This window comes from Pteropus medius, unplaced genomic scaffold (assembly GCF_902729225.1).
Source record: "Pteropus medius unplaced genomic scaffold, Ma_sr-lr_union100, whole genome shotgun sequence".
In the NCBI taxonomy this organism is placed as follows: Eukaryota; Metazoa; Chordata; class Mammalia; order Chiroptera; family Pteropodidae; genus Pteropus; species Pteropus medius.
In genome coordinates this window covers 57933-176925 of record NW_024344321.1, presented here as the reverse complement: position 1 = coordinate 176925, position 118993 = coordinate 57933, and the positions used below count along the sequence as shown (strand labels likewise).

Genomic DNA, 118993 nt, shown 5'->3' with positions numbered 1-118993 from the left:
AGCATCTCTAGACACATTTAGAAGTGTGCCTCAGTAGTTTGTAAATCAAGTTCACAGGCCACATCCTTTAGATCAGTGAGCTAGATGATGCCATACAAGGTGACCACTGTGCTGTAGTGACAGGCCCCTAAAACCACAAGGGTCATGGTGAAGGTTACAAGGTTTATCTCCAGCTACTCCAGCTTCATACTGCTCCTGAGATAGGAACGTGGGTTCATCTGGACTCCAGCTGTGGCAAGGCATTTAGGGGGCTAGAGGTCTTCTAACTATATACCAGTTTGACTCATCACCATAGGCAATCTGAGCACCAATGAATACTTTTCAAGCAAATTGAAAAAGCCTACTCTCTCATAAGAGTTGGAACTGCTTCTTTTAAATAATAGCTAACATTGTTTGAGTGCTTGCTATGTGCCAGGCAGTATGCTAATTGCTTTATATACATTATTTCATTTAAATGCCAATACAACCTATAAAAAGTAGATGCTATTATTATCCTCATTTTACAGATAAGAAAACTGAAGCTTACAGGAGTGAAATTACTTACCTAAGGTCACACAGTTTATAAATGTTGAGCAATATTTAACTTCGGAGCCTGCTTTCCTTACCATGCCACGTCTCCTGTGTAGATATACTTCCATGAATGGCAGGCTTTATTTGTGAAACTCATACTTAGAAACTCATACAAGTGAGAGCAATTAAAGGGTATAAATGGCATTGGAGACTTAGAGACATGGTCTTGAGGAATCTAATACCCAACTGCAATAACATACCAGTTGCGAATTGCAAAGATACTCAGCCAGAGCAAGAGATTCTTCCTTCCAACAGTTTGTTTCATTTATTAGTATGTGTCGAGCCAGGGAATGTTATGAGTATGATACATGAGGTGAAAATTTTCAGATAAAAGACCTCTACTGGCCGTTTTACCATAACAGCATCAATGGATCTTACTGCAGACTCAGGGACCAGTCTCTTGCTCCATTCAGGGTTTATGAGATTATTTACCTTATTTTCTTCTGCAGTTTAGGTTTACAGCTCTTTAATAATGAGCAGGATTTAAACACACATCTGTTGGACTCCAGAGTGCATGTTTAATTACTATGCTATATTACACCACCTCAGTCTGCATCTTAGATTAACATGGTGGCCAAGTATTCCAGTCCTCCTGGGACTATCCTAATCCCCATATTTTGTTTCATTATTACTACAAGCCATTAAAATGTTTCCCCAAGTCCACTATTTTGACATACAAAATTTTCTTCGAAATGCTCTAATCACTTAGAGGTAGCACTCAAATCCTATATGAGATTAGGTATCCCGATCATGTTTTTAATATGATTAATTTTTGACATGAGTATGTATTCCTCAGGTAGGCCCTATCTTCCAACACTTGTGAACTGCTGACATACTCTTTTAATGTCTTCATGAAAAAGCCCTCCAAGGCAACAGTTCATTTTAACAGGTAGCCTTTTGTAGGCAATAATGTTAAAAATAATGTCTAAGGGAACAAGCATTACTGTGGCTAAGCACTGGACTGGGAATCAAGAGACTTGTGTTCTAGTCCTAGCTCTGTCTCTCACCAGCTGTTCAACCTGAGTGAGTCATTTGAACCCTTTGGACTAACTGTCCAGTGAGAAATGAATGAGCAATTACAAAAGTGATAACAGCTGTTTGTCTCTAACTATGAAAATGTGGCTAGCAAACTACAGGTAAGGTTGTTCAGGCTCTGTTTAGAGCCTCTATGATCACTAGTCCACAGCATTGTATTTTTTATCTGATTGTAATATGTTTTAGTCCTTCCCCTATACACTGGATGGGTCTGCTTTTTCTCTTTATGGATTTGCTAACTGCTAAAGTAACAATGCCAGCCCCTCATCACCTACCTGGCTGCATAGGTCCAGTAGGTCTCACAGCAGCCTCCAGAATATGCCTAAGAAAGGGCGCTCAGAGGCTAGGGCTCTGTCAGTAAGGTTGGCTAGGGTGCCTGGCCATAGTAACTAATATGGGTAACTAATTTGGATAAATTTCTATTGTGGCTGCAAGTGGAGAATGTTGCCACCCAAAATGGCTTCTGATCACTTTGTTCAAACACCTGTTTGCTAATGAGCAAGTGCTAAAGTTGACTGAGTTTTAGATAGCAGAGGTTATTAAGTGCTAACACTCTTAAACAAATGTTCTGAGAGGGAATGGGAGTTGATATTAAATTTCTATGCAAAAGGATAGAAGTACATATAGGAACAATATATTAAATCTATTAATTGTCTTGCATCAAGACCTCTGTGGGCTGAGAAACAGGGCCATTTTTCTGATTACAAAGACCAGATACTAGAGGACAAGGGTGAGAGGAAGTACTAAACCTTATAGGTCACCACAGTGTTTCTTTGTATTTCTTGACCCTAACCTGGGGCTATACAGCTATTAGGAAAATGTGACTTCACTGCATACACCCCAGAGGTTGGCTTGGATGTTGATTAATTTGATGATACCAATTAATAAATATTTGTTGAATGAATGATGAGGGACTGTAATCAATCCCATGGATTTGAGTCTCCTTGTCTCGGAAGATATATTTGCCACAGAGGTCAGCATCTATCTCAGCTAACCCATCTCCCAAGATGGGCAATTCTACTATGTGGAACTATTGCACTGTTTCAACGTGTTAAGAATTAGGTATTTTAAAATATTTAAGGAAAGTAGGATGACAGCAATGTAATCTAGCCTTACACATTGCAGGTCTAATGTTCCAGTTATCTAATGCTGCATAACAAACTGCCCTAAAACTTAGTGACATAAAACAGCAACCATTTTACTATATTTCTCACAATATTATGTGTCGTCGCTTTCACTTAAATTTAGGCAGGGTTCAGCTAGATGATTCTTCTGTTCCATGTTCATTGATAGGATAGTCTAGAGGACCCAAGACAGCTATGTTCACATGTCTGGTACCCTCGTGGGGATGGCTGGAAAGCTGAGCTCAGCTGAGACTGTTAACTGAAGCACCTGTATGTGGCCTCTTCAGCACGGCAGTCTTAGGGTAGTTCGACTTACCTGACAGCTCAGGACTCCCAGAGGGAGTATTTTAGAACCCCGAGTGAAAGGTTCAAGAAGGTTCCTTTGACCTAGCCTCAGATGCCCTAAACTGTCACTTCTGCCACATATATTAGTCAAGCAAGTCACTAGGTCAGTCCAGATTAAAGAAATTAGAAATCAGACTCCACTTCTCAATGGGAGGAAGAGCAAAGAATTTGTGGCCTAGTTTAATCTATCATGCCTGGCAACAATGACTAGTCAGGGGAGGATGGCTCATAGTGAGAAATAGCACTTGAAGGAAGGTGAAGATGTTAGTAAATGTCAATAGGCCAGAGACCAAATGCACAGTTGTTTTGAGTCAGAGGAGTCAGAAGGGAGAAGGCTCTGAAGTTCATGTAACTTGCAGATTGGCTTCTGTGTCTTTCAGATGGCCCAGAAAGGCTCCTCTGGGATGTCAAGGACTACCGAGTAAGTGCTTGTACATATATTACAACTTGTGCGATGCTTAAAGTTGGCAGTGGTTTGACTGAACAGAAACACAAGCTGTGAATCTAAAGGTAGTTAATCACAAAGGGGAAAAATATCTGATTAGAACCAATGATGTTTATATTCTCCAGGCTCTCACTCACTTTTCCACTTCTTATCAGAAGCTTGGCTTTCCCAGTTCAAAGTCTATCCCCTCCAGGAAGTTGGTCAAGGTCCCTCTCTCATACAACCATGTATTTTGTGTTTTAGTATATTTGTGACTTCTGAATATTTCTTTCTCCTTTGTGAGACTGTGAAGCCTTCAGGAGGCATGTTTATACATTTTACGCACTATCCTTCACACTTCATAGGTGCTTAACAAATGTCAAATTAAAGTGGGGGATGGAATGAGAAGTGTGCAATAAAACTGACTAGAAGAGGTGAGCAATTTTAATAGGTGGTAGGGCCTTTAATAAAGGGGCTGCTAAGGGCTGAGGGGATGGCATTCTTTCACCCCAGAAAGAAATCAGCCTGGACACTAAACTCATCAGTTGAACAATGCAGCTCAATACCACTGATCAACAATTAGAGGTGTAGACTGTATATGGAGAAGAAAGTGTGTCATCCTTTACATAATTGGAAATAGGAAAAATAAGACAGCTCCATGAGGGTTAACCCAATGGGGAACGGGATGCCTACTCGGCTCTGGTATAGTTATCTAATTGGCAAGACACCCTGATTTGATCAATGACAGTAATCTGAAGGAAAATTTCTTCAACTCAAGAGTGGCTAGTTTAGAAAAGCAGGACTCAAAGGAACAAATATTTGCAATATGCATTTAGCACTGTCCATGGGAGAGAAAGCTGAATTTGGATTTTGTAAACATCTTGCCATTGAGAGATTTTTTCTGTTGCAAGGCAGAGGTAGGTTACATGGCTTCTTCAAAATCCAACTGAAATATTCTTTAGAGATATCCATGTAAGAAGCCCAAACCTGTAAAGAATTTTTATAAGATTTTATTTGAGCCAAACTGATGACAATGCCAGGGAGCAAGATCTCAACTCAAATGCTCCTGAGAATGACAGTTTTGCAGTTTCTTTTTTACATTTGGAATTAAGGAGGAAATATAAGGAAAATAACATAAAAGTGGGAGAAAGTGAAGTACAGGATAGTTAAGATTATGGCTCTTTTGCGGGTGGTTATGCTCTGAAGGGTCTAAATAAGAGGATTACTTCCGGCATTTCAATGGTGTGTTAACCTAGATACTCAAGAACAATGGACAGAGCTTCCTTAAGGCAACAATACACCTTTCACTAAAGAAGTTATATGCTTGGGGAGTGATTACCCACTATGATCTGCCCAGTTAGACATTTATCATCAGATCACTCTGTGAGGTTACATATATATAACATAAAATACATATACGTATATATACACATATGTATGTATGTGTGTGTATATATACATATACATATATATGCATAAACAAAATTCACATGTGGCAGGGACATTTCTTATTAAGCTGCAGTGGGGGTAGGTAGTTATTGTCTGGGGACTCAATCTAGACCAGTGGTTTTCAAAATGTCCCCGGATCAGAGATCAGGATCACCATTACCTGAGAATGTGCTAGAAATGCGATTTATTGGGTTCTATCTCAGGTCTCCTGAATCAGACATTTTCGAGGGAGGTGGGGTAAGCAACAATCCTAATATCAGTTAGGGTTCTTAAACTTTAGCATTATCAAAATTGCCTGGAGAGCTTGTTAAATTAGCACAGACTACTGGGCCTCACCCTTTTTGTAAACATCTTGCCATTGAGAGAGTTTGGCAAATGTTAGTGTTTGGAAATGTAGACTCTCAGGCTTCACCCCACATATCTAGACCAGTGCTTCTCAAATTTAATGTGAGAATAACCTGGGAATCTTGGTAAATTACTGATTCTGATTCAGTAGATGGAGTGGGGTCTGAGAGTCTGCATTTCTAACAAGGTGATGCTGACAATACTGGTCCATAGTCCATTTTGATTAGCGAGATCCTAGGACAGAGGTTCCCAAACTTATCTGTACAATAGTATCATCTGGAGAACTTCAAAAACTACTGATGTCTGAGCCCTACCCTGAAGATTGAAATTTAATTGGTCTGGGGTATGCCCTGGGTTTTGGAATATTTTAAAGATCTTCAGTGATTCCAATGCACAAGTCTTGCTGGACTTGAATTTCTTTGCTGCTGTGGCTAACCAGAAAGTAAACTCTAGATCTTCTGTGTCAATCAGGAAGTCATGGTCTCCAGCTGTTATTCTTCTTGCATCACCAGTGTCCTCAGATCAGATGCTTTAATGCTTATTGGACTAGGATGGAAGTGTCTGCACATGCTGTTCTTTCATTGGTGGGGCAGGTAGTTCCCACAGAGAGCAACAGAGTAGGAGGCCCTGAGGTTGGGACAATTATCTAACATATATTCCAAAGGGAGGAGGCCTTATAGATTTAGGACTTTGGAAGGAAAGTCCTAAGTGCACTCTCCTCTCTTCTTACTTCCTTTTCTTCAATATGCCCCTACTTTAGTCTCCTTGCACAGCCTCTTCTTTCAGGTTTCCTAGGTCTTGTGTTCACTCTCAAACTTCTCCCCTTCCCCTACAGATAGACCACCAAAGGCAGTACCCTTTGTGGTTCTCAGAAATTTGTGGAGGCTTCTTTTTTTTGGCTCTCACAATGATAAGAGTAGACATGTAATGGGCAGGGTCTCAGATTGCTAGGTATTCAGCAATCATGTCCCACATGATGTCCAACATGATGAGGGACATTCCTGGATCTCTGACAACTTTAAACTGTCTTGCCAATCACTCATGTAGTTGTAAAGCCACTGTAATTAGGATCTAACTTAAATTTAAATGTAAACACAAGGCATTTTATGCAGAGTTTAATATACACTAAGCTTTCCAGAAATGCAACTACAATGAATATCATGGGATGATCATACCTTGCTTTGTTTGAAAACCTGCCAGAAATCATTTAACATTTTGGAAAATCATGCCATATGAGCAACTCTATTCATGGTATTTCAATCACCATCCCAATACCCCTGTATCATACTGCATTTGTATCGGTTACATTCAAGGTGATTCTCTGTAGAGAGGCATGCATCTGAGTACCACATTGTGTCTTTCTGAATGTGGCGCCCAAATATTTACATTCCTTAACTCATAGTATTTTATAATAAATCACCTTTCTTCTATTATTCCTTCCTATCTCCTTAGGATATTTTATTAAATTTTAAAGTTGTGTGTAGGTAAATTATATTTATAAATTGTAGTTCAGTAGGATAAAGGGGACATAAAATATTGGTTATCAAGAGAGTGTTGGGACTGATGGGTGGGTGGTAAGGGTGGCAATCTAAGGAAGAAGGTGTGATCCGGCTCAATAAATTGAGAAGACAGGATGCTCCAATTCTGAGATGAAGCTCAGTTGTTACTCGAGAATGAAGGGTACCTATCTAAGGAAAACGATATTTTTCAGAAGACAGATAACCTGTTTTACTCAAGATGAGCACATTTCTCCAGCTGCTACCTGTTTGGCCCTGCTCTTCATGAAAGAGCACTAGCATTACCGTGCTAAAGGTCACTTGTTTCTTCCCTGAGCCTGGTTCTACCTTCTAGGAAAGGGTTCTGCCTTAGCCATTCAGAATGGCTCCAAACTGATTCTTTGAACCCACGGATTTCCCCCAGAAGCGTATTGGCTGCTCTCAGTTCACCCTGCCTTAATTATGCCATATCTGCACCTGGTTACAGGCCATAACTTTAGACGTTCTGTCTTCTTTTAAGTCTTTTCACAAATTAACTTTTGGATGCATTAAGAGTCCAACTATCTTTGACACCAGGAAAAAAAAAGTGTCCAGGTAGGCAATGAACCTACCAAAATCTTTTTCAAGAACCGGCGTTCGAAGATACGAGAGAAAGGAGTGGAAATTTAGCAAAACAGGGGACTCTGGTAGAGAGGAAGCCTGAGGGCCAAGAGAAAGGAGGACCGGGAAGAGAAAAATAGGCGGGTACCAAACTCACGCCGCATGTCCTCTACATTGGCACTGCGAACCGGGAATCTGCGATCTGGGCAGCTACCGCGCGGCCCCGCCCGCTGCGCTACTCTGCGCGCGCGCAGTCCCCTCCCCGCACCCTGGCCGGCTTCTCCTTTAGCTCCCACTCTTCCCATCAGCGCAAGCGGGAGTCCGCTTCCTGCTTCCTATTGCCGGGTGGCTCCCGGGAGGCTCCGAGTGCAGGTAGAAGCCGCCCTGGCCTGGCCCGGGGTTCTGGGACGCCGGGCTGCGCTGCCGGGAGTCGGTGGGAAGGCCCGAGCGCGGCCCAGGCTCTGGGCAGCTTCGGGAAGGATGGGATAAGAGGGGAGGAGGGCAGATGAGAAAACCAGCGGAGAAGAGGGAGGGACAAGGAGGATAGGGTATAGAAAAACAACGGACGAGGAAGAAGAGATCAGGCGAGTCTCTCTTAACTTCCCTGGTCTGTGTGTTCCTCGTAAGGAGAGCGTAGCTGCCACAAACGGGTGGTTTGAGCACTATTCGGAGTAATCGAAACCCGGGCTGTGCGTAGTAAACAGGATAGAATATCATATAGCCAACTTAAAAGTGAGGTGGGTATTAATGTGTCAATATGGCAAGGTCTCCAAAACATACCAAATGTAGGATAATGTCTGAAGTATGATCTTTGTGTAACGCAAAAAGGGTGGTGGCGATGGTGGAGGAGGCATATGTTTGTATATGCATAGAAAGTGTCAAACTGTTCATATAAAACTGTTAGCAGTGGTTATCCCTGAAGAATGAACCGGAGATGGGGAGTGGGGACTTTTCCTTTGTAGCCCACAGCTGAATCTCCTTTCACAAACGCCAGAATGCAAAAACTATTTAACTGTATTTTTCTGTTAACTTTTGAGACTTTTTTTTTTTTTTAAATCTTGAGTTAATTTTGAGATTCTCACTCCTTCTCCTGGGGGCTTATATAGTGCAAAGACATGAGGGAAGTATACAGGGTGCAGAGGCCATCATTCTCGTAATTTGCCCACGCTGATGTACAGTGAGATATCCATTGTCCCTTCTGGTCCTGGATTGTCAGTCCATTCAGATTTTCTTGGAAATATTCTATGTTCCTGTTTATAAGCTCTTGCATTTAAGATTTAAGTGATTGACTTAACAACATACTTATTCCTAAAACACTTAAATGTAAATAGGAGATAAGCATTTGTCCAAATAAGTAAATATATTCCTAATGATATAAGTTAAAGCATTCTGTCAGAGATTCTTAATTTGCAGTTAATGGAGATTCTAAGAGGTCCATGGATGGACTCCCTGAAAATTGAATGTGAAATACTAATGTTTTTCTGAGAAAAAGCTCCATAGCTTTCACTAGATTTGCAAAAGCCTCTGAAACCTACTGACTAGGGCATTGGAGAAACAGTGGTGAACGAGGCTAAAAGGGTCTCTGTCCTCAGGAATTTATAGTCTGGTGAGGTGAAAGACAAACAGGCAATTATAATACAGAGGATGTGTTCTACGATAGAAGAGGTATGGTGTTATGAGAACATAGGGCCCCCTAAACTAGACTGGTACTGGGTGTCAATAAAGGCTCCTTGAAGGAACTGACATTTAATTTGAAGCCTGCAGAGTGAGAGGAAAGTAGAATTTGGCCTGGTAAAGGAAGGTTTGGGTAAGGGGGTGGTTTTGGTAGAAGGAAGAGTGTTCCAGGCATTTACCTGTGCAAAGATCCAGAATCAGGAGATAACCTTGGCAGTTCATAAACTCAAAAGAATTTGTATGGTTAAAGATTTGAGTTAGATGGGAGATGATCAGAAGCCAGGTTATGTGTGTGATGCTGAGCATACAGAGGGAAACAAGACCAAGGAGTCCTGACCCTCAGGGAGTTGTATTTTAGTAAAGAGAAACAGTGAACAAGTAGGCAAACAAGTAAACAAGATAATTTTTTATCATGATAAAATAAACAAGGTAATGTAGTAAAAGGTGGATGGGGTATGTATTGGGTAGCGCCTTTAGACAGATCTACATACTGTGTGCCACATGGATTGAAAGGTTTCAAGAAAGGTGATGGCAGGCAAAATGGAGAGAATTAGATAGATGTGAGAGACACTGAGGGAGTAGAATCAATAGGATTTGGTAGTTTATTGGGTGATAATAACAAATAACCATAGATTCCATTTATTGAATACTTACTAAGCACCAGGCACTGCTTTAAGGGCTTACTATATTTTTTCTCATGTATTCCTATAGCAACTCTGCGGGGAGGCATTTATCTCAATTTTGTAAATGAAGAAACTGAGGCACACAGAGTTTAAGTAACTAGCTCAAGGGCCCAAGTAGATTTAAGGTCCTATAAGGATTTAAACTCAAATCTATTTTACTCCATATCCCTGTAAGCAGAAGGGGCAAAGGAGAGGGGATAGATTTGGGGAAGATGGAGGAGTGGGATCTATGGAATTTGTACCTTTATGTCATCTAAATGGACATGTCCAATGGGCAAATGGGTAAATGAGTTTGAAGCTCAGATGAGATTTAGATCAAGGAATAAATTTGTGAGTCGTCAGCCATAGAAATGTTATTTGGAGTCACAGAATAGGTGAGACCATACTGGGAAGGTATATAGGATGATTAGAATAGAACTCTAAGGAGCATTAACATTCAAGGAATAGCAGAGAAGGAAACCTCAACAAGGTGTGGTCAGAATTAAGAGGAAAACCAGGACAGTAGCTGGTTAAGCTTCTGGTTAAGCTCTTAAGCTTCTGCCTTACCTTTCTCTACTCCTCTCTCTTAGAGTACCCCCTGTATTCTCACTGAAGAACAGCAGTCCTCAACCTTTTTGGCACCAAGGCACCTTTTTGGTGCTCCTATGAGAATCTAATTCTTATGATCTGAGGTGGAGCTGAGGCGGTGATGCTAGCACTGGGGAATAGCTGCAGATAGACAAAGCTTTGCTCACTAGCCCACCGCTCACCTCCTGCTGTGTGGCCCAGTTCCGGAGGTTGGGGACCCCTGCTGTATAACACTCCCTGAATATATCCTTAAAATGAACCCAGTTCTGGCAAAAGAAATACTGGTTATTCTCTGCCTGCAGGTCACTGGCATTACCAAGAGGGCTATGAGAAAGATATATTTCCAGTGCAAATGCACTCCCAGTATAGCTAGGTGCTCATCACCTTTTCTCCTTTTAGGATATATTGGTTGGGCTCCAGCCATGGAGAAACTCCATGGGCATGTGTCTGCTCACTCGAACATTCTGTCTTTGGAGAACCAGTGCCTGGCCACACTTCCTGACCTGAAGGCCATGGAGAAACCACACGGGCATGTGTCTGCCCACTCGGACATCCTCTCCTTAGAGAACCAGTGCCTCGCCACACTTCCTGACCTGAAGACCTTGGAGAAACCACATGGGCATGTGTCTACCTACCCGGACATTCTCTCTTTGGAGAACCGGTGCCTGGCCACTCCCTGACCTGAAGGCCATGGAGAAACCACACGGGCTTGTGTCTGCCCACCCGAACATTCTCTCCTTGGAGAACCGGTGCCTGGCCACGCTCCACATTCTAAAGAGCACTGTGTCTGCCAGCCCTGTGCCCCAGGGTCCCCAGATATCTCCCCTGGTGCAAGCTGATCTGTGTAGCCTGAATACCAGCAACCATGTGTTCTCTGAGCCTCCAGTTTGGAGGGCTGAGTGCCTCTCTGATGGACTAGGCCTTCTGACCCACCCCAGGGCCCTGAAATCCATATCTGTCACAGAGAGAACTCAGGAAACAGCTTTGGTAATAGCTCCAGATGCTTGTTGACTCTGATCACGTCTGTTGGATGCTCTAGTCCCTAGCTTTCAGTGTCACAGTGTCTCTCTGTATTGCTCTGTGTCTGTGTACCTTTTCTCTTCAGAGCCTCTTCCTGAGGTGTCTTTTACCCCAGGGCTATCTTCATCAGCATCATTACCCTTATTGCATATCTAGCTCAGAGATTCTGGACATTAGAGCAAAAACAGGCCTTGTCCTTAGAAAGCCTCTACTCAGGAGGCGAGCCAGCATTATATTGCAGTAGCAGAGTTAAATCAAGTGCTTTCGAGATCTTATCTCAGGCATGAGACACATCTGCTATATCCTTCCCACCTTCTTGTATGTGCACATGCAACACATGTCCACTTGTACACATATACATGAGCATTTAGTATAAATATCAGAATCAGTAGACAAACACACATTTTCCTCCAAAGCCTTGAGATTAGGACAGAAGGAAAGGTTAATCTGAGCCCTATACTGTCTCTGCTAATTACAAGCCATACAACCTTAGGCAAAATTCTTAACCTTTTGAAGCTTTGATTTCCTCACCTTTAAAATGAGGTCAGTGAAAATCTGCTTCACAGGGTCATTGTCAGGATGACAACTACTGCCATCTTAACATTTATTTAGGGCTTTGCAACCTGCTGGAAGTCATACACACAATATCCCATTTAATCTTCTAGTGGCCCAACAGGTAGGTGGTAGAGAATGAGGAAGCTGAGGTTCAGAGTTTAAGCAGCTCAAGGTTGTTAGGGGATTGACCGTGGATGTGGCCCTTTTTATTCTGACTCCAGAATACTTTAATAGCATCATAGGAGGTATATGTTTGTGTGGCGGGTGGTGGTGGTGAGGTCAGGCTCTAGGCTGTGACATCAATAAGATGAAAGCAAGGGGAAAGATCATGAGGCATCTGAGCAAAGGCTCAGAAGATTTAGTTGGGGAAGGTGGTATGTGTGACAGTAAGATCCCTACACCAGACAGGACAGGTCAATACTGGGTGTGAAGGGAAAGGAGTTGGTACTAGAGGATAGATGCAGACTCTTCCTATCCCTGGGAGCTGCCTTCAGATCTCTCCATGTTCAAGGGGTTGTGGGTGCATGCTGTAATTAACTGCCACCATCCCCAGGGTCACTGGTCCTCTTCCGGAGAGAAGAAGTCAGAAGAGAAGGAATGGGCAGAGGCTCAAATGCCTTTTTATAGTCTAAGCTTGGGAGAAGAGGAAGAAGTGGAGGAGCTGGCCCTGAAGCTCACCCCTGGGAACTCTGAATCTCATCCTGAGCTCACAGACCAGGCCCTTCAGGAAAAGAAGGTAAAAGTTTCATAATGGGAGAGGTTGATGGTAGTGGAGGGAAAGGTGGGGGGTGGGTGGGAGGAGTGGTGCCCTAAAGCTGAACCAGATCTTCACAGGTGGAAAGGGAAGGAAGGGTGGCACCCAGCTCTTATTTCTCACTTCCTAATCCCCTTTTCTAACCTCTGGGTTGGACAAATATATTCTTGAATCTGGGGTCCATTCTCTCTGTCCTTGATTTTCTAAGTTGGCCTGAGAGGATGCTGAAGTTGGTCCTCATTTCCTCTTTCTACCCCTCTCTTTCCCAATTCCTAGATGGCTCTAATGAGCTTGCTGTGCTCCACTGTGGCATCAAATGTAAAGATGAAAGATGCAGCGGACCCTACCAAGGCTTCCCTCCTGGAAGTCTGTAGTAAACTTGCTCCTTTGGAGCCTGAGTTTATCCTCAAGGTACAAAGGAGGGGATGGGTGTGGAAAGCTGGGAGCTAGGGACATGCTTATGGTGTGTGAGGGGGATGGTTACCAGCTTCATGCTGCAGGTGGAAGGTGCTTTACTTAGGAAGGGAATAAAGTCTCTGGATGAGTAGGAGGTCTGGTCCCTGGGGTTCTCTGAGGAGTGGGGCAAGTGGGATTGGGAAGGAGCATATGAGGGTTCATTTGTTCAGCAAGTACACAGGCTAAGTACAAAGTACTGAGCCTTGAGAGTCATACCAATAGATAGAATGAAACATGATTTGGCTCTTAAGGAGCTTATGGTATTGTTATAGCGGCAAAACACTCCCAAATATTATGTAAATGCAAGTGGCATAGTAGATAGTGAATGTTTCAGAAGCAGAGAAGAGGGGAAAAATGTTTTATTTGAGGCTTTGGAAGATGGCAGGTTTAATCAGCACTTGAACACTTAATAAGTCTTTGATAGATGCTGGTGGTGGGAGGTCTTGCAAAGAGGGAAGGGGCCTGGTTAACCCGGGAGGAGATCAGTAGACTCAGGAGAAGATATGTTGCAAAGGTGGATACAAGCTAGATTATGGAGGGCTTAGATGCAAAGCCAAGAGGCTTGGACCTTATATTTTATAGACAATATGGAGGGCTCAGTAAAGGTTTTATGCAGGTTAATTAGATAAGCAAGTTAGTTTAAGGCATGAAGCTCTGGGAGAAGTGGCTGAAATGCTCACCCTCACCATTCTGTGCCCTAGGCATCTCTGTACGCCAGGCAGCAGCTGAATGTCCGGGATGTAGCCAACATAGTCTTAGCCATTGCTGCCTTCTTGCCAGTCTGCCGCCCCCACCTGCGACGATATTTCTGTGCCATTGTCCAACTGCCTTCTGATTGGATCCAGGTAGCTGAGTTCTATCAGGTATGATATTCACCTCCCTAAGCCTTGGCCCTCACTTGATTCCCTCTTCTTTGCTCCCTGCATCCCTAGAGAAAATCTCAGACAGTTTGGCTTCCCCTGAGCTCTCTTCAACCTTGATGTCCAGACAGGACAACGTTTCCTGGTATCAGGCTGAGATGCCCCAGAGGGAGAATACGATTGAGAAGGGCTGGACCACAGTTAGAAAAATTGGTCTATTCTGGACCTTGTATTTACAGTGAAGAAAATGAGAATTATTGAAGTCTGCTGACTAGCCCAGTACCACAGAAACTGTAATTTTAGAGCTGGAGTTGGGAACTCACTCCTTATTTTGTGCTCTCATTTAACCCCATGAAGGGTCTTGTTTTGTTTTGGAGGATTTGTTTGGGGCTCACTCCTGATGGTCTCTTCTCTCTCTCTGACAGAGCCTGGCAGAAGGAGAGGAGAACAAGCTGGTGCCTCTGCCTGCCTGCCTGCGTGCTGCCATGACGGACAAATTTGCCCAGTTTGATGAGTACCAGCTGGCCAAGTACAACCCCCGGAAGCATCGGGCCAAGAGACGTCCCCGCAGACCCCCACACCCTCCAGTCAGTCTCTGCCTCAACCCTGGTCATTCATAGCCCAGGTCCCTTTTCTCTCGAAAGGGAGGGATAAAGGAACATGCTGACCCTGGGGGATCCCACATTAAGCATCTGACGTGTTCCTACCACCAGGAGCAAATGGAGTCAGAGAAATGCAGAAGGGCCCGGTAGAGCTTGAGGCAGAGGGCAGAGCCTGCATCTGTCCTAGCTGGCTTCCTTTTTGATAGAGATGGGCCTTCGGGGCTATTGGAATAGGTCTCTCCAGGGCCAACTTCCTTTCTCTTTTGGAAACTTCTCCTCTTGTCCCTACAGAAGACGGAGCATCCATTTTCTGAGACACAGCAGTATTTGCTAAAGCACCTTCAGCAGCAGCTTAAGAATAAACAGAAGAAGGTGCGTGCCTTGTTCTGTGGTTCTGTATGTGCGTGTACAATCTTTTCTCAACTAATATTTAGAAATGGAATCCCATTTGGTTTAGAGATATAATAATGGGTGTGGTAGGCACATGCTAGTCTCCTACCTGGGGAATCTCAACCTGACTACGGGGTTAGGTTTTGAGAGCACTGGAAAAAGCTTTGTTTATTTCCTCATTTCACTCTTCTAAGTATTATACTTTACTGATGAATCGCATGTCCGGCTGGATAAATGAGTTAAAGACATGAAACATCTACCTTCCATAGGAAGTTTAAAACACAAGTCAAACAAACTGGTTTTGCATGAATGACAATGCATTGCACTTAGTGGTTAAGAGCATAGAATATGGCTGGGTTTGAATCCCAACACTACCAGCACTTGAGGGCCATGTGACTTTGGCCAAATGACTTACCCTCTCTTGCCTCACTTTCCTCAGGTATAAAATGAGGATAATAGCAGTACCTACTTCATTGGGTTTTTGTGAGGATTAAATCAGGTATTGTATTTCAAGTATTTCTAACAATACCTGGCACTGAATAAGTGTTATCTATCACCATCATCATCATTAAAATAGATTATTAGGCAAATACATATTAGCATTACAAGAAAACACATTCTCAGGTGGTCAACTGATCTTTTCTCTTCATCCTATTAACATATCCCAAACTTAGCTCTTCTACCATAGAAGATTCTGAAAGCCAGCTTCTTTCAGTTTTTTAACTCCTTACAGCCTGCATTGTTCTGTTGCCTCCATTTCCCTGTTCCAAGTCTCAGTGATTTAAATAAGAACTGCTTTTCCCTATCCTCTAAGAACTAGGTATTCTCTGTTCATTCTATCCCTATCTTGTTTTTCACAAGTCAGTCATCCCACTTTACCATTGATAGTTCAGTCTTGTGTAAATGAAACACAGTGACCCCAAAACACTGCAATCTTATGCTTGCCATAAGAGCTCTTGTTGCTAGAGTTTTTTACTCCCTATTCCCACTCTTTGTCCAAATCTACTTTGGGGAAAGAAATGACCTCATATGTATCGATGGTCTTAGGTTCTACATTCTGAAGAAAATAACCATGGTTATAGATTAAATGACCCCTGTGGGATTTGGGGATATTTCCACAGTTTGAGGAGACCTACAATGCAGTGCCAGAGAAAAAAAATCAATCAAGGTTCACCCTGAAGAAGTTAGTACAGCGACTGCATATCCAGGAGCCTGCCCAGCACGTCTACGCCCTGCTGGGCTACAGGTGAGAATATACACCCTGAATGTACATTCCATTTGGGTAACTCCATGACTTTTCAACATCCGTGACTCTAACCACTGTAGTTCGGAGGCCAGCCACATTGGTTTGGGCAAACATGGCCTATAAATTAGATTGACTGGCTTTGACTGGCTCACCTTTCCTGAGTTATTTTCACCTGACTTTGAAATAATAAGCTTTTCCTCCTCTGTTCCAGATACCCCTCCAACCTACAGGCCTTTTCTCGAAGTCACCTCCCTGGACCGTGGGATTTTAGCAGAGCTGGGAAGCGGATGAAGCTGGCTAGGCCAGAGACCTGGGAGCGGGAGCTGAGCTTGCGGGGAAACAAAGCTTCTGTCTGGGAGGAACTCATCGGTAGGGGAACCCTGACCATCACACTCCCTTCTTCTCTTCTCCATTTATGCCTCTCTGTTTTGGACCTTGGCTAGAAGATTTCCATGGCAGGATACAGTTATCTTCTTGCTTGGTAGTTGCGTCACCGAAAACGATTGGACTTATAAGGTCTGCCATTGACCACACCCAAGTGGACAGTGGTGCCTGCTTTGAATAGCACTGGCATCATAGATAGGTAATTATTTCAGATGTGTTTAGATGATATATAAGCCTTTATCAACACATGACAAAAGTGGCACCTTCCCTCTGACCTCACTTGTATCAATATCTGTCTAACTCATCCAGACAAGGTAGAACTGACTGGCACAAGGCACAGTGGAATCTCCACAGAAATTCATATTCAGGACATGACATTTAAGGTAATTTGCCCACATTGATTAAACTAAATTCAGATAGGGGAGGACCAACTTACTTTCAATCTTCTCTTTCTCTCTGTTTTTTTTTTTTTTTAATTGTTGTTAGTTTATTTTTAATTATAGAAGGCTCTATTTTGTTTTATTTCCTCTTATATCTTTGAAAATTTTAAGTCAACTTCTTTCTTTTGAGAAATATCTAACTGTACTGTACGCCTTTTGACTGTTTGAGTTTTATAGACTTTTTATTTTGGAGCTTCAGAAGCCCAAGATAGCTTTTGCCTTATTTCTCTGTGAACTGCCATTTTTATATTGTACTTGAGTCAGCCTGAGTTGCTCAGTTGCTTAGCACTCCTCTCACTCTGTGGTTGTCACTGGTGGTGTACACATCAGAATCACATGGGCATTAAAATACAAACACATGCACTCAGATGTCCGACAACCTCTTCCTCAATATTGATTCAACTTTGGGTGGAGTAGAATAAAAAGGCTTGGATGGCAGCCAGTATATGTAGGTGACTCTAGTATGCATCACCTCCACGTCTTCCCTCAGCCTTTGAATACTAAAAATATATTTCCTGGCTGAGATAAATGCCCATAGTCTAACCCAGTGGTTTCCAAGGTTTTTTGGTCAAAAATTTTTGTAATACACCAGAATATATGTACATGTATTTTTAAAAATTTTTTACATGCACTAATAAATTATGCACTTTAAGAAATACATAACATATAATTATATAAACAGATAAGAGAGTAAACAGAAATACATAAAGGAAAATATAATATATAAACATAAGTATAAAATATAAGGTAAAATGTAATTAGATACACAGATCCTTCTTTGGAGACCACAGGCTCATTAACAATTTTTTGGAATGAAATCAGTGAATTTCTCAGTCTATTGGATAAATACTCATGTTATTTTCTAGTATCATAAATGTGATATTGGACTTAAATTCTTACCAAAATGATCTAGAAACACTTTCATACATGGCGACAGTTGAGAGAAACTTGTGACTTCACGAAAGATACAATAGTTCATTAGTTGTCACACATCACTCATATTGTGTACACAACCTAATTTTTCTACTCTCCTGTTGAAAGCTGCTGATAGTGCAGGGTGTTGCCTGGGATGTGGGTATAGGGGCTGACAGGTCTGGTCTCTAAAGTGGTCTGAATGCACCTCTAGGGTACCCAGGAAAAATATCACACCTCCTACTTATGTTTACCTTTATCTACAACAGCAGTCCCCAACCTTTTTAGCACCAGGGACCAGTGTTCCTGTGAGAATCTAATGCCTGATGATCTCAGGTGGAGTTGAGGCGATGATGCTAGCGCTGTGGAGCAGCTGCAAATACAGATGAAGCTTTGCTCACTGCCCGCCACTCACCTCCTGCTCCTTGGCCTGGTTCCTAACAGGCCACAGACCAGTACCGTTCTGCAGCCCAGGGGTTGGGGACCCCTGACCTAAAAGATAGAAGGCATTTTTCTAATATTTACTCTATAGATTAAATCCCTATAGTCACTTAGTCCACGTAGTATATGATTATGTGATTATGTGTCACTTATGACCGTTGAGGTTTATTGAGGAAGAGTTCCATAATATGAGGGCACTGATGGTGCTCCCTCACCTTTTTTGGTTTCTACATAATGTGAAATCACAACTTACCTTTGAGCCATAAATGGATTTATAATTAGTATTCAGTATTAACCAAACTAACCTCTAAAACTGACATAAACCTTAAAAAGATTTTGATTGGGAAACTAAGACTTGAAGATAATACTAATATCTCAGGGATGAGTGAATAGTAAGAAAGTGACAGGTGAAATTCTGGTTCATTACAAGTCTTTTTCACCTGTACTTAAATGACAATGACTATTTAATCAGATCTTACAACAAGTTTGCTAGAAAAATTAAAAGGTATCAAGAGTACTATTTGAAATAGGGATTTATGGACACTATTATTAATGGTGAACCTTACCATAGATGTAGATCGTGCCTTGAAACGTTGACTAATGATTGTACTACGTGTATACAATGTATAAATAAACAAACTTAAACTCGGAAATTTCACTTTTATTTATCTGAAAAGTATGGAGAATATATTTTGCCAGCTGAGCCCAATCTCAGGGCTGGACCCAACAGACAAAGGGATAAACATAAGTTATTTATCGAAACAGCCATCCCATAAATAGTGTTGTATAAATTTTGCTCCAAACTTCAGGCCAACCCTATTTTTTTCTTTCCAGACCTTTAAACATTTTGAGTAGGATAGGTTATATGTTAGGACCTCATTCCCTACATCCTGAAATTTCTACATGGCCTCTGAACTCCTTTCTCTGGTCTCTGACCTCTCTCTCATCTTTTGTTCACTTTTCTTACCCTATTCCCGATCTTCTGCAGACAGTGGGAAGCTTCCTTTCATGGCCATGCTTCGGAATCTGTGCAACCTGCTGCGGGTTGGAATCAGTGCCCGCCACCACGAGCTGGTACTCCAGAGACTCCAAGATGCGGTATGTGTGTGAGGCAGGGAGCTGTGTGCCCCTGCTTCTATAGATTGACTTAATCTATACAGTAAATATTAGAGGTGGGTGTGGAGATGCTGCTGCAGGCTTTTCTTTGTGGCTAGGGAAGGTCATGGCCACTAGGCTATTTCCATGTGGGCTGTAAATAAGTCTGGAGATACAGATAGGTTGGGGGAGATAAATCTGGGGGTTCATCACCCCTTTGAGAAATTAGAGCGTAAGAACTTTCCTTTTTATTTTCTGAGATTAGTGATTTACCAGGAAGAGGCCCTTCTGTGATTTAACTTATTTCAGAGGGAGTCTGACAGATGAGAAACAGGCCCCTTCCGTTACTTCCTCACCTCTCTTCTTTACCTCTTCTCATATTCTCACATGACGACTTTCTCTTTTCTCCCTTTCTCTATATCTCTTCTCTGATATCCATCTTGTCTTTCCTCACCTTTCCACATATCTGGAGTGATTATCTCTTATTCCTGGTCACTGAGGCCCCTAATGCCCCGCATACTCATGACCCCTCCATTGCTTTCCAGAAATCTGTGATCCACAGTCGACAGTTTCCATTCAGATTCCTTAATGCCCATGATTCCATCAGTGGCCTTGAGGGTCAATTAAAAAATAAAGGTATTATCCCTTTTCTTCCAACTCTTATTTGTCTTTCATGTCTGAGAATAGACAAGGCAACGTGACTGGTAATTTTCAGCCTCTTGCCTTCTAGTCTCAGGGTGTAGGGTGGGCAAAGGTCAGATGCTTGCCAGCCCCAAGGGTTGTGGCACAGGACAGGTTGATGGGAAAACAAGATGAGGGAATAGAAGCTGCCTGACTGAAAATATTCACCTGTTGCCACACAGAATTACCATTTCCTTCCAACACACAATTGATGAAGCAGATAATGATTAGAAACTTAAGAAATGGCAAGAGGCATTCCAAAGAGAGCCAGCCTTCCCTCTTAAGTCGTCGGAAACTTCGGGCAGCAATGGCGATACCTGTGATATATGAGCAACTCAAGCGGGAGAAGCTGAAAATACACAGGACCAGGTGTGTGTGTGTGTGCGCGCGTGCGCGTGTGTGTGTGCGCGCGCGTGCCTGCGTGCACACATGTGCTATCTGGGAGCAAAGAATGGGCAGCAAGAGGTACCCTGACAGGATTTGGGAGTCACCTGGGAACCGAACTTTTATTCTGTAAACATATGCTTGTCAATCATCCCAATGGCTCAGACTTGTTTGGTTCCAATCATTTCTTGCACAGAAAACCTTGTCTTCAACGTTGTCTTATAGAGAGATCATGAAACGAAATCTGTGTTTAGGTCTCTGCTGTATTCTCTGTGATTATTTGATTGGTTTCTGTGGATTCCATGAGTCTGTGTAGCATCTCCCTTTCTCTTTGTGCATGCTAGTGTCTTCTCTGCTTCTGCTCTGCTTCATGTTTTTTTTTCTTTTTCTTCTTTGTGATATCCTTTTTTCTTTTTGTTTCTCTTGCTCTCTTTTCTGACCCATTTACTTTTTTTTTTTGACGCATATGTAGTTATCAGTCAGGTTCAAACACAGACGTAAAATCTATTCTGTAAGCTCGATGAAGTCCCAGCACCCTGTCCTTTCAGATGTTTCGACAGTATCTTCATACATTTTCATTCAAGGCTAAGGTAGAGCTCATCTAACCTTCTGGTAGAACTCAGTCATCAAGAATGTCTTGAACCAGTGATCAGTGGCTGAGCACAGGGCTGTTAAGAATCAAACCTAGAATATAGTCCAAACAGTATGCCTTTGCTGGTCAGTGAGGTAGCACCTAGCCACATGTGGCTATTAAGCACATAACTGAGATATGCTGGATTTTAAGGACAGTATGAAAAAGGATGTAAAATATTAATAATTTTTGTATTAATTGCATGTTAAAATGAAAATATCTTTATGTCTTAGGTTAAATGTCATATTAATTTCGCCTGTTTATTTTTAATGTGGCTACTAGAAAATTTTAAATTACATGTATAATTTTAATTTCATTAATTGTATTTTAATTCTATTGGCTAGCACTGATAGAAATTACTGAATTATATAGATTATGAAAAATTATGAAAAATTTTAAACATGCATACAAGTAACGAGAATAGTATAATGGACTCCCATAAAACTGTTACCCATATTCCATGGTTATCTACATTTTACCACACTTCCTTTCCTGACCCTTTTCTTTTTTTTTGAAAGATGTTTTTTAAAAACAAATGTCAAATAATTTGACACGTTTTATTTCACCCCTCCATACTTCTCATATCTTTAAAACAGACATTTTCTTATATAATCAGAATGTCAATATATTTAACAAAACTAAAAAAAAAATCCTTGGGATTATGGATTATCACTTATTATATAGTCCATATTAAAAATGTTCCTTAGTCTCAAAAATATTATTTCATAGTTTTGTTCAAATCAGAATCCAAACAAGACATACACATTACATTTAGTTATTAAGTCTCTTAAATCTCTTTTAATCTTTTAATTGTTCTCATGCCATTGACTTGCTGTGGAAACCAGGTTCAGGGACCCCACAGAATGTCCTACATTCTGGGTTTGTCTGCTTCCCTGTGTTGTCATCTAACTTGTATCTCTGTTGCATGAACCATAGGCATTAGCTCAAAAGGCTTGAATAATTTAGATTTAACTTTTTTTCTTACAAGAATGTTTCATATGTGATCCTTTGTACACAATGAGTGAGACCATCAGATTTTTTTGCTTCTTGATACAGGATCAAGAGGCACAAAGTCTAGTGGTCTCAGTCATAGTGATGCTAAGATTGATCAGTGCTCTTTGGTGATGATAACTCGATCTCTCGACTGTAAAGTTAATGGTTCATCCATTGATGATCTTTGCCTGAACCAGTTGTTTCATTAGCAGTTACAGAATGGGGGTTTTCTATCATTCCTCTTATTTATTAACTAGAATTCTCAAAAGAACCTCCCTTATCAACTAAAGCTATTAAATTATCCTGTAATAGAGATCGTATTAGAAAGGTGAGATGAATGCTCTTTAATTCATCTCACCTTTAATTTCTAGTTTTCAAAGTAAAGAAGTAGTCTTTGTTCTTTAAAATACTATTTAAATATATGTAACAGTTAAATCTTGCCTCATGAAGCAAGTATTGACTGATGTGTTAAGCATGGCAAGTGATTTCAGAGAGTGGGTCCACAGAGGACTTCTCTCCTGCCATGAGAATGGATTAAGAAGAGTCCTGTGGAACGCGGACAAAGGGAAGAGCTTTCCCATCTTCTCTATGGCCATTGGAGGCAGGCTCTGGGAGGGGGGGTGAAGACTACTTGATTGGCAAGTTCTCATCTTCTCATCTACCTCACAGTGACAAACAGAGAAGCTCTTGAGCCTCTCTGTCTGTGTCTTTACTGCCTGCAGACAGCAGAAATATGACCGTGAGATACTGGCTCAATATCGACAGGCCCTGGAGACAGCCATGGACCTCTCTGTGAAGCATAGCCTGCCCCCGCTGCCAGGCCGCACCCTCTTGGCCTATGTGACAGACACTGATGCAGACAACTGCTATCCCAAGAGCAACCCACAAGGGGTAAAAAAATTAAAAGTGGGGATTGGTAGGATGCTGGAGATCCTGAAAGGTATCTTATTTATAGACCTGGTTCTCATAAGCACGCATGCACAAGCAAGCAAGCAAGTGAAATAAATGACATACCTTTGCTTCCTGGTATGAGATCTTGTTTGGTCCCTAAGGACAATTCCTAGCATGTGTTCTCAAGCCTTTTCAAAGATTATAATACTAATATTTCACGTTTGGCTGGTACTTAATCTTCTCTAAATTTCTGTCACCAAAATAGTCACTTTTACCTCCCTTTATCTTAGTGCTGAATTTGGCCCGGATTCTCGGCCCCTCTCCACCTCCTTCCCTGGCAGTTCTTCCCAAGGGCTGCTGAAGCTGTCCTCTCCTAACTGGGGATTTTGTCCCTTTTTCAACCATCAGTGGTAGTATTTAGCCTTCAAGGCTGGATGGGCAAGAGTGAATTCGAAAGTAAGGGAGCCTTATTTCACCCTAATGCTTGTCCAATCAGCCCCCACTGAACTATGTACTGCTGTTGATTGGAATGATGATTGCACGGGCGGAGCACGCAGATCTCTTGCTGTGTAGGAGAGGTACTCTGAAGACTGCTTTGATTAAAGCAGAAGAAGGTATCCTGAAGACAGCCATAGAACTCCAGGCTCAAGTCCAGGTCAGTCACCCACCCCTACCATGAAAACTGTGTGAATAGACACGGGCCTGGGAACAGCCTGCATAGTTAGGAAAGGCTTGGATATACACCGAAGCAGGCTGTGGTATTTGTTGCTTACTATCTCCCAGGTAACCACATAACATGATCCTCTTTCCTTTCAGGAGTTGAATGAAAATCATGAATGGTCCCCGCATGATTTTGGGAAGTACCTGCTGACTCTGGCTGCCCAAAGAGTTCCTGTGAGTACTGCCCAGTCCCCAAGAAATCCTCCCCTCCCCCACATTTTCCTCCACAACTGATGTATCTCATTTCTCATAGCTAACCTTTCAAACTAGGTACAGAACCTAGATCCGTTCCCTGCTGGCTGCAACCCCTTACCCCATACTATGCTGGTGAATGTTTTAACAACCAACAATCTGGGAAAATAGGTCTTGGTTGATAGCATTTGCTAATTTCCATGGTGTAAATACTCCTTCCATGTCTGCTTTCAAGCTGATTTCATGATGTTAGTGAACACAGAGTTGGGAAGAGATGCTCCATTTCACACCATTGTACAGTCTTTTCATGATATAGATAAGGTAGATGTAGGTAAGATTAAGACTAGATAATGGTAAAATATTGTAAAATAATTAGGAAGTAATGCGTTTTGAGTATTAATTACCTTTGTTTTTAATATAATTTATTTAATTGTAAGTTTATACAATTTAATATTTAATAGGGGCCATGTTTAACAACTGGCTCACAAAATTCCTAAAAATTTGACAGTCATCTAACTCTGGGGAGCCTGAATGTGCTACAGCACACCACTGCCTCTACTTCACTTTGAAGCCCCTCCATTCAAATCAGGTGCAATGGTTGCCTTGTCCCAAGTGCTCTCAGGAGAGGTAGTTTCCATCCCGCTCTATTCTTCTGATCCCCCAGTCCTCAGAGATCTCTTCTCTTGATGTTCTGAGCTCTTTAAGGTCTCTTCTTTCTCTCTATTCGTCTGTCTCAGCCCCTCCCCTTTTATTTTACAGGTAGACAGGGTCATCATTTTTGGCCAAACTATGAATGGGAAACTGGTAAATAAGGCTAAACAGCTTTTCTGGCAGCATGTGAATTCCAAATGCCTCTTCGTTGGTGTTCTCCTCAGAAGCACATATTACATGTAAGGATGCTCGCAATGCTTGCCTGGTGCCAGAATTTAGTGGTCCATATTTCCTCTCTACACCGGTAGAGCTTGAGACCCTCTCGCTCGCCAGGCACCTCCTCATCTTGGCCTCTTACCTCTATTGCACTTCAGGTGCTAGACACTTCTGTGAAGTCTGCAGCCTAGCTCATACCCCTTTGTGAAGGTTCACCCTAAGCCCAGCCTAGCACCTGACTGTATTAAAAGTGCAGAGGTTGGGGGTGTCTATCTTAGGGTGTTCAGGGCAGTGACTCTGTGTTTCTGGTACTGTTCCTGATGGATATCGGCTTCTTTCTTTGCCAGGTTACAGGATTTGAATCCCAATGACGTGACACTCTCAGGCTGTACTGACGGGTTACTGAAGTAAGTACAGGATGGGCACTGAAGGGATTAGGGGCTTTATTAGAGCATCTTTCAGAGATTATCTGTGGTCTCTACTCAATTTACTTCTTTTTTTAAAGCAAGATAGAAATTTATTCCTCTTTTACAGCTGTCTAGGCTTAGCAGCAACACAGTATTACAGAGACCCAGGCACCTTCTATCTTATCACTCCACAATTATCAAATACTCAGCTTCCACCACTTGGTTCAAAATGGCTACTCTAGCTCCAGCCATCACTTTTGTATTACATCTAGTAGGAAAGAGGAAAAGAGGACTTGGAGATTGTAGTGTTTGCTTTTAAGTGAACAACTCAAGAGTTGGTCATATCACTTCTACTAGTTCTGTTCTTGATCCCATGCTAAATATATTTATTTATGCCAAATTTATAGAAATCCTTTTACTTTGTCTTTTTCTCCATGTTTAACCTTCTCATTTACATATTTTCTCCCCTTTCCTTTCCTTTCCTTTCCTTTGGATGCCACCCATTGCCCCAACTCCTATTAGGAAGCCTCATGCACATTTGTCCTTCTCTAGGGAGCCTTCATGGCTGATACTGAGCTGATCAAGCCCAAACTGGGTTGGCCTTTAATCATTATACCTTCACCCAGCTGCTTTTCTCCTGGCCCAACAGAAAGTATATGATAACCATGTACGTCAAGAGGAGCTAGAACTGGATTCTTCTCTTTTCCTTTGTTCCTGTGGTTCTGCACCCTTATTTGTTTTAAGTCTACATTCACTGCTTATGATCATCTTCTTAAGGAGCTCCAGTTAACTGGGCAACCAAACCTAGCCATATATTTTTCCCCTGTCCCCTTAGAAGACCTTCCTGATTCTCACCCCCTTCCCGATTCTCATTTATTTTGTCACTATTTGTCAGATTCATTGCAGAACGTGGGGCCTCCCGTCTTCTAGAACATGTGGGCCAAATGGACAAAATATTCAAGATTCCACCACCCCCAGGAAAGACAGGAGCCCTGTCTCTCCGGCCACTGGAAGAGAATATTCCAAGCCCCTTGGCTCCTATTTCCCAGCCTGGGTCAGTCTATGTTTCTATGCTTTTGTGAATTGGGAGGGGCTGCCATCGAAACCTGGAGAAACTCAAGGTGACCGAAATTCCGGCTGTCGAAAGGCTGCTTGCTCTATTCACTGAGGTGTACTTCTGCTTTTCCAGGCAGGAAATTGTCAGATTGTGAGCATGCATGCCCCTTTCTCTACAGGGGAAAAGAGGGTCAGAATGTGAAGTGGACAGCATACAGCCAGGGCTCAGGCAGAGGGCTTGGGAGCATGGCCTCTGGCTTTCTCATCCTGGCTTTGCCTTGGGCTCATTGCTTAATTCCTTCACCTGTAGGTTCTTGATCAGTAAAATGGAGATAGTGATTGTGCTTACCTCACAATGTTGTTCTGAGCCTTCCATTGGCAAATAGTAAGTGTATAATAATTATTAGCTGACAAAGGAGGGGTGCATGACAATTGGCATTTGGGGTTTAATTTCCAGGGCTCTGCAGTTGGGGCTACAAACAAGTTATTCTCTGGAGACCTTCTGGACACCCCCCTGTTGTCTATTGTACCAGACTTATGCTCAGTGCTAAAGGGTGATCACAGCCATGCCTGTGCAGTTGGGTTGTGGGACTGATCTCTAGTCTGACCCCAGCCCTCTGCTTACCCCTAGATGGCGCAGCATCAGGCTTTTCATTTCCTCCACTTTCCGGGACATGCATGGGGAACGGGACCTGTTGCTGAGGTCTGTGCTGCCAGCATTGCAGGCCCTAGCGGGCCCCCATCGCATCAGCCTTCGTGCCATTGACCTGCGCTGGGGCATCACTGAGGAGGATACTGGAAGAAACAGGTGTGGGGGCCACAGAGAAGAGGGGCTGGGTATGGAGCTTGAGTGGTGGAACTGAGGTGGGCAGGCTTGGGGCTGCGAAGACGGCTGAGGGCTGAGGACTGAGAGCAGTGGAGTGTGCCTTGGATGCTAACAAGAGCAACCTGCCTTCACACTGCTCAGTTATGAGCCAGTCCCTGGCTCCTCATTTGTTCTCATGTTCCCTGATACCATACCCATAACCATTCCTGTAGACAACTGGAAGTGTGCCTTGGGGAGGTGGAGAACTCACATCTGTTTGTGGGGATTCTGGGCTCCCGCTATGGCTACGTTCCCCCCACCTACAACCTTCCTGACCATCCTCACTTCCGCTGGGTAAGGCAGACAAGGTTGGAGCAGGATCTGGGGTGGAAACGAAAGTTGGGGTAGGAGTGGGGAAAAGCCATGGTTTGTCAAGAACCCGGGACTACTCACAGGCAGGCCCTTGCGACTCGAAGTGAAATATAGACAGAAGATTCTGTGAGCGGCCAAGTCCAGATAAGGGAATTCCTTTGAGAAGTACCTCCGGGTTGACCAAGGGATATGAGAGTCTAGAGGGCAGGTCTGTTTAGGTTTTACCGTCAGATGGATCTGGTTCTGACCTCCCTTCTGTCATGGTGTGGCTTAGTGGGAAATAGCTTATTCTAATCTAGCTTCAGTTTCCCCGTATACTAAAGAGAAACAGTGACATTTCCATTGCAAGGTTAGTATGAAGATTAGAAATCTATAAAAAATGCTCAACACATGACAGGCATTCAATAAACATTAGCTGTAAGCTATATTTTATTGGCTTGTGTCACAAGGAGGGAGGAATGTTATTGAGATGAAGGAGCTCTGGGGTCTTGGCAGGTCTCAAGTGAGGGGCTAGTGTGACATAGAACTAAACCCACCTATTCTCTGCCCTCTCCCTCAGGCTCAGAAGTACCCTTCAGGTCGTTCTGTGACAGAGATGGAGGTGATGCAGTTCCTGAATCGGGGCCTCCGTCTGCAGCCCTCTGCCCAAGCACTCATCTACTTCCGAGATTCCAGCTTCCTCAGGTACTTTCCGTGGCCTCTGGGCCTCAGTCTCCACAGAAGACTAGATAGGCCTAGTGGCCATGTCTTCTTTCCTTATAGTCAGAGTATGGGAGAGGGAGCTAGAAGAGAGAAATAGGGCTTTGAGGGCTTTTGCCTTTGTAGCACCAGATTAGCCTTGGAGCTGAGGTCAGGAGATCTCCACTACAGATGTTTCAGGGAACCACAGCCAGGTCTGACAGTTTGGGGTGGAGAGAGGCTGGGGGTCTGAGTCCAGCATCATTCTCGGTATCTTTGGTGGTCAGCTCTGTGCCAGATGCCTGGAAACCTGACTTTATGCCTGAGTCTGAAGAGGCTGTACATCGGATCTCAGAACTGAAGAGCTACCTGAACAAACAGAAAGAGATTACCTGTCGCAGGTGAACTGGGAGAGGTAGAGAGCCCCTGCATGGAGAGATGTGTTGAGGGAAGCCAGGTCTGCTGACTCTGCTTGTGCTTGCTCTGCCCACAGATACTCCTGTGAGTGGGGGGGTGTCGCAGCTGGCCGGCCCTATGTTGGGGGGCTGGAGGAGTTTGGGCAGTTGGTTCTGCAGGATGTATGGAATATGATTCAGAAGCTTTACTTACAGGTCAGCAGGGGCATTGGTGGCCAGGGAAATGGAAAGGGGGTAGGGTGGTCTGGGTACTCCTGGGTGGGAAGTAACTGGGTGGGAACTTCATGAGTTTTAGGCCTAGGGTCCTGAGGACCCTGGAAATGTAGATAGTCACTGCCCCATGTGCCCTCAGCCTGGAGCCCAGCTGGAGCAGTCAGTGTCTATCCCAGATGATGACGTGGTCCAGGCCACCTTTCAGCAGCTGCAGAACCCAGCGAGTCCTGCCCGACCTCGCCTTCTTCAGGACACAGTGCAGCAGCTGCTGCTGCACCGAGGGAAGCTGAGCCTGGTGACTGGACAGTCAGGACAGGGCAAGACTGCCTTCATGGTACAGAGTTTCAGAGACCTGGGCAGGAGGATGGGAGGAAGGGCTATGTGGGTTAAGGAAGGATGAGGAGATGGGGCACGAGAGCTTGTGCATGTAAAATGTGACCATGTTTCCTGTTCCCTTCTCATACAGGCATCCCTCATTTCAGCCCTGCAGGCTCCTGATGGGGCCAAGGTGGCCCCCTTAGTCTTCTTCCACTTTTCAGGGGCCCGCCCTGACCAAGCTCTTGCTCTTACCCTGCTCAGACGCCTTTGTGCCTATCTACATAGCCAGCTGCAAGAGCCTTATCCCCTCCCCAGCTCTTACCGGTGTGTATTCCCACCATTAGCCCTGCTTCGTTGATGCCTCATGACACCACCCCTGTGTCTCCCTCTCTGCTGACCCTGGTCCTTCCCCTCCATGTACAGAAGCCTGGTATGGGAGCTGCAGCAGAGGCTGTTGCCCAAGTCTGCTCAGTCCTTGCAATCTGGCCAGACCCTGGTGCTGATCGTTGATGGAGCTGACCGGTTGGTGGACCAGCATGGGCAGCTGATCTCAGACTGGATACCAAAGACCCTTCCCCGGGTAAGTGGGAGAAAGAGGTGGGGGTGGGATGCAGTAGGGTGGAGAGGGACCTCTCCAACATGGTCCTCCTCCTTTTCCTTCCTTTTGCCCAAATATCACAGTGGGTGCACCTGGTGCTGAGCATGTCTAGTGATGTGAGCCTGGGGGAGACCCTTGAGCAGAGCCAAGGTGCCCATGTGGTAGCCCTGGGGCCTCTGGCGCCGTCTGCCCGGGCCCAGCTGGTGAGAGAGGAGCTGGCTTTGTACGGGAAGCGGCTGGAAGAATCGCCTTTTAACAACCAGGTTGGATTGAGTCCAGGGCTGGTGGTTGTGTGGGGTGAATCTGGGAGGTGAGGCTACCAGCTGCCCCACACAGACCAGCTGCTGCTTTGTTTTCTAAGGAACTCTGTGCCAGGGGAAGTTGTTAATAAGATAACTATGATTCCTTATAGTATTACCCAGCCTTTTCCCTTGGTGAATGGCCTCTCCGGGGCCCACCCAGATGAGGAGAGGAATAAAGCTGTGGTTATCAGATGGGATAGGCTGAGCCATAGGAGAATCCCTGAAAAGTGGCTAACTGGGCAGAGCAGCACAGGGAAGGGATGGCTGTGCCCCGAGGTGCTGCCGTTTCCACTGCTGGGGACTCTCAGAGGAGGAGGTACCTTGCAGTGGGAGTCATGCTAGATCGGAGGGCAGGGGGTGGAGGGCCGGCTGTGGACAGGCACTCTGGCCCCCATGCTGAGCCCTCTGAGTCTCCCCAGATGCAGCTGCTGCTGGTGAAGCGGGGGTCAGCCTTGCCGCTCTATCTTCGCTTGGTCACCGATCACCTGCGGCTTTTCACACTCTATGAACAGGTCGGTTGAGATTATAAATCCCCACTCATCTTCTAAGTCCTAATCTCACCTTCCAGTCTCCATTCAGCTTCTTGCATCCCCATCCCTCACCTTTTCCCACCCTCATCTTTTGCCATCTTTGATCACCCATTCCCCATCCTCACTTCATCCCCAGCCCCACTTCTCTCCCACCCATTTCTCTTTCCTTTTCGTTCCTGCCCATGGTTTCTCTTCCTGCCCCCTCTTTTCCCCACAACTGAATCTGCCTCTTCCCCTCCTCCCACTGACTGAAGCCCATCTCTCTTCTCCCAGGTGTCTGAGAGACTGAGGACCCTACCCGCCACTGTCCCCCTGTTGCTGCAGCATATCCTGGGCACCCTCGAGCAAGAGCATGGCCCCGATGTCCTTCCCCAAGCTTTGGCCACCCTTGAAGTCACACGTAGTGGTCAGTGCTTGGGGTGGGTTGAGAAGCCGAGGGCTCAGGGGTTGACTTATCTTGGTTCAGCTGGGGTCTCAGCGAGCAGGGCAAGGAAAAACTATGTCCTGGGGATGGGTACACTGTGTGGTTTGGTGAGGGCCTCAGAGAGCTTGTGTTTTCAGGTCTGACTGTGGACCAGCTGCATGGAGTGCTGAGTGTATGGCGGATACTTCCCAGGGGGCCCAAGACCTGGGAAGAAGCTGTGGCTGCTGGAAGCAGTGGGGACCCCTACCCCATGGGCCCGTTTGCCTACCTTGTCCAGAGTCTGCGCAGGTACAAGTGCCTCCAGCTGAGCTCCTGCTGACCTCCTGTGTCTTCCCATATTTGAGCCAGGGCTCCATATGATCCTTTCTTCAACCTATCCTTCCCTTGGCATAGCCCCTGACTCCTGTCTCTCAGACCCTGTATGGTTGCCACTCGTTACCATTATTTGAGGTGGGAATGGGAGCCCATAACTGTACCAGGATGCTCACTGATGGACCTCCTCCCCCTCTTCTCCTTCCTTCTCTCCCTCACACGAGGACAGTTTGCTGGGGGAGGGCCCCCTGGAGCGGCCTGGTGCTCGGCTCTGCCTCACTGATGGGCCCCTGAGAACAGCAGCTAAATGTCGCTATGGGAAGAGGATGGGGCTGGAGAGCACGGCACACTTCCTCATCGCAGGTAATTGCAGCCCAAGTGAACATGGGGCAGTGAATATGGGGCCTGAGCCTGGAGGCCAGGACCATTCCCTGGTGCTCCCCATTGGCTGGCGCCCTCACCTGCCTCCCAAATGGGTGGATGGCTTGATATATATAGTTTGAGCAATGTGATCTTTGAAGATGCTTCTGGGCTGAGCCCATCTCAATGTCTGTTCTGTGATCCACATCTGCAGCTCAGCTATGGAAGACCTGTGACCCTGATGCCTCAGGCACCTTCCGAAGTTGCCCTCCTGAGGCTCTGGGAGACCTGCCTTACCACTTGGTTAGTCCTCACGTCCCATAGGCACCTTCTCCCAAGCAATTGCTTTGGCTGTTCTAAGACCTCTCTCCACCTTGACCACCACTCCCATCACCACTGCCATTACCCATCCCAAACTCCCTCTTATCTTTCTCCTTTTGGTTTTCCTGCTCGTCTCCTTCAGGTCCTTTGTCCCAGCTCCTAGGACTAGGTTCCAGCTGCACAGGCAGGTCAAAGACTGGACTGTCCCTCTTCACCAGCCTCTTCATATCCCTAATGAATTCACTCTGGCCCTTCCAGCTCCAGAGTGGGAACCGTGGCCTTCTTGCAGACTTCCTCACCAGTCTCCATGTGGTGGCTGCACACCTGGAACTGGGTCTGCTCTCTCGGCTCCTGGAGGCCCATGCGCTCTATGGTGAGATGAGTCACTGGTTGACTTCTCTGAAATATGAGGTTCCTGGGTGTGTTCATGGGAGAGCCTGCTCGGGGAGAGGTGTCATGGAAAGAACGATCCAATTTCCATTCAAAATTGAAAATGTAAGGATAAGCAAGTGAGTCTCAGGAGACCTTTTGCCTAGATCTCTTAAACCAGAGGTTTTCCAACTTTATTTAGTGGGTGTAAAGTAACCTGGGAAACTCGTTTGGATTGTAGATCTCTAGGTCCACAGATTCTGGTTGCCTAGGTCTAGCATGGGGCCCAAAGACTTGTACTTTCAATAGATGTTCCCGATGTGGAGCCCGGAGGCCACACTTTGAGACTTAACATTTTTGACGCACCTATGATCGATTATATTTTGTGCTGGGGTTCATGGGGGTCCAGGCTGGCTTCCAGTGACCCTCTGCATCTCTTCCACAGCTTCCTCAGTCCCTGAAGAGGAACAAAAGCTTCCTGAGGCTGACATTGCTGTATTTCACACCTTTCTGAAGCAGCAAGCTCCAGTCCTCAGTCAGTACCCCCTGCTCCTGTCCCAGCAGGCGGCCAACCAGCCTCTGGACTCGCCTCTTTGCCACCAGGCCCCCCAGCTCTCCCAGCGATGGCACCGCCGGCGCATACTACGATGGCTTAATAAACCCAACACCTTCGGGGGCCAGCAAAGGTAAGAACCTTGACCCCAGACTCCGGTGACCCCACCAAAGAGCAAGCTGCTTCCCTTTCTGAAACTGGAGAATAAAGGACAGACCAGAGTCACTGTGGAGAGGGGGATTCAGGCACAGAAATGCAGAGATGAATTCCCGTTTGCTTCCTTCCTCTCATTCCTCATTTCTTCCCTTTCTTCCCTTTCTCTTTCTCTAGCTCCAGTCTGTCCCTCGCAGTTTCTTCATCTCCCACAGCCGTGGCCATCTCCCCCAGTGGGCAAAGAGCTGCTGTGGGCACTGCCAATGGGACGGTTTATCTGTTGGACCTGAGAACCTGGCAGGTATGACACTCAAGGTGGAACAGTTTATCTTCAGAAAATCCTCACAGACTGCCCTGGGGCCCTAGACAAGACAAGCCCACCTGCTATCACCCTGTTTGATTCAGCCACTTTACTTCCCTCATATCAGATCAAAAGAGCTTGGTCAAAAAATCAATCACACAGCAAATATTTGCTGCACACCTTTCATTCAAGGCATTGTACTAAGCATTGCAAGGAACAGAAGGTTTAAGACATTGTCTTTGTGTACCAAGTAGTCAGTTTTGTTGAAAGATAACACATAGAAGGAAAAAAGAAACCAAACGTAACCATGTCACATAGATCAGAGCTGAGTGAGTGGTACAGTGACTGGAGGATATAGGACAGTGAAGGACAGGCCTTCGGGTTGAGTGAGGAGCCTATGCAAAGACATGGGGGGAGAATGGTTCCTGTAAATTGCTGGGAATGATTACAGCAGAGGATGCTTATTAAAGGAGGGCAATGATAGGTTAGGCTGGAGAGGTAGGTCTCTTTTCTTTCTATCTGTATCATTCCCATCATATGCATGTGTGTAATGTTCTTCCTTCCTCAAACCCATTCTAAGTCTTCTGTGATTTGGGGATATGTATAGGATTTGATATATGTATAGGAGAAGATGTGACTCCACTTGAATTATGAGGGCCTCACTTGGACATGAGTTTGGCCTAGGTCTGGAATGGGACCAAATCTTTGTACTTTGGCCCCACATCAGGAACACCTGTTAAAAGGGCCACACTTTGAGACTTATGTAAAGAATGCAGAGAGCCAAGGGCTCCAACCCTTCTTGATGTAGCCTCCTTTTTGGTTGGAGCTTAGAGTGGCTTGACGTGGGGGGTCCATGACATGACCCCCTTGCTGTCTGTCACAGGAGGAAAAATCTGTGGTGAGTGGCTGCGATGGGGTCTCCTCTTGTTCATTTCTCTCGGACAATGCCCTCTTTGTTACTGCCTTTGACGGGCTTCTGGAGCTTTGGGACCTGCAGCATGGTTGTCGGTAAGGGTCCCCCATGTCTCAGAGTGAGGGACTTCCCTGTTTGTGGGAAACCTAGGGGGAGGGAAATGAAGAGGGATCCCATGGCCAGAGGTCCTTAGGACTGACTCTGTCTTCTTGGGATAGGGTGCTCCAGACCAAGGCTCACCAGTATCAAATCACCGGCTGCTGCCTGAGCCCAGACTACCGGTTGCTGGCTACTGTGTGCCTGGGGGGATGCTTAAAGGTAAAGACCAGGAGCTGTGGTAGTCAAAGTGGCCCTGAACGCTGAGTCAGCCCATAAGGTTGTTCTTTCAGCGTGACAGAGGCTGCCGACTGCTTGGCCTGAGGAGGTTTCCCTGCTGAGGGTGGGGGACTGGACAAGGTTCCTGAGGTTCTAGGATTAAGGAGCTTGGGCATCTGTATTCAGCACCTGATTCTTGCCCCTCTCTCTCCTCCAGCTGTGGGACACAGTCCATGGGCAGCTGGCCTTCCAGCACACCTGTCCCAAGCCCCTGAACTCCATTGCCTTCCACCCAGAGGGGCAGGTAATAGCCATAGGCAGCTGGGCTGGTAGCTTCAGCTTCTTCCAAGTGGATGGGCTTAAAGTCATTAAGGTGAGACGATCCTGTGTAGCCTTGGGGGAGGAACATAGAAGATTGGGAATGGAAGGTGGGGAATGATGGATGCCCACATTTTGTGTCTCTTTGGGCCTGTGTTGAGAGCAGGCCCTGACATTTCAATTTCTACCTCCCCATATAGGAGCTGGGGGCCCCAGGAGCCTCTGTCCGTACCCTGGCTTTCAGTGCACCTGGGCGAGTTGTGGCTGTGGGCCGGCTAGATAGTATGGTGGAGCTGTGGGCTTGGCAGGAGGGGACACGGCTGGCTGCCTTCCCTGCCCACCACGGCTTTGTAGTTGCTGCCCTTTTCCTGCGTGCTGGGTGCCAGTTATTGACGGCCGGAGAAGATGGCAAGGTCAGGTTACAGATGATGGGTTATGGGGAGTGTGTAGCAAAGGCAAGGAATATTTGGATGAGGGTGGGCTTTTGTTGAGGAGACTGGAGAAGCTTGGCTGGTGTGAGCTTCAGGGAGATGGGTGTGGGTGTGCCTATGGGCATCTCTCAGGAGCAGAGTCTCTGGAAGGAGGGCTTTAACAGGGTGGCTGTAACTTGGGTGGGAGTGGGGTATCTTTAAGTTTTTTTTATTGGCCCTCAGGTTCAGGTATGGTCTGGATATCTGGGTCAGCCCTGTGGGTGCCTAGGTTCCCTTTCTCTCTCTCCTGCCCTCTCTGTGGCTCTCAGCCCAGATGGTGATTGGGTGGCTGTTGGGCACCGAGCAGATGGCATCAGGATCTACAAAATTTCTTCAGGTACCAAAGGGAGAAGGGATGGGGTGTTCGAGCCTTTGGAAAGAGTGCCCACTCACACCCTGACTCCCTTTCCAAGTGTCTTCCTCTCTTTTCTCTCATTTTCTAGGTTCCCAGGGGGTTCATTGTCAAGCACTAGATGTGGCAGTCTCTGCACTGGCCTGGCTAAGCCCTAGGGTATTGGTGAGTGGTGCAGAAGATGGGTCCCTGCAGGGCTGGGCACTCACGGAAAGCTCCCTTCAGTCCCTGTGGCTCCTGTCCAGACACCAGAAGCCTGTACTGGGACTGGCCACCTCCCAGGAACTCTTGGCTTCTGCCTCAGGTACTACTGGACTGTGGGCAGAGTTGTGAATCCTTGTTCCTTTTAAATATGCTAATACAGTTTTTCTTGTGTGTGTGTGTGTGTGTGTGTGTGTGTGTGTGTGTGTGTGTGTGTGTGTGTGAAAATACAGACAGAAACTCTTGGCTTTTGCCTCAGGTACTACTGGACTGTGAATCCTTGTTCCTTTTAAATATGCTAATACAGTTTTTCAACTTATATATGTATGTATGAAAATACTCACACATACAAATATTTTTAACAACTTTCAAAGTGCTTTTAAATGCATTTATCTTGCATGATTAGTCTAGACTCTTTGTTCTTGTTCCTTAACCTTGATTCTGGGACCTCTTTCCAATCCTTGTGATCTTTTGAGTTTCTGCCCAGTGGAGGACTTTGCTGTGTAAACGGATGGGTTTCCCTAAGGAGGAATGTGGAGGTGAAAATGCAGAGTGGCCTTAGTCCTCTCTAGGTAGGAGGCTTGGTCCAAGTGATACTGGACACTTGAGATAAGGAGGGTCTGGAGGTGTGGTAGGGAGTTAGAGAGGGAGACAGCCACAGAGCCGGAGCTGGGAAAGCCTGGCCTTCTGTCCCGGCTACTCACACAACGACTGACCCTTGTCCAGGGCCTCGCCATAGCCTGTGACTCACTGAGTCCCTGCCTTGGAACTGCGCCCTCAGATATCACCCTCAGCCCCCACGATTGCTTTTGTCTTTGGCCTCCGGGCCTGTGTTGCTTCCTCTTTCAGGGAATCTTCCTCTCTCCCTATTTCCAATACAGAGGATTTCATAGTACGGCTATGGCCAAGGCAGTTGCTGACACTACCACAAAAGGCAGAAGACTTTCCCTGTGGTACTGAACTCTGGGGACACAAGGGCCCTGTAAACTGCTGTAGCTTCAGCACTGATGGAGGCAGACTGGCCACTGGGGGCAGAGACCGGGTGAGTCATAGAAGGACGCAGTCCCTGGGCCCGCTTCCTCCTGAGCCCCCAAGCCCCCTAGGCCCCACAGCCCCTCTGGTTCCTGGATTCCTGAATAGCCCAATTCCTGTTGCTTCCTCTAGCTTTTGCTTTGCCAAACCTACGCTGGATCTGCCCACCCTCCGGAGCTTCTCTCTTTCCTTGAAACTTCTTGCCTGAAATGGCCCTAGTGTTCCTACCTCCCTCCTATGGTCTTAACCGCTCCATCTTTTGGGACCTATCCAGAGTCTCCTCTGCTGGGATGTGAGGACAGCCACAGCCCCTGTTCTGATTTGCTCTTTCTCTGCCTGTCACCGTGACTGGGTCACTGGCTGTGCCTGGACCAAAGACAACCTACTGGTGAGTGAAGGGTAGGAGTGGTACAAAGCTCAGGAGGGCTCCTGTGGGAGGACAACACTCCTTCACCCCATCCTTTTCTGACACTCATTTATAGTAGTAATAGCTAACATCTATTGAGCACTTAGTATGTGCCAGGTCACTGGACTAAGCTCTTTGCATATATTGTTTCATTTAATCTTTACAGTGCCTTGTAAAGTAAATACTACTATTGTCTCTATTTCACAGACAAGGATATTGAACTTAGGTAGATTAAAGACATTTCTGAGGCCATGTAAGTGATGAAGATCAGCCAGTAAACTTTCTGATTAGAAAACTTGTGCTCTTAACAAGAACACAAAACTGTCTCCCCAAGGGTTTGGGATGCCCTGTCCTTGCAGGTAAAGGGTACTACTGTGATTTGTCCTAAGGCAAAAATGAATCTCAGATTATGCACTCAGGGTTCGTGAAGCCTGGTTTTCCAATGCAGAGTTGTGTTTTTAAAAAGAAATCAGAAAGGAGTGTCAGTTGAATAGACTTGTCATAGTCTGTCATACCCCTGCCAGATCTTTCCATGGCAATATAGACTTTTAGCCTTTGTCTGGGTTTGTTGACTGACATTATGTCAATAACAAGGATAATAGCTACTATTTATTCAGTGCTCACTATGTACCAGGCAGTGTGCTAAGTCCTTTATATAAATGCATTGGCCCCATGGCAACCATATCAGATAGGTGCACTGTCATTATGCTGGTTGAATAGATGAGAAACCTAAGGCTCGGAGAGGTGAACTTGCCCTGGTCACAAAGCAATGAATGGTGGAACTAGGATTTGAACCCAGGACAGTCCATGCTCTTATTCACAAGACTTACTCCCTCCACCTGACATTATAAGCATACAAAAGTGTGGGCGGCCTGCTGATAACCTCACTCCTCTGACCTCTGACTCTGCAGATCTCCTGCTCCAGTGATGGCTCTTTGGGGCTGTGGGACCCAGAGTCAGGACGGCAGCTTGGTCATTTCCTGGGTCATCAGAGTGCCGTGAGCGCGGTGGTGGCTGTGGTGAGAAGGCAATGGAGAGTTCACCGGGGATCTCTGGGAAGGCTACGGGGGCTATGGGAGACGGGATGCATTGCGTATCTAATCCCAAAGGCAAAGAAGTATTGGGCCTGGATTAGACCAGGATTAGGATATTGAAGCTGAGGGTTGCTGTGAGGGGAGGAAGAACGTAAAACACAGCGTCTTAGATTCATGGCCTTGTGAGAGCGTTGCGGCCCTGAGCGCCCCAGCCTCATGTCCTGAGTTCTCCTCACTCTTTGACATTTTTTTAAGCCCCTAATGCTCAGTCCCCACCTCTTTGGTGGGAGGAGTCATACTTCTCATGTCCTGCTCAGTGTGACTTTTCTCTGATCCTGTGCTCTGGGACAGGAGGAACACGTGGTATCTGTGGGCCGGGATGGCACCTTGAAAGTGTGGGATCATCAGAGTGTGGAACTGACCAGCATCCCTGCTCACTCAGGACCCATCAGCCACTGTGCAGCTGCCCTGGAGCCCTGTGCAGGTAATGACATGTTAGCCACTTTGCCTTCTCCACTGCCTCTTCCCTTCTCCTCTGCTTCTTCCCTTCTTCTCACCCCGTCTCTATGTCTTATCAGCTGGCCAGCCTGGGTCAGAGCTTCTGGTGGTGACTGTTGGACTGGATGGGGTCACACGGTTGTGGCATCCACTCTCGGTGAGTTTCCTGAAAGGACAGAGGTAGGGCGAGGTGGAAAAGATAGAATGGGATAACCTTCTGTGTCAACCCCCTATTGTCCCCTCTTTATCCTTCCTAGGTGTTTCAAACACATACCCTCCTGGGACACAGTGGCCCAGTCAGTGCGGCTGCTGTTTCAGAGGCCTCAGGCCTCGTGCTAACCACCTCAGAGGATGGTTCCATACGACTCTGGCAGGTACCTAAGGAAGCAGGTGAGTGAGGAACGGAGAGAGAGAAGCAAGGTATGAAAGAGGTGTGTGTAATTGGGACCAAGAAGGCCAAGGATAGCCCGATATCTCCTCTCGTATCCCAGTAGTGGTCCAGCTCCTAATGAATCACCTCTCTCTTCTCCAGATAACACAAATATACCCAGGAGTCCTGCAGCCATCACTGCTGTGGCCTGGGCCCCAGATGGTTCTGTGGTAGTATCTGGGAATCAAGCTGGGGAACTAACCTTATGGCAGGAAGCTAAGGCTGTGGCCACAGCACAGGTGAGTTGGGGCAACCTCAGTTCTTTGTGTAAATTCTGCCCTATATATTTAATGGTATGTGCAGAGGTTGGAAGTTGCATAGATGCGTGGGAGAGGAAAGAGGGTTAATCCTGGTTTCTCAGAAATACTGAAATGAACTTGTTGTATACCCTAGGCTCCAGGCCACATCAGTGCTCTAATCTGGAACTCATCAAACACCTTGATTGTTGTCAGTGCAGATGAAAAAGTTAGCGAGTGGCAAGTGGAACTACAGAAGGAGTCAACACCCAGAAATTTCAGGTGAAATGTGATAGGAACAGTAGTTTCCTTACACTGAGAGTTTTACTCAAATCACTCCACCTCTACTTCTGACTAGGTCAATAGGATGCTAGTTATTAGGCAGAAAGAAGTCCCTAGGAAACTGTTTTCTACTTCCGGTCGTGTCAATTTAAATGATAATCATCAAGTGCCTACTTTATGCTAAGCTCTGGGCCAGGCAGTGTGAACCAGATTGAAATTTATTTTTTAATTAAGAAAGCTCACAGTAGAGGAACGTACATATAAGTAAACTATCAACAATATTCAGAGTGATTAGCACCAGATATATAATATCTGGGGCTGCAGAATTTGAGAAATTTACAGATTACAAAAGAGCTGCTATTTGTGTTTGAGATTAAAGGATGAATAGGAGTTTTCTGGACCAGTAAAGGAAGGCAATGGTATAGTAAGAGAAAGTAGCATTAATAAAAGTCATGAGGTGTGAGAGTACATTCTAGTGTATTCTGATTACATATAGCCAAGTTTCTGGGATTCTTGTTGGGAATTGGTGGTGGAGGGGGCAGGGGGAGGAGGTTGCTGCTAGATTGAGTAGGTAAATTGGCCAGGCTGTAGGGGGCACAGTGCTAAGAATTTTGAGCATAATAATTATCTGAATTGTTGAAAGAGAACTCGGGTAGCAGTATAGAAGATGGATAGCAATAGATAGATGTTAAAGGTAGGGACCACTTATAAAGCTGTTGCTGTAGTCCAGGGAAGACATAACGTGGGCCCTGACCTGGGCAGTGGGGATAAGAAGGAGAGATACAGTTTAAGCATGTGTTGCAAGTAGAATCTACAATGCTAATTGATCAGTTGGAGGTCAGAAGGATAGGAAAAGATGAGAATGTTAGAGATTCCTAGTTTGAGCAAGTAAGGGAGTGGCGATGATGAATACTGATGTAAGAAAAACAGGAGAAACAGAATTTGTAGGGAAGATAATATATTTTGTTTTCTACTTCACTTCTGAGGATTCATGGGGAACCGATTAGCCTGAGAGAGGTGGACTAAAGTAGGATCTTTCTCTGTCTATGTGCCTTTTTTGAGCTACAGTCTTCACTTGAACCGAGTTCTACAGGAGGACTTAGGATTCCTGACAGGTGTGGGCCTGGCTCCTGATGGTCACTCCCTCATCTTGGCCAATGCAGATCTGCAGGTACTGCACATGAAGCCAGGGGATGCTCCCTCTATAATCTGGTAAGAACCAAATGCTGTTTCCTCATGGGCTAGAGAAAGAGGCAGAGTGGGTTAGCGGTTACTCTGAGGTTGGGTCTAACTTAGAACAAACACTGGGGTCTTACGGAGAGGTGTTCGTAGGCTCAGCCTCTTTATTTTTTATAAACTAGGGACAGCTATATCCTGGAGAATCCTATTTTAGTGTCTACCCACCAGGAGTATGGTGTGTTTGTCCTGCAGCCAGTGGACCCTGACATTCTTTCTGTCTTGGTAAGTCATGTTTGGGTGTGTGTTAAAACAAACATTTGTTCAGAACCATCACTTTAAAATTTTGGAGGCCTGGTGGAGGATAAGAGGAAAGGAAAGGCAGCTGGTTCCAAATCCCTTTCTCTTCCTTCGACTGGAGCTGCTCTGCTTAAGAGCATTATAGTTTGGGTTTCCCGCTAAGATTTCATTCATACAAAGGATTCTAGAGTTAAAAAAAATCACGAGGAACCATAAATCTAGGAGTCTTCTTAATTGCAATTTTTTTTCATGTCTCTTTTCCTGCCACTGTGAGTATGAGCAGTATCTGGAACAATACAGACACACCTCATAGACATTATGTTGGGTGAAAGGAGCCAGACACAAAAGAGTATATATTACACGAATTCACTTAAATGAAGTTCAAGAACGAGCCAAATGAATTTATAGTGACAGAAGTCAGAATATTGCTAGCTCTGGGGTTGTGGTGCCTTGGGATTGACTTGAGAGGGGCATGAAGGCAACGTTCCATGGTGATGGAAATGCTCTACATCTTGATCTGGGTGGTGATAACATGGATGTAATTATATGTGAAAAAATTCATCGAGGTGTATGTTTAAGATCTGTGCACTTTACTGCAGTGGTCCCCAGTCTTTTGGGCATGAGGAACCGGTGCTCCTGTGAGAATCTAATGCCTGATCTGAGGTGGAGCTGAGGCGGTAATGCTGGCACTGGGGAGCGGCTGCAAATACAGATGAAGCTTTGCTCGCCCACCTGCCGCTGCTCACCTCCTGCTGTGTGGCCCAGTTCCTAACAGGCCATGGCCCGGTTCCAGTCTGTGCCCCGGGGGTTTACTGTATCTAAATTACATAAAAAAAAAAAAAAATCCAGAGCAGAAGATAGTTGATTTGTCTGGGCAGAGTTAAGTGATACGAGTAGGCTAAACAAAATGATCTATCCTTTCACAGAGACAAAAGGAATCTGGAGAGTTTGAAGTGTACCTGAACTTTGAACTGAACTTAGAGAATCCTAGTGGGACCCTAATATCAGTAACTCAGGCCAAACCTGAATCTGGTGAGTGGTGATGGGAGTGCCCAAGGGGTCCAGAGGTGGCCTAGGGGAAGACGGTGGATCTTTCGCAGCCTGAGACCTAACTCTGACTCTGCCCTTGAAATGGCAGAGTCCTCGCTTTTGTGTGCCAGCTCTGATGGAGTGCTTTGGAAACTAGCCAAATGTACCCCTGAAGGAGAATGGACCACAGATAACATCTGGCAGAAAACAGTAAAAATGCCTGAAACCCAAACTCCAGGGACAGACCTATTTATAGATAGTGACGTGGATAGCTGGCCAACAAACCTACCTCTAAAGACGCGGCAGCGTAGAAAGGTGAGTTTGAGGGAAGGGTCACAAATATAGGGGAAGAAGCTCTGGGTCTGACCCATCAAATTGATGCTTTCTTGACTGAAGAGGGCCCACAGAGAACTCACCACACGCTTCCCCTTTCTCTCTGAGATTCACTCGGGCTCTGTCACAGCCCTCCATGTGCTTCCTGAGTTGCTGGTGACAGCTTCAAAGGACAAGGATGTTAAGCTGTGGGAGAGACCCAGTATGCAACTGGTAAGTGTGTGTGTGCATGTGTGCGCATGTGTGTGTTTTTGCATACAAGGAGGGCAGAAAGGTTGTCACAAGAGAGCAAATTTGGGATAAGAAAGTACAAAACATCAAAATTCTGTTTTCTTCCATCCTTGCAATAATGTGCTACTCACTTGTTCTAAATAAATGAGAGAAAACGTTAATAGATATTGCATTAATGTGAGAGAAAAATGAGTTAGTAAGGAGGCCCTAGGCTCGTGGCCCTCATCTCCCTTGTTTTTGTCCCCATTGCAGCTGGGCTTGTTCCGGTGCGAAGGGGCAGTGAGCTGCCTGGAACCTTGGCTGGGGCCGAATTCTACCCTGCAGCTCGCAGTGGGAGACACACAGGGCAATGTATACTTTCTGTCCTGGGAATGAAGATGTACTGCTCAGGGCAAAGATATCATTTGTCCTAGAGATGCAAAGCCTGAAGACATCGGTGGCAACTTTCTTAATAAAATTGTAAAAATAAAGTGTCATAAAATCTCAAGTGCAGTCCTGCCTGTTTCTTATGTGCATTTGGACCAACAGTGAAGAAAATGGACGTTTTAATTTTTTTTTTTTCTGATTTAACATTAATTTTTACTAGAATTGCAAGAAAATAATCAGATCTTTAGTTGATTTGTTGAAACTAGGCTTTAGGAATCTTGTATCATTTGCTGGGCCCAGGATCCTAAGATAACCATTTGTGCTAGGAGGAAGATTGAAAGTGATATTGGCCAGAACTTAGTTTGAATAGAGCTGGAGACCTCTCACTTGGTCAAGAAAGAATAAGGGAAGGAAGAGTCCGTTAATAGTGTCCTGAATAAGGACATTTAGAAAGAACTGAGATAGAACTAGGACACTAGGTTCCTCTTACAGAAACAGCCCCATCTACTCAGGACTAACTGCCCAAATGGGAGGTGAGAAGCCAGGGCAGTGAAAGCAGACTGCGTCTCCTGGCTTTCACAACCTCTGACAGAGTAGCAGCAGCCACTTGACTTGAAGTTAATATAGTAATTTTCATTCTTGGAGGAGATCACAAAACTCTCTCTTTCAAACTGAAGTCCACAAAGATTAAAATGGATTGAAAGGTGGTGCAGTCTCACCTACAGACTTACTAAGGTCTGCGATCTTAAGTAAAAGTTCTCGAGCCTTCTTATTTTCCTGTAATTCTACCTTATAGGAGAGAAAGTTACCTGAGGGCCCTTTCTTTCTAAGGGAAAAGGGTCTTCTGTGTCCAAGAATTCAAGGATGTGTATGTGATAAGTCAGGGCTATTATAGGATGTTGGTAGGGTTGGTAGAGTTCTCTCAGAAATACCACTGCAGTCTGGTCTAGAATTGAGTTTTGAGGATTTGGGGAGTTGATGGGTACTGAGTTTTGTTCTTACTTTGCCCTAATTCCAGATTTTACATGGAGAAAGCACCTGCAGGACTTTACCTTATTTCTACCAATGCCTCCTAGTCTCCCTGCGCCAGAGGATAAAGACAAGGAATGAAATCAGCTGATAAAAGTCTTAATCATAGGTCATGCTTCTATCTTTTTTCATGTGCCTCATGCAAGGACTCTAAATATACCTTCCACACTACCTCTTCCACATGTACCTTGTGACTGGAAGTCCCATTTAAGGTAATTTGAAATTTATGATTTACAATTCTACCCAGAAATGCTACAGTGAATCATGGCATGGCATCATCCTAAAAGTTGCTGGTTTTAGTCTTTTGCCTTTTGCTCCCCTGAAAGTATGGGACAGAGACAGGAGGAAGCCCTAGATGTTTGTTTTTCATGCTCTAAAATTTTATAAAAACACCCCAGCTAAGGCTGGAAGAATGGGGATGGAGAAAATGAAGCAAGACTAATTTGCTCAATAGACTCAGCCTTCTCGGCCAGGTCCATTTGAAGGGTTTTCTCTTTCTTATCTTGGAGATAATACAGCCAGGTCATAGTATAATTGCTGTGAATGAAGATAAGAAAAGACTCTAGGTAAAAAACAGTATGTACCCAAGAGAGTTGAAGAGAAAATCAGTTTAGGTTTTACATTAAACATCTTCTGAGTTCTTATCATTAAATAGAATTTCAGTGTCTCCCAGTACCTGGATGAGTTCCATAATAGACACTGGATTGTTGGATGTCAAGACATTGGAACGATCTTGTCTTCTCCTACCCATCCACAAAGGCACCTTTTTCATCTGCTAAAATTTTATACATGTTTTTATACATCTGTTTTTGAAATCAAGAGCAGAGCTCCTGAAGTTTGGTTTGTGGACGAGTGCCAGTCCAGTAGTTATGAATGGATCACAATGAGATAAATGTAGAAGTTGAGAGTAAGGACTTAGAAAGTTATAGGAATTTGAAAAGTGATCTCATATCTGACAAATTTAATAATAAAAATTGAGGCCTGTATTTTGTATGGTTTTTATTTCATTTTCCTAGTAACTCATTTTTATAATATTTTACAAAAATATTGGTCAATGGCAGATCAGAAATTAAAGAAACAAACAACTAGTCCTTCATCACAGAAGGCTTGGGAAGAACTAAAGAGACTGGGCAAAAAAGTGACTAAAAGCATGGACTTGGAACAAGACTGTCAAAGTTCATGCTTTTCTTTTTCATCGGCAAAACAGGCACAATAATGGTGCCTACTTTGTGGGGATATTGTGAGGATTAAATGAGTTAAGATGTGTAAAACACTTAGAACAGTAGCTGACACTGGTCTGCAGTTGATAAACGGGAAAAAGGCAGGTGAGATGGATTGGAAAAAAAGGACCAATTCAGCTTTTGTTGCCTCTACTTTTCCTGTAATAACCAACACATTCCAGTTTGTGGAAAAACTGAATTAAATGGGAAAAAGCATTAGCTTCAATTAGTATTCCTCAATGCATAGAGGCTATTCTGCTGTGAAAGAACAGGACTCCACAGGGATGTAACGTACAACATAGGGAACACAGTCAACAGTATCATGATAACTGTATGGTGACAGATGGTTACTAGATTTATTATGGTGATTACTTCATAAGATATATAAACATTTGGAATAACTATGTTGTACATCTGAAACTCATAACGTTGTATGTATGTCAAGTATACTTTAATATAAAACCAACCAACCAACCAACCCCAGGATCCTGAGTAACCTGCAGCTAGCTGTGGAATACACAGAAAAATTATACCTGCTGTCCCAGAAATGAAGATACACTAATATTAAAAGAAATTGTGCTTGCAGAAGAAAAGCCCGAAGAAGCCAATGGTAGATCTGTACTATTTTTATTACATAAAATGAGAAAATTCAAAAGTACAACACTATTTTCTTGCTTGAAGATCATATCTCTTTTGGTTTATTTAATATCAACATTACCACAGTTGCAGAAAATTAAATCGAACCTTTAGAAGGTATCGCATACGGACCTGGTTGGGATTATAGACGATAAATTCATTGTAGTTGAGGGTATAGCCCTCTGGATTCAGAGTCCCTGTGTCATGTGCTGGTCCTAAGGGCACTGTACTCCCATTCCTGCCAAATGGAGAACAGTTTATCAACATCTGCCTCTGGTTTAGAAGGTGGAATAGAGAAAGCAGAGAGTTTTATCTGGCCAAAAAGAGTTTTCTGGCCTTCCAGGCTCTGGATACTTACAAGGTGATGGAGCTTGCAGGATTGGGAGCCATCTTGCCCAGCCCCTTGGTGCTGTGTTTGCCCTGAAGTAATCCTTCTGCCTCTGGATTGGCCTCTAGTAACTCATTACACTGACCAAGAGCTACCTGCAAAGCAAACAACCTTTGAATGCCCACATCCTACTGAGAATTGGATGGCTCTAAAACCAACAGAAAATCCCACCGGTACTTCCTTCCCATACTCCAGCAGAAGAATCCAATGCAATGGAAATAGTACTTGGCTCCCCTCTCAAGTTCTCCCAGGTGAACCTCTTGGTTCTGTGGTCAAACTTTTCTTTGGAAAAATAGGAACTAATAATAGAGATCATGTGTTCCTGCCTTACCTCTGATAAGAGCAGTAGTCCAGTATCCTTTAGGCGAGAGGCAAAGCAATAATTGGCACTCTTGGAAGACATGTCAGCAAAGTAGATTCCTTTTCCAAACTGGAATATATAAACACCAAGGTCAGCTGTTTAACCTATTATGTTAGAAGGGAGGCTCATACCAGTGACCCTGTGTTCCTATCATCTTAAACACAATAGAGACTCTTTTTCTATTTTTCCTGACGATTATGTTCCAGCGAAGCTAGAAGCAGTGGTGAATCTCTGCTTTTGGAGAGAAAGGATGGGTATATTTAGGAATTTAAATAAATAAGGACATAAAAAAGTGAGCTGGTTTAATGCTTGTCAGGGGACCACCTAATCCGATTCTGGGGAAAAATAAAAAAGGGAAAAAAAAAAAGAACTGAGAAAATTACTGTATCCTTTTCCTTTGTGCCTCCTTCCAGGGTTCAATTTCTACTCACCATGTAACCTGTGATGGGAGCCTCAGGTGGTGCAATTCGAAGCCCATGGCTCAGGATTCCCACCCAGTTACTCAGCCTGGAACCGTGCCATAGCAGCATCCTAAGGAAAAGCCATTATTATTGTATTCTCTGTTGCTCCCCTGAAAACACAGGCCATAAGCATAAAAAGGCCAACAGCTATATCTGCCATCCTCTTAAATTCCATAACTGCACTTTAGGCAAGTGAATGTCTTCCCAAAATCAAAGCTAAACTGAGACCTGTTAGGCAAGTCCTCTCTGAAGGCTTCTTTCTCACCCTCCTTCTCTACTTCAAAAACATCCAGCAAAGTCATGGTATAGTCACTGTGTGTGGGAGCATGGGTAGACTGCAGGTATTGGGAAATCACCTGTGAAAAAGAATGAAAGAAATGGGGGATGTGGACTCTTATAAGAGACCAGGCTGAGCTGAAGAACTTCAGAGCCTCGGGTATAAACTGACAGATGTTTCAGCTCCCAAATGGTCTCGCAAGGTAGTAAGAAAGAGCTCTATCTTCCCAAATTCTAGTAAATAGAAATTCTGATCTATATGAAAGTTTGCTCTTAACCAAAAGTAGCCAGAGAACAGTGGGGTGGGGGAGGTGGGTCTTAAAAGTATGAAAATACATGATCATTTCTCTTACTTTGAACTCATAACTTTCATGGTCTAAAGGGCGCAAGGCACAATGCAGTTTTCTATAGTGTTGGTCCAATGGGTGTTCTGGGCTTTGCAGCTCGGTCTTCACCAGCTTCATGGCAATTTCAATGTCTCCCAAAGCCTGACGAGATGAGATATAGAGTCAATGTGGGAGAAAGCCAGGACAAGATATTTAATACTTCCCAGTCAACACATCTTTTACCTCTAGCAGTTGTATTTTGTCTGACAGTTCTTTCTCTGTCTGGATTAATGGAGGGGTACGGAGTCTAAGGAAAGAGATATAATCCATAATAAGTCTCTGATGAGTGGCACATGACTAAACCTAACAGAGTAAAGATAAGTCCTTTAGAAAAAAGGTATAAGAAACTGGAGTTTTCCATTTGAGAGAGAGGGAGAGGGAGAAAAGGAGGGAGAGAGAAAAAATATACTCTGTAAAGAGATTTTAACTTCCAAATACATAGAGATATGATGTACATACTCTGAGAATAAAATAAACTATATAGATTTTGACATTTGAGACTAGAATTGAAATTCTTTTTTATGAGATCCTTCTTTTTTAAAATAAGATATTTCACCATCAATAAGGAATAGTTTGAATGAATATAATCCTGTCTAGAAACAGTAGTATACCACTCAGGGTTATTTCTAGGTCACAGAGCTCTATAAGGCAATAGAAGGAACAAAATAAGCACCAGAATATACAATTAACAAAGATAAATGTATTTTATATAACTAATATCATTTGAGTTCACATAGTGTTACTGTGGTTACAGTTACCTTAAAGAATAGGAAATAGGGGGTGATATGCCTGAAGATGTTTTACTTGTTGGTTGGATAGCTAAACTTATTCTTTCTTGAGTTGGTAACTTCCACTTGGCCTGAGAATATGGTTGTAATCAGGCCAAGAGACTGCATCCCATACTTGGAAGCTGATTAATCAGGCTATCTATAAATCATTTTGGCTCTGTATCGATTCAAGATGATCACTTCCTTAGAAATGAAAGATTAAAAAGATTATAGTTGCTGGAGTGATGTAGGGGATGTGGTTGGGTAGAAGACTAACGTGAATTAGCAGCACAGGCCTTACCCGAAGTCATGTGGGATCCTAGTGTAGAATTCATTGCACGCTTCCAACAGAGCTCGTCCACGCTGGCCAGCCTTAATACAATCCTCAATCTTCTGAAGAGACTGGTAACCTGCCTTGATTTGTGCCACTGTCAGCTTCCCTGCAGGTCCAGCCAGAGATCAGATTCCACAACTATAAACTGTATTTATGTCCCTGCCCAACAAAGACTCTCATCTTTCAACTTGCAAAATAGTCCCACCTCCCTTCACACAACTCCTCACCCCAAATCTCTTCTTCTTCATTAATATCAGCAAGTTTTCAACCATGATGGTGATGAAATATCTCATTAAAGAAACAATGAAATATAAAGACAGAATGTAGGACAGAATCTGAAGTCCTACCAAGTGGAGCTTTCTTTGTATCATACTTCATTTCTATCATCATCTCTTCCATGGCCTGGACATTACAGATCAACTTTATCAGATCCTGTACACAAAGATCTAGCTGTGATTCTGGTTTCAAGGAGGATTTAAGAGATTCCTCTTTTTTTGTTTCCTCTTCATTCTATAGCAAAAAAAAAAAAAAAAAAAAAAAAAATCATAAAAATCTGTAAGAATCTATTTTAAGCTCCCTCCAAGGACTGGCGGGCTCTACAATATCCTTGGCAGGTGACCATCAGCCTCTGTTTGAACACAGACCCATGCTATCATTAACCTCATTAGAGTACTCAATGTGATTTCTACCTTCTAGTGCTACTCTGCCTTCCATAGTTAAACACTCAGAATAAGCCTAATGGGCTCTCCTAATATGATATCATTAAACATGTAAAGGTAGCTATTCTGTCTCAAATCTTCTCATCTTAAACAGACTAAGAGACTAAAGTTTCTGCAGGACAGTTTTCAGCATCCTGGTTGCACTTCGGTTTGTCAAAATTATTATTTTTTTTCCCGTGGTATATAACCAGAAGTGAAGACAACTTTAAATGTAGTTTTATCTGTTTTGACTATTATTCCTCTTTTGATCCATAACATTAAGCTTTCGGAAACAGGACCTAAGATTTTATAAGAATCTTAGTAAATAACAGACTAGAAAAGCACATTCTATCCTCATACTACAGTCCCTTTAAGATTACAAAGATGAGTGAAAATTACCCCTGAGGGAACTGTGATCTTTTCTTAGGTGGGAAACAGCAAGATTCAAGATACCCCTGACCTGTTCTGGCCTAGGATCTAAGTCACTCTGCTAGACTTCACCTTAGTTAAGAGGAAATAGTTTATCCCCTAAATGTACAGTCAGTGTTTACCTGAGTATTGGTGGTGTAGTCCATTTGCAGCATATCGTATTTCCCAGGAACCTTCTCAAACTTCTCACGATCCTCCCAATTGTTTTTGGTTTTGTCAAGGAATCTGTAGAGTCCAAAGTGGTGAGAAAATCTTACAAATAAAGGTCTACTGCTATGGATGGGCTTACAGTTGTTTCCTTAGACAGAACATCTCCAAACTTTATTTCCCACAACAGAGCTCTTTTACACATCAATTGGATTCTAAATTAGGACCCTGAATAAACAGTAAAGCTCTGAAGACAAAGGGAACAAAACATGAGAAGAACCATTAGGCTTCCCAAAGGCCCTCCAACGCCAAAAATGTCATTGAGATTTTAGACAAAAATCCATACCCAATCCCTCTCTCTGAGAGAACTGGTCCCAGAGAGTCCAGAAGTTCTTCATCCATATCATAGTAAAATAATTTTTTAACTCTAGCTGGATATTCTCATTCCATTTCCCCTAAATTTCCTAAATTGCTGGTCATGTGCTAAATATGTTAAATCTTCTGTTTTCAGTCAATTTCAAGGTTCCAGGTGACTCAATAGCTAACTAAAGATGCAGTTTGGTGTTCTAGTCACAGAATGTCATAGTGGAGAGACATTAACATTTAGGTCAAATCACATTTATTATAGGATACTTAAAGAAGATACATCCAAGAAGAAGGAGGGTATTTTTTAATGCTCATTTCTTAGTACTTACTTTTTCTGAAAGAATTCCTTGGCTTTGTTGAGGTCCCCTGAACAAGGCAGCAACTTGTGCTGCCCCATTTTTCCAACTGCAGAGTAAATAACACACATAAGATAGTCAGTCCCCTGTCCCTAATCCAAGAAGAGTTTTCTAATAGTAACAAGCTAGCTCTCTAAGGTCTCGGTTAGCATCTGACAAATGGGCAGGAAGAGAAGAAAAAGGTGAAAGGGCTTAGGGAACTGATCCTGTTGCTATTAGTTACCTGCTAACCACTACAGTCTATGAGTGACACTATCAGACCAATCACAGAGCTTTGTCACTCTCGTCAGGCTGCTCATGGTTTTTACAATGGAAACTTCCTAATGAGGATGCCTACCATACCCAATTTCAAAAAGCACAAGTTGACTCCTAAGCCCCTCTCAGGTTACAGAGCTTCCAGTCCACCAATTTAAACGCAGAGAATCCTCTGGCCACTAAATGACTTCTAGCTTTCTGAATGACAACTCAGAAAACCCATAATAAATGTCATTACCTCGGCCCCATCTCATCCAGACACTGAAGTTTCTCTGGGCATCATCTTCCAATAGCTGAATCAGATAGTACTTGTTGTTGTTGAACTGGAGATTGGTCTATGATGAGTGAGACAAATAGGAACATAAAAGGACAGAGGTTTGCAAAAAGAATCCGCATAAACCAATAACTCTTCCTTGGTCAGAGGTGCCAGTAATTTTGGTAAGGAGAAGGATAGCATGGGGCAAGAAAATCAGATACCTCTAAGAGTAAGGATTTAAGGAAGGATTAGGGCTTCTATAACAAACTTTGGATTCCTAGGAATTAAAGCTGGAGCCTGGAAGTTTCCTAAAACTTCCTACCCAACTTCCAATATCCTACATTGATTGGTTCCTTCCTGTTTTTTTTCCTATCTTAGCTCCCTCCATAAGTACTTCCTAGGCCCTATGTGTTTTCCAGCTCCCAATCCACTCCTAACAATTATTTTTCAAATGAAAACAATTTTGATGCCCCAAAGTATGTAACTATTATGCTTATTTTAGACAATTTACTCTTTAATGGTTCTAATTACAGCTTTATCAGCTGCAGCAATTTGACAATGTGGTGAGAGCAAGACAATGTTAGGAGGGGATGGAGGACAGGCAGAACGACTGCCACATCTGTCCCATACCTTTCCTGACCTGATTAAGAGGCAGTCACAGAGAATGTGACTAGTATCTTAAAAGAGGTAAGTAATTTAGAGTGAAGAGCGGGAGTAGTCCTTGATAAGGAGCAGCAGCTATTGCTATAAGGTCGAGTCCTGGTTATCCAGGTACTCTTCTTTTGTTAGGTGTGCTGCCATTTCCTACCTCCTGCCTGCTTACATTATAAAGTCATAGGCTGTTAGAACAAAAAGGGGCCTTAAAATCTTTTTTATCTGCTCATGAAATTTTAAGTGATAAAAGCAGTAACAAAAGAATACTAGGTAGCTGTTAAAATTATACATGATGGATCAATAAGTTCAAATATGAAGAGATATTCAGGAAATATATTAACCAGGCAAATGTATTACATATTTGAAACAATAAAAATAAGCAAATAAAGACAAAAAGGTTAAACAGAAAAATAAATAAATTTAACATAAAAATTTTTAATTCCAATAAGGGCAAAAACTATACCCTAAAAAATACCAAAAGGCTAATGACCAATTTGGAAAACATATAAGCAATTTATATTATAGATGAAAGACTATTCCCCATTAATTATATAAAATTCCTTGAATCCGGTAAGAAAAATACCAACAACTGTGCTGGCTGGAAAATTACTGTTTGGCTATCGCCCATGGGAACATAACGCTCTAACAATAAGCTTTCTGCTTCTGTACCCCCCGTGTGCACAACCAACCTGTGGGTTGACAGTTAGTAAAAAGAAGAAAAATAGACTGTGTGTTCAAATAGGATGAAGAATGGGGTTTACGGCTTAAAAACCCTGTACCTCTACATTTCGGGGCTGCTTTAATTTGGGGTCTGCATACCCCTGGCAGACCCAGCTGGCTGAATAAAGAGTGCGTTTCCTATAACTCACTGATTTCTGGTGGTCTGTGTGTCTATCGGGGGCTGGTGGCTACGACACAATCTCTTAGAAAATGAGCAAAATGATATGAACAGAGTTCATAGGTTCAATAAAAGACGAGAAATCTGCAAAAAGATCTGCTTCTTACTTAGGATTCCACTATCAGATTGACTATACTAGGGCTGAGTACTGGAGAATATGACAGTGGCTAATATAGGGACTCCAGAATTAAAGATCTAGGCATTGGGACACTGTCATCAATAATTATCAAGAAGAAATTCCCATAAATAGAATGGTTCCTCCACTTACCTGATTTAGCATGACATCATACACATCATTCCCTTCATAATAAACATGGGCCTACAAAGAAAAGAAAAACATCGACATTTGTATAGTCTCAGCCTTGATGAGGCTCTAAATTTTTTTATCCCTCAAGGTGTCATATTCTGGCACTACCAACATCCATCTTCCAGAGAAAGAAATGGAAAAGTATGTTCTTTCACTCATAATCTGTCATTCCTGACAAGAAAACATGTTGCATTTTTGTAGTGACAGAAACAAATGATTCTAACTCAGTTAAAGGAAACCTGCACCACAGGAAGCCTTTCTTTTGGATTCTTCAAATCCTGTTCCCATTCATCAGTAACTCATGCCATACCGGGGCACAGTTTCTCATTTCTTCTTTGATAACATAATTTTCTAACTGAGAAAGAGAATGAGGTGTGGAAAGCTGATGACAACCCTAGAAGTTAACCATGTTAAAATCACCCCAATTATTAACCCCAAACCTCACCATTCCCATCTCAGCCTTGGAGAAAATTAATCACTAGTAATATGTTGCAGAGTATTCGTAAAATATTTAGCAATGTTCCAGATGGGAATCCCAATAACAACAGAACACCGCTCTCTGAGAAGTCAATGGGCCAAGGAGTCTCTCACCTTCCCCACCTTGGAGGTGCACTCTGGGTCCACGGGAGCTTTGCCCTTTAACAGCAAGGTCTTCACAGACTCTGAGGAAAGACAGAATTATACTACTTGTATGGGAATCAAACAGCTGTCGTGGTTAGACAGAAACCTGTCATAATTAACTGCTTTTCCCAAGCAATCCTGATCTGCCCAGGCCTCAATCCGTCTCAAATACATGAAACTGAAGCTCCCAAGAAAGTAGATTAGTCCTGTGGTATGTCCCAAAAGATAGAAAATTTATTATATCTTCAGGAATAAGAGGTGAAAGAACAAGATATCTTCCACCCTCACCTCTCCCATAGACCTTGCTGGCCCATGTCCTCCCTGGCCTACCACACCAAGCTGACCTTGCTTATCTTCCGTTTTGCTCTTATCAGCTTTTCCTCCAGCCACAGGCTCCTTTTTCACCTCCTGCCTTTGGCATCTTCTAGTTTTCTTGGCAGGAGGGTCTTCTGTAGCTGTGTTGCCATTATTAACTCTTTGAGTTTCATTTGATGCTATAGAAGCTAAGGGCAAGAAGAATTGGCAAAGACACAAAAGAAAGAACAAGTACACAGTGAATATGATCCTTCTTTAAAATCATCTTTTTAAAGAAATGGTTTAGGATGGCTTTGTAAGTTTACAAAGAAATAATAACAATTCTTGATAACAGTCTGAGTAATTGTTTCTTACATTGCTATTTTAGTCAAATAAAATAAAACAAAATGAAATTAAATAAAAGGGGGCCACAGGGCTCTCCTGAGTTCATAGCCTGAAGCATAAGTCTCATAATCTGCTTATCTCTTCTGCTGTGTCCAATATTCCCCAAACACCTATCCTTAAACTGCCTATGGTAGTATGAGATAATGATTAATAGAGTACTCTGGAGTCTGTGCCCAAGCTTAGAGCCCAGCTCTGACTCTTTTAGCTGTGGAACCTAGCATAAGTTACTTCATCTCTGTACATACAGCCCTCATCAATTCTAAGACTTGCGTTTTACTACCTTAGAAACTGGGATGTCTCTTGAAATGGATGACATATAAGCAGTGAATCATGTTTTAACTGGAAGCAGTTTTCCTTTGTTAGTGGTACATAAAGTAACGATGCATCTTACAATTAATTTCTTTTAATTCGATGACATTAGATATTTACAATAGTGATGGCACTATGTTAGCTGTTACATTTTTGTAATCCAAAAATCTCTGAAAACCGAAATCCCAAAACTAGTTGGGTAGCCAAACGCGGGTCAGAGGGTGACGGAAGGGGGAGGGGGCTACAGTAGAGGGCGCCGTTCCTTTCCGACTTCCCACCTCCCCCGCATTCTGTCCCCAATAATGAACTCCGAACCTGGCGCCCCGCTGCTGCTAGTGCCCCGACGCCGAGCCGCCATGGAGCGGGTGAGCTGACGATGATGACATCATCAATCTCCTCCCTGACTCGCCAACTTAGTCACAAGGCGGGAACACGCACCGCGCGTGCGTTCTGGCGAGAAGCTGCCCACAAGGGACAGGGGAGGCATGCCCCACTACATTTACATGTCGCTATGTGTTGTGGGAAATCACCGTCATCGTAAAATGTCTTCAGATATGGGAATCCTTATATATTCTGCGTGAAGAATTTTTCTCGCGTAGGGCGGAGGGAAGCTCATCGGTGGGGCCACGAGCTGAGTGCGTCGCGTCACTCTACCCCATGTCCCTTGGGAAGGTCTGAGACTAGGGCCAAAAGCGGCCCCAACAGGGCTCTCCCTGAACTGCGGGGAGGTGAGTTCCCAGAGAACGGGGCTTCGCGCGAGGGCAGACTGGGCAGGAGATGCCAAGGACCCCTACCCCCGGGAAAGGGCCTGGCGGATGCCTCCTTCGCTGAAGCTTGGAACAGACTCACGGCCAGCTAAGTGAGTTCAATGGCTGAGGTGAGGTACCTCGTCCGGGGACCTCATAACCCAATTCAGACTACTCTCCCCCGTCCTCTTTTGCTGCACTGGGTAGCTTTGAAAAAGTGAAGCTCCTAACTGCTATGCTATTACAGAAGTTCTTAAGTAAGCACATGGTGGAAGTTTGGGAAAAGTTAAGCTTGCCTAGGAAAGAAGCAGGCAGGAAACTGCAGAGCCCTTTCCGTAAAAGAGAGTCAAAGGAAAGGGAAGCTAAGAGGATGCGTAACTCAGGAGCTCTTGAAGGCAGAGAAACCTGGTCATTTGAACTTTAGAAAGGTACTTGGTGACATTAGGTCAAGGGCTCTCAAATGTTTGAGTGTTACCACCCCATGGAGGGCTGGGGCAGCGCATTTAACAAGATCTCTGATAAAAAGTAACATAAGAATAAATTGCATATTTATAAGAGCTTTAAACAAGTAGAAATAAAGTTTTTAGAAAAGATATTTATAATAACATCAAAGTATAACAAGTATTTGGGAATAAATCTGATAAAATGTAGGTGCTCAACGAATGTTTGTTGGATTGTATTGGATTGGTTGATCTGTTTCAGTGGTAAATCAAAGCCTGCTGCATTTGACAATTATGGCACAAATAAATTTGACTGATCCAAAAAGCATTAATTGGAGATAAGAAAATATAATAAAATAAATTTATTAAGAATATTGAGTAGAGCTTTCTTTGTGTACTAGACACTGAGCTAAGTGCTTTACATGCATAACTTCATTTATCATAATAATAATAGCTAGAATTTATTTAATACTTACTATATTAATTCTCATGACACTCCAAAGAGGGTAAATATTATTATTATCCCCATTTTACATCTGTGGAAATGGAGCTTTAGAAAACTTTAAGTAACTTATTCAAGGTCGCACAGTGTATTATTAGTTTGCTGCCATAACTATCACCAAGTGGGTGGCTCAAACAATAGAAATGGTCTTCTCACTTACCTTTACCTAAAGGCTAGAAATCTAAGATAAAGGTGTCAGCAGGGTTGGTATTGGTATTTTCCTAAGACTTGTCTGCTTGAATTGTAGATGGCTGTCTTCTTCCTGTATGTTCCCATGCATGGTCTTCCCTCTGTGTGTGTCTGTGTCCCAATCTCCTCTTCTTATATATAAGGACATTACTGATATTGGATTAGGGTCCACTTATATGACCTATTGTACTTTAATTACTTCTTTAAAGGCATAACTTCTAAATACAGTCACCTTCTGAGGTACTAGGGGTCACAACTTCAACATATGCATTTTGAGGGGCACAGTTCAGCCCATAACACAATTTGTAAGAGAAAGGGTCAGATCTTGGGTAGCTCCAAACTTTATTTTTCTCCACTAGGCTAATGTATTCTTCAGTTTCACGACAGTACTTATCATCCCACACACATTTAAAAAACTTTATCTTTTTAGTTTTCGTTGAGTTTTTTTTCTTCTCTTTAGTTATTTTTTTAAGGTGGTCAGTGAGAATTAATGAAAATGTACTTTGAAGATATGATTTTTTAATAGTCAGATACGAAATAAGTATAACTAAAATAGTATTAAAACATATCAATTTCTAGAAAGAACTGTTTAACAAATGTACAGTGAATGATAATTTTCTAAACAAAGCAAGAAAACAGAGGAAAATATGTTTGATTATTCTTAAAAAAGAAAGTGAAAGAATTTGAGAAAAAGCCTAAAGGAAAGCTGTGGAGTATTCAAAAGTTGAATTAAATGTGCTTAACAGATAAAGTGCTGTCTCAAAGTTATAAAAAAAAAATCAAAACCTCTGTAGCTAGGTGGACAAAAGATATGAATAAATAGTTTGCATTATGATAAGAAAGTACATGGGAAAATGTGCAGGCTTACATGGCATAAAAATACAAGTTTATATTTCACAGGATAACTGGCCTACTCCCTTTAATAAGTTGTTATAAGAAAAAAATAATATGGATTGCACTGTTTTAGATTAAAAGAGACTTTTACATAACAACCAAAGAGTAGCTGTCACAGGAGTTGAGTAAAAAGGGAGATGACAAGGGAAGTTTTCTGAAAGGGTGTTTTTTGGGGGAAGTTTTGTTTGCTTTCTTTTGTTTATGTTTTTGTTTATAATGGTACCATCAACCATTGGGGATAATGAGCTAAATCTGTTGTGATACCGTATAATGTTTATGTCATTTGGTAACTATAGATAAATAAACAAAATGAATTCTTCCACAAATTCAGGGTGTGTGTGGTGGGTGGGGAGATTGTTGTTTCCCAACACCTTGCTAAGAACATACCCTTTTATTCCTCTGAATTGTCTAAGAGTATTTAGGCCCGTGGTTGAGGGAGAGGCAGCCCAACTCTTGAATGCATCCTAAAACACAAGAACCTGTTTTACTCACTGTCACTTGATATGGTCACACTATTTTATGGTCCTGGAATGACCATCTTGTTCTAATAGATCATTGCATAGATCAGCAAGGTTCTTTGAGGGCCGATGATCGCTCTTATTTAGTGCCAATCAAGGTGAAAAATGTTTCACTTAGAGCCACTCAAGGGTCCACAGTTTTAATAACCCCTATAGGACTGTAGAGTCAGCTAATTTTAGCATTTGCAATCCAATGGATGCAGGACCTGGATACTTTATTTCCCTCTTCAGGAATCCACTTTAAAGACTGGGCATCTTCATCTCAATCCTTAAAACATGTAGGGTCTGTGAATCTCTGTGAATCTTGGTATTCCAAAACTCTTTACTAAAGTAGTTCTCCCATAATGATTTCAGAGAGCCTTCCATTCATCCTTCTGGGATTCCAAAATGATCCACTGGCATCTCTCATTGGAGAAGAAGAAAATCTGCAAAGTAACCTTGCCAGTGTTAAAGTAGGAAATTACGGGTGAGTGTAGGTCTGTGACCACAAGAATTTAGGAGTGAAACCTGATTTCCATTGCTTTACTCGTATACAGAAAAAATTGTATGATGTGTAGACAAATAGACTAGCATAAGCAAACTCCTACAAAAGTTACTTTTTCACCTCCTCCAATTATAAGAATTGGGGAATGAGCAAGGAAGGAAGGAGGATATGAATAGAGTATATACTATGGGCTAGTCGTTATGCTAGACTCTTTTATATATTTCCATATATGATAGAGAAATAGGTATTACTATCCGCATGATACAGAGAAGAAAAATTGAGTCTCAGAATATATTCCAGATTATGCAGCTAGAAAGTATCCTGTAAATGACTTAAATGTGAAACACATCCCAGAATATCCTTGTACAGCACCTTGAAATAGAGATTTTCATTTGCCATCATAAAGGAGAAAAAAGTTTTCTTCAATCCTTTTAAAGTCCCTGGCTGGGCCGTGAAATAAAAATTAAACTGATAAAGACAAATCAACAGGAGAAAAGCATACAAATTTTATTGAATTTTTACATGATCATGGGAGACTTCACAAGAGAACAAAGACCCAAAGAAGTGTCTAGAGCAGGAGCTTTTATGCCTTTTAGTCAAAGAAACAATAAATTTGTAAAAAATTGACAAATCAAAAGGGTATGAGCTAAAGGTATTAAATGGTGATAAAAGTAGCTAGAAAGAAAAGGTTTAGTTTAACAAGGTTTGTTTATACATCTAAGTTGTACTTCAAAGCCTAAGCCTTTAACCACCCATCTTTTATCCACTAAGCCTGTTAAGTTGAATATTACCCTGAAGGTAAGTTCTAATTTGAACAGATCTAGACTGTTTCGAATGAAACCTTGCATAAATTAACTATGTTGAGATCACAAAAGATAGGATATTATCCTAAAGGAATGAAAATTGTTTGCAGTAGGCGCATCTAAACAAGGATGTGTTTAAACAGCCTGAATTAGCCTGTGTTTGCTTGTACTAAGTACATTAACTCAAAAGGAAACTTGGTTTAAAAAAAATTAACCTAAAACAGGTAGCCTTATTGGTTCACAAAGTGATAAGTAGATAAAGGAGGGGGTTGTGTCATTTCAGTACCTTTTAAGGTAAAGGAGGAGGGAATTTGCCTTTAACTCATTAACCAATCAGACTCAGAGGCCACTTCTTAAAACCACTTCCTGTCTCTCCACTTTCTTTCTCTCCGGTTTGTGGTGGGCTGGTGAGTGTGTACTTAATTTTGTTTCCTAATTGTTTTGAATTTCTCTTCCACTCAAGCCATGTATCCTGGTGGCAGGCATCTATTTCAAGCCAGCATTGAAGTGTATGTGTGTGCCTTGTTAGGCAATTAAATTCGGCTGGTGAATATTGGAGGAAGGTGGTGAAATGCTCTGCCTGGCTTGTATCCACGTGGGCTCCTGCAGTACTGGGTCTGCCTTCCTTCCCCTAGACCAGGTGATCTTGTAACAATAGACTCTGTTTCATATACAGAGTACATGTGTTCCTGGAAAATGCCTGTACTCATTTTGCTGGAGGGTATAATTATCCCAGTGCTGTTTTGACTTACATTTCTCTACGCGAGAGGTTAGGTCTTGGGAGGAGTTCATACTAGTAGATATTAATTCTTCTGTGTCTGCAGGTCCCAGGTCCTTGCTCGGTTTGTGTGAGCTGCAGTGGACGTTGTCTTTGCCCTGGTCTTTGCCCTGCCTTGGTCTTTGCCTTGGTCTTTGCTCTGGTCTTTGCTCAGAGACTTTGTTTTCTTAGACTAAGTAGCAAATTGAAGTCAGTGAGCCCTAAGAGAAGCTCCCAATTTTAATGTCACCCTTGTGATGAGGGTCCCCTAAAAAGCTTAAGATATCCTAAATACAATCTGGAGCCTTAGCTTAGTGCAAGCTAAATCAAGTTCCACTGCCACAATTTACTCTTCCAGTGACCTCTGGTGAGTGAGTGACCATTCTGAGGCTCAGGTTTTGAGGATCAAAATATATGAAGGCCAGGCATTAGCTGGTGTATAATGTTAGGTAACTTCTAGAAGTGAGCATTACATTTATTATCCTTTTTTTTTTTTCATAAAAAGTTTTGCCTAGTAACCTTGAGTGTAATTTCACCAGATTCCCAAATTCTCACTTGATATACATTAGTGTGAATAAAATGTATGTATTGGTTATCTTTTACAGGCAGAAGGTATAAGAAAGACAAACTATTATATGGAATGTAGTAATAGCCAGTTGTAGCCCTCCTATAGTCCTTATAATTCTCAAGCTTTATTGTTAATGTTTTTTTAATAGGTAATAACATTCACATGATTCAAAATCCAAAAGTGATGAAAGTATACGTAAGTATACAAAGTAAAACGAAGTCCCCCAAACTAGCTGATTTCCCTGCCCAATAAGTGTTAACCGTTTCTGGTGTCTCTTTTCCTGAGATATTTCATGCAGATATTAGCAAATATATGTACTTACGTTGTCCCTTTTCTATATAAATACTCTACTGTGTATCTTACTTTTCCCCACCTAAGATTTCCAAATGAGAAAATAAAGATCACCCACATTTTTTATAATGGTTACAAAGTAATCTAATGCATGAATATACCATAATTTATTCAGCCTTTATTGTCAGACATTTAGGTAGTCTACAGTCTTATTTCCTTTACATGTGACACTTCAGCTGGGTTTTAATAAATTCTTGTTTATTAGGACTCAATATGCAGCGCTTCCTGTTGTATTTATTTTGTGCACATAGTGATGACTAGAAACCAACCATCACCATAAATACCTTGATTGAGTGATTAAAGATTTTCTATTAAAAGCAACACCATGCTGGCTTTTATGTGAGTACATCTTTGCCCACTTCAGTTTAAAGGATGTAATGTTGAGAAGGAATGACAACATCAACCAGAGAAACCACATGGTCTTTATATTCACAAGGGCAGAAGGGGCATGCTTGCATTGTTTACTTAGCATAATGTGTGCTGGATATTTTCCTGAAATTATGGTGTTGACATATGAGTAAACTCATACTTTAGCATTAAGTTAGGAAAAACTGAAAATTTGGGGGGGATGTAAACATGCAAATTAAAAAAGGAAGCCTTTGGGAATTCCTCCAAAGCTATTTAAAAAGTCTTAAAAGGCTAAGATCATGTTTTGTGAAACATCTAGTTTTACGGTTAGAAGGCTTCGCCAACTGGGGAAAAATTAGTTTCTTTCCAATGGAAGTATGCTTTTGTTGTTGAGTAACTATATAGAATGTGTTGGAGTCTTTGCTGTTAAGTATAGAAATGAGAAGAAGGGGAAAGTAAACTCTTGGAATTGGAAGGGCTCTTATATGAGTGATTTTCTTGGCTTCAAGATTGTTATGAAAAGTGAAATATTTAGGTTGAATATTTGCATTTCTACTTAGTAGGTGATTGAGCTTAGATACTTAATAGAAACATCATATTATATATTAAAGTATTTTATGTTTATTTTACCTCATTTAATCTTCACAGTAGTTCTAAGAGGTAGGTGGTATTTGTCCTCATTGGGAATCTGAGGCTTAGAGAGGCTGCATAACTTGCCCAAGGTCACAGCAAATATGTAAGGGTGTCATGATTCAAATGTAGTTCTGTGCAAATTCAAAATCCATTACCTTAAACACTAAGCTAAATTGCCTGCCATTTATAATCTCTAAATCATGCTTGCAAATCTATAAAATGGAGATGACATAGTACTTGCAAAATGAGGTAATACGTGAAAAGTGGTTTATATATTGTACTATAGGCTAATTATTATGAAATAGATAAAATATCAAGGTAGAAGGTTTTACTTCCTCTTGCACTGATTATAAGTCATTCCTTCCTGCTCTTTTGATCTGAAGCCCTCAAGTTCTATATTTACATTCCATTTTTATTCACTCTACCAGCAATGGGACTGGGACTGGGTGAAAGGGTGGTCTCTTGGGACAAACTGCATGGTTAGTCATGTTTTTTATCTCACCACTTTTATTTCACATGTACTCTGAGTGGTTTCCTCCTGTACTAAGAGGTTAAAACAATCAGTATTTTGGGCTAAAACAGCTGACAGTGAATAGGGAACAAAACTTGGGAGTCTGTTCCGATAGCAGCGCCCTACAGAGCTATCTCTAAAAGAGAACTATGCCAAGCAACCGATTTAGCATATACTTCATTTACAAAGTTTTGTATTTTCCTTTGCTTCAAGTTGAAGATGGAATCTACTGAGGAAGGCAGACCTGGGTCTCAGCACCCTGTGTACCGGCTCAAGTGGCACTGTGAAAACCTCTATAACATCTGCGGACCCCCTAAAAAACAAGTGAGCTTGGATTTGGACATTCTCATTAGGAATGGTTATAGGTTGATGAGACCATAAAGGCAAGTACTTGAACTTTGACCAAGATATGATGCCTTAAAGTGTTCTCTGTGTCACAAGTACATGTCTTTTTTTTATCGCAAAAAGGTAGGAGGTTCTTTGAGTTACTGTTGTATCCCAAATTGCTAGACACACAGTAGGGTCTGAGAAAAACTCAATAAAACAGAAGCATCAGTTGATTTAGTATTACCAAGTTTTAGTTTGTCTCAGGCTTTCATGAAGCATCTGTTTACATATATAAAATGAACTTTTTGGCTGTGAGCACCAGTATAATTATTCTTCTGTAAGAAGAATACTTGGATCATGGAGTTTTGAGGTAGACATTATTAAAACTATAGGAACCTCTGACTTCGTGTCTTGTTTCTTGTTGATGGTCCCTTATTTAATCTCAAATGCTGCTGATCTGAAAACATTTTTCATAATTAAAACTTTCAAGTATAGGACAGAAAAGAGTAAAACAACACTTTGATTATATCTCTGAGGTACTTAAAACACCTGTTTCTTTCCAACCTACTGAGCCAGTATGTTCTCATTACATTCTGAAGCAAACCATCTTCTGTAGCTTTGCTTCTTATGTAGATAGTGGTATATTGAAATGAAAATAGGCAGTTTTGACAGAACTGGATTTAAAATCCTAGCTCTTAACAGCTAGTTGACCTTAGGAAATTTATTTAACTTCTCTGAGCCTCAGATTTCTTTGTAAATATTGGTTTGTTGTAAAGTTTGGTAAAACAATTTTCTATAGTTCTGTCAGTTTATTTTAGTCATACCTATCCTCCAAGGCACTGCTGTCCAACAGAACTTTCAGTGATGGAAATGTTCTATATTTGTAATGTCCAGTGTGGTACCCATTAGCCAAATGTGGATATGAAGCAACAAAAAGCGACTGGTGTGCCTGAGGAATTTTAAATATAACTTTTTATTTACAGGACAATTTTTATTGTCCAATAAATTTTTATTGGACAACGCAATTTTTAAAAATTCAGACATATGACAATCTTAGTTTTGGGTGTAAAACATAATGATTCGATATTTGTATATATCAGAAGATGATCACCACAATAAGTCCGGGTAAGATCCATCACTACACCTAGTTACGATTTTCATTTTTTTTCTTTTTATGTGATGAGACCTTTCAAGATCTACTCTTAGGAACTTTCAAATATACAATACTGTATTTTAAGTGCAACTTTAAAGCCCATTCAAGACCTGCTTTTATCTTCATCAAGCCTTCCTTAACCAATGATTCTGTTCTTAACATTACTTGCCCTCTCTACCACTTATTTGGTACTTAGCATGGACATTAATTTTCATGAGTCTTGTTTTTCCAGCTAGATTGTATTTGAGGTTATGAATTTTTAAATCTCCACATTGCGGCATGAAAAGCAACATGATAGAAATATAATTGAAATATTTTTCATTAATAAGTTTTAAATGATCATTAAATGTAAGAGAAAAAATTTTCTAGTTAGTAATTAGGGGAAGAATAGAGAATAGTGTGAAGGTTCCCTGCAGTGATTAATTCTGTGTCCAGTCTGTTTCACCTGAAAATACAGTCAAGCTCTGAAAGAGGAAATGAGTTTCTTACATTGCCATCTTGTGGCTGACTTGGACTCCAAGCAATGTGAATGCAATTTTGCTGTCAAGGGAAGGTTTTCTTTATTGTGCAAAAAGTTTACTAAGAGGATTAGTTAAATAGAATCAGTATTAGCTCAAATGAAATTGAAACATGCATTGAAAAAAAATACTTTGGATTATCTTCTCATTTATCTGAACCTTAGCTTTTTCCTTTTTTTTTTTTTTTTAGGATTTTCTGAATTTAATGACTGTTTACATGTGTTCTGCAGTCACACAAACCCACAGAGTTGAAACTGGCAGTAACCCATGCTATTTATTCCTCATCTCCCTGCATTTGTTCCCATGGCTGCCAAGCTCTGGTTGATGCCAGCACATGGTTTGGCTACTTCCTTTTATATACCTGTTCTCTTATTGTGAGGCTGTTGGCTTATAATTGTTCAGAGATTGATTAGTTACTGCATAGTTTTACCCAAACTTTTAAATTTATACAGAGAGCTGAGGTTGTGTAGAAGTCCTGCCCTAATCTGATACTGAATTTAGGTATTTGATGACATTCTACAAATAGATGGGTCAATTTATATTACTGAATGGAGATTCAAATAGAAAATGAGGAGTTTTCCTTGAGGTTAATTTTCCTCGAGGCTATATGGGTGTGATATGGTGTGGAGTAGGCTGGTATGCATTCAAGTCTTGTAATCATAACCTTTCTATATATTTTTTTTATTTTCCAGAGATCACACTAGGTAGATTCTATAATTCAACTTCATTCCTAGATAGAAGCTGAATTCATATGATACCAGAGGTAGGTGTGAAAGAAAAATCTTCATTTTTACTTCATTTGGATTTTTAATCACCTAGCAAGTTTTGGGGCTCAGTGTTCATAGTGGCTGAGATTTAGTAGTTGAAAAGCTTTGGTTCTAACCTTAAGAGAGTTTTCCTGGTTTAGGGATGAAGAGCTGGTGGTGGTTTGCCCTTCACCAGTCATTTACAGTTTGCCATGATGAAATGCATGTTAAGTCCGTGTTTCAGCTGATCATCCTGATTAAATACATGCTCTGAGCAGACTAAAGCTAGGGCAAACACCTGGAATTAAATTCTGCTTCTTGAAATATTTACTGGGTTCTAGCCTGTGATCCCAAGAAATTCTTAAATCTTTATGCATTTGATACTAAAACATTTTGTTGTGCTTTCATCTTTTGATCAAAAGGTCTCTTTGAGATAGCCAGAACTAGGGTGGAGAATCTTTAATCTAAAAATTGAAACAGTTCAGAAAAAGCACTGATATTTGATATAATTCTATCAACCATTTAACTTGGTAGTTTTTAACTAATCACTCTTTTATTAGTCTCTATATAAGATTAAGAGAATCTCAGAGTTGGTTAAATCAATTTTGTCAAGATCATATAATGCAACACCATACAGTGTTGTTTAAAAATTATGTTTACCTTTCTTGAAATGACAAGGTATTCATGATACATTAAGTTAAAAACAAGTTACAGAGCAATACACATAATCTTTTTTCTGCTTAAACATTTTTATGTACTTATTTACTTAAATCATCTGAAGGGATATACTCCAATATTTGAGATTATTGTCTCTAGAATTGGGTTCTATGGATTAACTTGTATATTCTGACTTTATTATATTTATGGGTTATATAATTTAAAATTATTTTTAAGTAACCTAGATGGGACAGGCTTGTATTCTTTATCTGTGCCTGCATGTTATAGCAGAGGATCGGGTACATGTGAGGATGAGATATAGGAAATACAAATAATTCAAAGTAACATCAACACTTGAAGTACCTTTTTAGCTTTTGGCTATTTTTTGGCAGAAATGAAATTTCAGGAGACTGAAATCTGAGTTTGTTTCTAGAAACTTCTTTCCCAGCCTTGGAACTCTTGGGTGCTGTAAGTCCTGGATATACCATAGATGATGATAACATTTTTCTTTTACGGTAAGTCTTATGATGAAATTGAGAAGCTTTGACATACATGTAAATCTTTGAAAATTCAGCTTTGTGACATGGCTAGCAGCTATGGCGCTACAAATTTTATTTCTTTAAAAGGCAATTAAAGATGTTATTTATTATCTAGTTTCTCATTTTGTCTCTAGCTGGACCAGTTGATATTTAATGGTTCTTTTAGTTCTTGACTGACTCTAAAAATTTAGATGTAGTGATTCCTATAAGAGTCACTTGATGTATTAATTTTTAATAAATATTTTTTAGAACATTTATTAAAATGTTTATTAAAATGATTGGAGATAAAATTTGATGGCTGTTCCTCTCACTACTTGGAGCCTTAGGTAGTGGGCTTTTAGACCATCATATATCTAAGCTGACTTGTCTCACAGTACCATGGGGATGGGTTGGCTGTCCATTACTGCCTTCTTATTTTTGCCGAGTCAAACAATTACAAAGCAGGTTGTAATTCTAGATTTAAAAAATGTACCTGTGGTTTAAAAAAATTAAATACTGAAACTAAACTAAATTTAAAATAGGATATAGTTTATAGAATATAGGATATAGAACCCTTCGCAATAGTATTTGGATAGCATTGATATAGGGCTTTGAAAGAAAGAATTCTAGTGAATTGATTCTGGGAGTTACTGAAACATTATACTACTCTGATGTCATTTACATTTAAATTTTAAATGGTTTACTCAATTTGCTACTGAGTAATTGCTCACATATTCAGGGCAATATTAAAAATATCTTTTTCTTTGCAGTATGAAGTTAGATGGTTCTTCAGATTAAAGATGGACGCTGACTTTTTTCACCAGAAATGGTTTATAGCATCAACTTGCAAAAATGTAAGAGGCAGCAGAAGAAAGAATAAAATGCTTTACCATTCTTAGATTCTTTGCTAGATTGTAAACTCCATGAAGCAGGGCAACTTCCTTATCCTTAATGCTTGGCCCAGATTAGATACTCAGAAAATATTTGAAGTGATTTAAAATCTCTACTGATTTTATTTTATAAGTTCCTGGAAAATGGCAACCATTTTAATGAGATTTCAACAAAACATTTGCATGGAATAACTGGGACTTAAATTGTGACTATGATGTAAAATGTATCTATAGGTACATTAAACTATCTGGGTACCAATGAGTCTACTTAAAATTCTTTATCTGTTTATGATATTTGATCCTTTAAGAGGCAATAAAGAATGGCTATAAAAACAACTTATGTATGTGAGGAACAGATGAATAAAAGCTTACTGATATTTATTAGGAAATCTTTTATTATGAACATTTTATGGCCTTATTGGACATTTATCATTGGTTTAAATTGCACATGCCACTCGACTATGGTTAAAAAGACATTTTTGCTTTATATTTAATGTTGAAATATTCTCAGTTGTTTTGGCTAAATTATACTACAGGGAATTTTTTGCCCTATAGATTGTACTTATATCCGTGAGGGTACATTTAACATGCAAAGGGTGTAAAATAAATATCTAAATATTGGACGTTTGGTATACTTAACTGTGTTTGGAATGAAATTTAATACTCATGCTTATATCAGAATCACACAAATGGTATGCAATTATAATAACTTCTGTTAGAATATGAAACCTATTCTTTAAGATTATTCTACTAAAGTATAAACTTAGTTTTAGAGTATATGATGCTAACAGTCTAAGATTTAAAGATAATGGGAGGGAAAATTCTCTGAAACTCTTAGAGAAATGTGGTGCATAAATACTCATAATATAGCTGATAAGATACTTAGGATATCTATATAAGATCAAAATCAAACTTCCTGGTAAAAATATTTTTGAAAGGTGAAAGTAACCTCTAATGAAAGGGTATAAGTGATGTGTAAGCACAAATTGTGCTGTCAGTTTATCCAGACTCCACATATTAGGAAGAATGGATTAAAGATCATAAATGAAAAGGAGAGATTTAAACATATAGAAAAGCAGAGAATATGCCATTGGAGTAGACATAAGCACAAAAAGGAAAGACTGATAAATTTATGTACAGTAAAATTCAAACATGTTTGTATGTCATGTAACTAACTAGCAAAGGATTCCATATAAATCAAGGAAATGATCAAAGGATATGAATGGTCAGTTCACAGATGAACCTTGAATAGTCATTCACGAGAAAAGATGCTTAATCTCACTAGGAATCAAAGAATTCCACATTAAAAACAACATTGAGATACCATTTCACTATCATCAGATGGGCAAAAATAAAACAACAAAAAACCCTGACATTTTCACATGTTGCTGGGTCTGGAACAATGGGCTCATCTTTCCTGGTGGCATTAAAATTTAAGTTATACTTTGGACAGAAGTTTGGTAAGAAGTAGTTTACGTGAAGATGCTTATACACTAATGCAATCTCTGGGTATTATATCCTACAGGAATTCTTGGCATGTGTACTCAAGGAGACATGTACAGAAAGTTCATTACAGTATTGTTTTTAATTGTAAAACCTGGGAACCAATGTGATTAGAAAATGGATAAATTGTGGTATATTTGTAGTATTTGGTTATTAAAATGAAAGAATACAAAGTATGTTTATTAACTACATCTTAAAAGCAATGAGTTAAAATGACCAAGGTATATGTGCTATAAGATTTAGTAGTTTTAGAACATGTAAAACAAAGACTTGTATAAAAGTTTAAAAGCATGTATGAAAATGATAAATACCAAAATTTGGCTTGTTTACCTCAGGAGAGGTAGGAGGAAAATGGGATTGAGGTGTGCACAGGGGAGGCATTAATTGTATCTGTAATGTGTTACTTCATTAAAAAATATCACATGAGAAAGGGTTGGGTTTATTAAAACTGAATGATGGTCATTCACATTTTTGATACGCTTGATATTTAATAACCAATATTTTAAAAAGATTTTTTTGGTGGATGAGTCTCTGTTTCTCAGTATTGATTGATTTCAGTAGTCTCATCTCCAGGACCACCCTAGGAACAACCCAGTGAAGGGTTTGTCTATGCCACGAGAACAAGATAATGACACGAAGAAGCAGGTTAATTCCTGGTGGTCCAGGCTACTGGGACACTAAGACTTTGTAGCTCCCCTCATATATAGCCAAATGGGTTGGAAACTGATTTAGAGAGAAAATGGTGTGGGAAATACTAGGTTTGGGGAATCAAAAGGATGATCTTAATGAAGAAGCAGGAAGGGATCATATTGCAGAACAAAGGTAACTTGGCTAGGATCACAATCTTAGGTTCTTGTGCTGGTGGAAATTGAATGCTTTGTGTTTTATGACTTTAAATGACATTGTACCCTTTTATTGTACTTTATACATTTGGCATAGTCAAAACCAGAAAATGCACAAAAGACTCAGATGGCCAAAATACGTTAGGGATTACATGTTTAGACACGAACTTCCAATTTTTCTGAATCCAATTCGTACCACTAGAATTAAGTTACAGCTCTAAATTCTCAGAAGATAGATATTTTAAAAAATGTATACAAAAGGCCAGGAAGACCCTTTCTAATTACTGTGAACGAGTTGTAAATAGACAAACTAGCAGAAAGTTGTTTCATTAGGATAGGTTTTTGTTTGAAGGAGAAAGGCTTAGTGTTACAGATTCACAATCCATAAACGGTTTGCAGGGCTTGGTGTGCATTGTGTTGCTGACTCATTGGATTCTGTCAAAAATTCAACTGTGTCCCATCATCTGGAAACCTGGTTACAAAAGGCAGCATTAAGGCTTACATCCCAAGGACCCCTCAAGCTCTCAACTTAATTTCTAATATGAATTCTAATAGGCTCATAGATACCGAGCAAAAAACCATATAATTGTTATAGAACAGAAAAGAAAGTGACAGGTAACAGCATTAGAGTCAAATGGGTACAAACATTTAATCTATCACAAGAAAGTCCGAGAGAACACAGGCAGATCACCTCAAAAAAGCTGTGGCCTGATCCTATTGCTTCATTTCAAGCACTGTTCACATGCATTGTTGTAAGGCAGGCTGTTAAGGAAGGTTCTATTTTCTTTAAACCTATAGAGAATGTATAAAAGCTGGAAAGATGCCATTTCGAGGTGGAGAAAAAAAATGGCGGAATCTGCCTCAACATGGAAGTGATAGCTGTCCAACTATAGGCATCACACAATTCCAGAGAATTTTTCCTGAAACTAGAGAGCCTCTGCTGGCCCAGCGGGTACTCCGCACACTTTCCCTGGACAAAGACTTGCATGTATTCATGTTACCTTCTCAACTGCCCCCCTCTACTATTCCTTTCAGAAGACCTCAAATGTTATCCCCATTTAAACTAAGCTGGTACTCTTACGCTAGTCGAAGGCAGTAAAGGACAAATATGGTAGTATCTGCGGGGCTCTCAAGTGGGAAACCTACACCAGGTTCAGCGGCATTCGCTCACTCACTGCGACTGAGACGCGCCTGCCCGACGCGGGGGCAGCCGGCGGCTCCCAGCATCCTGAGCGGCCGGCACCCGACAGGCTCCGGGGTGGCTCTTCGCGTGCGCTCTCTGACGTATTGGCGACGTGCACAGCGAATCCATACTCGTGGTGGAGTGGCCGAGGCAACGGTTCTTTCCCGCGCTTTTTCTTGGTGCCTCAGGTTAGGTATTTCATTAGTATTACTGCTGTTTTTTCTGTCAAGCGCAGAAGGCAGGCTGAGGATTTCAGAGCGAAGTTTCTGTGAGTCTCACTCTCAAAAACTCGGCCCTCAATAACTCGGACAGCTCGCTAAATTGACTCTTTCTCTCACCTCGTGGAAAATTTGGAATTAGGTGCACCTATCGCTCTAAGTGTCTTAGCTTCAAAACTCTCCCCGGGTCAGCTTCCTCTATGCCCATTAATTACTCTGCTGGAGGTAAAATAGACCTCATAATTCCTGCTGCAGGTGCTATATACCCGTGGAGACATTTGGGATAAAGGTGTCAGAGTGTGCTTGTCGACCCCTATGACCAAGGCCACATTCTGACGCAATTTGTCAGTGATAAATGTGAACATTTTTTTCTTGGTATTTAATTGGTGTGTCACGTTTTTTTAAAAACAATATATGACTTGTTGGTATTTTGATATATCCAGACCAAACTCGGTATGGGTTAATGAAATTCCAGTGACAATGGACACTATATTGAAAAGTAACCAAAGGGTGTTTAGTTTTACAAATGTTTTAAATAGAAGCAGAGCATTGAATAATATTTATATTAACTGGTGAATTGTTGATCTGATGATTAAGAAATCTACTTTTATACAGATTTTCAGGCTCCATAACGGTCAATTACTTGGATGAATTAGGTTAGTTTCCATTTAATACTATTAGGTTAGTACTCTTTTAGTCAACACAAGTAAAGAATTTGAGAAATCAGCATACATGAAAAACTTTAAAATACTTTGCTCTAAATAATGGCTAAAGTCAGTGCCTGGACTTTTATATTTGCCAAGTGTGAGAAGTAATACTAAAATATAGCAAACTATGAATGGGTAATAAATATAGGGTTTTTTTTAGGTATTTTAAGGAATGGTAAAAAGCACTAGTTTAATTTTTATTTGTACTTTGTAAATGTTACTAAACATTTTTTCCTCATGTACATATTTTTGATTTTAGTAACATTTGGAACCACCTATGTTTTTAACTTTTTTCTTAAAAATTTTTTTCAAGGCCTTTGTAGTGGTTTGCACAAAGGAGCACAATTAATATTGTTGAGTAACTGAAATCAATATAATAATAAAATAAAAATAAATTATAATAAATTAATAAATTATAGTAAATTAAAATAAATTATATAAACAATGAATGTCTATTATTTTATCATAAAATGAAAACATGCTTTGTTTATTTGTTATTTATTTCATTTTCACTGCAATTTCACTTATTCGACCTTTTCACTTATCCCTTATTAGAATTCTTTTCAGCATCTAGAGACCTCACTATCATGTCTTTGTGTGAAGACATGCTGCTTTGCAATTATCGAAAATGTCGCATCAGACTCTCTGGTTATGCGTGGGTCACTGCCTGCTCTCACATTTTCTGTGATCAGCATGGCAGCGGTGAGTTTAGTCGTTCACCAGCTATCTGCCCTGCCTGCAACAGTACTCTTTCTGGAAAGCTAGATATTGTTCGAACAGAACTCAGTCCATCAGAGGAATATAAAGCCATGGTACTGGCAGGACTTCGACCAGAGATTGTGTTGGACATTAGCTCCCGAGCACTGGCCTTCTGGACATACCAGGTTAGTGCTTAGGCTAGCTTAGGAGAGTCTGATTTGAGGCATATGTGAAAGTTTCTGATGTTTTTCATTTATTGTGTTTATGTTTATTTTTTATGAATATATGGAACTTTTTAATAATTTTCTTCAAAAGTAATGTTAATTGTTGAAAATCTAAAAGGAAGGAAATTAAAAAACTCATAATTCTGTCATTCAGGGATAACCATTGTTGATATTTTGTGTACTACTAGACTATTTCTGTGCATAAATATGTATTTTCTATATATAAGTATATATTTTTGTCTTTACGAAAATAGGATAATAGCACACATACTGTTTTTGTGGCCAGTTAAAGTTGACAATATGTTATGCCTATTATGAATATTTAATTAAATATTTTTACATTAAGTGTTCTATAATCATAATTTTAATGGTGGCATTATATAACATTTCCAAGTTATAAAAAATGCCATATGAGCATGCTTATCATCAAATTCACGTCCTTAATTAGTTGCTAAGATTAAATTCCTGATAAATACATTTCAGTGTTTTTAAAATTGCAGTATTTTAAAATTGCCCTCCAGTTAGGCCATATCAATGTGTGTTCCCTTAAGAAGTATATGAGAGTGCTTGGTTCTCCACATTTCCTAATCACCAATTAGATGTGAGTAAAATAAAAATCTCATAACTCTTTAAATATGCATTTCTTGGATGACTTAGATGGACATATGCAGTGTATTTTTTTCCATGTATTTTTCTTTCATAAGTTGCTTTTCACTTGGCTTATTTCAATTGCTGTAGTTTTTTTCCTACTGATTTATAAGAATTCTCTATATATACTTAACTCAGACGTTGTAAGAAATTTTGCTTTTTCACTTATCTTTTATTAGTTTTCATTGCTTTTTTCGACATAAAGAATTTGAACATTTTTGTATGTTTTATGTATTCATAATTTCATTGATTATACTGTATCATAAATTTTCCTCGGTTATTAAAAAATGCTGTTACAGTGCTATTAAAAATGCTATTAAAAATTTTATCAAATTCATATCCATAACTACTTCTCTTTTTGATTTCTGCCTTTGGTGCCTCCTTAGAAAAAACTTCCTGTGGAGAACTTTAGTCATATTCTTGAGTATATTCTTATATCTTGCACTTACATTTATAATAATGCTTCTTAAAGGTTTTATTTGTCATGTGTCAAATAAATGTTTGCATTATTTTTTCTGGGTAAGGTTTTACATACTCCTGTATTATCTTGTACTTACTTTTATTTTATTATCGATGTCATATAATTACGTACATACTTGTACATCTCCTCTATTTGAGAAAGTTTTTTTAGGTCCAGTTTGGATTCCTTCATATCTCTGGGTCCTCAGTGACCATCATAGTTTCTGGTCTTAAGTCTCAGTAAATTATTGAATGAATGGACAAACACTGTATATTAAATAGATTTCTATTTGGATGAAACCAATGAATTAATTAGTAAGGTAGCCAGAAATGAAATTTTCTTTACTTCATTTATTAATTTTTTTCCTATTTAGTCATGTGACATATATTTTTTGAGTATCAGGAAACATTTATATTTCATGTACCTTCTTAGGTGCTAGGTACACAATAATGAACAAAACACATGAACTTCAAGGAGGCTACAGTTTAGTGGTGCTAAAGGTTAAAAAAAACCTCAGACATTTACAATATATTTTTAATACCTGTAATGATAAGGGAAATACAGAGTGCTGTGAGACCATGTAGTAGGGACAGGTAACCCAGACTAGGTGAAGTTACATCAAACTGTATAGAATAGGCAAATTAAAAATGTTTAAAAGAGAAAAGGAGAGTCCTCATACTTCACTTTCAGTCAATATTTAAAAGACAGTGAATCCGAAGATAAGCCATGATTGGTTTCTGTGTTTAGTAAGTTGTCTTTGGCTGTGTTTAGTGGCTTAACCAACAAATTTAATGGCTTAAAACAACACGCATTTATTATTTCAGTTTCTGTGGCTCAAGAGTCCAGGAATGGACTCTGCTTAACGTCTCACAAGGCTGCAATCAAGGTGTGGACAGTGGCTGCAGTCTCTGAACCTTGACTGAGGAAGGATCTGCGTCCAAGTTCATGTGGTTGTTGGCAACATTCACCTCCTAGTGGACTATTAGACTGAGGGCCTCAGTTGTTTTTGTGTGTGTGTGTTTTTAATGGACTTTATTTTTTAAGCAGTTTTAGGTTCATAGCAAAATTGAGAAGAAGGTACAGAAATTTCCCATATATCCCCTGCCCCCCACATGTGCATAGTCTTCCCTGTTATCAACATACCCCACCAGTGGTACGATTGTTACAAATATTGGCCTACATTGACATATCACTATCACCCAAAGTCCATAGTTTACATTAGGGTTTTGTCTTTGTGTTGTACATTCTGAGTTTGGGCAAATTATAATGACATGTGTCTACCATGATAATATAATACGGAGTAGTTTCTCTGCCCTAAAAATCCTCTGTGCACTACCTATTCATCCTTCCTTCCCCTCAACCCCTGGTGACCTCTGATCTTTTTACCGACTCCATAGTTTTGCCTCCAGACTGTTGTATAATTGGAATCATATAGTTTGTAGCCTTTTCAGTTGACTTCTTTCACTTAGCATTTGTTTCCTCCATGTTTTTCCATGGCAGGATAATTCATTTATTTTTAGTGTTGAACAATATTTCATTGTACCACAGTTTATCCATTCACCTTAAGGACATCTTGGTTGCTTCCAAATGTTGGTAATTATGAATAAACCTACTGTAAACATCTGTGTGCAGGATGTACGTTTCCAACTCCTTTGGGTAAACATTATTGCTGGGTTGTATGGTAAGAGTACGTTTAGTTTTGTAAGAAACTGTCAAACCGTCTTCAAAAGTGGCTGTAACATTTTGCATTCCTGTCAGTGATGAATGAGAGTTCCTTTGGCTTCACATCCTTGTCAGCATTTGGTGGTGTCAGTGTTCTGGATTTTGGTCATTCTAATAGGTGTGTAGTGGTAGCTCATTGCTACATTTTCCTGATGACTTATGATGTGTAGCATTGTTTTCATTTCCTTATTTGTTATCCGTGCATCTTAATTGGGTGGTTTGTTTTCTTATTGTTGAGTTTTCAGAGTTTTTGTGTATTTTGGATAACAGTCTTTTATGAGATATGTCTTTTGCAGTTATTTTCTATTCATCTGGCTTGTCTTCATTCTCTTGACATTGTCTTTCACAGAGCAGAAAAATTTAATTTTAACGAAGTCCAGTTTATCAGTTTTTTTTTCATAGGTTGTACCTTTGGTGTTTTATCTAAAAAATCACCAAACCCAAGGTCATTTTGATTTTATCCAATGTTATCTTGTAGACATTTTATAGTTTTGTGTTTTACATTTAGGTCTGGGATCCATTTTGAGTTAATTTTTTGTGAAGGATGTAGGATGTAAAGTCTATGAGTAGATTCATTTTGACCTCAGTATTTTGCTGGCCGTTGCTCAGAGGGTGCTCTCTGTTACTTGCCATGTGGCCTCCCAGCATGGCTGCTTGTTTCTACAAAGCCAGCAAGAGAGAATGTGCACTAGTAAGACAGATCTTATATTCTTATGTAATGTACTCATGAAGTGACAGCTTATCATTTTTCCTGTATTTGAGTCACAGGTCTTACCCGTACTCAAGGAGAGAATATAAATACCAGGAGGTAGGGATAATTGAGGGCTATAGTATAATCTGTTCTCCACACTATGGGTTACTTGAAACATGGGATTATATTTCTTAAAAACTCTTGGACTACATGTCATTTATTAAGGTTAGACAAATACTCACTTCTTCTGTTGGTTTAATGGTAGTGTTCTGAGAGTGATTTGAGAGTATTCCTCCAGATTTCTTTCTATGCATTTAACGATATAATATGTTATTTTCTGAAATAATCATCCTATTGTACAACCTGATTGCTTCTTAACCTGGTTCTAAATGTTAATAACACCTCAGTATAAGCATATTTCCTTTCTGTGTTTTAATAAAGTTTTACACTATATAACTTTTATATTTATTACTTTAAAATTATTTTTTTTCTCTCTTGGGACAGGTCCATCAGGAGCGACTCTATCAAGAATACAAATTCAGCAAAGCTGAGGGCCATCTGAAGCAGATGGAGAAGATATATACTCAGCAAATACAAAGCAAGGATGTAGAATTGACCTCTATGAAAGGGGAGGTCACTTCCATGAAGAAAGTGCTAGAAGAATACAAGAAAAAATTCAGTGACATCTCTGAGAAACTTATGGAGAGAAATCGTCAGTATCAAAAGCTCCAAGGTCTCTATGATAGCCTTAGGCTACGAAACATCACTATTGCTAGTCAAGAAGGTACCCTTGAGCCATCTATGATTTCACAGTCTGGTATTTTTGGCTTCCCATTAGGTAAGGAATGATATGTAATATCCAATATCTATTCTTTAAACTAGTGGTTTTTCACACTATGTTCTGTACAGTTCCAGGTAGTCAGTGTAGATGTCAAAGGCCTTGAGTGGTAGTAGGCTCTATGTTCTTCATCCATGCCTCAAACTATATACATCACTGCTTTTATCTGTTTTATTTGCTTATGTTTAAATTACATCTTCAATTTGAACAGTAAATCTGGAGTAAATCTCTCCAAAATAAAATTTTGCAAATTGCAACATTAAATGAAAAGCTATTTATTTGCAATAATAATAATAATAATAATAATAATGGCTGCCATTTATCGATTCCTTACCAGGTGCTAGGCACTATTATAAATTTACATATATTCATGTTATTTTTAAAACTTTATAAGGTAAGTGTTATTATCTCTATTTTACAGACGAGAAGACTGAGGTACAGAAAGTTTAAGTAAATTGGTCAGGGTCACAGAGCTATCTTCAGAGCCCACACTTTTAAGCATTTGCTATCCTCCAGGAAGGTCATGTTTCACTTTTTTTTCACATGGCAATACTGAGTGCACAGTTCTTAAGCTATTGTGGGTTGTTTGGTTGGTTGGTTCTTTATTTAGTTGTTTATCCATTCGTAAAGTATTTATCAAGCATGTTTCATGTACCAGGTTACTAGGCATAATCCTAGGCAATGAGGATATAAAGACTATGCAGATAGAATTCCTGCCTTTTAGAAATACATGATTTGAATGATACTAGTCCTTTTCTGCTTGTTCGGTGCCTTGGCAGATGCAGTGAATCAAGTGTTATTGTGTATGGGCGTTTGTAGATGTTCTTATTTTTTCCTTGTCTCGATCCACACTTACTTTGATTTCTTTCATATTCACCAGTCTTTCCTGTTCTTTTTGTGTACACTTACCTTTCTACTTTTACTTCTTGCTACCATTTCTGGCTCGAAGCAGATATAGTCAGCATTCTCCTTTAGTTATGTTCCCTTTAAAACTTGTAGAAGCCCAGGAATGGTTCAGTGGAAGTTGTTAACCCATTTCCCATTTGTCCGAGAATACTCACTGGTGGTGCTTGTGGCTGTAGCCTTTACTCTGAGATAACTCACAGATTACAGTCCTAATCTTACCCCCAAAGTTTGCCGCAAAATATCTTGCTTTTATTATTATTTTCACGTTGCTCTAGTATATCAGTAGTCTTTGGAAACAAATAACATCGTTCTATTTATAGCATTCTGTTTTTAGTATTGGTATATCCATGTACAAAATATAGTAATTCTTGATTGCTGAAAATGTCAAACCTTAGAAAATGTAGCATTCTTATCTGTGATGTTAAATTTACGCTGGCAGTGAGCTGCACTTTCTTTTTCTAAACAGGAAAAAAGTTAAATGCTTATTTAATCAGATCTATTGTCTGATTTTTCTTAAGGCTGTTCTAATTGATCTAATCGACTATGAATATGTGCTAGTTTTTCATAGTTGTCATATTTTTTTGGAGTGTTTATGGCAATCTTTAAAAAATTTATTCTAAAAGAACTTGGGACAAAAGACTTTATGCCATCCAAATATATATGATATTCCTTTGAAGTAGGTTAGATAACATGAATAAAATTACGGTATTGTAAATTCTAGCTCTACCAAAAACATACGTTTAAATTACTTTTGGTAATGAGGTCATGGCTATCATTGGAAACTGCTTCACAGGAGAAGGTACAGTATATACTGTGGTCAGGTGGAAGGGGTGGGGCCACTGTAGTCCTTTTCTTGATCCAACATTAGGTTTATATTTTATCTGTCTTGTATGAGTTGAGTTCTGTTAAAATATTTATTGAATTACTTTTGTCTTTTTGGCCCTAAAGATCAATAAGTAAATAGATGTTTAAGTTTTTCCCTTGTTTTTTTCCTAGGGAACAACTCCAAGTTTCCTTTGGACAGTACACCAGTTCACAATCGGGGTGGTGGAGATGGAGATTTTCAATTCAGACCGTTTTTTGTGGGTTCTCCCACTGCACCTGAACCCAGCAATAACTTTTTTAGTTTTGCCTCCCCAAGTCATGAATTAGAGCAGCAACAAGTCTCTAGCAGGGCCTTTAAAGTAAAAAGAATTTAGCTCACTTCACAGAATGTTTCTGTTTATTTCTAGTGATTTAATTTAATGAATAATTTTTATTCTAGATGGAGGTTACCAACCTCCCTTTTCTATTAAGTTTTTGAAGTGTCTTCACATTTTCAGTTTTTAAGAAACTCAGTGGAAGCGAGGGATGGCTTTAGAGTCTGGTTTCTTTTGCTATTTCCATTATTTAAAGCATGAGCATTTTATTAAACTCAATTTCATTGTGAACTGTTGAGTTTTTACCACTAGTGAAAGGTTACAATGTTATTGGGTGTTTTGTAGATCACTGTTTGTTTCTGTCTGGGCTATTTCTGACTGAATTATGTTTTTATGCATATGTATTAAAGCACCTATGTCATATATCTAAATGTTACTTTAGGTTTTGGTATTTATGCATATATGTATATGTGCGTTCCTTTATATGGCTATTTTGCTGTATTTGACATTATATTTATGTGAAGATTTTGGTCTCAGGAAATGATGGGTATATCTGTAGTTTTTTATTTGGGTGTGTACATTTATTTCTATATGTATTTGCCCTTGTATTAATAACTTGTTTCGAGTGTTTGTGCTCATGTCAGTGAGTGAGAGTACAATTTGATGCACATCTGATCAGTCCTTTTTTCTATTTAAAAATAATTCACATTGAGAGTTATTTTGTGAAGTTGATTTTTACTATTTATTTTAAAATAAAATTACTCTTTCTTAACTGTTTTGCCAGCTGTTGCCTTGAGTTTACTTTAGGAATGTACTTCTACTGCAGAAAACTTAAAATATGTTATTGATCTTGAGAAATTAGATTAATTAAAATACCTTTGAAGATTTATTCCTTGTTTTCCTTTATTAAATAGCGAGCATTTCTGACTGCTATCAAAGATAACTTATTTAAAGCATAGAGTAAAGAAAGAAATTTGAAGGACACTTTCAGTAACTTTATGTCCTATTAGAAGCAAGACTAGAAATCATACTGGTTGGGGAGATAGAACATCTGGGTTCAAAATATGGCTTTTTTGGTTGTCCAAGTTTGAGTTTAAAATTTCTGAGCATTTGTTTGACAAGATACAGCAATTATTTAGGATCAAAACGCTTAACAAAATTGGTATAGAAGGAAAATACTTCAATATAATAAAGGCCATAAATGACAAGCCCTCAGCCAACATTATACTTAATGGTGAAAAACTAAAAACCTTCGCTCTAAGATCAGGAACAAGCCAAATCTGTTCACTGTCATCGTTGTTATTCAATATAACATCGGAGGTCCTAGCGAGTGCAGTCAGGCAAGAGAAAGATATAAAAGGCATCCAAATAGGAAACAAGTCAAATTGTCACCATTTGCGAATGACATAATCCTCTACATAGAAAACCCTAAAGACTCCAGAAAAACACTACTAGAAACAATAAGCAAATACAGTAAACTCTCTGGATACAAAATCAACGTTCAAAAATCCATAGCATTCCTATACTCTAATAATGAAGTGTCAGAAAAAGAAGTGGAAAAAATAATTCCTTTTGCAATTAAACAGAATAAAATACCTAAGAATAAATCTGATGAAACATGCGAAGGATCTATATAATGAAAACTACAAGACTCTATTAAAAGAAATAGAAGAAGATACAAAGAAATGGAAAGATATTCTGTGTTCTTGGATTGGAAGAATCAACATAGTTAAAATGACCTTACTACCTAAAGCATTTTACAGATTAAATGCAATTCTCATCAAAATCCCATTGGCATTTTTTAAAGAAATAGAACAAAAATCATCAGATTTGTATGGAAGCACAAAAGACCCCAAATTGCCAAAGCCATTCTGAGAAAAAAGAACGAGGCTGGAGGCATCACTCTGCCCAACTTCAAATCATACTACAAAGCCACAGTAATCAAAATGGCATAGTATTGGCAGAAAAACAGACACACAGACCAGTGGAACAGAATCAATAGTCCAGAAGTAAACCCACATTAACATGGGCAAATAATTTTCGACAAAAAAGCCAAGAACATTCAGTGAAGAAAGAAAAGCCTCTTGAATAAATGGTGCTGGAAAAACTGGAAGGCCATGTGCAAAAGAATGAAACTAGACTGTTATCTATCACCACACACCAAAATTAACTCAAAATGGATTAAGGACCTGTATATAAGAAGTGAAACAATAAAATGCATAGAAGAAAACATAGGAATGAAACTCAAGTACCTTGGACTTAAAGAGGATTTTATGAATTTGACCTCAAAAGCAAAGTAAAAGCAAAAATAAATGAATGGGACTACATGAAATTAGAAAGCTGCTGCTCAGCAAAAGAAACTGTCAACAAGATAGACAACCATCTGAATGGGAAAATATATTTGCAAGCAACGCCTCCGATAAGGGCCTGATATCCAAAATATACAAAGAACTCATACAACTCAATAACAAAAAATAAATGATCCAATCAAAAAATGGGCAGGGGACCTGAATAGAAACATCTCCCTAGAGGACATACAAATGGCCAACAAATATATGAAAAGATGCTCAATATTGCTAGCTACTAGGGAAATGTAAATCAAAAGCACAATGAGATACCATCTCATACCTGTTAGAATGGCTATAATCAACAGAACAAGTAATAACAAATGTTGGAGAGGATGTGGAGAAATAGGAACCCTCATACACTGCTGGTGGGTCTGCAAATTGGTACAGCCACTATGGAAAACAGTATGGAGGTTATTCAAAACACTGAGAACTGATCTACCATATGATCCAGCAATCCCTCTACTGGGTATTTACCCCAAACATTTGAAAACTCATACCTGAAAAGAGATTTGCACACCAATGTTCATAGCAGCATTATTCACAGTGGCCAGGACATAGAAGCAACTGAAATGTCCTACGATAGGTGATTGGCTAAAGAAGCTTTGGTACATATATGAAATGGAATATTACTCAGCCATAAGAAGAGATGAAATACTGCCATTTGCAATAACATGGATAGACCTTGAAATAATCATACTAAGCGATAAGCTAGACAGAAACGGTTGAAAATCACATGATATCACTTATATGTGAGTTAAAACCTAAAAGCAGCAAATGAGCAGGACAAACAAACGTAGACTCATGGACATGGACAATGGACTAGTGGTTAACAGAGGGGAGGGGTGGAGGAGGGGGGAAAATAAAAAAATAAAATGTTAAAGTTTATAAACTAAAAAAATAAAAGGAAAAATTTCTGGGCTTTTGTTTCTATATTTGCAAAATGAGAGATTGAATAAATTGCCTTGTATATCTTTTGTTATTCTTAAATTTTATGATTTACTGGTTTGAGAAGCATTACAATGGACTTATCCTAAATGCCAACTCCCACTGTTTTTTAGGTAATAAGGTCATACTGAAATAATTTGAGGATATTTCATATTTAGTCATTGTAGAAAGGCAGTGAATACCCTATAGGAGTATAGAATATACAGTCTCTTCAAAAATATTTATTTATATTTTTTAATTTTATTAAAGTGTAGTTGGCACAGAGTATTTTATATTAGTTTCAGGTGCATAACAGCGATTCGACATATATCTTACGATGTGCTCACCGCACTGTCTAGTAACCATCTGTCACCGTGAAAAGTTATCACGCTATTATTGACTATATTCCCCTTCACCTTTTAACCTATCCCTTCATCTCCCTACCCCAAAGTTAAAATTGTGTTGGAGAAAGAAAAATCTTGAAGTAAAAGTTTTAAAACATCCTTCCCTATTTCATAGCTAATCACACAGATTTTATAGATTACAGTATAAAGTACTTTTCTTCCCTATACAGTTTTAAATTTTGTTGGATAATGCTTTGAGGAAATAATTTTATGTACAGTCATGATTTCTACCTTAAACTGCTTTTTCAAGTTCAAAAAATCAGTTTGAAGTACAAGTAAGCTATAATTAAAACTAAAAAGTAAAGAGAAACTTTGTTAGGATTGTTAAAAAACTTATTATTGAAAAGTTTAATACAGTCACATGGTACAAATTCAAAAGGTACAGCAAAGGCATCCAGTGAAGTCTCCCTTTCAACCCTGTCCCTTGGCCACTCACTTCTGCTTTCTGAAAGAAATTACTGTTGCCAGTGTCTTGTGTCTCTTTCAGAGATAGTCTATGTGGAAATATTTTTTACTTAAAAATTATACTTATTTTTGAATAGCTAATACATGTACATGAAAAAATTTAAACGTGTACACTGAAAAGAATTTGGAGATGGAGATTTTTCAATTTATACCATTTTTTGTGGGTTCTCCTGAACCCAGCGATAATTTTTTTAGGGCAATACATAAATATATAGAAATGTGTACAGAGTAAAAATAATTTTTACTTAAAAATTACACTTGTATTTGAATAACTAATACATGTCCATGATAAAACGTGTACGCAGTTAAAAGAATTTTCTTTGACCACCGACAATTCTCAGTTCCTTTGTTTCCCTCTCCAGAGACAGTCATTGTTTCTTACATATCCTGGATATAGTCTAAAAATAAGCATAATTAGTGTACGAATATACTATTAGTGTATTAGCGATAGCTTTCATAATACCATCTCAAGTGTAGTAGATTTATTAGGATAATGTGTTCAAAATAAAATTCCTCATTTACAGAAAATCACTAAAGTTTGGAAAATATTCAGACAAGTTACCTGACCATGTGCTGTACATTTCCTTCAAATTTTAAACTTGTAACACAGGTATCCACTGACTTAACCTGTCTTCTTTTTTGAGGGTAAAAATGAGTAGAAAGATATGAAACAAAAATATAGGTGCAATTAAGCTGAGAACATTTTGTTTCCAGGATTTGGGAAAGAAACAAGTTTATGAACTCAAAAGTGATTATAGAATATCTCCTTTGAGTTTTAAGCATTGGGTTAAGTTGATTTGGAGTGCTGCCCTTTGAAAACCAGCTCCTTTACCCAAATGCCGCTAAGCCTCCAGAGGCCTAGATGTCGCTGTGGCTCCAGGATGAGGGTGGTATGGTTCTCTGTGGTTATGCAGTTGGGGGCGGAGGAGCCGAGAGTGGCCGGGAAATGATGGCTGATGAAGAGGAAGAAGGCAAACAGATCTTGCAGAAATTGCAGGTGGGGCAGAGGGTTAAAACCTATATGTACTTTCGTACTGGGAAGAAGCAAGGAACCTAGTTTATGCAGTACCTGCGAGTTCCTTGCAAATACACGACGCTGCATGTGTTGGTGTTACTATAACAACTTCCGAAGGTGCAGCGGCAGGCAGCCAAGGAAGGGGAGCATCCCACACGTGTGTTGGGACCCCTTGCTCTGACCTGACTGCTCTTAATTTCAGTCCTGCATGGAAAAGGATTTGTTGCTCCTAACTTTATTCCTGCGCATTCTTGTGAAGTTATTTTTCTGGATTCACGCATAACAAATAGCATTCACACATGTACGGCCGATCTACGGGAGCTATTACTACGTGATTTGATCCCTACCAAGGCCGTTTCTTCGGTACTTTTCTGCCTTGAAATTGGTAACAGTCACAGTAATGCCTTGCACTGCATGTATTCTGGTTACTTCCGTTAGCACTTAACAGTTGTTGTTGTTACTTCCTTTAGCACTTAACAGTTGTCGTTTTGCACTCTGCTGCGCTCCCAGTTTGGGGTCAGATGCAGAGAGGTCCAGACTCCACCCAGTCCACAGTTGACTGCGGTTTTGACCAGGACTAGTCTTTTGTACTTGGTACGTGAGAGCTTACTAGTTGCTTGGCTCTTTATCTTTCTTTTAATGACTCAAGATTTTTCTTTTCTTTTTTCTTAAAAAAAATTTATTATTGCTTTCAAGTATACAGTACATACAAGATTTTTCTTAAACCTTAGAAACTCAGTTCTTTGTGTTCTAAGACAGCCTGGAATTTAAGCGTTAGACCTGTGACAGGCTTGTAACTTGCTTAAAAGTTTCTAATGAAAAAGTTTAAATATTGGTGAGATTTTGATTTTTGAACAGATTAAAATAATAACACTTTTTAGAGTGTGAGCTTTGTCTCCCGGTTGACTTGAATTAGCTTAATTTTATTCCCAAGCGTGATTTGCTGAAATCAGATTCTGAACCCTGGCTCCATATTAGAAATATTATTATCGTATATATGTTTTTATATGTATAGAAAAAATATGAAAAAGTATGCTAAACAGTGATTATCCCTGAGGTGATTGGGAATGATGAGGAATTTTTACTTTGTAGTTTTTACATGTACCTATTTGAATTTTAACAACTTATATATATTGATTTTGCCATGAGAAAAAAGTTATTAAAATGTTCAATCCAAGAAAACAAATCACAACAAAACCAAACAATGCCTTGCATGTTTGTTTAATAACTAAAAACAAACAAACAAACAATAAGACTAAAATTCCTAATTTACAGCCATGCTGATTGCAGGGTGAAAAGAAATGGGTTGTAATTTTTTATGAGAAATGGGTTGTAATTTTTTCTGAGAGCTACCTTTTCCTGTGCTCATTTTTGGTAAATGCACTAGGTATCTGGGGTATCTTGGGATGAGCGGGGAAGGTGCAGGAATAGAATAGAGGAATGGAGTAGAGGGGAGGAAAAAGATAGTGATGTTGCTATTCATGAGAATAGTAGTAAGCTTTAATTTCATCTTAAAGACATCTTAGGATAGAAGGAATGTATAAAAGGATATTTCTCAAAGTGTATTTTACAGACCATTTTTATTATAGTCATCTAGAGTACTTGTTAAGATGCAGGATTTTTAGTTTTGCTAAAACTAGTGAAATCAGAATCTCTGCAGGCTGGGTCTGGGAAATAATACACATGAATAAAATTTGAAAAGCATTGCTGCATAGGATGCTAGTCCATTCCCTTTGTCCTAGGTTGGGTTTTAAGTTAAGTATAGCAGGGGTCCCCAACCTCTGGACCATGGACCAGTACCAGTTCATGGCCTGTTAGGAACCAGGCCACACAGCAGGAGGTGAACGATGGGCAAGCAAGTGACTCTTTATCTGTATTTGCAGCAGCTCCTCAGCGCTAGCATCACCGCCTCAGCTCCACCTCAGATTGTCAGGCATTAGATTCTCATAGGAACACCGGTCCTTGGTGCCAAAAAGTTTGGGGACTGCTGAAGTATAGGGCATAAGTATTTGTTATAGACAGGGATGATTCATGAACTCATTCAATCAATATACTTAATGAGAGCCTATGATGTTCCAAGCCCTGTAGTAGTGCTCTGGTATATCTTTAAACAAAACAGATAAGTCCCTCCCATCATGGAGCTTACATTCCAATCGTAGTGACAGATAACAGGTTACATAATTTCAAATGATAAGTACTATGAAGAAAAGTAAGTGTGGTTTAACAGTGGCCAGAGGAGGAAGAGGTTACTTTAGTTTGCATAGTCAGGGAAAGCCTGTCTGAGAAGTTGATATTTGAACTGAGATCTAAATGATGGTGAGAAATGAGCCATGCAGAGATCGAGGGAAAGAGTGTCCAGGCAGAGGGAACAGCATGTATAAAGACCCCAAGGCAGAATTGAACTTGGTGGATTTGAGGAACTGAATAAAAGCCAGTATGGCTTGAGTATTGTAGGAGGGAGAGTGGTAGGTAGTAAAGTTTGTGGCAGGATGAGTAGTGGGAGGTCAGATCATATAATCTTCTAGGCTATAGTAAAATTTTATTCTGCCTATAGTGGGCAACTATCTGAGGGTTGTGATATGATGTATGTTTTTGTAAGGTCACTTTCACTATAGTGAAGAGAATGGGAGAGAGTAGAAGTAAGATGACCCAGTAAGAAGTTCTTGTAATAATCCAGGCAAGTAATGATGCTGATTTAGTTAGTGCAGGATAGTCATAGTGGGATGGAGACAGGCAGATGGATTTAGGATGTGCTGTGGAGGTAGTTAAGACGATAGAATAGTATTATATATTTCTGCTGTTAATTTGGTTTTCAGGAAAGAATAGATAATGGAAAACCTGGTGGTGTCACAGGAAGACTCAAAGATAGAGGAAAGAGCATATTTACTTGGAAGGAATGCAAAGGAGCCAGAAATTGACTTGACAAAAAACAAAACAAAACAAAACAAAACAAAACACCTCTAAATACAAATATTTCACAAAACAAAATCCTGCAAAAATACCAAGGTTATCAAACTTAAATTGGTCTGTCATTGGAATGTGATGACTCTCACATGTTATCATATTCACAAAGGTCATGTATTTTCAGATACCAGCATAGGAAAAATCAGGGATAAGATTGTTTTTGTTAGGAAGTCTAGTTTTGAGGATAAATTTCAAAGTTTTATACTTTGGGGACCAGTATCAGATAGGATTATCTTCTTAACTTTCATTTTATCTCAAGTTGCAAAGTGGTAAGTGAAGTGCTTAGTTCTGTTAGAAGCCCTATTGGAGCTGGAAAACAGAGAACTATCATCATAGTACAGAGACTGGCATGGGACACTGGCTACTTTCCCTCATGATCTGTGGCATTTTGATAGCCATGTCTGCTTGCCTCTTGTGTTATTCCTAGGTGAGTTATAGAATCAGTATTTCTCGCCAGTTGCAAATTTTCTGTTCTGGTGTTCTCTCCAATTAATGGTACCATCCTTATATTTCCTAGGAACTGGTGGATCAACTGTATTCATTTCGAGATTGCTATTTCGAGACACATAGTGTTGAGGATGCTGGTAGGAAGCAACAGGATGTGCGGGAGGAGATGGAGAAGACCCTGCAGCAGATGGAGGAAGTAGTGGGTATGAGTCCCAAAAAAGCATGCAACCCTCTGTCCTTCACTGAAATGTGATAGGGTTTTGCTCCCTTTCTGTAGGCTCTTTGGTATCCTATTTGTGGCTGCTATAGCAGAATATTTTTTCTAAGGGCCCCTGTGCAGGATGGCAGCCTTTTAGTCCTCTAAACGAATTTTCTTAAAGTTTGATTATAGCAAATGCCATGAAATAAAAAAGATCATACTTGTTGCTTGAACTGTTGCAGTGATCTTATTAACCGACTTTTCTGCCTCTAATTTTTTACTTCCAAATCAACTTATATAATGACCACGGCCATTATCTTTCTAAATTATTACTTTATGCATTTAATCTTATCCTTTTGTCTGCCTCTTTGCTCAGGTATCTTCAGATTCCTACTGTTGAGTGGTTGAGGTCTACATCCCTTAACCTGGTGTTCACGTTTCCATTTTCTGACTTTTTTTCCTGCCCTTATCTCTGACTACTTACAAGAGAAATTTTTGTTTCATTCAGATTGGAACATGCATTCTCCCATGAACATATCACATGTATTTCTGCCTCTGTCTTTGTCTACATCATTTTCCTACTTGGAGGGTCTTGTCCTTTTTCCTTTTCACTTTTTAAAGCTCATTCATTCACTCTATGCGTATGCTCCTTTTCATTGTGGTTTTAATTTTCCCTGTATATACTTTGTCCTCTCCAATAGATTGTAAGTCACTCAAAGGTAAGGGTAATGCTTTCTTTGTTATTCCATTACATAACATGTTACTTTACATATGGTAGATTTTCAATAAGTGGTTTGTTCATAAAGATTTTCTTCAAGTATTTAATTTCTAGAGCTGGCATAGAGTTATTCCTTGAGAGAAAGTGTCCTGGTCTTATCTGTAAGACTGCCTGGGTTTTTCTTTTCTGCCGTAGCTTTATCTTTTCTCCTTCCTTCCAGGTTCTGTCCAGGGCAAGGCACAGGTTCTGATGCTGACTGGGAAGGCACTGAATGTAACTCCTGACTATAGCCCTAAGGCTGAGGAGCTTCTGTCAAAAGCTGTCAAGCTGGAGCCCACGCTAGTGGAAGCCTGGAACCAGCTGGGTGAGGTGTATTGGAAGAAAGGGGATGTTGCAGCTGCCCACACCTGCTTCTCAGGAGCCCTCACCCATGTGAGCCACCCACTATCATCTAGAAGACACAGTTGAGAAGGATGGGATTCCTTTGGTTCTTTGAATTTCCCTAGGGTCTGAATACCAGAGTAGAACTACATTGGAACAAAGAGAATAGAATGAGAAGGGAGAAAGGATGCGGGAACAGACCTGGATGAGGGAAACAGGGACAGGGGACTGAGAAAAGAAGATGATGGGATAAGGTTCAGGGGTAGATGAGAAGTGAAGAAAAGTTAGCAACCAAGTTGATTCTTGTAAATGTGGGCCTAAAATACAGATGGCAGTAAGAATTAAGATGACAAATTAAATTTAGAAGAAGATGGAGATAGAAACGATCTGGAAAGGGGAACGAGAATCAGGAAGCTTAAATATATGTCTTCTCCATTTGCAGTGTAAGAACAAAGTCTCCCTTCAAAACCTGTCGATGGTGCTTCGCCAGCTGCGGACTGACTCTGGAGATGAACATTCTCGCCACATCATGGACAGTGTCCGGCAGGCTAAATTGGCTGTGCAGATGGATATCCATGATGGCCGTTCTTGGTGTGAGTACTCCCAAAAGATCTCCAATCAGTTTCTAGAGCAGTGGTTCTCAAACATGGTTGCATACCAGAACCATCTGGAACTCATCTGTTGAGTCTGACTCTAAGTGTGAAGCCAAGGTACTTTTGCTTTGAAGAAACCCAAAAGGTATTTTGATGGACCACTATTCTAGGAACTCTTGAATCTTTTCATTCAGGGAGAGGATGCTTATGTTTCCATATAAGCAAGGCAAGGCTTATTTTAGTGTGTTTAATTTTCTCCTTCAGGTCCATGTTTGCCTCTTTATCCCCATGGAGTGTGGAGTATATTAAATGTAGTGTCATCACTGGTTTGTGTTAGATGTGAGGCCTTTCAAATAGACTTTTGAGGGTGACCAAAATAGGTCAGCTCTTGAACTTGGACTCTAATATCATCTACTACTGTTTCAGTATTTTTCTCCTTCCTTAGAAAGGACAAGATGGCTAGAGTGGGTGTTTCCCTTCTTTAGGTCAGTTAGGCTCAGGTTAACTAGTTTCCCTTGAAGGCAGGCCTTATTAACTCTTGTTAAGAACAGAAGGCTCTAGCATATTTCAAAATGGCTCCTTTTACCCCTACTCTTGCTGGAAGTAGGAGGGGATTTTTTCCTCTGATATTTGATGTGGGAATCTGGTTGAGCTACTAGTGGTAAATCTCACAGTATTGTGGGGCCCCCCTTTTGACTGGGACCCCTGCAGTTTTTAACTCTCAAACTTGTCCATGCTGAGCCTCTAGTTATTCATCAATTACAGTTCAGTTTTTTGTATCCCAGCGCTGCTTCTTGTGGCAGCTTGTGAGTTTCTGCTCCGCTAAGCCATTAATCCCTATATTTGCCTGTCTGTCTCTCCAGTTTGGGGGGTAGTAATTTGCCCTGTGTTGTACTCTCTCCATCCAAGAAGAGTTGTAGCTTTTTCAGTCTGTTCAGCTTTTACTTGTTAGGATGGAGTGGTGACTTCTAACTTCCTTACATGGGAAACTATATATCTCTTTCAGATATTCTGGGGAATGCATACCTTTCTCTCTACTTCAATACTGGCCAGAACCCTAAGATCTCCCAGCAAGCCCTTAGTGCCTATGCCCAAGCAGTAAGTATTTATGGTCACCCAGGCCACATGAACAGATGCAGCAACAGAAACAAGAGTGTCATTAAGTCTTCCTGTGGCTCTTTAGCAAGCAGGATGGTCAGTGCTTGCTGGCATCCAATGTGAGTGATTTTGCAAAGGTGTGTCTGCAGAAGTGACATTTCTTCTTACATCTTGAGTATTACTAACCACTTGCAATATGGTGCCTCAGTGCTAGATAGCTTCCTTGAGCTGTCTAGATTTCTTTTAAGGCATGTATAACCAAATCACAGAGCCCATCTCAACATATTCATTTTTTTTTTAAATGGGAAAAAAGTCTTTATTAAAATAATGCTGATTAATATTTGTGTTCATATTTTAAGAAATCTCTAATACTTAAGTATGAGTCAAGTGCTATCCTCAGAATAACCATTAGTACGGCTCTGGAATTCCCACAAGTGAAAATAGAAAACAGCATGTAACCCATTCTACATCACTTCTTAGGCATTGTTTCACCAGAGCTCATGCTTTGCTTAGGCTTTCAGGCCATTTTTATACCGATAGCCACTTGCATGGAAGTTTCCTTCAGGCTTTGAGGGCCTGGTTACTCATGATTGGAAGGTTCCCATTGGCCTTCTGAGCTCTTTTTATTTAGGCCTTATTCACATTTCTTCATTTGCTTTCTGCTCTTGACACAGAGAATTGCTTTTTAACTTGCCATCACTTCCTTTGCTTGGTGTGGCAGAATAAAGACTACAGTTACCTTAGAGTCAAATTTGCAGTTAAGGGACTGTCCTTTTTTCAATCAGGAACTTTTAGGCAGAGGATTTATATTTTACTCTAATTTCTTAATTTTGTTAATGTTTATACTGTAAAGAATAATGTGATATACTCCTTTAAAAGTTTATATTTGGCCTCTACTAAATAGTTGCTTTTAACTCTTCTTCAACCACACTCATATTTTTAAACATATGTGAACAAACCATTTAAACAATTTTAATTCGTGTTGTCTGTGCTTTTGCAATGTGCCAGGCAATGAATCGAGTTTAAAAAATAAAATGAACATATCCATGAACGTTGCCAGCAGTTTCTTCTAGCACATTTGTCAGCACTGTCATGTGTTTCCGGCCATCTACACAAACTAGAGAATCAGAAATTGACTTTCAATGTGTGATTTAAGGGGACTTGGTTATGGAAACATGATTCTACCTGTGCCTGGAGCTATTCTCATAGGCAGAGGAAATGTATTACATTGATGTCATTTCTTTCCTCAGTTTCCCTCATTTATACCATCATCTCACTATTACATTTTTTTTTGTCAGAATGCTTTCACATATTTCTTCATCTTTATACCAGTGCATGGATAAATTATAATCATATTTTTAAAGGTTCGCACACATAACGGAAACCCTTCTATCCTTGGGGTTTCAGGGACTGCATAATATAGCACACAAACAATGGCTGTATAGCAGTGTGGGTATAGGTAACATTTTGACAAGGAAGAGACTTGAATTTTTTCAGGGAGAGGTGGCCTAGGACATGTTGGGCATGGCCATCCTTAAGATTAAGGCGAGATCCACTGATGATCTTTTTATCCCACTGCAGGAGAAGGTAGACAGGACAGCTTCCAGCAATCCTGACCTTCATCTGAACAGGGCAACGGTGAGACTTGTGGGGTGGTGGTCATCTGCAAGTCAAATAAATAACATATCCAGGTCTCAGCCTGTGAGGATAATTGAATGTTCGTAGAGGCAAGGTTGGGTACAAGCTGCAAGAGAAAAGTCAAATTATTTCTAGGAAGAACTAGCTCAGTTTGACTTCAGTATCTGGTGGAGTCACTGGAGAGCAAGGATAAGAGGTTGTGGAGGTGGGAGGGTATATGAGGATGGAGGAGACAGAAGACTTTTTTGATATGTTCATTATGAATATAAAAATAGAATGACCCGATATATGCAACTTAATTGTTTTAGAGTTTGGAAGTTAGCTTTTTTGAAATGACTCCATCTTTGGGGTTGCGATCACCCTGACCGGGAAGAAGGATGTTAAGGTGTTACCATCTCTTCAGGATGTGTGTTGTAGGAAAACAACTGGGTAGGAAAACATTTATTTCTCTAGAGTCCTAGTCCATGGTGCTATTACTTCCCGCCTGGCATAGTTTGTGTTAAATATACATATAATTGGGAGGTATTTGGCTACTTTTTGTGCAGTTACATAAATATGAAGAAAATTATGGAGAGGCCCTGGAGGGCTTCTCTCGATCCGCAGCACTGGACCCTGCCTGGCTAGAGCCCCAGCAGCGAGAGCAACAACTCCTGGAATTCTTGAACAAGTTGACCAGTCTCCTTGAGAGCAAGGTAAAGATGTCTAAATGCTGAATCATACTTTTTTATTCTGCTGCAGGTGAATAAATCAGAACAGAATAAGCCTAGATAGTAGTGATCGTATTAGAAGTGGGTAGGCGGGAGGGAAGGATGAGACTCTCAAGGAGAGTGACTAGTTCTCAGTTTGGTGTCTGTTTCCCCTTCCTGTGCAGGGAAAGATGAAGACCAAAAAGTTGCAAAGCATGCTGGGAAGCTTGCGCCCAGCCCATCTCGGCCCTTGTGGTGATGGGCACTATCAGTCAGCCTGTGGACAGAAGGTGACCCTCGAGCTCAAGCCACTGAGTGTGCTGCAGCCTGGTGTGAACAGTGGTGCTGTGGTCCTGGGAAAGGTGGTGTTCAGCCTTACCACAGAGGAGAAGGTCCCCTTGTGAGTTTCCCTTTGTCTTTCTTCTTTTTCACCCTTTGGAACTAGTGCTCTCACATCTGGCCTTTCTCTGGCAGTAGAGGCATTGTTAGTGGTCACAGATGACTGAGTTTTGCTTCCCTTCTGTGACTATACCATGTGCCGGTAGTGTGTAGCCTATGTCTAATGATATAGATTACATTACCACCTATTTCCCCCTCTATTTCAACAAATATTTATTGAGCGTCTGCTATATGTGTTATAGGGAGTAAAGAAAAAAAGAAACATAAAGGACTCAAGTGAAGCTTGCTTATAGTCTAGCAGAGGAAACGAGTTAAGAATTTTCATTTAGAAAATTTTAACTCTTAAAAAATTAGAGTTTAATCAGTGCCATCACCCCTGGGTCCTCCACTCACTTCCAGGAAGTTTTCTTGCATTCCTCTCAGTCAGTCCCTACTCTTGTTCCTTAGTTGAGGATTAGCTTTTATTTTTTAACCCAGCTAATTTTCCATTCTTTAAGATTCAGTTTCAGGGTCTCTTCAAGGAAACCTTCCCTACTTTTTGACTTAAACATTTCTCCTCTGGGTTCCCACACCCAGCCTTTGGCTTTACTGAATTTAGCACAAGGGAAAAGTTATTCTGGCACCTATAACGGTTGTACTGTAAGTGATAGTTTAACTGTCTGACTCCTGCTAGACTGTAAGCTCACTCATTGCTGATTTGGTATCTTACTGCTCAGCACAATGCTTGACACATAATGGGTATTTGGCGAAAGTTTGTAGAATTACATTAAATTCACAGAGAGTTTGATGAAGGTTGTGATAGTTAAATTGGTAGACCAGGAATAATGTTTCAGCTGTAACATTTTGAGCTAGTTCATTATTAATGTTTGTTGAATGGTCTCAGTGTGCATGTGTCCTAAATTCTTGGCGAAGTGACAGATTAATGAGTCTTATGCATGTTCTCTAAAGATGCTATATATTTAAGACAAATGAGGTCTCAATAGGTTTTCTAATAAGCACCTAAGAAAGCCCTTGCTTATTTTACTGGTATTTTAAAACCACTGTTTCTGTTCTTCTTTCTTGCCTACTTCCCCTTAACCCATCATAACCTGGCAGCACCTTTGGCCTGGTAGATTCAGACGGACCTTGCTATGCGGTGATGGTGTACAACATGGTGCAGAGTTGGGGAGTGCTCATTGGGGACTCTGTAGCCATCCCTGAGCCCAACCTTCGGCTTCACCGAATTCAGCACAAGGGAAAGGTGAGTCATAGCTAGGATTCTTTCTCAACTTATGGGCTCTGAAAGGGGGACCAAGTTTATCTCTTAAAAAATATATACAGCAATGCATGTATATATGTGTGTATGATATCAAATATACACACATATGTAATTTTTACTAAAAAGGGAAACTACTGGTAAACCAAAAAAATGAAAAAAATGGACTGAACAGACAAAGACAAATACTATATGATATCACTTATATATGGAATCTAAAAAGCCTAACTTGTAGAAAACAGAGAGAACAATGGTGATCACTGCATGGCGGGGGATTTGGGAGATGTCATTTAAGGGTATAAACTTGCAACCAGTAGATAAATAAGTCCTGGAGATCTAATGCACAGCACAAAGGTTATAGACAAAAATATGGTGTATACTTCAAAGTTGCTAAGAGACTAGATCTTAATTGTTCCTACTACAAAATAGAAATAATAATTATGTGATGTGATAGAGGTGTTAGCTAACACCAGGGTAATAATCATGTTGTAATATAGAAATGTGTTAAATCAACACGTTGTACACGTTAAACTTACACAATGTTACATGTCAATTATTTCAAAAAAAGTAAATTATAAAAATAGACTGAAGTATTGTCACTCAGACGTTACTGTTTACAGTTTGATATGTATACTTCCAGTCTTTTTCCTTTTCATAAATATATATATACACATTCATATGTATTTTTAATCATAAGCAAATGTTTATGAGCATTTCCTGTGCTTTTACATATTCTGCAATATCGCTCTGAATTTACGCATAGATATGGTGATAATTAAAATTTACTGAACATTAACTGACTTCTAGCTGTGCTAAGAGCTCTACTGCCTGCACTGGCTCATTTAATCTTCATAAAAACTCTCTCTGAGAGTAGGTATTTAACTTTCTTTTTTATGTTTAGTTCAGGGGTCAGCAAACTATAGCCTATTGACCACATCTGGGTCACTGTCTGTTTTTGTATGGCCTGTTAGTTAAATTTCAAAAAAATTGAAAGAAGGGTAATAGTTTGCGATAATATGAAAATGATAGGAAATTCAAATTTTAGCGTTTAGAATCAAAGTTTTGAGAAAATGTCACACTCATTTGTTTACTATTGTCTGTGGCTGCTTTTGCACTACAGTGTCAGTTGAAATCTTCTGTGACAGAGATGATATGATCTGACCCTCAAAGCCTAAAATATTTGTTATTTGGCCCTTTACACAAAAAATTTGCTGACTCCAGATCTAGATCATTTCCAGTTTTTTCCTGTTAAAAAAAGCACTGTAGTAAATATTTTTATATCTGCCTATATCCATGATTACTTCTTTAAATGAATTTCTAATGTAGAGTAATGGCTCCAGAGGGTATACAGAATTCTAACATTTTTGCTACATATTGCCAAATTCGTTTTTGGAAGGTTGTACCAGTTATTACCAAGGTAGATAACCAAGAGTAGATATGAGTAAAGTGAACTGATATCTTTTCTGTTATTAGGAGAATGTCTAAACCACACATTCTGTTTCTTTCTCTTGGAATAAAAGGAGAAGTAACTTTATATCTGGCAGGTTAACTTAAAGCCCTACAAACACCTGGACTAAGCATTTCCCAGAATTTCCACTGGCTCTGTCTGGCTGCTATGTGTATGTAGTTATAATTGTCAGCAAACACTGTGGGAAGGGAAGATTCTGTGAAAGCACCTTTTTGCTAGGCAGTGCCAGGAACCTGTCTTTTTTGAATCAGAGAATTGTCTCATTCTTGTAGTGACACTGCTGGCACCCTACCTGCCCCAGATTTTTCTTCTGAAGATTGACAACTTTGAGGAAATCACATCCTCTTTGTTAGCTCAGCTCTGTTGAATGTGAGATGGAGGTAAGGGGTGTGTATACTGAGAAGGGAGAGAGGAGGAGAAAGTCACAGGTGGTATATTCCCCCTGCTGGAGTTTGTTCCATCTTAGGATCTATAACGAACCTCTGTTTGTCTTTTCTAGGACTATTCCTTTTCCAGTGTTCGCGTGGAGACACCCCTCCTGCTGGTGGTGAATGGAAAGCCTCAGGGCTCCAGCAGTCAGGCTGCTGCTACAGTGGCATCTCGGCCACAGTGTGAATGACCTTACTTAACCTGCATGCTAAAGAGGGAGTGGAGGCGAGGAGATAAGCTCAAGGGGCATCCATCAGCTGGACCAGCCACGTCCAGTGACTCAGTCGAAATGGGGGAATGTTTTAGGTGACTACTTTCCCTTCCTTTGCCCTGTGAGATGCTTTGTATCCTTTCTTTCCTGTTATCAGGTTCTAGGTACCACTAGGGCCACACAGTCCCTTGGTTTATGTCTCCTGCCTCTTTCATTGCTCTTCTGTGTCTTAGGCAAAGAGCATGGAATCAGTAGCAGTGTTGGGATGCTGCCATGGGACGGAGTTCCCAAGGTTCCTGTTCTTGCCTCCTTCCTGAGCCTCATGTGTATATATCATTTCAGTATTTATTGCTAAGGGAGGGGGCTTAATCTTTTAATGGCTTGGTTTTTGAGCAATTTTTATTTTATTTTTATTTTTAAAATTGAGGTTTAACCCCTTCTTTGGGGCTGGAACAGAATTAAATTTGTTTGGAAAAAAAGGACTACTGTGTAGTTTGGCATGCTTCATTCTCTCCTGGCTTAGATTCTTGGTTTTTAGAGTCATTTCATTAGAGTAATACCCTCCCCACTCTTTCCCCCACTTTATACACAATAGTTTATTTCTCACCCAGTTAAAAGAGTTCTGGCGATGGGCAACCCAGGTCAGGAATGGCAACGTACAAAGTTGCTGGGAACCGGCTACCTTCCATTTCTTCATTCTGTCATCCCTAGGGGTGGTCATGATCACGGTCCAAGATGACAGCAATACTATTCTAATGGCGTTACTAGGCTGAAAGACCTGAGAGAGCTAGATATTTGGTTTCTTTAGATTCTAGTGTTACGTGTTATAACAGTTTCGCTTAATACTGTTGTTGAAAAATGGCAAAATGTAGGAGCGGATTAATAAGCAACTGAATGGTTATAACCAGAGAGTACATTATTGTATACAGATAGATATACTTAGAAGACTTCTAGTGATATGGCTCAGGTCTTTGTCCTTGGTCCAGTCCTGTTTCACTCTTGATTAGTGACTTGAATGTCAGTGACTACTCATTCAATTTATAAAGAATTTCGAATAGAGCGGACTCCTCAGAGAATGGATGATAGAATAAACGTGTGTCTAAAGAGGCTATAAAGGCTGAATCTAAGATAAAATTTGAAGTCCATTCTTTTTGGTCTAAAAAGGCCAACTTTATGAGGTGTATCTTCAACGTTACCTATGAAAAAGTACTAGGAGTTTTAGTAAATAAGATAAAGTCAGTTTGATAGGAAAAAATATATCTATGAATGAAGAAATGGAAGGTAGCCAGTTCCCAGTATGATACAGTTGGAAAAACACTCTAGATTATAACAATGAATTTATAGGCAGGGATTTTTTAATACAGTGTCCGTCAGATTGCAGGTGGAGCCTTGTATTCAGTTCCAGTTGTTGATTTTGAGTCCTGCAGTCTCGGGAGATTGGTCAGGAACTTGAAGGGGGTGTAACATATCTTGAGAAGTGGTTGAAAGCAACTGATGTGTGTGTGGGGGGTGTGATGTATGTCATTAGAGTCAGTAGAGAGATGAGATCCAATAATTGTTCCCCTTTTACTCAAGTCCTGAGATGATTTGACATTCTTTGTTGGGCCAGGCAATAGAACAATGGCCAGTAGCGGGTAGAGAGAAGCAGAACTTAAAAAGATTTTGTGATGAAATATATGTACAAATGAGTATGCAAAATATGTATGTACAGTTTAAAGAGTAATTAGAATACCTGTGAAAATGTCCCCCTGGCTTAAAACTGGAACATCACTAGTATCTTAAAAGATATTGTGTACCTCTGCATGATCTTATCTCATTTGGTTTCACAGGTGTATAATATCATTGTCTGGTTATGCCACAGTTTATTCATCCTACCATGAAAGGATAGATATATTTTTTCCTATCAAGGCAATGCATTATTAATGTTCTGTACATGTCCTGGAGTGTAAGTACAAGAATTCCTTTTACAGCAGTGGTTCTCAAAGAGTGGCAGGAGCACCACCTGGAACTTCTTAGAAATGCAAATTTCCATGCCCCAGTGCCTGAATGAGACTCTGGTGAAGAGTCCAGCAATCTGTATTTTACAGATCTTCCCAGTGATTATAATGTACACTAGTGTGTGAGAACTGTTGTTTCAGTGTATGGGCACGAGTATGGAATTTCTGGGTTCTAGAGTATACCCATGTATAGCATTTTTTGAGAAATACCAAACATTTCCGAATTGGTCGTACCGATTTATGTCTCTACTATCAGTGGGTGAGTCTTTCCAATGCTCCTCATCCTCTTCTATGTTCGGTGTTGTGTTACTTTTTTAGGGGTCGCAAATCTAGGAGGTTAGAACGATATCTCCCTGTGTCCTTAATTTACATTTCTCTCACTAATTATTGGGCTTGAGCACCTTTTTGTGTATTTACAAGCCACTAATATTTTCTCATGGTAATAGACTATTTGTGTCTTTCCCACTTCTGTATTGAATTTCAAATTGATTTCTGGACTTATTTATGTCTCCCTGTACTAGTCTTTTGTCATTTTATGTGCTGCAAACATCTAATAGTTTTTAGTTTGTCTTATTACTCTGTTAGATCTTTTGTTGATCAGAGTTCTTAATTTCAGTGTTATCAAATTTATCAATCTTTTATGGTTAGTGCTACTTATGCCTTAAGAAGCCCTTCTATATCCTGAAGTCATAAAGACTTTTCCCCTCCATTGTTTTATGAAGTTTTATCATTTTGTTCTTTTCTTTTGTTATGACTTTTATTTATGTTATGATATAGATATATATTTTCATAATGAATAATTCATTGGCCCAGCACCTTTTATGAAAGAATCCATTCTTTAACCATAGGTCTTTATAGCCCAGTCTATCTTAAACCAACTTTCTGTACATAGGTAGGGTTGTTTCTGAGTCCGCTATTCCAATTTATTCTAGTCTGTTTGTTCATTTCTCTGCCATCATCACATTGTTTCATAGTTTTATAAAAAGTCAGTGTCTGCTCAGACAAGTTCTTTTGTGTTGTTCTTAACAGGTGGCCCATTTACATTTTAGAATTTGTAAATTTTCCTGAAAGACTCTTCTGTGATTTTGATTGGGGTTGATTCAATTTATAGATCAGTCTAGGCAAAGTAGACATTTTTCTAACTTTGAGTCTTCTTATCCATTATTGTCTTCATTTATTTAGGGATTCTTCAATGTGTTTTAATATAATTACTTTCCCCAATAAGTTTTATGTGTCTTTTATTAGATTTATTTCTAGATATTGTATTGTTTATGATGCTATTGTAAGTCATATAAATTTAAAAATTAATTTGCTATCAGTACTTGGGAATATAGTACAATTGCCTATTTTATATATATTTGGTAGCTGTGACCTTTTTAGTATTCTCGTTCTAATACTTTGTTGATTCTTTTGGGTTTTCTGTGTGGAAAGTGAATTTTTTGTGTCCTTTTTGATCCTTTTGCCTTTTCTTTGTACTTCTACTTGCTGAATACAAGTGTTGAGAGCAAGTATCTGAGTCTTATTCCTGTATTAATGGAAATATTTTCAATATCAAATAAGATTATCATATGCTCTTTCAAGCATGATTTGAGTTTTCATCATGAAATGGATTTAAATTTTATCTAATGCTTTTCTGCATTATTAGTGGTGGTAAATGATTTTTCTTCTTTCAGTAGTGTGGTGAATTACTCAACCTTTGATTAACAAAATGAACTAGCATTATTGGTACAAACTTTCCTTGGCCAGGATATTTTTTTTACATATATTTTTGGTTTCACTTGTATACTGTTTAGAATTGTGTATCTGTGGGTCACAACTGACATTCATTTATGAGTCTATACTTTTTATTTCTCAATATATTCCAGTTTGGTTTTGGTATTGAAAATATGCTAGCCTTATACAATGAGTAAAGAGTGTTTCTTTTATGTGTTTATATAAAACCAGTTCATCTTTTTCTTGGTAGAATTTGCCTACAGAGACATCAGTACCTGGCATTTTCTTTATGGAAAGATTAACTACTGATTTAAATTCTTTAATGTTTATTGGATTGAATTATTCCAGCTTTCTCTTGATTCAGTTTTTATGTTTTGTATTTTTAAATAATTTATTCATTTCATTTAAGTTTTCAATTATTTGTAATATGTTCCTAATTTATTCTCTGTATTTTGTTCTTTTTTGTGTAATTTTGTTCTCTTTTTCTCTACTGATAATTGTTTATTAGTATCTTATCTCTTTTCTTTCATCAGTTTGTCTCATGCATTTTCAAAGAACTTGACTTTGTTTAAAACTCTTATCTTTTGTATGTTTTTTCTTTCTCACAATTTTTTATTTTTATATCTTTTTTCCCCCTTCCCTACCACTATAAGGAGTGCCCATTCATGAGCTGGCATATAGTTTTTATATCTGATAGGCAACATGATACTTCATTGTTTTAAATTTGCATTCCTTTATTTGTGATGTTGAGCATCTTTTAATAAAATACTTGTTAGTTACTTATAAATTTGATGTGAAATGTAAAAGAGGGCATTTCAGTCTGAGGAAACTGTATTAAAGGAAAAATTAGGGAGATATGTTTAGGGAAAAATATAGCACTTTGTACATTGTATATTATGTAGCACATGTTTTATTCTGATTATTTGATTATTCTGATTGATTACTTGGTTGGAACTCTTTAAGGACAGACACTAATTCATACTTATTCGAGGTCTAGACATCACATACATCTGTGAGTGTTAGACATTGCTTGACTTAATAACAAATGACTGACTACATAGATTATGGGTTAGGAAAATAGGATATATTAGACTAATATAGAGGGCGTTGATACCTTGTATGCAGAATAATAATGATTTGAAACTTTATTCTATTGACTTGAAGAGCATATGGAACAGGGCTCTTGTTCTGGTAATTGCTCCTGTTGTAGGTCAATGAGGTCTCCCTCTTTTCAGAGAAACAGTGGAAATTGTGCTATTCTTCATCAGAATAGGAAACATGGAGGTTAGAATTAGGAAACAGAATGGAATATATCAATCATTGTTCAATCAGGGGAACAGAATCTTTATGACTTACGGGATAAGGGATTTATCATACAAATTGAACATGTACTTGCCAGAGGAGCTGGAGAAGTGAAGGTCTGTGAGGGAGTTAGGAATCACCAGCCAGTCAATCTGAGATGGCAAGCATATGCAAACACTGCAGTGGGTCTGCTGAGGTAAGGCTTATGTGGAGGCTGTGGGAGGCTATACCCCTGTGTAAACACAGCTTCCATGGGTTTGCTGCCACATGTCTGTGGTCAGCCTGGAACCAGCGTTGGCCAGCCAGGTCAGCGATAAAGAAGAGCGGGACAGAGTGGCGGAGAGTGAAGACAAGCTGGAACTCTTGGCACCTCTTTGTCACTACCTCAACGACTTTCAGGTTAATGGCTACTGATTCATTTCCACTTTTCAGGTCTTGTGACAATTCCTTTTTTCAGCCACCTCTAAACCAGAACTGCAGAGGGAAGAGGATCCTTGGAAATGGATTTCCAGCTTAGCAGGCTGACATAGCACATACCTGACACATAGACCTCCTAGGATGCTCCAAGAGTAGAGCGGAAGTTGAGGGTCATAAACTAGGTTCTTACAGTGACTAGTGGAAGAAGGGAAAGGAGGAATGTTCACAGTGTGGAACCAGAGAGGGTAACCATGAATGTGGTAAACCCAGGTAAGTGCGAAAGCACAGACCATTTCTTATCAGGACCTGCATATAGCCCTAGTGAGGAAGACAGAATTCTATTGAGTCCTCCTTTCTGTATGGACACTTCTTCATCCCTCCTTTCAATGATGGTCATTTTAGGAGTTCTGCACATGGCCTGCTGCTTTTCTTCCTCAAAATATTTTCCTTGGACCATTTGACTCATACCATGTGTTCAATTACCAAAGTAAATACCAGTTTCCTATATCTATTTTTCCAGATCTGTTTCTTTAGCACGAGTGATAAATTTATATCAGCCTATTAGGCTGTATGTACCATAGAAACTTTAAATTCAACATGTCTAAAACAGAACTCTATCTCTAGCAACCACCTCTGTTATCTCCATATTAGCTGCTGAGATCACTATGTATTCAGTTGTCTAAACCAGATACTTGGGAAGTCATCTCTTCATTTTCAGTATCTAGTCTGTCATTTGATATGTTGATCATATCTCCTAAATATCTCTACATTTATTTTTTTTTTCCATTCATACAGTCTTTAGTAGTTTAACATCATGCCTGACTCTTGCTATGGTATTCTTTTTGTTTTCTCTATAACTGAAATCTTCCTTTCTCTATTTTTTTCACTTGTTACAATGATTATAATATTTATATCATCCAAGTTTATAAGCTAGTATGTAGCAGAGCCAGAATTTGAAATCATACTTGTTTTTCAACTTCACAGCATGTGGGTAAGTTTTTTACCTTTCTGAGATTCTGTGTCTCCATCTGGAGGTATTACTACCTACCTTGTAGGGTTGTTGCGAGGATTAAATGAGCTAACACATAACCTACGTGTGGCATAGGACAAGCAGAGAAAAGCAGATCAACTTTCAGTTATTGCTGAAATTCCAGCTGTGTTAAAATAGAATTTGAACCCTGTCATCCTGACTCTAAGCCTGTACTCTTACCCTTTATGCTAATATGCTCTGCTGTTTCAGAGGTGAGAAATGTTGCCAACAGTTTCATCTTTTCCAAACGCAAATCTGATGTTATTTAGTTGTTTAAAACCCTTAGCAATTTGATAATTCTTTCATCCCTCACATGGGCCACAACCTTCATCTGTTGGTCTGCTTATCTATATTTTCTTATTTCTGCCCTCTTCTTATAATACTAGTGCACGGAAACCTCAACATTCTTAACATGGAAATTTCTACGCTCTTTCATACCTCAATACTTGTGCACAGGCTCTTTCTTCTGCTTGAAATGTGTTGTCATCCCCTCCTGGAGAGCTCCTAATTGTCCTTTGAGATTCAGCTCAAATGTTACCTCTTGGAAAACCTTCCTGAGCATACTCGAGGTAGATTTCGATGTGTCTGTCTTTCAGAGTACCTATGACATCGTGTTTTATCTGTCTGCCAGTTTCCTGAAGGCTATGAGTTTTTGGTGGTACTCATCTTTGCAGTCTCAGATCCTAGCTCAGCACCTGACATACATGCACAATAAATTTACGTGGACCTAATGACTGAACTTTAAAGGATATTCATGCTGTTCCCATGGTAGTCCTGGTTTAGTCCATAGTAATGATAGGCCTTAGTGTCAGGATTCTGTTAGCACTTTCTCATTTATCAATCTACCTATATCTATGATTTGTAGAGTCACAGAGCGTCGGTGTTGAAAGTGACCCGAGAGACAATTTCTTCCAATACTCTATCGATTTAATTTTATATATTTTATCTCTAGATGTGTGTAGCCGCATTTCCCATTGTGTCATATATCCCTTCACCTTTCTTCTTGGGGGAGCCTGACTTTCTGTATCAGGCCAAGAAATCAGCGTCAATATCCAGGAAGGGAAGTTCTTTCCTTTCTGTCAGTTTGTTGATTATTGTGGAACTGCAGTACCTGGTCATGGCAGGTTTTGTGGCTTTTTTCCCTAATCCTAATCCTTTATGCTGAAGTGTTAGCTTACTTTTGTCTTTTATTAAAATGTCTGGACAAAAATGCTATTTCTTGCAAATGAAACGTTTTGTTAAGATAAATACATAAAAATCAGAATATATATAAATCAAAATCCCATTTTCAAGATCCCTTATCACATGGTTGATTTTTAGCACATTCACAGCTCCTGGCAGATCTGCATAGAGCAAGCAATCATGGGAAAGTTCTCAGAGAAAGTTGTATGTGTATGTGTCTATGTGGTTGGGAGGCGATGGAATGGGGAATAAGTGGGAAGATACAGGAGAAACAATAACGCTCTGGCTTCTTACCAGCATGAGAGTCTGCCTTACACAGTAGGAAGGAAAATTGGACTTTGGTTTTCTGTTCCCTAAATATAACTTTTTTCCATTTAGTTTCAGAATGTTAAATATACAATAATGTAAAATCGAAAAGTTACCAAAAAAGTAACAGAAAAGAAAGTTTCATTTCCACTCTTAATCCTTAAATTCCTTGCTGTAGTAGCCACTCCATTTTCTTACATTTTCTTTTATATGTATGCTGTGCATATATAAGCATAGTGGCATAGCACTTAAAAATATACAAATAACTGCCCATGTGATGTTACGCAAATTTCTTGAACTTCAGTTTTAAGTTCTTTTTTTTTTTTTAAATTAAAAATTATTGGGGTGGTGTTAATTAATAAAATTAAATAAGTTTCAAGTATTTTTGCAACAGCCAGTGAAATAGTGTTTGTGAACATGCTTTGAAAGTCAGCAGGTCTTTTACAGTAGAAGATGGATGGGTGAGCAGTCCTGGAAGTAGAATTGTTCATCAAGGATGATGAGTCACATGTGATCTGATTTGACAGTAGCCATACCGAATCAGTAGCAAGGCTGTTGTGTCAGTAGCCTGACTCTATTGGGTGTGTTTCCCAGCCTGCAGGTCCTGTCTCTCTCATGGCATGTTCCTGGGGTTTTCTACATGGCTAATCAAGAGATACTTCTTGTACCTTAATTATCAGGTGTGTATGCACTTGGAATAGTAAGTAGATTCTTGCCAGAGGGGCACATTTCCCTCTCTCCCTCAGCCTTCCCCTTTGTTCCCTCTTCATGTTCAGGGAGTTGGTATTGGAACTTGGCTGATGCAACAGTTTCAATCACTGTCCTTTGGTGCTGTGGGATCTGTTCACCTTTGACTAGTGGTTGTTGGAATCATTTCTCATTCCCTCACCATGACTTCCTTTTGTAATTGGCTCTCAGGGGCCTCCAAGTATTGCTTTAATCAACCAAGGCAGAGCTACTGCAGAGAGTCGCAACCTGGCATCTGGGGACCCATTTTCTTTTGCTATGATTCTGCTTCTTCAAGTTTCTTTACTAGTCTGTTAAAACGACTTTGTTTTTGGATTAGACTTGGGGGATAGAGATCCTTTGGGCATTGCATTCACAGAGGCAGCTCAATGGGTGCCAACTTCTTCTAGATTCTGCCAACTACTGTTTGGCCTGAAGCATTTTATACCAGGTAGAAGAGAGAGAAGAAGAAAAAAGATATCAACCAGATGTGTCCAAATGGGCCTAATGAAAGATGAGAGAAACGGGTAGATGAAAAAACTTTTCATTTGAAGAATGTGAGCCTTGTTTTGTTGGTCTCTAGACTACTTCTCTATTAGCACAAAGTCTTGTGGAAAACTTACTTTGTCTGCTTTTGTTTGTCACTGCCAACAGGAGAGTAAACACGATGAACTTACATTGACACATCATCACCCAAAGCCCATAGTTTACATTAGGTTTCACTCATTTTTTATTAAGAGATCTCAGGGAGTCTATTTATCAGGTAGGCTTCACTCTTGATGTTGTACATTCTGTAGGTTTTGACAAATATATCATGAGTTGTATCCACCATTATAATATCATACAGAATATTTTCACATCCCTATAAATCCTCTGTGCTCCACACATTCATTCTTCTTTTCTCCCCTTGCCCCAAGTACCTCTGATCTTTTTCCTCTCTCCGTAGATTTCCCTCTTCCACAATGATCTGTAGTTGGAACCATAGAGTATGTCGTCTTTTCAGGTTGGCTTCTTGGGTTATAGTTTTAAATGACATTTAAAAATAATTTTTAGCATGATTTTAAAGCTATGATAGAGAGTAAATATATCTCCTAGCATAAAAAAGCACAGCACATTTGTGCGACTTCTTTTTGTAGAAATGGATACTGCTAAAGGATATTGTCCTGGTACCAGCTCACCCTTGGAGAAGCAATGCAGAAGGCTTCACTTTGAGTGCCTTGTTCCCTATAGTCTTTGGCCAGGCCACGTTCAGTGTACATGGTGGAAAACACCTGTTTGAATAGTGAATTGCGACCTTTTTACTGAACGATAGGGTAGTTATGAGCCTGCAGATAAACTCGCTTAGTGAGCTATGGCTTAGATCAAACCAAGAAAGACACAGAAATCTTTGTACTGTGTCATCAGTGTTCATTGAGAACTGCATTCTAAATAAAGTAACTTTATGTATATATTTATTACTATAAAAATTTAAATGATTTATTAATATTATAAAATTCTCCCAAGAGATTGGATCTCTTTTAGGTAGGAAAGATGTCTTTCTAAAATGTGTCCGTAACTCTAGCATGGTGTCTAGTTATGGTACACACTCGACAAATGTTGAATGAATAAATATTCTGTTCTTGATTACAAATGTCAGAAGACATGTGATTCTATTCCTGGTTACCTTAGATTTAGAAAATCAGGTTTTCACATTTTTAAAATATATTTTACATGTTTATATTGATGGAGAAGGTAAACAAATGGCTACATGGTCCTGTTTATCTTTGCTCAGAGCAGGATGGCTGTGGAAGAGATTGTATCAGAATCCCATCAGATGAATGCAAAAGTAGATCCCAGGTGCCAGGATTTTAGGGTATGGCCCACTAGATGAGAGAGCGCATGCTTTACCAGTGTGGTCAGGGTTAATGCTTCTCTGGTGATAAGGAATCCCATGAATATCTCAGCCTCCCAGTCTCTTTGCCCCATCTATCTTTGCTTCTCTTTGTGCTCCTTTCCTGGCCCAGACATTTCCTCTTTGCCCTGGTTGAACAACTGGTAGGGAGAACTGTTCTCTTTCTTTTATTTACTTGCCTGTTGCTGTAGGCCAATTCATAAGTTGGAAGCAAGGAGGAGACCTCTTTCACTTCCTCACTGGTTCCTCCTAGACTCAGTTCCTGAATAAATTTATAAATGTTTGATCAAGCATTGTATATAGCAGTATAAGAGTTTTAAGTTGAATAAGGTGATATAAGTGGTGAGCGATAAGCCCGGGCTTAAAGCTAGGTCTCCTGTATCAAGTGTAGTGCTTTTGACACTATACAGCATGCTGTTTTGTGGTGTTTTGTATCAAAGTAAGAAAGTGAAAGAAATTATGTGTTTTTATTTAAACCCGTGAAAAGACAATGCAGGAAGGAGTAAAATTCTAATAGTTAAGATTAATATGTATAGCACCTAATTCTCCTTAGGTGTTTAGATTTAATTTTTAAATTTAGTTTTCTGTATATTTAATGTTTATACTTGCCTGTTTTATAGAAAAATGTAAAAATGAAAATCAAACCATGTTGATCCAGCCTTTAAATAAACCACCTCTGTTAGATGTCCTGTTGCTCACATACAAGGACATAACCAGTGTGACAGTTTATCTTGATGTTAATTATCTTCCAAGTCTCTAGGAAGAAATAAGCAGCCTAAGTCAAACCTCCAAATTCTAGAGAATGTTATTCTAAAAACGTGAGGAAAAATCTTATTAAACCAAGAAGGGCATTGAGTTGGTGTTTGTAGTTTGTAGTCTTGTGAAGGCTAGAGATGGCTTCTTGGCAATAGTAGGTTTGGAGAGCTGCGAGGAGAAAAGAATCAGCATAATTCTCACAAGTTGTATAGATGTAGAATCAATCTCCCAAGAGTTCATAAAGTTTTAAAGCAATAGATATCTTTATGTTCAAGAACAATTCTGGGAAGAAGAACTGCATTAGAATAACGTAATTTCCCCAAGGTATTATAGAGACTTACTGACTAAAGAGATGTGCCGTCCCATAAGTCAATGCTTAGTAAATGGTACACCAAGAAGATGATGTTTGTCTGATATAGTGGAATAAATCTGAAGGAATTTGGAGGCATCGCTATAGAATTTGGTGAAAAAAGAATAATTTTTTATGTTTTCAGAAAAAGTTCACATACTATTAACAATGTATAACGTAAATTAAAATGTAAAATGGTGCAGAGTTTGCACGTTAAGGCATTAGTTACGTGGACATGTGTATGTATTATTCGGCAACAAAGGTTTGCATAATGAGCGTAATGAAAATCTGATAGAATAATCAGTAAATTATCCATGGTCAGATGTGGAAGATAGGAAGGAGAGGGGAACAAACAGGTGCTGAGACTCTCCTGTGTGTCTTTTACCGTGGTATGGTTCTCACATAAGTTGTTTCATTTAATCCTTATGACACTGTTACAAGATATTATCTTATATATTGATTTTACAAAATAAGTCCTTAAGAATCCAAGTGTTAAATATCTTTCTCAAGTTCATAACAGAAGATGAAGTGAGGCTCGCCAGGTTTAAAGAGCGGCCTAAGCAAAGGAGTGGAGATGATGCAGAGTGGAGTAGTTAAGCGACTAGCCTGACTAGGATTGAGGGTTCATACTGGGAAGAAATGGAAAACAAAGTAGGTTTAAAGGGGCCATATAATGAGTGTGTTAAATGTCAGTCAGGAATTCAAATATGTTGACTCTGAGGAGCAGGGTGAAGGATCGATGGGGATGAGAGTGAGGATGGGAAATTCATCATCTTTATACATTCTTCATTGCTAGACTTTGTTACAACTCCGTATTACTTTTGTAAGTAAAAAAATTAAGATGGATGATGTATCAAACATTTGGAGATCTTACTACATGCTAAATAATTTACTACTGTTTATTCCCGATTATGCACAGACCATCAGGAACACATCTGTAGTTGAATAAAGATGGGTTTCTTGGCTTCTTGCAACGAGGGAGGACATATACTATGAGGAATATGGGGCATCTCAGTAGAAAGATATCAGAGAGAATTTATTATATGATTTGGGCTTGTGTTAGTCAGTTTTGGGAGAATTTAAGGAAGTATTGGTTTTCTCCAGATGCTGTCAAAGTGGATAGAAATTCTATGATTGGGTATCTTAATTTTTATCTAGAAGGCAGTTGGGCTAAAGCTATCCTTGGTCAAGAGGCAGCACTCACTTATATTAGCCTAAAGAGTAGGATGTTTGGTTATTTTTGTAATTGGGACAGTGTTCCTGATTTTGTGCTCAGATGTGATTGTAGAGTGTTCTTGTTTTGTCTTGATCCATCATGCTCACATAGTGGCTTGGTCTGATGTTGACATTCTGTGAAATTGCTGATATTCAACAAGATTACACCAGGGCCTGGCTGGGCGTGCCAGGCCAGCAACTGGCAACACCAATATGTAACTGATAGTGCCAGGCCAGTTCCCAGCTTCGAAGGACTGCTTTCCTCTCTGTAAGTGTGTGCTGAGGATCCAGAAATGAAAAAGGCAATTTCTGTTCTCAAGGAGCTCCCTCAGGAGAAGTACACGTAAATGAATAAATTCCACTATAGTGTGGTATGTGTAATAATGAAAGTGTTAAAAGCAACCTCAACAAATTATTATTTAGCATGTATTCAAATTTTATTTCAAACTTACCACAAATAAACTATATCTCTAAGAATATTTTTGAAAGAGTTCCTTCTGGTCAAGAGAGGTTTATTTTTATTTTTTCTCATTAGAGAGGAAGTATTTAGATAATGTTGTTAGACTAATGATAAGAAAGGTGTGTGTGTTTGTTAAAGAGTTTAGAAAGGTCTCCTGGCTAGTTAAGAGTCACTACACCTTCAGTATGCATTAAAAATGGGCGGTCTTTTTGTATATCAATCATACCTAAATAAAACTTTTTAAAAAAGTGACTGAATTTTAATTGCAGATATTCCCCACTGTTTGAAAGTTTTTGTTACTCCACTTCACTTTTATGAAAGACCTATGTTACACCTGTTTTTGCTAACCGAAAGAAATCTGAAGAGAATTTTTGCTTTTAGATTAATGGTAATCGCTTCTTCTCTTTATACCATATTGGTTTATTAAGGTTTTCATAGGAATACTCTACTTTTGGATAGTAGGGGATACCTATATTTGGTAAAAGTCATTAGACTTATCCTTAAACTGATGATAAATCCTTCAGGATATTCTGACTTTCCTCTTATAGGAATCTCATTTTATCATTGCAATAAGTACGACCTTTAAAAAACTTTCACTTTATGTTAAAGTCCAGAGAATTAAGGCTTTAGTAGTGAGTATAATTTAAGCTGAGTATACTTCCAGGGGAAAAAAATGTGTTCTCTAACTACTCAGAGTGAGGGCTAAAAGAACATTGAAAGTACTTATACTTCCCCACCTTATTCTTTATTAGAACCTGGAAGTGTGGCACATCATGGATTCACAAATTTTGACTAATTCTTATTCTGAACAGGACACTTCTCAGAGCAAGTTTCATGTCCCTATTACGAAGACTATAGATGAGGGGATTAAAGAGAGGAGTCATTACTGAATATACCAGTGTGAGGATCTTCTGCATCAAAGTAGTGATGCCATATGTAGGGCTCACATACATTATCATTACTGTCCCATAGAAAAGACACACCACAACTAAATGAGAACCACAGGTGGAAAAGGCCTTTCTCCGGCCAGCCGCAGAAGGGACCTGCAAAACAGTTCTGAGTAACAGGGTATAGGATCGAAGAATGTATGTAATAGTGAAAAAGAGGACAAGAGAGCTCTCAGTATGGAAAATAAGTTCAGTAATGGGAGCTGGAGCACAGGACAGAGCCATCAGTGGGTCCATGTCACAGAGGAAGTGATCAATGATATTGGGTCCACAGAAGGGGAGTTGAGAGATGAAGAAAATAGGGATTGGGTAGCCAAGGAATCCAGTGAGCCAGCAGAGAGACACTAACATTCTACAGAGCTTCCCAGTCATGATGGTGGGATAGTGTAGTGGGTGACAGATGGCCAGGTACCGATCGTAAGCCATGATTGCCAGGAAGAGACATTCAGTTGTGCCGAGGGAAAAGAAGAAGTAGAACTGGAGGAAGCAGCCATACAATGATATAACCTTGGTTTTGGAGAGAATGTTGGCTAGCATGTTTGGAACAGAGGAGGAAACGTACCAGATCTCAAGGAAGGCAAAGTTTCCCAGCAGAAAGTACATGGGTGTGTGCAGTCGAGGGTCCCATCTCACTGCACAGATAATGGCTCCATTCCCCAGCAAGGTCAAGATATAAATAACCAAAAAGAGTGCGAAGAGGAAAATCTGTATCTCCCAGCAACCAGGGAATCCAAGGAGAATAAACTCAGTCACGATGTGTGTTGCTGACCTGTTCATGGGTCTTAAATCTACGAAGAAGAAAGACATGAGTGTAACTCAAGTTGCTTGGCTTCCTAAATCTCTCAAGGACTTTATTGAGAAGGAAACTTAAGCTCTACAGGAAATTATAAAATATATCTTGAGACCGAGTGGGAATAGATCCCACCTTATTTTGAATTGATCGTGGTTCTAAATCTCAGTATTATTTTGCTAGGATTCAATGCAGCAAGAATTTTCCACACCAGTGGTACAAACAAACAAATGTCTTTGTTTTTGCTTTGATCCTTATGAAGACCTTTTCTGATTTTGGTTTGTTTTTCTAAAGATCATTAAGGGTCTTCATACACAAACTCATCCAGTTTCTCTGATTCAACTTACTTTGTTAAAAACATGTGGAGATAAATCTTACTTCAGGATACTAGCTTTTCACAGTAGTCTAATCAACTGAATTGATTGTCACAGACATCACTATGCTCAAGACTCAAGGCTGTTTTTAAAATTTCCTTGAAAGATATTCTTTTAAAATATCACTTTAAAATGTCACTTTTGAATGACACCAAAAAAAAAAAATGTACAAAAGTCCTAGCATGTTAAACATGCTCTAAATAAGAAGTGAGAATATTATTTTTTGAATATCTTAATTCATAAGAGTTTATTTTCATGTTTTTTAACCATAATAAACAAAAATGAACTACCTTACTTTTCATATTCAGAATCTGCCTAAATAAAATTTAAAAATGGTGTTTACAAGACAGGTTTATTTAATAAGTATTTTGGGTGATAAAAACAAAGGGATCTGACATCAAGTGGGATTTTATTTACAATTTTGTTTTATAGAATTAATTTTGTTCTTTAAAAGGGAAGAAAGGACATTTTCAAATATTTGGACAGGCAGGTACTTTTTAGTCATATTTAAGAATTTATATTTAAGAATTGTCAAAAATATACTAATTTTTGTGTTTAAACAACAGAGTAATCTTGTAATTGATTAATATTAAAAAGTATTGATTAAGAGCCTTAAAATGTTAGTTTCGATATTGAGTTTTCTTGTTAAGTTCAGATTTCTTGTCTTGTATGTTAGAGTTCATCAGTTATAACTTTGCCTGGAATGGAAGATAAAGAAATTTGAAAGGCAAAGAAGAAAAGAGGAGAAACCAAGATTTTGGCTTCAATATCACTAGTCCCCTGTTGATAATTTTTAAAGAAGCACAAAAAAGGAGGCAGAGCATCCAAATTCTAAAGTTGTCTAGTTTTCCAATCTATGTCGAATTCAAAGGCATTTGTTTACCACTTTCCCTGAATAAGATGTTCAATAGAGGATTCCTAGACTGTTATGACTGTTATTTACAAAGTCTAAATAAATCACTCCCTGCTATGGGTCAAGAACTAAATCCAGGCTCAGAGATTTAAACCAGAAACCATATTCATGGTGCTTCCTGTCCTTTCTGAAAAAGTGAGCCATGCCTGTTTAATGTGAATAACTTTTCAGGACACTGTCCATTGTACATTGAAAACTTCACACCTCGCTATCTTTTTTATCACCATACCCTGTAAGATTTATTAGCAGCAATATTATTTTTCCTGTAGCCTTCAGTGAAAGTATAGATAAGTAATGAGATCATCAAAGAATGAGGAGCTAAATGGAAAGGCCAGAGTAATCAATTTTAATTTTAAGCATTGATAGAATAAACCGACCCCATCAAGTTCTGCATAACTCCACCCTCTAAAGCCTCTAAAATTACTTGCTGGGAATAGTTAGGGGATTAGAATGGAACACCATTTTATGCCATAAGCATAATGTTTCTCATGCTTTTGGCATTCATAAATCATTACATGAACTACCATGCTTGGGAACCAGCTCTTTCATATATTCTTTTCCAGTGCAAGAAAGCAACTCATTAACTAATCAACTCACCAGTCTCACCAGTCTGCCCACCTCAAGAATAATAGCTTGATTAAATAGCCTCCTTTCAAATGTGCCTCAATTGGTATACTGTCTTCTCAGGTAGTCTGAGAGGAGGGTATACCACCTTATTACTTCTGAAAAGTGAGATTGTTTCAGAAAGATGGTCCCTAATAATTATAAAATCATAGATTTGGGAAAAGTGGTGCAGCTGATCTATTCTACGTATTCGTTTCACGGATAGGCTACCCACAGGGTGCATGACTTTTCACCCAGTGAACATTAAGTGTCCTGTATTCACATATGAAACATTTATGCTATACTACTACAGAACAATGACTAATCAGATTTATAAAGTAAAAGGCACTCGGTAGTATATCACAGCAGTGGATGTAATGCGAACAATTAGTCTTTTTTTCTCTTACATACGATGATGGTTTTCCTGACTCAGCTTGGAGAGAAGGGTGGGTTCAGTGGTGCTGAACATAAAGGCATCTCCTCTTCATTGGCTCTAATGAGGAAAATTCCAGGTGAGGGCGTCATGCGTGGTTCCCTGGACTGCCTTCACTTCTGGAGGTTCCAGAGGCTTGTTTTCTAGGAGTTTGCTGAGATATTTAACACATGAAGCAGGGTTTATGATGTTTCCTCTCAGGGATTACTCTAATACTCTATGTTTCTCCCCAAGTGGTCTCAGTGGCATCCTCAAGTTTCCCCTGGAGTGCATCTGCTTTCCAATCTTTGGGGCTCATCTAGTAGATTAGCTCATAGGGAGTGGCTAGAGTCAAGGAAATAGAGAACCCAGGGAAAGGACGGGATAGATTTCAGAAGGCTTTCTATTGCAGAGCTTGCATTCCATTAAGGAATACCCTCTGTGGAGATCAGTGAGATAAATGGAAGTTGTGCCCATGACTCTAATTATGAAACAGACATGTTTGTGAACATTTTCTATCTAGCTTGAACAAAATGCTATAACACAGCAAAACAGGAAAGTATATTGTGAACTATATTTGTGAAGTACATTTAAAGTTGGTCACTTTAAAATTAAATCCACTGAATTTTCCTGGAGTCTTTCTCTGTAATGACCAGGTGTTCGGTATTAGGGAGGAACTGTTTGTGTGATCTGATCAGGTTGTGGAGTGGTGTTAATTGATGAGGAAGGAATTCCAAAATGGTAGAAGGCACTTAATCGACTAATCTAGTCAAATGATCAGTTTCCATTCTGATTTCACTTTCGAAGAGTGAGGAATTTAAAAGCAGTGCAAATGTGAGAAGAGATTTTTACCATCGGTATTTTATTTATCTTCTTAAAAGATTGGGGATTCTTCCTAGGGTCCTCTCAAATGATTTCATTAAAATACGACTCCTAGGTTTCCCTAGGAGTGAAGTAACAGTGAAGATCAATAAGAAAACCTTCACAGGTGGGTACTGGGGCAGCTTGTAAGTGAACCTGATATTCAGAGATGCTCTATGCCATTTCTCCATTGGCTTCCTTGTCTAATACTAGTAGGTCAAATATATGAGTGTTTATATTTGGGCTTTCAGTTCTGTTCTATTGGTCTATATGTCTGTTCTTATGCCAGCACCATACTGTTTTGATTTCTATAGCTTGCTAGTATAGCTTGAAATCAGGAAGTCAGATGCCTCCAGCTTTGTTCTTCTTTCTCTGGATTGCTTTGACTATTTACAGTCTTTTATGGTTTCACATGAATTTTAGGGTTTTTTTTTTATTGCTTTAAAAAATGGTGTTGGAATTTTGATAGGAATTGCATTGAGTCTATCTATGTCTTTGGGTAGTATGGACATTTTTTACAATATCAGTTCTATCCCATGAGTTGGAATATCTTTTCATTTATTAGTGTCCTCTTCAATTTCTTTTATTAAAATCTTATAGTTTTAATCTTCAGTATACAGAACTTTCTCCATTTTCGTTAAATTTATTAGTATGTATTTTATTGTTTTTGATGCTACCGTGAATGGGATTGTTATCTTTATTTCTTTTTCAGATATTTCATAGTTAGTATATATAAATTCAACTGCTTTTTGTATATTGAGTTTGTACCTGAAACTTTACTGAATTTGTTAATAGTTCTAACAGTTTTTTTGTGGTGCTGTTAGAATTTTCTGTATATAATATCATTTAATCTGCATACAAAGAGATTTTATCTTCTTCTTTTTTTCTAATTAGATGCCTCATTTCTTTTTCTTGACTGATTGCTCTGGCTAGGACTTCTAGTATTATGTTGAATAGAAATGGTGAGTGTGGACACTCTCGTCTTGTTTCTAATCTACATCACCATTACGGTTCCATAGAACAGAGACACCACAACTAAGTGGAATCCACAGGTAGAGAAGACCTTTTCCTGCCCAGCTGAAGAAGGATCCTGAAGCACAGCTCTGAGCACCAGGATATATGACCCTGGAATGTACAACATGGTGAGAATGAGGATAAGAGAGCTCACAGAATGAAAAACATGCTCGATGATGAGTGTAGGTGCATTGGACAATTAGTGGGTCCACATCACAAAGAATGTGATCAATGATGTTGGGACCACCGAAAGATAGTTGAAAATAAAGAAAATAGAAGTTGAATGTCCAAGGAACCTAACGAGCCAACAGAGAGATATGAGAATGGCACAGAGCTGTCCAGTAAGACTGAGGGATAGTGCAGTGGACAGCAGATGGCTAGGTATTGATCATAAGCCATGACAGAGAGGAAGAAGCATTTAGTTGTACCCAGGGGAAAGAAGAAGCAGAAATGAGTGAAGCAAGCAGAAAACGATATGGTCTTGGTTTTGGAAAGAAAATTAACCAGCATGTTGGGGACTGTGCAGGTCACATACCAGATCTCTAGAAAGAAGTTGGCCAGGAGCATGTACATAAGGGTGTAAAGTTGGTTGTCCCACAAAACTGCACAAATGATGGCCATATTCCTAGAAAGAGTCAAGATGTAGACCAAAAAAATCATTGAGAAAAGAATGATTTGCACTTTCCAGGGACCAGGAGAGCCCAACAAGACAAACTGTGTCACAGTAGATATCCCTGACTTATTCATTGTCCCCAGCCTGTGGAGAGAAGATGAAAGATAATGACAAGTTACTCTACCACTGAGGCATTTGAAACTTTTCTTAGGACAGGGAGTTTGATTGATACAGGGAAATGTATTGAATATTCGAAAACAAGTCTTGAATTAATTGTACCCTATTCTGCATGAGCCCTTTGACCTTAATTCTTAATAAATGTACAGTTCTAGGCTGCTTGAACTTTTTTGTCAGTAGACAAAATCAGGTAAATTTCATCTTTTGATGTAAAGAAATCGTGAAATAGAGGCAAAATGTTTTGTCTTACATCTAATTTTTTTCAGTGAAAGTGTTCATATATAACAATTAGTGCTATTCACTTCAAAATGTGAGGACACATAAGCTATCTTTAAAAACAGATTGGAATCTGACACTTTTTACAGTTTTAAGTGGTATTAGTTTTGATGCTATTTTAGATTCCATTCCCCTCTTAATCTATTTTCATTAGGAGAATTTAATTTCTCTAATTTCTTTCATGATACCAGAAGAAAATCAACAAGGATATTCAGATAGTAAATAATTTATACATTTTTCTATTTTCCATTTAAAGACATTTATATTGCACTACAGCTCATTTATAATTTGGTATTTAATCTTTTGTTTTTGTCAATAAAAATCACTGTTATTCACTTCATGATGATTAATTCCCATGGTGATTTATCATCATGCTTCATGTACATTTATTTTTTATATTTCATTTTTTATTTGCTTGGTTGGTTATGTATTTATTTATTTTGCTAAACTATAGAAAAGCAAGACACATATACCATCTGAAATATATGCGCATCTTCTAATGATAACTTTTCACCTAAATAGCCACAATATTGTCATCACACTAAGAACATTAACATTCATTAAGTAATACCATCTATTTCTTTTTCTTTTTTAAAAATTAATTAATTAATTAATATTTTTAATTGAAGAAATGATTTAAATATTTTTTCCCTGTTGACCTACAGACTCCCACCTCCTCCCTCCTCTATGGTAACCACTAGTCTATTGTCCACGTCCATGAGTCTCTGTTTGTTTGTCCTGCTCATTTGTTGCTTTTAAGTTTATATCCCACATATAAGTGATATCACATGATTTTCAACTTTTCTGTCTGGCTTATCTCAAGTTGCATCCAAGTTGTCACAAATGGCAGTATTTCATTTCTTATGATATTCCATTGTATATATGTACCAAAGCTTCTTTAGGCAATCATCTATCATTAGGACAGTTTGGTTACTTCCATGTCCTGGCCACTGTGAATAATGCTGCTATGAACATCAGTGTGCAATAATCATTATGGATATGAGTTTTCAAGTATTTGGGGTAAAAATCCAGTAGAGGGATTGCTGGATCATATGGTAGATCAATTCTCAGATTTTTGAGGAACCTCCATACTGTATTCCATAGTGGCTGTCCCAATTTGCAGTCCCACCAACAGTGTATGAGGGTTCCTATTTCTCCACGTCCTCTCCAACATTTGTTATTACTTGTCCTGTTGATTATAGCTATTCTAACAGGTGTGAGATGGTATCTCATTATGGTTTTGATTTGCATTTCCCTAAAAGCTAGTGATGCTGAGCATCTTTTCATATGATTGTAGGCCATTTGTATGTCCTCTAGGGAGAAGTGTTTGTTCAGGTCCTCTGCCCATTTTTTAATTGGATCGTTTGTTTTTTTGTTATTATTGAGTCATATGAGTTCTTTGTATATTTTGGATCTTAGGCCCTTATCGGAGATGTTGCTTGCAAATATATTTTCCCATTCAGAATATTGTCTGTTTACCTTGTTGACAATTTCTTTTGCTGCGCACGAGTTTTTAGTTTGATGTAGTCTCATTCATTTATTTTAGCGTTTACTTCCCTTGCCTTTGAGGTCAAATTCATAAAATCCTCTTTAAGTTCAAGGTCC

The 118993-nt window shown here is 39.9% G+C and overlaps 6 protein-coding genes, 2 long non-coding RNA genes and 2 other non-coding genes across 14 annotated transcripts; 6 read left to right on the top strand and 4 right to left on the bottom strand.

The window, feature by feature from the left end:
• The first annotated feature begins 10734 nt into the window (after positions 1-10734).
• Positions 10735-43357, top strand: TEP1 (telomerase associated protein 1). The gene is given in 55 exon segments (XM_039869801.1): positions 10735-10982; positions 10984-11299; positions 12441-12623; positions 12918-13052; positions 13799-13960; positions 14383-14544; positions 14851-14931; positions 16071-16195; positions 16407-16564; positions 19361-19470; positions 20013-20103; positions 20331-20517; positions 22879-23047; positions 23544-23702; positions 23864-23941; positions 24719-24849; positions 25174-25233; positions 26129-26287; positions 26921-27097; positions 27328-27448; positions 28026-28150; positions 28432-28545; positions 28638-28755; positions 28913-29107; positions 29240-29415; positions 29515-29671; positions 29773-29952; positions 30411-30503; positions 30795-30927; positions 31083-31233; positions 31487-31620; positions 31832-31920; positions 32197-32311; positions 32753-32993; positions 33191-33314; positions 34198-34322; positions 34446-34545; positions 34760-34915; positions 35061-35273; positions 35514-35667; positions 35774-35986; positions 36765-36925; positions 37190-37303; positions 38233-38340; positions 38707-38839; positions 38934-39010; positions 39111-39243; positions 39386-39522; positions 39677-39801; positions 40870-41013; positions 41163-41262; positions 42204-42309; positions 42416-42621; positions 42748-42852; positions 43123-43357. Coding segments are annotated over 55 exon segments (7890 nt in total). The 3' UTR covers positions 43246-43357.
• LOC120608054 (uncharacterized) lies at positions 16573-18023 on the top strand. The gene is made up of 2 exons (XR_005654301.1): positions 16573-16778; positions 16889-18023. It is a non-coding gene; the product is annotated as an uncharacterized LOC120608054 (long non-coding RNA).
• On the bottom strand, positions 37456-42820 carry LOC120608053 (uncharacterized). The gene is made up of 2 exons (XR_005654300.1): positions 42723-42820; positions 37456-39019 (listed from the first exon to the last, which is right to left on the bottom strand). It is a non-coding gene; the product is annotated as an uncharacterized LOC120608053 (long non-coding RNA).
• A 2738-nt stretch (positions 43358-46095) lies between the features above and the next one.
• Positions 46096-55549, bottom strand: PARP2 (poly(ADP-ribose) polymerase 2). Its single transcript, XM_039869802.1, has 16 exons — positions 55405-55549; positions 54426-54584; positions 54052-54122; positions 53422-53472; positions 51584-51680; positions 51064-51139; positions 50344-50446; positions 49442-49604; positions 49062-49200; positions 48177-48240; positions 47961-48095; positions 47560-47687; positions 47302-47401; positions 46841-46939; positions 46480-46604; positions 46096-46359 (listed from the first exon to the last, which is right to left on the bottom strand). The coding sequence occupies exons 1-16, from the start codon at positions 55445-55447 to the stop codon at positions 46200-46202; spliced, it is 1713 nt and encodes a 570-aa protein (XP_039725736.1). The 5' UTR covers positions 55448-55549; the 3' UTR covers positions 46096-46199.
• A 3187-nt stretch (positions 55550-58736) lies between these two features.
• On the top strand, positions 58737-80311 carry CCNB1IP1 (cyclin B1 interacting protein 1). Of its 5 annotated transcripts, XR_005654296.1 has the most exons (5): positions 61205-61680; positions 63047-63157; positions 65524-65594; positions 66668-66749; positions 67523-68265. XR_005654296.1 is itself a non-coding variant. In XM_039869800.1 (3 exons), the coding sequence occupies exons 1-3, from the start codon at positions 72566-72568 to the stop codon at positions 79480-79482; spliced, it is 951 nt and encodes a 316-aa protein (XP_039725734.1). In that variant the 5' UTR covers positions 72543-72565; the 3' UTR covers positions 79483-80311. The 5 variants fall into 5 exon arrangements, 1 of the variants encoding a protein (XP_039725734.1); XM_039869800.1 differs by lacking the exons at positions 61205-61680; positions 63047-63157; positions 65524-65594; positions 66668-66749; positions 67523-68265 and adding exons at positions 72543-72979; positions 77044-77377; positions 79280-80311; XR_005654299.1 differs by lacking the exons at positions 61205-61680; positions 65524-65594; positions 66668-66749; positions 67523-68265 and adding an exon at positions 58737-58844 and having other exon boundaries at positions 63047-63216.
• LOC120608123 (small nucleolar RNA SNORD126) lies at positions 65782-65858 on the top strand. The gene has a single exon (XR_005654314.1). It is a non-coding gene; the product is annotated as a small nucleolar RNA SNORD126 (small nucleolar RNA).
• Positions 67066-67208, top strand: LOC120608122 (small nucleolar RNA SNORA79). The gene has a single exon (XR_005654313.1). It is a non-coding gene; the product is annotated as a small nucleolar RNA SNORA79 (small nucleolar RNA).
• A 4144-nt stretch (positions 80312-84455) lies between the features above and the next one.
• TTC5 (tetratricopeptide repeat domain 5) lies at positions 84456-97546 on the top strand. The gene is made up of 10 exons (XM_039869799.1): positions 84456-84560; positions 88060-88192; positions 89127-89338; positions 89730-89880; positions 90887-90978; positions 92560-92616; positions 93162-93308; positions 93488-93702; positions 94797-94941; positions 96924-97546. Exons 1-10 carry the CDS (start codon positions 84456-84458, stop codon positions 97041-97043), a joined length of 1377 nt encoding a protein of 458 aa, XP_039725733.1. The 3' UTR covers positions 97044-97546.
• Positions 97547-111187: 13641 nt separating this feature from the next.
• On the bottom strand, positions 111188-112274 carry LOC120608047 (olfactory receptor 11H4). Its single transcript, XM_039869798.1, has one exon. It carries the CDS (start codon positions 112160-112162, stop codon positions 111188-111190), a length of 975 nt encoding a protein of 324 aa, XP_039725732.1. The 5' UTR covers positions 112163-112274.
• A 2190-nt stretch (positions 112275-114464) lies between these two features.
• Positions 114465-117069, bottom strand: LOC120608090 (olfactory receptor 11H7-like). Its single transcript, XM_039869886.1, is given in 5 exon segments — positions 114465-114561; positions 116304-116522; positions 116524-116584; positions 116587-116667; positions 116670-117069. Coding segments are annotated over 5 exon segments (858 nt in total).
• Positions 117070-118993: the final 1924 nt, after the last annotated feature.

Excerpts from the sequence above, each read along its gene's own strand:
- PARP2 (XM_039869802.1), bottom strand. The coding sequence starts at position 55,447 with ATGGCGGCTCGGCGTCGGGGCACTAGCAGCAGCGGGGCGCCAG. Across the intron at positions 54,585-55,404 it reads TAGCAGCAGCGGGGCGCCAG|CTTCTATAGCATCAAATGAA; the intron begins GTTCGGAGTTCA and ends TCTTGCCCTTAG. Across the intron at positions 46,940-47,301 it reads CTCCCATCACAGGTTACATG|TTTGGAAAAGGAATCTACTT; the intron begins GTGAGTAGAAAT and ends TATATATTCCAG.
- CCNB1IP1 (XM_039869800.1), top strand. The coding sequence starts at position 72,566 with ATGAAAACATGCTTTGTTTATTTGTTATTTATTTCATTTTCACTGCAA. Across the intron at positions 72,980-77,043 it reads TGGCCTTCTGGACATACCAG|GTCCATCAGGAGCGACTCTA; the intron begins GTTAGTGCTTAG and ends CTCTTGGGACAG. Across the intron at positions 77,378-79,279 it reads TATTTTTGGCTTCCCATTAG|GGAACAACTCCAAGTTTCCT; the intron begins GTAAGGAATGAT and ends TTTTTTTCCTAG.
- TTC5 (XM_039869799.1), top strand. The coding sequence starts at position 84,456 with ATGGTTCTCTGTGGTTATGCAGTTGGGGGCGGAGGAGCCGAGAGTGGC. Across the intron at positions 88,193-89,126 it reads GCAGATGGAGGAAGTAGTGG|GTTCTGTCCAGGGCAAGGCA; the intron begins GTATGAGTCCCA and ends CCTTCCTTCCAG. Across the intron at positions 90,979-92,559 it reads TTAGTGCCTATGCCCAAGCA|GAGAAGGTAGACAGGACAGC; the intron begins GTAAGTATTTAT and ends ATCCCACTGCAG.
- LOC120608047 (XM_039869798.1), bottom strand. The coding sequence starts at position 112,162 with ATGTCTTTCTTCTTCGTAGATTTAAGACCCATGAACAGGTCAGCAACA.